The following is a 144179-nucleotide window of genomic DNA, read 5'->3' as shown; positions in this document are numbered from 1 at the left end:
AGACACTGTGTACCTGCTCCGGGGGAAGGCAAATTATGGGACTCTCAGATGTTAGTCACCTGGGCATCATTGGAATTGTAGTTGATGAAAGCCAGTGGCTATTTCAGCTGGGCCACCTATGCCTTGGACCTCCTGTCACTGTTCCCACCTGGTGCGCCCCCAGTCCCTTGAGACCCACTCATTAGATATTGACATCTTCTTGGAATTCCTCCCCTGTTCATATTATGTCTCCAAACCCTATATTTTCTTTCTTCTCTTTCTCCCTTTATCCGTATTCTCGTATTGTCCCTCCTTATTCTCACCCCAGTTTTAAAGTCATTTGTATTCCTATCCTGCCTAATCGCTCCCGTAATCGTTTCTCTATCCCTCGTTCCCCTCTACCCTCCTCTGTTATTACATTTCTCCTGTTACTGCTTTTTCTCTCCCCCCCCCCGTTTCTTTCTATTCCATATTCTATTCATTTACTTTCCTTGCTCGCACCCCCTCCTTTACTAATTTACAGCTTTTATTTTATACTCTACCACATGCCATGTTCTTGATACCATTTTCTGTTAGGAGTCAATGCTTCCCTTCTATATGTTTTTTACCCATTTCCCTCTTATTTAACCCAATATTCTTCTACTCTGCCTTTTGGAGAACACTAAACAAATTCTGCTCCTTTGGCTCCAGAAAGCTTGTCTTCCAGGTCTGTGGCTCGCTGAACTGAGTGCAGATAGGAGGCAGAATGAGTTTGGCCAAACCAGGGTTTGGCAAGTGCATTTCTCCAGCTGTTCTTGGACCACGACTCTTGGCTGTTGCAACGTCCATTACATTGGGCCCGCGGCTGGTTGAGAGAATTTAGAGTGGCAGTCCGGTACTCCCGGTTGGCCAAGCCTGTGCCCTGAAGCCCTGTTCGTATTAGCAGGGATCCGTATAGCTTTATATTGCACATGTGCATTTAATAACTGTACAGCATCTGTGATAGCGCACCGTACTGATATCCACATTGGCGGGGACAGATCCTGTAGCCCGAAGCGCTGTATTTATGAGCAATAGCCAGGCGAAGAGAGACGCGCGGCCTCACAGAGCCGGATTTCAGCAAATCTGTGTTTGTTGATGTGCGTTTCTCCTCCAGATTTATAGATCAGTCTTGTTCACCTCCGCTGCCCCCTTTTAGTTCTTGCTTTGTAACGTACCCGTGGATGCCCATGAGTAAAAACAGTACTGATCCGCACTTTCCGTAACAGCTGGAGTTTGTTGGAACGCCACAAGTTATTGTCTCCCTAAGAGCGTTTGAATGCAAGACATTTAAAGACAGATTGCTTTTTAAGTGTCTTTCGGTACATGTGTACAGCTACAGTCGTTGCGTGCTAAAGGGGCATAGAATAGAAGCCCATGGACGAAGAGCTTGCAATGTAGAACGTGACCAATGAGATATTATAGACCCAAATGTTTACGCAAAGAGCGGATCCAATTAATGTCCATGGATGCAAATAATTGTTTGTACAGTTGATTAAATCCTATGGTTGCAAATGATTTAATTGAGAGACAATGGCAGCACTACGGTCCTCTAGGTGAGTAGATGAAGCCCCTCGACTGCAAACTAATGCACGTTGGGTCCAGCTTAAGGTTGGGTTCAAAGATTTAGATATTTAGGGCGACCCGTGATCTACAGGTTAAAAAGTTTTTTCACGTAGATGGCTTCGTATACCGTGTCCCGGGAATGCGGGTAATGCCTGTATGAGCTGGACGTCCACAGAGCTGTTTGTCTGAATATCTGAGGATGGGTGAGAATGAAAGCCCTCTCTAGCCTAGCAGAATGTATGGACAGATTGTGCTGAGCAGGAATGCTGGTGGAGAAGAGACTGTTCTGTCTGAATGTGACAAATTCCGTCTCTGTGTTAAACTGCTGCAGCGATCTAGAATGTGCGCTGAGACATTACAGCATAATTAACCCTTTTTTGCTGCCAGATGGGCAGTTAACGCACTGACCTGCATATCTTAGCTGAAGACGCTTTACAGCAGCCACCTGCCGAAAGGTTCTTATCGTACCAAGGTCATGAATAATAACACAGTCTTATACAAGTATACACAAAGTATTTGAGCTTGTTCCCTGCTTTTCAGTTAACCTGTCCAGAGGCACCCAAACTAACAGGGTTGGAGGATGTACCTTCCAACACGTCGAAGAGGAACACTTTGGGCTTTATTTACCAAAGGAGGGGTTTGCAGGAGAGAGTAGTGGTGTTAACCCTCTCGTGCCACTATTCATTAAGAAAAAAGAACACTAACGGGTTCCTAAAGGCCTGTATAATTGGTGAAGAAGTTGTTGATTTAACATCATTGTGACGTTTAGGGCAATTCTGAACTCTTACAAAAGAGGGACAAAGGGATTTTGGTCCCAAAGAGTCACTGTCCCTCCTAAAAATGGACACAAAGCTTGAGCAGGTTGAGTGCCAACTTATTTAGTGTAATTCTCGGTGCAGAAAGTTAACTTCCAACTATGGCTTTTTACATAATGTACAAGGAAATTAAGTGAATAAGTCACTTAATATAAACTTGAAAAAAAAAGTTAATTTCTTTCAAAGACGTTTTGCACGGTAGTTCTGTATCTTTAAGCAGTAACGATTTCTATGACTAATTATGATTCATTATTACCAGGTATAGGTAAGATATAGCACCCCGACAATAGACTATCAGTCCCACAATGCTCATCGGCAGGCGGTGCATTTTGGTATTGGTAATACAAATCAGATGGCATGCAATCTAATGTCCGTCTGTGATGACTACAAGCTTGTCCTCTCCGTGGCCTGTAGAACCCTGTGATACACGCTTACCCACCAAACATTTTGAACCCCTTTGACAGGAGAAGCATCTGGGCAGATAGAACAGAGGGTACCTCCTGAAAAGGGACATTTGGGAGGTATGCCTCTCTCCCCACATATACATATTAATATTTTTTGCCCCTGAAACCCAAGTTCTCTTGTTGTTAGGTACGACATGGATCGTTCGGATTTATATATTATAAGTATTATAGGTATATGGCCTCATTTGGCAATCGTGTGGAAATAGGATTAATACAGCTTTAGCGGTAATCTCTGAAATGTGGATTAATATGTGTATTTGTATTTATGTGTGATTTAGTAGTGCTTTCCCATGGCGGGGAGCTCAATATGTTTAATCCAGCGCCAGAGAATTTTATTTTTTGGACTCTAATTGGTCAGCAGCTGTGATCTCTGCCCCGGACCAGTGTATGTTTCTACAAAGTATAGCATTTGCTGTAATCTTCAGTTTTAGCGCCAGATGTTTATGTAGATTTTTGACCTTAGGCACTTTCCCGTGCGAAAATTGTGTTAATAAACGTTACATCAGAAACGTAAAAATTATTCAAAGGAAAAAAGCTGATTAGGACTAATCTGTGATTTTATCGCTGGCCTGCAGACTTGGAATGAGTCCGTTTCAACGTCAATTAATATGTCAGTCTCATAAAAAAAAAAAAAAATGTTTTTGGATTTTCCTGTTAGAGGAGCGTCATTTTCCTTTTCTCTTCAGCACAAAAAAATAATCTCAGGTCGATGCTCTGAAATTGGTTTGTAATGGAATTTTTGTAAGGCAAGAAAAAAAAGATATATAAAAAATCTAAAAAAAATAGTATTTTCAAAACAAGCGGAACATCCGTAACAAGCATACGTTTAAAAAAAAATAATTATTATTCTAGGGTGAGATTGTTTGCTTGTCTTTGATTAACTGACAATCTTTTCATTGAGATTAACCCTTTATACGTGAGTCAGGGCAGACTTCAAAATTTAAGAATAAGGTGAGAATTTATAAAAATTCCAAGCTCTCACATAATATTCTCTCCTCGTATATTTACACCTTCTCTTTTTGATTTTGCTCCCTCCTTTTTATACTCCTTGGGGTTTTTTTTCCCCTTCTTCATTAAATGCACTTGCTGCTCTTGAAACATATGTTGCGTTTGTTAAGTCTTTGGCAGAAAAACCTTGCGTAGAACAGTAGGGTTCTAAAAAACCGCGTACCTTCTAGGGCTGAGATAAAGACGCCTATTTATATAATGAAACATTCTCAGAAAGCGCGTAACCTTGCACACGGCAGGACTGTGTACCGGGTCAAAAAACTATTTACTGGCTTGTATTTCCAAATTGCGTTTTCTTTTCTTTTATTTCCACTCCGGTCGTAAGCTCGAGAATGAAATTGTAGCCGTTTTTTGTTTGTTATAGATGCATTTTTCTCGGGGGCCCATTAAAGACGGCTGCTATGTGGTCAATAGGTGTGTCAGGGTATTGTTGTCAGGTTGGACAAGTAATTCGGGAACTTAATTTAAAATATGAGCAGCTCTATAGAAATGCGTTTAGCACATTTAGGGCAAATACAATTATCCGGAGAAAATGATTTTGTTTGCAAAAAATACTGTATTTTTAGGCAGTCAAGGAAAAAAAAAAAAAGCAAATTCTGTGAGGTAGGTTTGTTTGCGCAATGAAAAGAACATTAATCACGGAAATGGAAAGGGGAATATATCACGTTTTATGACGGTAACAGCAAAATAAATACTTTTGTTGCTATAATCCGTTCCAAGCAGTTAATAGACAATACTATGAAAACACAGAGAAGAATGAAAAGTTACTTTTTTAAACCCATTCTAGTGCGTTTGTCTGTTTCTGGGTTTTTGATCAATACAGAAGGGCGTTAAAAGTGCCAAAATGGGTTTTGTAACATAGAATTTGATGGGAAAGACCCATTTTGACCATCTACACCCATTTTGAAAGACTCGGACCTTAATCAGTCCTTGGTCTTAGGCCTTAGATATTTTATATATTTATCGTAGATTATGTCTGTGCTTTCCATATATATATATATATATATATATATATATACATATATATATATATATATATATATATATATATATATATAATATACATATTTTCTGCATAATAAGCTGTTTTTGGAAAAGGATAATTTATCGGTTTGCCAAACACTGGACCTGCTTTGAACATATTACTAGCAGTAAATAAATAAATCAAGTAGATAAAAAAATCCAATATTTCAACAACTTCCATGAGGTAGAGCCTGACCTGGGGGAAATTGCCCCCTAGGCTGGTCCAAGGTCTTTAAACAGGGCATTTCTGATTTGGGACAGCCTGTTATGGGGGGCAGGAGCTCGGTCGGGTCATGTAATGTGGTAATAGTGTGGCATTTTACACCAAAAGGTGCCAGCCCTCCACTGCATAACTAAACCCAAATATACCGCTATGTCTCAAGTACATTTTGTACCGAAGGCCAAAATCCTTTTCTTGACGTATTTAATTTTAAATTGTTCATGGTGACCGTCGGGAGGGGTTTTCTGGCCTCAGCAACCCTGATTCATAACAGGTCTGAGGGTTGACTAAACTTTTTGACAGGTATTCCATTTGCCGCAGGCACGGCCACCCTCAAACCTAAAAATACCACAGGTAGCACCAGATATAATGTCAGCAAACCTCAAATAAAATGATGTTGGCACCTTGACAGCTCCGAATATTACCATTAAGTAATTCGATGTTTTAATTACAAAATGGATTGTTCCTTTTCACTGCTAGTTTATCATAAAGAGCAAGGTATCTGGCAGCAGAATTAAAGTCAAATTGTTTCTGTCGAATTGTATATCCAAGATCATTAAGGACAAATGTCTTATACCTGATGTGTCTCTTGTGAACAACCGGCAAGGCTTTTCCAAGCGCTGAACACGTTAACATCTAGAACTTCCCAGTTTGTTAGCCAAAGAGACAAACTTTCTTTTTTTATATAGTTCCCATACAATTTATTCGTTGCCATGAATTTGGTGTTTCTTCAGTTTCCAATGCTAAGGTCATAAATACTAACGACTCGCAGAACACTGAATTTTGTTTTTCTTATCCTACAGAAAATTTTGGCTGGATAGTCACTTCTAGGAACATTTACTTTTACCCTAAACCTTCTCTGCCTTCTTATTTATGCTGACTACCTGCCTCAGCCGTCGGTGTCTACAATGTATTAACAGCTGTACTGTGCCCTTAAGACACAACGCTAGCGTATGACATCATATCCCGGCCCCCTGGACCTTTCGCCCTAGGCCTGGGTCTAGTTGACCTACGCCAGTATACGTCACTGACATAGGTATGAATAGGTATATGCAACTAGTTTGGAGGGTAGTTACATGGTAACACTCTAGTTATTTTATATATAATTATGTATGTTTTACGTACATATAAGTATTTTTATATAGTTTTTTGTATATATATATATATATAATTGTTATTTTTGTAATGTTTAACCCTCTGATATCTGAAAGAGCCAATAATCTCATTACCATGGTGCTAGAAATGATTTATATGTCACAATGATCGCAGGAATATGCTTTGATTATACGCAGCATGTTTCTATATCTTGGACAAATTCTGGGGTTTTTTTTTCCTGGTGATATCACTGTGTTTCCTGGGAATTGATGGAATTAATATGCAAGAGGGGAAATTGCATTCTGGGAGAGCTACCAGCAGTCAAAATCCCGCTATAAGCGCATCGATCTTAAAAATGAGATTTTTTTTGTTATGGGTTACATTTTGTGATTGGGTCGGTCAAAGAGATTTTAATAGGAAGGGATCGGTGACAGGCCTTGTTTAAATAGCGCCATGTCTCTGCGGATGTAAAAATTGTTTGGAGAAGATTTCTGAGCATCTCCGTTAAACAGAAAGTAGAAATGTCAAGTAAGCGTTTCAGACGTGCACCATGCAGACATCCAGGTCAGATAGTTTTCGGAGATTTCCTGTTTATCTAAAGACGGCGTAACAGTTTCTAGGTGTCTTGTAATCCCGGCTTGTCCTGCTACACAGGAAATATCGAAAGCACAGTACAAACAGAACGTCGTGTTCGTGAGAGTAAAGGGAATATTTGTCTTGGGTAATTGCAGTGTTCTATGGATATGTTAGGTTAGCAGAGCTTTGTAAGCGAGATCTTGATTTTCTGTAAGGCACGCGTAGGCAGAGATAGGCAAGCACTGCGTCTTCTGAGGATTACAACTCCCATAATCCTTTAAGTAAACTAAGAGCCTGTGAGTGTGTTTCAGAAGAGAAATGGAGTCCATGCCACACCTGGCAATGTCTATCACTGGCTATGGAAATGTGCTTTTTGCTTTCCTATTGGAACAACGCAGCTTGATATGAAATGTCGTGCTGGACTTTGGCCAAAGTATGCTTCCATAGCCATTATAAACTCATTGGGTTATTCTGGTCTTCCTGTGGCGTTCTTATCTGGGACGGATCTGAGCTGCGTTTGTGGCGTTCGCCGTTGAGACAGCGTTTTTATTCCGAGAGGTGAGGCACAAACAGAATTCCTCAGGTCCGTGTTTAGCTGTGGCTGTGGCGCTGCTAGGGGTTTGGCTTCCATCTTTAGTTCTAGTAATGTTCTTTAGGCGTTGGACTCTGTGTTCTAAATCTTTTGTAGTTCCATGATTATGATTACCCACAATGCCCGAAAACAGCATTCTGTGCTGGCATGTCTCCCAATTTGCTATGGTAATGCAATCATTTACTCTATCTCATTTTTCAGCTGCAAAGAGGGCCAGCTGGCCTAAACCTCAGATGTATCCCGTCTTTCCCCCCAGGTCCGAATAGACGATGAATCTTTGGGAAGGCCAGAATGTGTTCTGTTCTCTCATGCAGGAAGCTCTGCTTGTTTTCCTTATCCTCCCCTTCTTCCTGATGTTATCTGGATGCAGCTGGGGGCTTTTCTCCCCCCTTAATTATCCGGCGCATACTTGGAACCTTTGAACCCTTTGCCCGCTAAACGCCTCTCAATGGGTGTGTTGACATGTTCCTCTGCTTTTTAACATCCATCATCTTATTGCGCAGTCAGCATGTATCCTCAACCCTGGCTGAAAACTGGTCACATTAACCCTTTAACAGAGGCCTGCGATGCACCTCCAGCACTGATGAGTAACTAATTTGAATTGAGATAGTAGGGCTATCTTTGTGCCAAGGAGGTCACTTATTAACTCTTCAGCATAAAACAATTTACACCTCAGGCATTGGATCCAAGGTGTCCTTTTTCCCCGCTGAGTTCAGATGTATGGAGTAATAGATCACATGTCAATATTTATGCCCATCTAGAGTGCAGAACCGCAGGTCATGGTGCTGACCGCGAAGGGGCAAATTCATTCGAAATAATGAAAATTGGAACTTTTAAATGCCTTTACTGTTAATCCTAAAAGTGAAAACCTTATTACCAAATATCTGTGGGACAATTCTATCTCTAGTGTATATAGTCACCCTACACATATATCTATTCTAAAGGAAATAAATGAAACCGTTTTCATTTAAATACTCCAGACCTCAAGTTGGGCGGATGCCAAGGGATCTCAGGAAAATTTACCATATTGTTCAGTGATACTCTGTTTCCTCGAAAGAAATACAGCTATAGGTCTGCATATACCAATCAGATGACCATCCAGCTGCTCAATGCTATGCAATCAGATAAAACCTTAGAATCGCTTAACAGAATGGCAGAGATAAGAGAAGTAAACACTGTAAACACTACTCTGAAACAACTAAACAACATTGTCAAAGTGTGTAAAACAGATTAATGATCTCCATCTTTTGGCCAATTACATGTAGAAATGTGTGTGTGTGTGTGTGTGTGTATACCATTGATATATACAGGAGGGAAGGGAGAAACCTATATGTATGACTCCTGATTTATTGTAATGTTACATCACTCCAAAGTAAAAAGAAAAATCTAAGAAAATGACTGAGTCCGTCAGCTTATATAGTCCAAAATCCATCACTTATTTTAGAGATAGGGCCCTAATTTTCTTGTCTTAGAGCCTCTGAAACCTTAGAGCTGCCTCTATACCACTAATGAACACGTTGGCAGGTCTCAGACTAGTTATCTTCGCAGATAACCTGTTTCACAGCCATCTTTGTTATCAGGCGTACGGCTGATATAACAAGAAATATTTTCGCAAATGAGCATAGCTGGATAGTGTTTATGTCAATTAGGCAAAATAAGATAACAGCTTTGTACATTACTGTATTATTATATTATCTTGTACATCACAGCCACCGGCTACGCAAATCGTGTACTGACGGAGGGTTGTGATTTTCTGAAACTCTATCCTCTACAGTGTTTAAATCTGTGTAGGAGTCCTGCGCGGAATATTGCACTTCCTTACACAGGCATTGAGCTCTCTGGTGTCGGCCAAGTTATGGCTACGAGAGACAACATCTGTTCAACCTCAAGTCCTTCTGGATGAACCGGAAGACAAGGCCGTGTCCCTGGAAATATGATCAAGTCCAAAGTTTGGGGTTCAAATAAAGGCTAGGAAGCAAGTCCTGGAAACTTTGGAAAGGAGAATCGATCAACAGCTTCTGTCTATGTTTTCACTTTTTGGGGTATATTGCCCAATTGGCAGACAAAATACTTATGTGACTTTGTGTGAGATTAGTGTATGTGGCAGAGATAACCAAGTAGAATTTCAAGTGCTCCAGCGGCCCAAAAAAGAAACCTCGCTTTAGTCCGATGGCCAACAGGGGAAACTTTTTAGCTTTTTGTTCCGTTTGGTAATACAGTTCTTCAACATTCCTGTCTTGGACCTCAATATTGTCGTGGCATCCAAGACTTCCTGCTAATTGCATTTTTTTTTAAGATTTTCACTATAAACAGATAAAATGAAAATATGTAAAATACACAAAAACTAGGTCTGAATTAGCGTTAAGCTCAAGAGATGAGCTAGGTCAATGGATGGATGACATTCAAGATTAATTGAAAACTTCTATAGTGGCCTCATACATTTCATTGCAGCATCCGGTTTTTGTGCTGTTTTCTGTGATAACAGAGGCAGGTTTTTGTCCCCGTCACCCCTGATGTTGATGACTGGACGGAGTTGCTGTCTCCCTGTTACAGATACCCGGTGCTTGTCTGTCCTGACCGTACCTCTGCGTCGTGTACCTAATCTTGTACAAACCCCCCAGGGCTATTACATTGTTGATGTGCCTCACTAAGCACTGGCAATATTTCTTATGATTTAATAAGCTTGCAGACGATAAGGTGAAAACGCCTGAATTTCATTGCATAACTCCGTAAAACCAGAAAGTCAAAAGGAGGGACAAATTATTTTTTTTTCTGTAAAATTAGGTCAATATTAGTTCGTAAATGAAAGTGTCGCTTCTAGATTATGTGGGACTTCTCATGTAAAATGCCAAAGATCCAAGACAAACATGATGGTGATTCTGTAAATCTGACCCGGTGTCCTCTTACAAATACTTTATCTACCTGGGAAAATACACTATAGCCAGTGTTAAGGAAATATATCAAAAATTTAATTTCAAGCACTTACAAAATAAACACGTTGGGGGATATTTTTATGACTATTTACATGGTCAGCACAATTTTTAAGTGTATGAAAATGGCAGCAGTTTGGTTTTAGGTTCACATTCTTTTTTGCTATTAACCGGTAGGATATTTTCTGGATATAGAGACCTTATGGTGGCATCTATAGAGTGTAGAATGTGTTTGCAAATACCAAAAGAGCTGTATGTATGTTTGTGACACTGTCACATTCATTTAACCCCTTGGCTGCTAAGCTGGTTTTCGGCATTTTGGTGCATCTCACGTTTAAACGAGTTTAGAAGTAAATTTCTTGGGAATAAACTATACAAACTATATATTGTTTTTTTCAGCACACCCAGCAGATTCCAAATATACCATTTTTATATGTGTATGTCTCATTAGTTTTGCAAAATAAAGCCAAAAATGGGAAAAAAGTGTAATTTTTCACTTCCGACTCAATAAAAACTAGTTTGTAATTTTATTTTTCTAAACTCTAATATCAAAAGCTGTGCTGCTAAATATTTTTAGTAGGTAACCGGTCTAAAATAAACAGAAATTGAGAACAGTAGACTGTGTTTTTCTAATATTTTATTGCTAAAAGTTAAATTTATTAGACTATCACAAAAGACATCTTTAAATTTAATGCATGGCTGCCGTCAATTAAACAGTTTTAGCTGCCTGGGATGTTAAAATATGCCAACAAAACTATATATTTTTAGAAACTACACCCCAAGCTGCAGCAAATGAGGTCTTATTTGTATTTGTATCACAAATCTGACGTGCACAACAAATAAGTGAATATCACACTTATAAAAATAATAAAATAAAATAATTAAAAGCGACAAGTTCATTTATGTCTTGCGCACTCCAGTCCTGTGCTACTAATACATGCAGCGCCTCATTTGATGAGCCAAGGGGTGTAGTTTCTGAAAATGTATACTTTATGTACCATAATTTAACTTCCCAGCTGTCTAGAGCTGTCTAATTGCAGGCATCACCCCTAAATGTTTTAAGACAATTTTTTAACAAGATTATCAAATCTGCATATCTGAAGTTAAAGTGGTCTAGCATCTGGGAAGTTAAATTAGGGTACATAAAGTACACATTTCAAGAAACCACCCCTTGGCGCTTCAAATGAGGGGTTACATGTATTTCTAGGACAAAAGTTGAGTGCACAAACAATGACAGAATATGTCGATTCGGCTAGAAAATATTTTTTTTCTAACCATAGCGACATGTTCATTTGTGTCTTGCGCACTCCAGGTTTCTACTAGAAACACATGCAGCCCCTCATTTGATGCGCCAAGGGGTGTAGTTTTTGCTAATGTATACTTTTTGTGCCATAATTTAACTTCCTACGTGAGCAGTAATGCCACGTCAAGGCTTCAACCCTAATTACTGACCATTCACACGCCTTTCATATCTCCATTCACTCGCAGAAGCACACACCATACTTTCCAAACATTCACTCGCAGAAGCACACACCATACTTTCCAAACATTCACTCGCAGAAGCACCCACCATTCTTTCCCCTTACAATCCCAAAGAAATTATGGTAAAGGGAGAAAAAAAATCACTTTTACAGCAAAAATAAGTTTTGCAGTAAAAATGCAAGGCGCTCCAGCGATGAGATGGTTACTCACGTACCGCACAGGCTAAATGGCTGATTTTAATAATATTTGCAATTAATTTACAGTTCATCAAGATTTCAAAAGTTGCCTCCCTCTACCATTGGCTAAAATTAACCCCATGATCAAAGGGATCATGGGGTTAAAATTTAGTATCAGCCATTTTTAAAAAGGGAATGTGACTTTTCATAGCTATATGATCACTGTGGTAACATTGGCTACCACAGTGATCATTTAGCTAGAATACTTAAACTTTTTTTTTTTAAAGTTAAACTAGTTTATGTTTAGGTAATTTAATTTGGGGGTCTCTAGGCAATTTTGATCTTTATTTATCTGCCTTTAGAGACCCCAAATCATTTTTTTTTTTGACTTTTTTTTATATTTTTATTTTTTAACATTTTTTATTCTTTCTTTCACAAGCCTTATACCGTTGGAAAGGTAAGGCCGTTGGGGGTCTGTAGCTGCTTAGATGCCTGAGATACAGGCATCTAAGCAGCATGCCCCCATACCTCTTTAACTGACAATTGTCAGTTTTAAATAAAGTTGCGCGTCATTACATGCGATGTCACCGGCCGGATCGGGTGGTCCCGGTGATGCCCTTCAATGTGAGGGGCAGATCGCCAGGGTAGGTGGTGATGGAGGTCCACAGACCCCCATCAAGGTAGGGTAGTGCTAGCGATGGCATGGTGCCGTTGTTAGCACCTGACTGGGACTGCTAGCGACGGCACCATGCCGTTGTTAGCAGTCAAGGGGTTAATTACCTACAACACAAATTTTTTATTTTTTTTGCAGTAAGTATAATTTTTTTTTATGGAATTTAATAAAGTAAGGAATACCAAGAATACTGAAATTCTAAGCAAAATATAGCAACTCTAGCATAGTCAGTGACTGTTCTGTTATGTCTCTCATCATCTTAAAGGGGATATCTCTCGGGGGGGGGCATTTTTCTCCTTGAGCATAAAATACAGTGATGTAGGTCAGCGTTGGCAAAAACCTGGTTTTATTTCCTTTTGTTCCAATAAAGTTCTTTTATTAGAAGACCTGGAGGCTGCCATTGTTCTTGGTCATTTGATGTTTTGAGTGACTCTGGTGCTCCAATACCACGCTGAGCTGATTCTTTATGGCAATGCTAATAAAGTCTGCTCCTCCATAGACCTTCATTAGTCAGAGTGTCCCACTTGGTAATTAAGGCTGAACCAATTCCATTGTTTACCCCAGGCAGTATGATAATGAGTTGGGGAGTTTGTCTAGTAGATTGGGCTCAAATAATAGAGCCACAAATGGCTAACATTATTCTATGCAAAAACTAGAACTGCTTTAAAAAGGCAAAAAGCCCAATCCTTTTGAAAAGTTATTTTTCATCTGGTACTAGTGATAAAAATATTTGGTGGGTGTTCTCCTTTTACTCGGAGGTTAGCAATAACTTAATGGAAGTAGAATTGTGAGAACGGAAAGTTAAGATGGCACACATAAGATGGGTTACTAATACGAATAGAGAGGTTATTTTAAACTGTTATTACCACCATTCATAGATAATTGAACTGTAACCATTAGGATTCGACAAAAAGTGACAGTTCCGCTTTACCATCGCATGATAAAACGATAATGAGCCGTAAACCCGCTACAGGAAAGAGCATCAAGGATTTAAAACCTCCCACGTCAGCAGGAAGCCGGGCCAAGATGTCAAAGCAAAGAGACTGTCCCTGACAATAGGCAGGTTTACCTTCCATGCCTCGAGTCAGAAGAGTTTAATCTTTTCATTGATGTACGGAAATGATATTTAGATGCCTCCTGGCAAAATTCTGTGAACAAGGCAACATTTCAGGTTTCTCGACAATTTTTTTGAATGGATTCAGGCGCAACCATTGTACAACTTGTTCCATGTATACTAATATTATCAATGTTGTTTGGTTTTTAGAAAATGATTTCTCTTCTGGCGAGCATTTTCGCGATTATTTGAAGTGGATTAATTGTGTTCACTCCATTTGTGTCACGCGCGGCGCGTACCTTAGGAGATCACGGCGGCTCGCCCGTCACTGCTACCGACGCCGTGCGGACACGTCGGTGTCGCGGCTCTGCCTCCGCCGCGATCCGACGTCGGGAGGGTAGTCCTGCCTCCACACCCTCGGCGTGCAGGCGCGCCACCTCCTCGTACCGCCGGGACCGCGGGTATGACACATCGGAGGTCTGCCGCGGCCGCGATGATGTCACGCGACGGAGGCCATGCACGTCACGCTGCGGCCTGTTTGTGAGTACCTTCTCCTATTTAAGCCCCATTTGTTTCCATTTTCTTTACCCGTTCAAAGTGTATTGCTTTTTGGGTGTGCTGTTCCTTGTCATTTATCTATTGCCTTGTGTACCGACGTTTGCCTGTTTTTTGACCACGACTCTGCTCTGCCTGCCTACGACCCCGGACCTGTTTATACCGTTTATGCTTCTGATCTGCCTGCCTTGACCTCGGATACGTTTTGACCTCGCTGCCTGCCGTTGCCCTTTGATCACGGACTGTTTACTGGACCGCTCTACATCTATATATCTGCATAGTTGGATCCTCCTTCGCTACCTGACCCCGTGACAGTTTGTTGAAGGCCTCTGTTTTTCTGAGGACACATTATGTCAGGGATGGGTTAGCCATCACTGCATTACAGTATGAGTTCCTCAAACTCTGCTGGTAAAGCCATATTGCTTTCTATGAAGCACACTGTGAGGGCGCTGATTGAAAAGCTCATTGCTCTTTTGAATCCATCATAACGAGAGGAAGACAGTAATCCTTCTTAATGAACAGAGATTCCCTCTGAAGATAGGTACAAAAGATCAGAAGAAGATTATGTTGCATTTGGATGGATTATGCAGAACTAACGTCTACATGTCTCTTCACCTACTGGGATAATCCTTTTGTTACTTTCCACCGTAAACAAACAGGTGGGTTTCGTTGGAGATTGACAGTCGTTCACAGTTCAGGTATTTGGAGCTCATCTTTCACTGCGTTCTGGTCAGACTGGACCATCCTTTGTGATAAATGTAATTTCTATATGGAACAAGATAAGATTTCTGTTTTTTTTTTTAAATAAAAATAAATGGGGGAAATGTAAAATATGTACTGTAAAGGAGAGCAAGCACTGCATAGCCTAGAACAAGAAGTGTGTTTCAGCTATCTCATAAGTATTGGACAAGCTAACTTCATAGTGTAGGAGCACCTTCCGTGGTGCATGGAGGAGTAGACTCTAGTAGTATATTATGTCTTGTATTGATCATGCTATGTGGGCCTTATGGGTAATAACAATTTGATTGGTGGGTGGTTTATTGATAGACTGTGGGGAGTAAGGGTAGCCTCTAGTAGCGCATTATGGACATGTGGGGTGTATGGGTAGCCTCTAGTAGCAGCTTATGGAGTTTTAAGGTGGTTTACTGGTAGCCTCGAGTAGCAGGCTATGAGGGTATAATAATACACTATAGGGTGTCTAATAAGCTTTAGTATATGGACATTATTTTTACTGATGTTAGCAATAGTTGATAATGTCACTTTGACCTCTTTTGTTTCTGCAGTTTACATAATTAATGATCCAAACCTTATTAGAGAGAGCAGTGAGCCTGATTATTGATACAAATTGCAGCATCAATGGCCATGCCAGACAACCTCCCAATGAACCTTTAACTGGGGACTCTGAGAAGTATTAACCCTTTGAGTTGATCTAGTACATAGCCTCTGCACCGTAGAGACAGCTTTAATATATGCATGTTAGGTGCTTTTGTGCGAAAGAACACTAGTAGGTGAAATATTATTTGTTGGATCAGCATACAATGTATTGGCTTGTTAATATTAAAGCATGCCTGGTGATTAAAGTGGCAAAACCTGACAGACGATTGAAAAATTCCAGGTGTGATTCTGGCTGTGTGCGTGCAACTAAACAGCAGCCAAAAGTCACTAAGAGGTTTTTCTTCACCCGTACTATGGGGCGTTACATGTATGAAGTGTGTGTGTCTGTTTATATATAAAATATAATATATATATAATGTGTGTTTTTTTTTTTTATATACCACTACTAATACTACACACATCTCTCTTCCTGGCTATGTACATTACACCCTGCTCAAACGAGCTTACAATCTACTGATTATATGTAAAATTAACATATAGACATATGTACATGTTTATTGATTGTAGGCTACTATTTTTCCTGGGCTTCACACTTGGCAGGGGTTTTCGTGCTACAGTAGCAGAGTCGGATAAGAAGAGCCTGTTCCCTGTTATAATGGACTACGACCTTTGCTTACCGCAGGTTTCCACTTCACTGAATCACTCTTAAACTTTTTAGCCGTGAGGCTCGGGCTGCTTCATTATCGTACCCAGTTGGGTCCTGTTGATACAAAGATAATTGCTTTTGCTCAGGAAAACATGAAAAAACGCTGCAGTAACCTAGGATCTGTTGTGAATTTCAGTCTTCCATCGCCTCTGCTCTGCTTAGGAGAAATTCAATTATATTTTTTAAGGCAGTAATTGAGTGATATGCAGTCTTTAAGTGTAAAAAAAAAACAGCTTGATTCTCTCCTACGAGCTTAACTCTGTTGCAGCTGGAAGTTGGGTTTCAGCTCTGATGTTTTCAGACGTATCTAGTTAGACTTTATGCCTTTCCCAAAGGATCGAATTGTATTGTTTAAGATATACTGGCACCCTCTCTATGGAGAAATCAATGATGATATTTCCTAACCTATGTTTTTTAATGCGATACTTTTGGGGGTTATATACGATGTCTTGTAAGCAGACCTGGACTGATCATTTGGCAAACCACCGGTCGTCGGCGCCCCATACTGTCTCAGCTGCACACGACGTGGCAGGGCGGCCTCGTGATCGCATGTCTGGCCCTGCTTGTAAGTTGGAGAGCACAAGGAGTTTTCTGAAGATTTTTCTTTTAGACTATGGAATTTATTGAATTTGTTTATTGTAGAGTTTACTTTTATTTGTTAGAACATATTTCACTGCCTATTGAGTTTCTCCAGATTTCATGTGACTATTACACAATCATGATAACCCATGTGCAGCTGCTTGGTGTATCCCTGCTGGTTCTGTGTCTGAACAATGAGTAGTTTAAATTAGCACATAGCTCCATGACCCAAATTCATTCTGTATAGTACTGTATATAGTATCGTGTATATATATTGAGCAGAATGCTTTGACGCTATAAAAATAAATCTTAAGATGGAAACGCAGTCTGTTGGGTCTTATAGTAAATACAATTCTCCATTGGATTCTGTTGGTAGAGTGGCCATGATGTATTTTATTGGCCCTTGAGACTATAAATTCAGTCATACTAATCATGTGCAGGGGATAAAAAGTTTAGATTTTAGCTATTCACAAGCATAAGCTACCATCGGTTTTAATGTATATTTAAATTTTATTGCCAAGATTTCTTTGCCCCCCCCATCTCTGGGGGGTCAGAGCAGGGCAAGTAAACTGTTTGCAATCAATCAATCAACTATGTCTGCCCTTTGAACTGGGTCACATAAGAAATAGCTCTCAGATACTGCACTTCTTCTACTTACTATAGTCACAATTGCGACTGATAAGCTTTATAGTGTTGATGGACGAGAGTCTATCAGTAATAGATTTTTAACTTAAAAAAAAATGTATATTTTTCTACTCATGGGTGTGATATTGTCTGAACTATGCCATACAAAGGTCACAAGTTATCAGAGTATACCCAAACCCAATGCTGAAGAGTTTAATTTTGTCTACAGCCAAAGGGAGTAGAGTGTGGACCTCTGATGGGTTCATACACCTACACTTTTCTGCCTTTGGTGCCACAAACCTTGGGCATATAAAGTCTACTTTGTTACACAGGCCTAACAGCGTTGGAAAACGCAGGCTGACCCCGAGTGCACATTGTGGAGAGTATCAAAAGGATTTAATTGACGTGAGCAGCACGGACTTAGATTGTGCATGACCTGGAGCTATACAATAATTAAATGGACCTGGAAACCCCCATTTGACGGTGCATTTAAAGCAGAGCTTCCTGAGCTATCAGCCATGTGCTCAGACCCGGTTATTCCCATAGGAAGATCCGTACGTGAGCCTGCTGAGCATCATCTGGACTTCTTACGCATGCAGAGAACTCAACTCAAGTTTTACTAGAAGAAAGGGGGCTGCAATAATATTTATAAGCTGGATTTATAGAGAGTGACGCCACTGAAGCAGAACGTTCTCCTGTTCTATTAAGAATAATTATGGGGGGGGGGAAAGGAGAAACATTTAACTCACTCTCTGCCAGATGTGTTCTGCTTTAACTATATAATGTGAATATATATATGTGTGTGTGTATATATATAATTATTTTTTATAGCAATGTGTTGTTTTTTTCCTTATTACACAACAAATTATTTTGTAGAGCAGGGATCAGCCATGCCAGACTGTTTTATGTGGACCTCTGAATGTATCACTGTATATATTCCAGTTGTATACGAAATACCATTTCCATTAGCTGTTTGGAATGTTAAGTTGATGCATTATCTATCCCTGATATGCCTTTAGCTGTACAATACCGTGCCGGTAACTTTATATTGGGCGGAAACGTGGCTTTGCCCAAAGACTCTTGGTCGAACAGGGATAGTTCCCAGGTATATATGACATCATACATCGACATTCTGCGAGTCGGCTAGATGTGTAATGTCGGTTGATTGTCATAGCCCTGGATCTTAAGATGCCCCCCCACTGTCTCTACCTACAATCCCTGAAAAACATACAAATATAGAGGATACATTGCGCGGGGTATGGAATAGGCACATATGGTCCCCTCAGTGTACCCTTGAACCCAGCCAATGTTTGAAAGTGTGGGCACACAGAGTTGTGTTCTTACCGACTGCAGCAGCTGGGAATGCGAACAAACCGCTTTTCTATGTAAAATGCTGCTCATTTTCTTAAACTCAGGGATCACCAAAACAAATAAACTTTGCTTCTCTGATCCCTGAAAAAACAATTAGTCATTACGGCTGCTTCAACAGAGATCTAGACAGCGGCCTGTGCTATTTGTTGAAATAACCCTGTTTTTACAAACACAAAATGACTGTTAAACATGTTATTTCTGGTCTCGGTACCGTTGGAAATGTAGCTGCTGTGTGGCTTAAAAAAGCTATTTTCCAGCATTTTCTGCCTTTCAGCAATGTAACTTTCTTAAGCATTATTAGGGCGGACATGGCTCTATGAGCACATTCTATATTTCTTTGGATCAAAAGCTGTATCCCGAATGCGTAGATGTGTTAATTAATGTCTGGGCCAATGTTCAGTTCTGTTTGACCTGTTTTGGATGTGCGCATTTTGGTAAATAACTTGTGTAATTGTGTTATTGTAGGCAGTAATTGAGGCTAACAGACAAACGTGATGATAATGACATTGTGGAAATAAAGAGGAGGATTCTAGTCCCTCTCTATTATCTGCTTTATAATGTATCCCGCCTTTACTCGAAGCGTGTTTCAAAACACGGGAGGTTCTAGCTGCCAGCAGATTGGGGAGAAATGCATGTTTCCAATCATGTTAGTAAGCAGTCGGCATCATGAATAATATTTCTGCAAGGAGTCCGTAGGTTATTTGTAGATGTTGTTACCCTGATTTCATTATTTCCATGCTTAGAATCATAACGAGAACATGTCTCTGGCATCGACTGGGTTCACCTAAAAGACAAAGCCTGTCGGAATCTCAGAGAACGGTTAGAACATTTAACCAGTTTGCGGCCAATTTACAGCATAAAAGGCAAAATAAGATTGGCTCGGTAAAGCCGTGTTAATCTGGAACAGGTGGCTCTATTAATTTACACAGAGATCCAAGTCACACATGAATTTCCTCCCTTCCCTAATCCTTTCTTTAATTTTTCTGGATGTCTCAGAGTTTATCTCCTTTTAGCTACAATGTAAATTGAGTAAATTGCTCTCGGTGTAATTACTTTGAACTTGCCCCAGCTTGTTATTGGGTGTTCTTTTACTCTTTTGTTTGTTTTGAGGAGTTGTAGTAAACAGGTCCTGACAGAGGTACGGGTTTCTAAAATGGACTGGGAGTTGGGAGTATCATACGAGATCTACACGGATGTTTAATGATCCTACGCAAACACCTTACCTCTATGAACACACATCACACATGCCCTACACATTGTAAATTTACCTCTCTACACCAAGGCCATCTTAAGACATAAAGGGGCTTTGGCAAGCTGCCTCAGTGGCCTCCACCCTGCAAGCCCAATTGTATATAAGTAGAGCCAGTGATATGCGCGGCTGCTGGCACAGACCTCTCCACTAACGGTTTCTTCGTGATCTCTGCTGCTGACTCCACAGCAAGGGATGCTCAGGATCTAAAGAGGGGGAAGCGTTAGGAGAGGTCTGTATCATGGTGGCACAAACTTCTATTAGACTGTGGTGACTATTGCAGTGGACCCCTCTAGTAAATCTGGGCCCAGGTTGAGAAGACCACCCTTCTCAACCTGATGTAATCTCTCATATTCATGACAGATGAAGTTTATACCAGGTTTGAGATTGCAGCCCTTATAGCCACCCCAAAACAAAGTTGTGTGAAACAAGCATATATGAGTGTACAAGCATATATATGTGTGTGTGTGTGTAAATATCCTGTGTGTGTGTATTTGTAGTACAGCATGCCTATGCAATAAGTTATATATACAATTCTAACTTTTAGCTGTCCTCACTTGACCCGCGCTTTAGTCTGCCTGAGGTTGTTGGAGAAGTTGTTATTGAATTCCACTTTAGATTGTAGATAGAAGCAAGAGGGTGAAGGTCATGAGTAAGGATGATGGCAGCTTCCCCTGCCTAGGGCTTGAAGACCAGCTACATGACTTGTGAAAGAAGTAACACAACATCAAGTCATTGTGACAGTGTTATTGAGTAGCAATGCCAGAGAGCATTTATCTAAATCACACCTTCCCTGTTATGTTCATTAGCCTTCTTTTAGCCCTGGAGGGACAGAAATTGTTTGTAGAGTTAAGTAGAACATTTCAAATACTTTTTCAGTGGGGTTGGCTGTCAGATCCCTGCCCAGTAGGACGTATGTTATCGGTTATTCCGTAGCTTAGTACACAAATGCTCTACTAGCCTAATGGGCAACACAATTCCCACAGAAACACCCCAAAATCTTGAACACCTTCCCAGATAAGTGGAAGCTGTTATAGCCCGTGGAGGTGGGGGGGCAACTTAATAATGAACGCCCATGATTTTGGAATGGCATGTCCAAAAAGCTCATATTATATACTTGTACTTCTCAGGTGTCCACATTCTTGTGGTCATTTAGTGTATGTAGCACTATGGACTATTCTGGAATAAATGTAATACATTTAATTCCACCTGTTTTCTAGAAAATGATAAATAGGAGGGTGACCAGATTTCACCTTTAAATAGGCATATATTTATTTCAAGGCTGTATTAACATTGTTGCTGCCATTCCTGGTGCTTTTTTTCTGTTATGTATCCCTTTGTTAAATGGTGAATAAGCTGAGGATGCATGGGCTGTGTTTTTCACATGAAGAGCTGCGCTATATATTTTATCTTAGAAGGTGATGGAGGACCTACACTGCAGCCTCTTGGGTCAGACGCTAGACGCTAAGCATTCCCAGCAGAGCGGTTACAGGAAACTTAAAGAGTTAACTTTCTGGAGAACAGTTTTGACCCTCGTTCTATCCCCTTTGTTCCTTCTCTTGTTGCTCACAGGCTTCCTGTGTGTTCAGAGCCTTTGTCTGATCTGTCAGAGGCTGCTCAGCCCTTTATACCAGGCCATTCTCTGATGTACAGGTGATGACAGAGGTGAGGTCAGCTTGAGGTTCTTATTTATCTAAACTGCCTTCAGAATAGAATGGAATTTGTGTCCTTTTGGTCTGCAGAACAAAAGCAAGAATGAGGAGTCTTCAGACAAATTACATATTGTCTCCTGTGGCACAGATTATAGGACAATTTATTATTTATACTTAATTGGATACATTTCATACTATAATTTAGAGATTATATATATAAAAGAATATCAAGATGCCAATTGAAGTTATAAAGATGTTTTTATAAGTACTAAGGAACATGGAGTCCTACAATTCTGGAACTGTCCCTAATGATTTTTATAATTATTTATTACCAAGATGCTTGTCGACATATGTATTTGTATAATATTTGTATAATGAGCTTAGAAAGCCAGCGCCCCGCTTTTCTGTGTATACCATGTTCACACGCAGAATGGCGCCCCACAAGGCAGCCATTTTAGATTCCAAAATACTTCTTAGTATGCGGGGGCTGCGCCATTTTGTAATACACCGTAACTATTTATGAAAAAACATCCAGTTTCAGAAAAATTTATGAGCGTGACAAGGCATCAGTCAAAATGCCGTGATTGATATTGCCCCTGGTTGCCCCAGACTAATACGTTACGTATCGCTGTCATTTTATATATCCTTTGTTTGGCCAGTAGCCCAGATAAATGATTGGTAAATTCCCAAGCTGAGAATATATTTAAAGGTTACAATCAGATCATTAGGTGACGTGATTAGAAAACTAGCTAATTAATATGAATCCCTTCTGACGCTCTATCTCCCTCTTTGGGACTCAAATTTCTCAGACCCGCTTAGACTTTTTAGAAGGTCCGAGGGCACCACAGTGTATGTTCTACAGCACTGTAAGTCACAATATGATACCCTCCTTAGTTTTTCGCTGATTTTTGGCCATTTCCCCCCATCATGTCCTGCAGTTGCAGACAGCAGGGATAATGGGCGGGTTGGAGATGTCTTCTGGTCTCTCATGACCTGCCCAAGAAGCTGTAAAATTGGTGGACGTCTGTTCTGGTGTGTCCTCAGGTAAGGTAGGTGGATAGTACCACTCTTCCCCAGCTCCGGCCACAGTTTTCAACAAGGGTGCCCCGTCTTGGCCACCGAAGACGTATGCTATATTGTGTAGTGCAGGTGTGCCTGTTTTGCCCTAATGCAAAATGCCTTTTATGGGTTGAAATGTTTCACGTTAATCTGAATTTGTATGGAATCTCTTTCGAGAATTTAGAATCTGGTCTGCTCTTTTCCTTTATACATTGTTACCCTTTGTCTGTAAAAGTAATGTCAATCACGACGGCTGGATTCAGCACAAGCCAGACATCGGCATAGAATGCATGCATTAAAACCTATACAAGAAGACGCATCTGCAGGCTGGGGACCAGGAGACGGAAATTTTATAGAGTTAATTACACCAAATGTAATTTATAGATATAATTTCCCTTTTAAAAGATTGCTTTTTATTGCAGATTGGTGATTTGAAACTCATCAAACCTTTTTTTATGAGGATTCCAACATTAAAGAAAAAAAAAAAATCTATTCAGCAAAAAACGTACGCTCTCTCTTCTACGGAATGCCTAGTCATTCAGAGAACAAATTACTGTTATTCGGAGAGACTCGGCCGTGTGTCCTGTGATGGGATAGTGCTTTGTTTTAATTAATATTTTCCGACTTGTATTGTGCTGGAAGAACAGCTCTGGCTAAAAGAGATTGCAGACAGGAGTTAACATTTAGCATGCTTGATAATTGCGCACGTCTTTTGATGTTTTAATGTCAAGATCATGTCAGGCCCTTTTAATATCATACTCGTGTGTCTTGGAGAACAGTAAGTTACACCTTGTACTAAAACGTACAGAAAAAGGTGATAATGTGTTAAAGATCCCAAATGTCACTGATGTAACAAAGCTATAATCACAACCAAAAGAACATTCAATTAAACACTACCAGTTCTACTGTCACCATTACCGGAGCATGGTAGGAGTGATGAGAGTGATAGTCCATAAAAGATACCATTGAAAAACAATTAATTGCCGCCTTTGGCGGTTCAAAGGGTTAGGATTATCAAATGATTTTTCAGCGTCTGAATGTTGGACTTCTGTCCCCGAGGGCCACTGTTGAACCAGGCTATCAAGATGCCATTTATCACGCTGTGCTGTGATACAGAGTGTTAATTGTTGAAGAGCCCCCTCCTGCACAGCCGGCGGTAATGAAGGATTTAGCTGCTTGTAGTTTTTTGAAGTATGTGAGGACACCTGGGGTCAGATATCTTCATAGGTCCATCAAAAGGCAGACAGGACCATCAACATGGATTATACTGCTTTCAGGCACAATGGCCAGTTTAATGTATGACCAGATACATGCCGCTGACTGGTGAAGAATGCGGCGCAACAGATAGCCAAATCAAGTGAGGGAACCGGTGCAAGAAAAACAAACAAAGGGAGAAGAAGGCAGGTTTGTCCCGGATAAATGATGAGCTGCTGATTGCCTTTCTTGTGTATAATATATGTCTATGACAAACTTCCTTTTGAATTCAGACAGAATCGGATATAGAGGAGGGGGTGAGGATATGAGGGCCACCGGGAAGAGACAGAAGAAGATAGAGTGAAATGGAGATAAATGAAGGTGAGGGGGGAATGGGAGCAATTTGACAGCGAGGTGGTGAAGTGAGAGACACCCAGCATGCGCTTGAATCACTTAGCATGCAGAGCAGGAAATTAATGTATCAGATGCTGGCTACCTGGGAGCTGATTACATTCCTCCCAGGGATTATATACAACTTGACCAAGATCATTAATAACTAAATAATTTTAACATCACTCCACAGCTCCATTTTTTAATTCCTCTCCTTACCTAGCGGCCTCATCATTTCAGTTGATTTGTGAAATCATGGCACGCTGGATCAGCATCTCCTGGATCCTTTGCTCTAGCTCATACTAGATTAATTGCTTTCTCTCTTATGTTTCTTGCCGTGTTGATGCATGCCTGGAGAAAGAACTGAGAAAATGATGTTTTTCAGTTGTCTGTGGACTACGACTCCCATCAGGTTCGACACCTGGTCATCTGAGGATAATAAGAATTAAAATGCAAAAAAATAAACACAAGCTATCAATTCTGTTACCTGTCTAAAGCTTATTAATCCTTTTTGCTCCCGATTCTAGAATTTTTTCTTTAAAGAGCTGGTGATCCTCATGGCCGACAAAGGGTTAAAGAATGAACCTACCTAGACTTATATTTAATATAAATAGGGGGGTGGGGTTTTTTTGCGGTATGTTTTTCTGGATGAAGAGACAATTTATCCATGTGTAGCAGGCAGTCTAAACAATATCCATGAGCCCAATGGGATTATACAAACACCACTAGATTGCCCGATGTACATCTTCGCCCCGGGCTTATCTGTTTTCATTTTGCAAGCAAATATGATCCAGGATATCTGTGAAAAACACACCGAAAAACAGCACTGGGAAACTTACATGGGGCTCGTCAAGTTTGTACCCAGAATCCTTTGCTGCTTGCCTGTCTTGACATGACCCAGTGTAGAACACAAATCCAAGGTGGGGTTCTTCCACGTCCCGTAGCTCCAAAGGAATGATTTGAGGTTCAGAGCTCTACTCGGTATTGAAGAGGGATAAGAGTGTGTGAAAGTCTACGCCTAGTCATCTTAAAAAGGTTAATGGATAGGGATAGGAGTCTGCTCTAAACAAATCGTTTGGTGCCCACATAAGTCTCCATCTCGCTATCTGCTAATGAGAACACAGCTGCCAAGTGTCACCGCTAATGACTGACACAAGCAGCATGGATGGAGTTTGTTTACAGCCTGAAAAGTTTTTAATGGTCTGACCTATAACTCGCAGAGGCAAACAAAAATCCCCATTTCTGACAGCCTCGCAAAGCGATCCTCCACATTATAGGACAGTCGTTAGCGAGGAATATCTAATGTTTCAAATAGGTGCTGAACACACATTTTCTGAAATCTATCCATAGAATATAATCACCTGGGCTTTAAATTTGTTTCACAGAGCTGGCCTTTTTTTTTCTCTCTCGAACCTGCATTGGAAATACTGCTACTTATTGGAAACGGCCTCATTTTACACATTAAATAGACTTGGGTCCATGGAGTCCAGGTTAAAGGTGGGCCACCCACTGTGAATGTAGGTTTGTGCTGTAGTAGTCACAATCATCGTTAAGCATATGATCATTAAAAATTTTCATGCCTTTTTTTATTATAAACTCTTCCTCCACATTTCTTTCTATTTCTTTATTTCTTGATTGGTCTATTTAACATGAACCCTCTCACCCCTGGTGTATATCTAAAAGCCCTGCTTTGCTATTCATTCGATCGTGCTGCCATCTAAAGTTTCTCGGTTTCTCTTATTATATATATGCTGCCGGAGTGAAATGTAATTTGGGTCAAGTATGAAGCAGGGTCGTAGAGCACCCATAACCGAAATCATTGCTTCATTCTTTCCTGACAACACAGGACAGAATGTTGGCAACTTTGAAACTAACATAATGAGCCACCAGCATTCACAAGAAGTGGGCATTAATTGCTTAATGAGAATTGGTCCTCCACTACAGCTTTAGAGATGCCTGTTGACTCCCCCTATTCTAGATATTAGGCCACCAGTCGCCTCTCCAGATTGCTTATTTGGTTGGATGAACTTAATTCCTGTTTGTGTAGAGATCCTCTTATTTTTAAATGGTATTATTACTTTACGCTCTTTTTTTTTTCACATGTCATGACGTTTCTTTTTTCTCTGTGGACCTCCTCCTCCTCCTCTTGATACTACATTTTTCTTTGGCATGTGTCTGTTATTTCAACTTTCCTTCCTGATGGGATTATAATAAATGGATTGGTTTTGTTCGCATGAGCTGATCCTAATACCACTTGTTCACGTTAGGTCATGCCGTAGCAGTGTGAGAAGAGGAAAGAAGGGTGAGATAAGGAATTAGGTTGGGAAGGGTAGAAAGGAAATCAAAAAAGAGAGGAGGTCTGGAAGCTTGACTAATTATCCAGAATTATGTTGTTGCCTACATACCATACAGATCATGTGTGCTGAATCACGACAAGCTTGACAAAACCATGAATTCTTTAAGAATTGTTTAGATCTTAAGTCATTTGAACTATTCATTATGCAGGGCCAGCCCCTCTTGCAACAGAAACATGCTGGGGTGGCACCTCCTAATATAGAAGTTGGCGTTTCATGCAGTATCCCACTATAGTGAAACCCCTTGGTCCTCACATTTTACACCCGGTTGTAAAACATGTCGTAAAGATTGCAGAACATAGAAAAAGTGGCCAGGTACATTCTGGGCAACATTAGCCATTTACAGGGTTTTTATACACATAGATGTATAATTTTTTTTACCAATGACAGATCAAATTTAAGGGATGCGTGGCTGCATTCTTTTGGGCCTCTGATTATGTTGGGTTCTGTGTAACGATTATAATATTAAATTAAATATTAAGCCACTAGAGTGACTTCCAAAAGACAGCTGTTGGTCTTCATGATCTTGGCAGCTATGCTGAACTTAAAATGAGTTACAATCTGGAATCAAGACAGGAATGTTTATTATTAATGATATGAAACAAACAGCTTAAAACTCGGGGGAGTGTAAATGATGGTCCAAAGTAAATACGGTCTTCCAAGTGTGATACTGAAGTCTGGAAATCTATGGGGCAACAATCCTGAACATGATCAGCAGCTGCTGGACAAGTTCCCAAAGGTATTCAGGGATGGGACTGCGATCCTACACATCCAACTTTACTTCTAAACTATTACACCATTCTTTCTCTCTGGCCAGTCCATGAATCGGTTGCCTATGGCTAAAGATATTTATGGAACAAGGTGTTAGTTTACAGGTGGCTGGCTATGCCAAACATGGATTTACAAAGGAGACGAAGTAAGACTAGGGCCTGATTTATACTTCAGACACCACTAGCCACAAAGACAGTTGGTGCCCACATGTAGTAAAAAAATAATAATAATAAAAGAACATGCACTGCATTGTTCTTCTGGTGGGGACATGTACATATCTGGGCTTCCCTCTCCTGGTAGGCAGCAGGGGTCTCAATGAAGAGACAGCACTACCAGTGCTTAGAAGTATAGCTGCACCTTAAATTAACAAAATGCAGTAGTGGGTATTACCCAAAACAGTAATTCAAAGGCCAGGTAATTAGATCTTGGTCAATGGAGCAAAACCTCGAATTCCCAGGTAGAAAATAGACAGGAATTCTATTGATTCTTGTTGAAAAATGATCACGCATAGGGTGGTAGTAGATAGGGCTAGTGTTCAGCTTTTTTTGCCTCTGGTGACCACCCTAAAAATATAGTACCAATAATACCTTAACTAGCCTGTCTAGAGTGAAACTCGGCCACGAGCAGGTTAGGAGCGCATAATATTGATGGATGTCTTTCGTTGCCACGCAGTGCACACAATTGTACATCTATTCAGGAGGCAGGAGGATTAAAAGATTTCTGCTTCACTTGGTCAGATTCTGGGGCAGATTGAAACAACCTCCAGTTACTGTTGGACTTTAAGCCCTAGTGGCTGTTGGCTAATCAAAGATGATAGGAATTCAACCTCGGTGTACGGATTGGCATCTCCAATTGCCGCTTCCTCAAGTTTGCAGAACCCTGAGAATCCCAAATTCTTATTCATTTGCCAGGAGGTGAAGTATTGAGCCAGACCCATTAAGGAGGTTCATCCATAATTGGAGTCAGCTTGTGAGCAATCTGACACAGAATTTCCCTGTAACCTTTGCTTGATATTTGCCAGCAGACGTTTTACATGAGCTTATGCTCTGTCTATAGCTATGTATGTAACTAAATAAGGGCTGAGATGCATTGTGTCTGTGATTTAATGTAATAACCAATTTTCTGCTGTTAGTATACATATTAATGTGACCTTCAGGGCTGTAGAACCATGTGATACTCATACCCAGCAAACATTCTGACCTCCTAAAAAAGCATAGAGGGGTTTTGGACCCAGAAGAAAATGTCTCTCCTAAAACATCTAGTTCTAAAGATAAATACAAGTTCTTGCCGATAAGTGCCAAGTGGCAAACTTCAGACTAGGTTATTTACCAGAGGCAATCAATGGCATGAAGTTCCAGCAGAAGTCAGTACAGAAAAACACACAGAGCAGTGGAACACAGATTATACTTTGAAGCTTTCAAATGATACATGAAGGAAATTATGAGATACGATTACTTTGCAAACTGATCCGTTTCTAGAATACGCATACCTTTTTTGGAGTCTTTTGATCATTAAACCATGAGTATTGATGAGACAAACTTAATACGCTATACTTAAAAAGACCCACATTCAATGTTTAGTAAACTGCTATAACGTTTCAAGGAATGGCAACTGATCTGAGCAGGCTGCGCCAGTAGCCTGGACATTGTCATGATGAGCTGTTAAATGTAGCTGAACTTGGTATAAAACTCCGCAAACCTCTGGGCAGGATTATCTGTGCAATTTGGGAATTTTGAGTTTACTTAGTTGGATTAGTAATTTGATGCATCTCATCAGTTTATCTGCGCATTATGTAGGACCATCTCTTCCCTTCTCAGAGGAGGAACCCCACAGGAGAATGACCTCTTTATAATGCATAGTTCACCTTAACGTGGCTCAACCCATGTACATTGTTTGCTAGAGGGCTATTCAGTCTCTCCAACCTTTCTATACGCATGTTAATGTGTCTTATACAGAGTAATGCTATCTGTCAGAGAAAGGCATGCACAGCTCGTCGCGTCTTTTGATAGAAGAACATTGCATCTTTTGGTAGAAGAACATTGCATCTTTTGGTAGAAGTGCTAAGCGGAAGTAAAGAGTTGGGCAGTTAAGGCAAATCGCATAATTCCGCCTGGTACAAAAGTGTTGTTTGATATAAACGCGCCCTTTTGGGTTCTGCTCGCATTCGATGGTGGGAGGATAGTCATTCTATATTTATAGTTCAATTGATCTGTGGGAGGAAAACAAAAATGCAATCCCCGAGTGAAGTATTTTATAATGGAGGATAGTCTTTTCCAAGTTTGCTAACAGCATTTCCCCTGAATTTATAACCTCCTTTGTTTACAGGTTTGCAGGAATTCACTGTTCATTTTCTATTTTTCTGTTCGCTGCACCCGGTTTTAGTATTACAGTAACAATGCTGTCTTTTGAAGTATTTCATCCTGTGCATTGAGCCGTGGTTGCCAACACTAGTGTTTGGTACATTGTTCTTATAGAGTTAATACAAGAGTGTGTTCCAGGGTAAGCAAGTCACTAATCGTGTGCAAAAACATATATACCGGTATTTTTACTGTTTTCTTTAAACCTTTGAGTGTCGCTTTCAGTAGTGACCGATAGATATAGATATGGCCAAAAAATTCCAAAGCCAATTATTGTGCCCTATGTTCAATAGACCCTTATATCCCCCTGTTTGTATGCACTCAAAGATGTGGACCCTGTATGTCATGGCTCATAAGTATCCAACGAACGTAGGGGCAGGTTACTAAAACAAATTTGCAGCAAATGCTTACATTAAGGGTAAAAATAATTTGTGAAGACTAGATCTAGCCCTTGCTCCTCCTACCCGCGTTTTCATGTTGTCACCTCAACGAGTTTAGCAATTCAAGCTTCATCAATTGACGTCTAACTTTTAATTAAGTCACTCATCCTGTTGTCAAACTGAGGTTCAAAGAAAACTGTTCTGATTTTTACATGACTGTAACATCTATGTAAATATCACATTGTTGAAGGCCTCCCAAGTGTCCCGTAATCATGACCTGTGTGGTCTGGTGACACACATTCCTGTTGAGCAGCCTAGTGTGACATTGGCATGGACGGGTCTCTTAGCTCTGAATCCACAGACAGGGGTTAGTGCACCCGCTGGTGGCGCACTCATGCAGAGATCCAGAGACATGTATAGAAGACCCAGCAGTGCCATCCAAGAAAATTAACAAACTGTGCGTCTCCTTCAGAAGAACAACGGGGACTGGCAAGGAAAACACAGATTCCATCTTTAAAAAGAAAAAAATTTGGCCAAGACCTTGTCTTTAATGTTATTATGATTGATGAAGATGTTGCACCATTGTACATTAAGTTCACAAATACATTGACAGTGAGCATTACATGTACAAAAATGTGTTGAAGACCCTTCAACAAGAGCTTTCATTGTACCTTAAATACCGACAAAGGTGGCAGATGTTTTAAATAATAATAGACCTGGAGATTTCCCACAGACCAAGGGCGGAATAAACCAAGCAATCCATCGATCAGTCAACGTGACCTGGCTGGGAAGTGACAGGTGGCAAAATTAACACAATATTCTTTCACAAAGAAAGCAGCAAGTTTGTGGAATACACTTCTAGTAAATATTATAATTAAATATTAAATGGAAAATTTAAGATTATGGGTGGAGCGTTGAATGTAAATACAGAATATACAGAAGGTGGCACTAGTAAGGATCATCGCTTTATCGGTCAGTGGATTGCTGCTTAGGACTTGCTTGTAGGACTATATGATATATATTATATATATACAATATATAGTCCTTCATCTGCTAGGATTTGAGTCCCATACTTAGACACGTTTTAAAAAATCTCAAAAACTATCATAGCGTAAACAGGACTAAGTAGTCCAAACAACAATTAATTCAGCTAGCTGGTAAATGGCTAATGTTGACCAAATCTGGCAACAACTGGATACGTTTCTCTTTGATAGCAGCTGGAGAAATAGATCCAATGTGTTTTGCCTTTAAAGCAGACTGAATCTTTGAACACTTCTGATAGAAACCGATTGGCCCACCCAGTCTAACCTCATTTAATAAACCGTAAAAAAAAATCCCACAACCTAATTGAATCTTGGCTGAGTTTCCAATGCAAGAGAGAGTTTTCAGTTCCTCCTATGTATTCGGCGACTTAGTCCGTAGCATAGACAAGTAGACGTTGGCAGGGATGCGTCTGTAGAATGACTCCCATGATGTTCAGCCAGCGGTGCCCTTTTACAGTGTACAACAATGTCCTTGTCTATTACAACAACATGAAAGTTTGTTCCATCTTCTATAGAGGAGGAGGTAATTAAAGCGAAGCGGCAGGACACGCGTTCCTAAATCAAAGGACTGCAGAGGGGACTGCGGTGCTTTTAAGCTGACAGTCGGCATCCAAGGGTTGGGCTTTTAACAGCTCGCGGGTCCAAAGGACGGGTGATTTTAGCTCATTTTATTCTTTATCCATGGCTTTGGCAAGAAGGGCCCCTTTGTGTAAGAAGTGCATTTCCTGGTAATTACCTATCAGTTATCAGTAATCTATTAGCAGATTACTGTTTATACAAGGAATACAGACTCTGGGGCCAGGCGCGGCAATACGCTGCCTCCCAGCGTTTCACGCTGGTGTAATTGCGAGCTGTGCTTTCTGTCCTAGTCCTAATTAGGGAAGGGAACAGATGGTTCCAACAAAGGCTCTTGGAATTAAAGGAAGACATTCATGAGGGAAAGGCTGCCAAAAACCCAGGCATCTGTGTCAGCTCATCTCGCTGTTCCTAGTCTCTTGTGCATTCTGGACAGAACAGCGCGGATTTTTTTTTCACTTATGCTAATGCAATCTATATTACATTGAATTAGGGCCTGTACGTTCCCATCACGTAACGGCGAGGTGCAGAAGAAACGCAGCGGGCCCCCGAACACGCTTTGTGCTTATTTGTGCTCGCGTGTATAGGGAATGTAAAAATCATATACATTACCAAAGAACCACGGCTTAATCAGATTGTTCACGTTGCGCCAAGAACAAGGATTTCCTAAATGTAAGGACTATTCCGGCAAAATTACGTACTTATCGCGTGTGTGCAAAAGCTGCACCTCTTACTAAGAAACTTTAGGCTTTATTCAACGAAGGGAGAGTCGTCTGGAGGATTCCCATTTCATCTTCCTCATTCACTATTCATTATTAAGGGCCAAGACTGGCATGTTTCGCCAGCAAAAGGCTGGGCTGGCCCTGAAGAGTGTATAAGTTAAAGTGGTGAAATCTCAATGTATTAACTATACATTATACAGGGCCAACCAAGTTTTTCTTGCTGGAGAAGCTCACTGGGGTTGGACCTTCATGATGAATGGTGAGGTCAAGGAGCTTAAACACAATTATCCCGCAAACTCTCCCGATAGCTCTACCTTCGGTGATCATCCAAGAACGGCATGTATATGAAGGTGAATTGGTCATTTTATCCAGGAATCGTATGCCTTTCATATGTCGCTGGCCATCCCCTTACCAAGTGTCCTTCTTTAGGAGTAAAAGTCCCTCTTTGGGACCTAATGACACTTGTCCTCCTTTCCTCCCTAGGAGTTGTGCTCTAAATCCTTACAAGGCACAATAATGTGTATATGAAAAAGGGGCTAATAAATTCTGAAAATAAATTAGTCTTTTAAAACAGCTACTAATTGGTCTCCGTGTCACATATAAAGTCTTAGAAAAGCCCCTGAACACACATAAACTTCAAATACTGTTACGCAGGTCATGAAGTGGGATATTTCCATAAACCTGAGCATTTTCTGCATTTGATAAGTTGTATTCCCTTTCGTTCATGTGTTTTGACTATGACAGAATGGTGTTCATATTAAGCCTTTAATTGCTACAAGGATGACCAGCCAATGTAGCCAACATTTTCACTTCTAAGAAAATAAATACTTTTTGTAACTGATATTCTATTTCCAGGAATTGGGGAAGGCCATTTAACCTAGAAAAATGTGTGTGTGCAAAAAAAAATATATAAAAAAATAAAATAAATAAATAAATTAATAAATATATATATATATATATGTGTGAGCTCTGTGGCCTAGGGATCAGTTTCGGTGTTTTATCAGCAACTAATTAGTAATAAATGCTTTTAATCAACATTATTAATTAAAAGTGTGAGCGGAGAGAGGATATGAGAAACGCAGTGGGACCTTACTCCAATCAGAATGCCATACTTTCTTAGCCAGTCTGATTAATGAGTCTCTTCTACATTTTGTCGTCAGCCCCTCATTAACAAGGCGGGCGATGTAATATTACACGGGCCCTTGACCATTTCTCCTGAGTGATTGATGCAATAATGACTGGCCATGGCTCTTCCACTCGCAGTAAATCTGAGGCATGCATTGCAGAATTCAGACACCGATGGCGTTAATCCTACCAATTGGAGTCTCTGACTTCACTGTATTAAAGCAGGAATAGACGACCCCGATATGGAGAAGTGTTTTCGATGTTTGCCGTTATCACCTACCCTTATTTGTTTTGCAATTAGTCTGTTAGCTTGGGGATTAGTTGCACAGATAACCTATTGGGAATGCAGAAATATTAGATAGAACAAATTAAAAATGTATAACCTTAATGGGCGAGTAAGATCTCCGGTTTTACTTTTAATTACTCTGGGAAAAAATGTTTTTATCTAGAGGTTCTAACCTAGCAAAGTTACTTGTAGAATGGCTGCCATAAAACACTTTATATAATTACATAATTTTGGTAAAAAGCATGAAATTCTTGCCCAGTTTGCCAAATTGTGTCAGAATTGGGAGAATGTATAAAATAAGGCAATGGCGTCATTTAAATGTATGTGTAGATTTGTGTCGAATTTGCAATACCCCCATACTGGACGAACCTGGAGTCTCCGGATGAAGTGCTGCTTCTCCATGTCTCTGGGTCAGTTACTCTCGTTAACCATGCCCCAATCCCCGCCCACTTCTTTCAAACCCCTCCCACACTTACGGATTTCTAGTGCTAGCCCAACCCACACACACAAAGCCACTCCCCCAGGCTCCGTAGTTACAGGTATGAATACCGGTAAGTGAGACCTGGCAGTGTTTCTGCATAAATTAACCCGTGACAAGCAACTTTCAGAAGATTCCAAACTACGCCGCACCATCGTTACCAGTACGAAGATTTGACGCTTGGAAAAGAGATCTTAAAAACTGGGGTCCAAGTGTTTTTTTTGTTTTTTTTTATCATACTGTGGGATAGACAGACGGTATTCTACCTGCAGCAAAGTCTGCATTAAGTTATAACTTAACATGATGGCTGAGTGTCTTGGGAGTCATAGTAAACACTGCTTGCGTCTCGTATCCCTAAAAAGAACATGATGACAAAACCACAATCGCTTTGCTTTCTTGTCAGTTGTCATTGAACAAAAACTCCCATCACTCTTACCTACCTGTGTTTGGGCAGACATGTTCCTAATAACCGTTTTATGAGAGTGCTCTAGAACTAAAAATCCCTCTTAATGGATGTCTCTTGGATGCAGGGCTTTCGCATGTCTCTTCCCAAGGGCCCAATTAAATATTCCTGCGCTGTTCCATTCCACATCACCCCTCTCTCCTTCCATAGACTAGAGTGACTGCGAGAAAATAAGCGAATCTGTGTCTTTAATTAAGTAGATAATATGTGAGACGGGGATACGGGGAGATCGGAGTTCTCTCAGCTGGGGGGCTCATGACAATCTGTACATTATTAACTCGGTCAAAAAATAAGAAAAAACAAATAGAGAAAGTGAATGAAATCTAGAAAAACAAACCTTCAGGGTACGATCCAACGGCTCTTTTATAAATGGGGGCTTTTGGACTTGATGGGCTTAAAGATCTCCTGTCTTATATAGTATCTGGTCCCCAAAATTTTTTCTGAATGGCATGTGGCCCTTTAAATGTACTCTTTTCATCATTATTATTTTACTCCCATTGTGCCAACATATTTTGTACAGTGAATTGGAGAAGGACCATTCGCCCCATTTAGTCTGCCTGTAAAAACCTGTATCTTATATTCAGGATAGTCAAATGCCATACCTCCCAACAGTCCTGGGTTTAGTGGGACAGTCTTGAATTTCTACCTCTGTCCCTGGTTTCTGCCTCAGCGTCCCGCTTCAGCATGGGATCCTGATCCAGTTGGAAAGATCCCCTGATTTCCCCTTACTAGCCCAGGCAGCTGTAAAATCAATGCAGGTCTGAGGTCACAGGGATCCCTTGCAACACAAGGTGGCTATTCAGTTATGGTGGAATGTAGCCACCATTCTGGGATGGCTCCTGCTTAATGCCACGACCAGCCCTGCCTTTAGCCATGGCCAACACGTGTTCCGATTTGGTCCCTGGAAGTATTGATGCACTGTGATGTGCTGATCACATACATGTTTACTTTTACTCTATTAACGGCTACCACTTCTGCTGGAAGGCTGTTTTTACCAGTAGGGTGGGTAGTAGGCTTAGGAGAAAGGTTTTTGCCAAAAATTAGGAAGTGTTATTAGGGCTAATCCAGACAGGCATTGTGAGCTGGCTGGAGTTCCCCGCCATACATAATTTATCTTATATGCTTTCATGGAACGGCACCATAACCGGATGCATTGGATGTAAAAACATATTACAAAGCAGTTCTCTTTAGAGTTTTGTAGCTGTGGCAGTGCACTAACTGCTCTACAACTCCCATGAAGCTCAACCGGACAATAGGCGTTACAATGCTGCAGATGGCTCTTGTCCCTTGAGAAGCTGAAATGTGCACTATGGACTTCATTAATAAAGAAGATGTTAAGTTACTGAGCGTACATGTGTGTAAGTGTACTCAGCTGGTGAAATCGCTCATAAAAAGGTAATAATTAAAGGTACATTAAATATTTAATGGGATTTTTAAATGCAGCAAATGCAATTATACACTAAATAACGTGAAATAAAAAGGTTTTGGATTGTTGCAGCACCTGGTGCTCCAAGTGTTACAATAGCCAAGATTCCGTATTTAGATTCCATGTAAAGAAGAGACCTCTGGGATCCCCAAAGCGTCTAAACTTTTTATCTTTTTCTGTGGTGGTCCAATAAAAAGCCTCAGCCTTTTTTTATTTCTCCTTATTGTGTCTTCTGAAAAGCAAAACATATCATTTATTCCCATCATGTACATTTAGTTTAGGTTCTCTCTATATATACATATATATGTGTTATTCTTCTGTAGAAGATACGTTCTTTCTCACAAGTTGACTGAGCATAGGTTTCACAAAGTTCTGGTTCCGTAGATGTTTCATGGGGACCAGTTTGAGAAAATTGGGTTTTTTTCACTAAAGCGACAGCAAGAGAGTTTTCAGGCTGAATTCATTAAGCTTGATGAGGGGCCGCATTTCTAATACAAGAATAACTTAGTTGACCCCGCAAAAGCGTAACAGTCAAATCTATTAGGGGACCTTCCGAGAAACTTCCTGGATTTAACTACGCGTGATACAGAGCCTCGATTCAACAGCCTGTCTAAAATCTAGACCTTTGATGAAGTTGAAGGTTCTAGTTCTTCTGGAGGACGTGCCTTGGAACTGTTGAGTATGTTCCTTGGTAATAAATGTGGCGGTTGCGTTTCTATTCCTTTTAATGATTGATATCCTACAGAAATTGGATCTGAATATTGGTTTTGGCTTTACTACACCACGCTCAAATGTTATTTGGTTTTATTATGTAGTATTGACTGCTGGTGGTGGTGTTCCAGGTTACTTATGGAGCCTTATATGCCTTCTTTTTTGGACCCTTGACAGTATATGTCTAGATAAAAAGCCTCCGCCATGGAGTTGACTGTGAATTAACTACAGCCATGATCTCCTAATTCAGTGACGTATACATTAGTGTAGACGTATACATTAGTGTAGGCGTCTAGTAGCTTTTTATTCCACGGCATCGAGGTGGTTGAGTTGTCACGAGCATGCTGTGTTCTGCCTGTCTAGGCATGTGCAGGGTGTTTATTTCAGCTTTCCACAGGTGCGTTCCATTTCTTTAGATGCGCCTCGAGGATTCTAGACATGTTTTTTATGGACTGGAATGTATGCGTTTCAATCGTGGAAAGAGCCTGCACACCCCATTGAATCACTTTGTGCAAATTGTTTACCGGGGGTTTCGACGTAGTTCTTCTCAGCGGCCACAATCTAATTCCCCGCAGTCGCTGTTTTGGGGTTATATTAACTTATATTATGTTTATGTTTATACTAAGTTATGTTTGGACGGATCATTGAATAGACCCCTATAACTCGCCTACCAATTTAAGCTTCATTGAATAAAAACAAAATTTTAACCATTTCTGGACCAGAGGGATGAATGCAGCGTATAGTTCTCTGGCACTGAACGGTTAAAGAAAATGGTGATTGTTGGAGAGTCCATATAAAATAATAGAGAGTATATCACACCATGCAGTCGAATGCCTGGGCCTGATTTTCTATTGCATATTTGGAAGGGCGATTGGTACGTACTGCATAGAGACATAGAATTTGATAGCATATAAGAAGATAAGATTCAGACCTTAATCAGCCGACGGTCTTGTCTTAGATTCAGGATAGCTTTATGCCTACCCCATGCGTGTTTAAATTCCCTCACTGTATTACCCTCTACCACTTCTGATGGGAGACTGTTCCATTTATCTACCACTCTCTTGATAAAGTAAACCCAAAGAAGTTACTTTAGTGAGTCCTCCAGCTTCTGCATCATTATAAGAGTCAATGTTAGTTATGGGATGCTCTAGGTATGTGTGTGTGTGTGTATGTATATGTATGTAATATATATGTGTGCAACCAAAGAAAAATGGGCACTCACGGGTCTTTGTAGTAAAGTGCATTAAACACTAGTTTATTTCAATCAGCACGGCCAACGTTTCGGACCACCTCCGGTCCTTTCTCAAGACGGAGAAAGGTCCGGAGGTGGTCCGAAACGTTGGCCGTGCTGATTAAAATAAATGAGTGTTTAATGCACTTTACTACAAAGACCCGTCAGTGCCCATTTTTCTTTGGTTATGTATATCTGGCTATTTTTGGAACACCCGGGCAAATAAAAGCCTGTGTATATTAACAATATTTCTAAGTGTGCAGCCGCTCCCTTTGGTTTGTGTGTGTGTGTGTGTGTGTGTGTGTATATATATATATATATATGTATATATATATATATATATATATATTCAGAATCTTTTATTGAAAGTTTTTCACTTATGTTTCCCTGAAAGCACACCGTACTGCATGTCATTTCCCATCTGCAGCTGTGACCGTGGGGACTAGCCTGTTTTCAGCAAAGATCATTAGGAACGCAATGATTAACAAAACGTGCTTAATTACCAGAAAGTAAACGAAAATGTCAGCAGCATGGAAAATCTGATGAATATTCTCTTATCTGTATGTGTATATCATCAGCTACCTGATTATATTAGTGTTATTTCTTGGTTTTAAAAAAAATAGGTATTTTGATTGTTAAAGTGCTTTGTTTACTGGCATAAATAATTTACTTGGCAAACATTTGTCTGTTTTCTCTTTTAAACAGAATTTCCACATTCCTAATATAATGTCATTGTGTGTGTTTTTCCCCCCACACATGCTTCACACCCACTTGGCTCTCAATAAATGTGGTGTTTCTTTTGGAGAATGACTCTAAACAGCATTTATACAACATGATTTTATTGACACTGAATGCATTTGCCAATTTTTAGACAGTTAATGGCTTGAGCTGAAGAATTAAGCTCTGATATACCTGCAGTTCCAGATGTGACCACGGGGGGAGCTAGTGGTAAAAGTTTTCCAGCTGATCCCAAATACTTCTTTTTCTCAGCTTCCTCCTTTTATTTATTTATCTATATATATATATATATATATATATATATATATTATAATATATATTGATCTGGGTTTGACTACTTTCTGATTATAATTGTACTTTAATGACACAGAGGGTCATGGCCAAAAAAAAAGGCCCAGTGCAAAGTGGACCCATCACCATAGCACAGCAGTGGAATGCAGCAGAGGAATGTTTCGTCTCTATTTTCACCACTTTCTGGGCAAGAATGTTGATTACCCCTAGTAATGGTTCTAAGCATTCTGTTCCCCTGGGTTTCCTTCACAGAAATTAAAAGATTGTTTTGCCAGCCAAGCTTCTTTATTAGCCGTCGTGATACCCGTCCCAGGCTGCTATCTTCTATCTGCAAACACACCATTCTATACTCGAATTAGCATGTATGGCAGATAATATCTTAAGCTAATATTTGTAGTTGGATTTAGCTGTGTTGTTCTGTTTGTAGACGCATAGGAGTGGATCGCGAAGCATCGTTTTATGTATGCATCTCACTACCTTACAAAATCCTATTTAAAAAATAACAATAAAAAATCCAAATATATTATAATTTTGTTTTTGGTATTATTGTACTTTTGTTTTGCAAAGATCAACTAACCACAGTCGACCTATGTAGAATCATCACAATAGCCCTGACTTTGTCCTTAATTTAAAAGTGAATGTTCTGATTAATATTGCAGTGTCCTGATATAATTCCATACTAACTTGCAGTAGAATTTGGTCATCACTGCTTTGTATAAAGAATGTATCTATTTTTAAATTGGTAAATATATCATTCAATATAAAAAATGATTTTCATAACCTAGAAAAAACATTGAGCCAATTTTTTTTTAAAAAAAGCTTAGTGAGTATTGAAAATATTAACCCTATAATAATTTTAATATGAAGTAGCCTACAAATTATAAATAAGTTACCTGTGTGTAGACAGAGGTATCATAATGTAAAATCGAATTTATGGTTATTTAATTTATTCTGGATTTCAGACAAAATGCCCAGTATGTTTAACATTGAATGCTTTAATCTGTCTTTTTTATATTATATATATATATATATATATATATATATGTGTGTGTATGTATGTGTATATATATATTTGTAAACCTGCCATCAACTCCACAGATTTTTTTTTTTACATTAATTTAGTCAAACAACAAATCTAGAAAGAATCAAAGCCAGGGTTTACTCTTCCTGCTACATATTTCTCTATTCTAGCAAGCCACGTTTGTTTCAGGAGCTTACAATCCGGTGTGCGTTTACGTTTTTGTTGTGATGAATAAGAGGGATACTAAAAACGAGAGATGTGGAAATAATATAAGAATACGGCAAATTAGAAAAAAAAGTCGGCTTCAGACAGAGACAGAAATGGAAGAGATAAACAGGCAGTGGTGTGTAAAACCCTTCATTTGTCATGCAGTAGCAGAGCTGTGTGACAGGTAAATGTTGCTAACACTAATCCCTAGTGTATTATAGTTCTGCTCAGGAGCACAGATAAAGAAAACTACAGCACTGGGGAGAGAAAAGGGAAAGAAAATGCTTGAAAGCCCCCATCTTGCTTGTCAGCACGCAGGAGAGGGGGTGGAGGGAAGAAACAATATTAAGAGGGGGGGGGTTCTTGTGTATTTCTGCGAAAGACGTTTCTAGACAAAGACAGTATGAGGTATACCAGGCGCTAGCCAACAAGCGCCGTTATTTAATTCCTTTCATGTTAAAATGATTGGATACGCATTGCTATGGCACTTAACGAGTTCTTCTGGACCAAACAGCTTTAGTATTGTGTCAATGAGCCGTAGGGACCACCGGTGGAAGCCCTGGCCTCTCTCTTGTCGACTAAGGTCATATTATTATGTTGTAGTAAAGTTGACATTTGTAAGATTGCTCTGTAAATTTACCTACTCTGGAGTCGGCTAAAGGAAGAGTTGGCAGAAGAGTTTGAAGGTCCAACCCCAGTGAGCTTTTGCTGAAGAAAGAGCTTGGCTTCCCCTGTACAGTGTATAGTTAAATTAGTGTGATTTCTTCAGGATTGCCTTGCCGATCACATTATTCATTGTTCAGGGCCAGCTCAGTCCTTCTTGCTAGAGAAACTTGCCAGTCTTGGTCCTTCAAAATGAAGAGTTAAGAGAGGATGTTGAAACCACGGCTCTGTTGCCCGCTGTGAACAGACCCCATCGAAACCCCCAATGAAACTAAGAAAAGGCAAAACATTGCCTTGGCTTTTTTTTGGTGCTACACTTTTAGTTTAACAAAATGTGCATGCGCTATGTAATATAGCTGCAGAATATTCTTGGAATGGACATGTGACATCTGGGGAAAACAAGCCCCTTCTTGGTTCTGGCTCTGTAGCCTCTCTTGGTATTTCCTAGTTGGTCAAAATCTGGCCCAATATGTAAAATCTCACATCTTTCTGAATTCTTTCCTCCAAATTCTAAGTATTTAATGCTTGGTTTTCTCCGGTTTACATCCTTGAAGTACTTCTGGCAGAACTGCACTGTTCTGGGTCCAGATTAGGCCTTGCCAATATTGTGCTACACATGTTTGCCAGCCCAGCAATACGACGCAGGTCTGCGGTGCTAGGAGACGTTTAAGCTAAGACTTGTTAAGGCAGAACAAAGTGTTTTAATGGATAAAAAGTGTGCTCGTGAAGGCAGGGTTATGTTCCCTCTCCAGCCTTTGTTGATTTTCCTGATACAGCTCATGCCAAGCGATGGGACGAAAAGAGAGAGAGCGGAGTTACTGGTGTGCGGAGTGATAATGAAACGGGAGGCATTGAACCATAATTCTCTGTTCCTCGCCAGCCATAATCGAAATCCATAACTCAGTCTGTTCCTGCATTATCAGTGCATCAAAGCTGACATCCTAGGTCCATTCCTGTGACCTCATCCAACAATGACTGCTAGGCATCCATGATTGAATAATAAAACATTATAGACCTTATTTAGCACTGACCCTACCTTTTTACAGGGACTTTCTTAACATTCTTTCTATTAGTTAAAAAAAAACAAAAAAACAGTGAATATATAACATACCATGATTACTAGCTGTTTTCCATATTTTTCTAAGAAACATGGTAGAGTAAATGATTTTGTTCTATCTCAGCTGAGAAATAATTCAGAGTATTAGCAGCTGTCTATATGAGCTTCTGGATATAATGCAGGTACATGTTTTTAAGATATTCCTCCTTAAGCATACGTGGGGTTGGACAATTAACCTCACTTGCCATCTGGCCTAAAATGGCCGAGTTGTAATAAATCTAAGACTTGGCATACCATAGCTTAAAAAACCTTAGTAATTGCGGTCTGGTTAGTTTCCTTCAGGTTGATGTCTTGAGTTGAGTTTGCATAGAAATTAATAGGGATGTTGGAACCAAGCCCTTCCTCTCATAGGGACCCCAATGTGCCCCCCCCCAAGTCTAAAACTCTGCAGCTAATAAATATATAGCTCTTCAAATGTTATCTGCAAACTACCAATTCTCTATTTGCTATTGCCCACTTTTTTATTGGAAAGGTCCTAAAAGTCTCCTGTTCTGGCTCTTTTTTTCATTTTTAACATGGTGAATAAAATATGTTTCAGAAAATAAAATGAAACATGGTTTTTGACAATCATTTAATGTCTGCAGTAACGGCTTTTGTGCAGCTCGGGGGCCTACACAAGTGAAAATGATAGAAATTGCCACCAAGAACATTTCTGCCATGGACAATGTTAATAAAAATCCAAACAAATGACAATAAAATGTAGGCTGGGTAATGATCCGTAATACTCTTCCAGGTTACATTGAGTGGAACTAAACGTATTGAATTTAAAGACACCGTCACTTTGTCTCCACTAAACTCTTGGTGTTTGTTCCTTACAGAGACACTGATGGATACTCGGACGGCGACAGCAGAGCTGGGCTGGACAGCCAATCCTTCCTCTGGGGTGAGTATATATTTTCTTAAATAGTGGTATGCAGATCAAGGCATTGTTCCATTGGGCTGTGCATTCATGTGTTCTGGGGTGCCATAGAGTTAGGGGGTATTCTGGCTACCAGTATGATAGAAAAAAGTTATATTTATATTAAAGAATCATTTGACGCCCACCGAGTAAACCCTCTTTCGCTTACCTGCTACCAAATGCCACATGCTGTTTGGTTCCTGACCTTTCATTGTATATGCCCTTTGTGTGCAGGTGTTCCTTAATTTACAGTTGTGTATGATCCTCTCTTTGTTAGATAGTGGAATCCCCATGTACACCTCCTCCTCTTTTTTCCTGTGATTTTTCCTTCCGCAAGTCTCCCCCGAGACTCCTTCTTCCATGTTCAGAGCATGTGTCTAAGCCCTGGAATATATTTCATTTAACTACCATAGAGCCAGAAGGTTGTGCTACAAAAGTGGTTTGCAGTATGTTCTATTCCCTCGTAGGATTAAGCGTATGTGCTGACTGCTAGAATTTTTCCTCTTAAAGGTTCCTTTATAGTCTTTATATACGCCATGGTTGAAACTTTAGCAGCTAGAAGATGAGAGCACTTTCGAGAAGAAAAGATATTTAAGAAGAGGAGCAATCAGTACGATAAGCCGCATAATATATTAGAAGGGCAAGATTTAGATGTCTGAAGACCTAGGGGTTACCTACCTAAAATGCCTAGCGCCACCAACACTAAAAGCATTGGAACAAAATGCTTGGTATGAATGGTTGGAATGGCAAGCAGGCAGCTCATGGACAATAAATGATACAATTAAGCCACCACCTGGACCTTCTCTAGACCTGTGAACTGTTCTCCAAGTCTGGTTAATATTGTATCTTGAGCTTCCGGTTTATCTGGAATTAAGAAAAAAAAAAATCATGTTTTTTTGAATGGGAGTATCCACATTTTAGAAAACGGTACAGACTAGAATTGGACAACCCAAAGCACTGTACTTATTTTTGGTTTTCAGCTTTTACCGGTGTTCAGTGTGATCAGTGCTGTAATAGCGGCACCAAGTAGCTGTAATATGAATTCAACGAGTTAAGTCTTTGGAAACCTTTGTCCACTTTTTCACATCATCACGGGCTCGGGACTAGTGACACATATTTGATATATTACACTCTCCCAGGGCCTTGACCCGAGCAGACTTTCCAAGTTATTACCACCGAGTACGTGGGCTCTGGTAACTGTGCTGCAAGCTGCCATTTCACAGATCTGCAGCTCGCCAGGTCAGCTTCCCAATGGAATCTTTCTTACGCTCCATGAATCTTTAGTGGGGTTTTTATGATGGACATTAATGCAGAAGCAAATATTCACTTTAATGGCCCTATTGTGTGCAAAGGATCGCGGGACAGAAAAGTTAATCTGTAAAATGGATGGACCTTGAAAAAAGAATACGAGAGATGTTCTTTAACCCCACTGAAGCTGAAAGGCTATCACAGGTCCCACAAATGGAAGCTGGCAGCACCTTTGTAAATGTAGAGGACCCGTTTAAAAAAAAAAAAAAAGAGTATGTATGTTAGTATACTCGTGAAAAAGATCTCTTGATTCGGTCTAGGGAACTAACACAATCAGATCCTGTATTGTGCTCCAAAGAGCTTACAATCTGACAGGTTAACTCCTTTCAAATATCAGACATGGGAAAGGTAGGCACCTAATAATGACCTTCTAATGTATTTACCAGCTGCTAAACACATCCACTAGGATAGGGAACCAGGTGCATGATATACATAAGGATATAGGACTATTTCAGAGACCCCTGGAACTTACCTCTGTCTCTGCAAAACAAGCTGCTTTTCAATGCCCGCTTGTGTTCTTGGTAGCTGCCGCTAAACCATGATAAAACCACGGTTGTGAAAGACAACATACTATATATGTTTCCAGGAGATGGGCCCTTTACTAGGTCCTTTGCCTCACTTGTTATCTGTCACCAGAAATGGCTTCTGAACCCTTTGTTAAGCCTTAAGGTAAAGTTTACTCGAAGAGTAACTTTCTTTTTTGCTTTAAGTGTCAGAAAACATATCTATAAAAGTCACTATAAAAATCCCAACAGAGACTTCTTTTATCTTGAGAAAAAGTATAGCTGCCAAATTCCCTGACTTGGGTAATTACTAAAGAGATGATATGCCACACCAATTATGCCGAGTCCATGCATCTTCATTAACGATGCGTTAAAATGCCACCAGGTCACCTTACCACAACGTTCTTCACTAAGCAGCTAAGTTGGGGTATTTTCCACAAGAGTGAAGATTCCAATTTCAGTATATATAAAACAGTCATGGGGGGGGGAATGACAAGACGGTCCTTAAATAATATCTTGTGCTGAAAAGGTAACACAACTCCCAATCAGCTTCATGGTCTGTTGATTAATGTAACACTTCTTTGCTATGTAATAGGTTAGATGTCATTCTTCTAATGAGGAATGCTTTGAATAGCTCATGCTGCAAAACTCTTGGTCTTCAGTCTTAAAAGGGACCTTAAAGATGGCAGTACAACATATCGCCATACTTTGTTTCATTCCCTGACGTCTTTTGTTCTCTTTTCATGCATTTTGGATCTCTATACGTTCTCTTTCTTCCTACCCCCCTGCGTCTCTCCTCATTTTACTCTGGCATTCCCTCCTCCATCCTATCCGGCACACCTCCCTCCTCCCTCTCTCTCTTTACAGTTGAGATCTGTAATTAGGAAACATTAGCAGCCTGAAAGCAGCTTTCATACCTGAAACATCGGCAGTAAATGCACTCAGCAGTTCTCTTCCATGGCTATTAATGTCACTTTTATGAAGTAATGAAGAACAAAACACCCTCAGGCACTTTAAACCGTTGGTTTTTTTTAATACAACGTGATCCTTTTCAGTAGTGAACAATCTCCTTGTTTGCAGCCACAATGCAAGCTTTCTAACCAACTATGTGAAAGACCCCCTTAGAAGGAAGCATGTGGCTTCCTCCTCACCTTGCTAGTGGAGTTCAGGCTTGTCCTCTTGTCTTCCAAATATAGCCCATGGTTACAAGTAAAAGGTACATTTATAGAATCCCTTTAAGAAGCAATAATGTTTTAGGCATCAGCGGTTACATTTTAGGAGCCGGGCCGTTTTATACTCTAGTTAGAAGCCATGTGTGGACGTTGGCGTTTGACGTAAGCATTTATAAAAATGGTGTCTTGTAGCAACCATTACCTGGTATATTCACTAAGGCCAGAGCTAGACTTGGCTAGAGCTAGGTGATTATTTCTCTGTAAGCCTGTGGACGGGGGGCAGAACATCCCCTGACTTCTCCATGTCGCTGCGAGTTCACTTGCCAGTGAGTTGCCGAGAGCTTCCTATCATACATACAACTTGCTGAAAGTTGAGAGAGTCTTTAACGACCCATCAAACTTTTTAGTCAATGCCCTTGGATAAAAAAAAACCCACTAAATATTGTGTGAAAATTGTCTGTGAGGCCTCATTTCAGGTAAATGACCCCATTAATGTCATTTATCTCCATCCTTACTTCACTTCAACGTTTCTTGGAGACCAGTTGACCACCCGTGTCCTACTCCATTCCTTAAGATAACACTTCAGTTTTTAGCCAGGGGGTATAAATGCAGACAGACTACTTTGTACACGTCTGTTAAGTATTTATGGATATAACACAAAATTACTTAATGTAATTTGCTTATGCTTCTGTGTTTAAGCACAAATCTAACCATTGTTTTTTTTTTACAATTGGTAGGAAGATTATTTGGTTGTTGTGAGCAAGTGAAGATTATCAAGTTGTTGTGAGTGCGATGAAAGGCTTGCCATTCAGATATTAATATAGACTTGACCTGTGTAAATACGCAATACCCTTGAGTGTTGTTTTCTGTGTATATACTCGTTTTTTAAAGAAGTCCAGAGTGTCCCAAATGAATAGTCAAATGATCCAAGCATGCCAGCTTGTGCCTTTCTCACTGGTGTATTGACAGCTGCAATTGCTCCTTGAGTACAGGTGACTTCATTCATCTTTCATATGGACGTTGGAGTCACTACAATATAATAGACATAGAATTGGATGTCGGTTAAGAACCACTCGGCCCATCTAGTCTGCTCAGTTTTCATGATTCAGACTCAGACCTTAATCAGTCCTTGGTCTCATCTTGGAGATAACCATATGTATTAACCTCTACTACTTCTACTGGGAAGCTGTTCCACTCAACTACCACCTTCTCTGTAAAGCTCCTTCCATTGCATCTAAGCCTCTGATTTGAGATTATCCTCCTACTTTGTTTAATCCCTTTATGTACCGTATTTAAATGTTTCTATAACATGCCCTGTCTCTTCTCTCTTCCAGGCCATACATATTAATATCCCCTATTCTTTCTTGATATTTTTATCCTGCGAATCGGTTACCCCTTTGAGGGGTGTAAATGTCTGTCATTTCACACTTGGTTTTTGGAATGAAGTTTCCTACTTGAATTGTTGACAATCACCTGTTGAATGATATACACGTTTAATCAACGCAAGCCTTTTGTACGTCTCTCAGTCTGTGCTCGGTGCAGAGTGGCTGGTGTTGGCAGGATTCCCCCGAACATGCGCTGCTTCTGTGTGTGTGACTAGATTGTCTTTTGTGTCTGTGGAGACTTTGTCTTTTTCTCCCAGGGCTTGTGACATTAACTCAAGGACCCCTGCTGAGATTAAACAAGCGCTCCCTTGCTAGAAAGGACATCAGAGAGTGAAAGTGAGCTTCATAATCAAGAGAACAAGGCAGGGATCATTCTTTTACTGTTTAGTGGGGTAATTGGGATTAGAGTGGCATTTAGAAACATACCTAGGCTCCCACTAATGCCTTCCTCCCCCACAGTCTGCAAACATGACCTCACTGATTGAAGTGAGGTCGTGTTTAACCCATCAGTTGCCAGGAGGTATTTGAGGTATTGCTGATTAAAATTCTGTCGCGGCACTGCTTTTTTTTTTTTTTTAACACGAATATTCGTAGTTAAGATCCCATGCTCTGATTTCTGACGCTTCTTTCTCTTTTGGAATCCTTGATACACAATCCTTGCTGTCATCTCTTTTTTAATCATTACTCCACACTCTGCCTTTATCCCTTCAGCTTTCCTCACCTTGTCATTCTCTCCAATCAGTCTTGCCCTTTCAACCTACCTGGTATTCTGCATCATCATTATGTCTCCTGAACTTGCCCTGGATATTTTTTGACATTTTCCTTCTCTACATGGCCATCTTTAACACAGTCAAATACTAAAGAGGCTGGTACGATGGGGCCCACAACAGCTATCCTGTGGGCCTCTGTTGGTGTTCACTTGCACAGAACTAGCATGCTGTGTGAACCGAGTAGGCAGCTGGTGGCAGGACCCATGGGCATAAGGCCCTTCTTCTCTATTGCATCTATCTGCTCTCGCACCCTGTCTCATGTAGTTTAGTCTCTTCAACTTTTATATTAAATAGGAGGATAGGATCACAATTTGGGGAATATATTATATATATACTAGTGGTGATGGATTTCCAAAATAAATATACCGATTTACTGACCTAAAGGTAAGATACTGTCTAGGTAGCAAAACCTGCCTTTCTACAGCTGACAACCTTGGAGGACCATTTCTGCAGCTTACAACCACATGAACCTTTTGGACATCCTATTACATTGCAAACTTAATAATTCGTACAAAAAAGCGCAATTGATTTGAGGTGAAAACTGTCGCTTAATCACATATATGTGGAATGCAGTGCTGACAGCTGTACATCCCAAGCAAACGTAAACTTGGTTACTACTGGAGCAGGAATGGGAGCCTCCCCTGCACAATGGGGCAAGGAAAGCCTCATAATGGGCTAGCCATTGGTGAGGCCTACAGAGCTAAGCCCTCAAGCACGGAAGGAAGATTTTTTTAGCTATAACATGGCCGCTGTGCATCAAAAGTAACAGTGGTATTCTTTCCTTCTGCTTCTTCAGATATTTAAAAAAAAAAATATATATATTTATAAAATTCTCCAAAATCCCATCTTGATGGGATCCATAAGACTCCTACTGTTTTCCATTCTCTCCACTTTGCTTCCTGTGTTACAGCCCTGCCAATGCAGGCCACAACCAACACACTCCAACAATAATATGTTTATTACACCCCTTCCTTGACCAGAGGTTCCTGATTTCTTCCAGGTGAGATCCAAGGATGCCCTCGGACATCTCATCCTCTAATGCCCCCATCCAAACCCCAAAAACATGCCTAGATTTTAGGGTCTAAACTTGGTATATATGTTGCTGGTGAACACTAAACAATCTTTTAATTTATGGACAATTGATTTTTTCATTAATGCCTCTTCTTGATTACTTGAATTTGCAACTAGTCAATCAACAAAAACATTCCACTGGTTTCTATGGTGATTACCTTACATTTAGCCCTTTGCTCCAAAACTACCCTTTACATATATGGCCTACTGTTTTTTAATGAGCCCAGGCAATGGCAGTCTTGAAAAGGTGTTACGGTTTCTTCCTTTTTTGTCTCATTAGGGTAATGTGATATTCATTATTGATAGGTGTCTGAGATGCTGCAGTTAATCTGATAGTTATTGTTGTCTTGGTGAACGCTTTTCCTTCCACCACTGCCTCTCCACATGCACCTTATCCACTCTCATCTCCTGTTTATTTCATTATCAGAACAATAACATTCCATTTTTAAGATTGGGTTTTAATTAGTAACCGCAGTGGCTTCCTCCCCGGAGCTTGCGGAGCGCAAATTTCTAAAGTGCTATGAAGTGCTATCCAGTCAAATTAATCTTTGTGATTAATATCACTTACCTTTGTGATGCTAGGGAAGCAGAAATGCAGATAATGAGAGAGGAACGGATAAGATGCCGCTAAGTGGGGGATCTGCTTTATGCGGAAAAATATTGTCCTCAGAAGACGAGTTATGCTTGTATGGTGCGCGATGCTGTACGAGAGAATTCTCTGCGGGGATGTAATACAGAACATGGAGCACGTTTAGACTATTACAGACAGAAGCTAGAATTTCACTGCAGACTAGACCAGTCTGTCCTCTTATTTCATACCAGAACCCTCTCCATATGATTTCCGGCTCTTTATTTTTAGCATACGCTACCAGATGTGTGATAGAGACTGCCGTTTTTGGCCACTACTTAGAAACCTAGAATTTGACGGCAGACAAGAACCATTCGGCCCATCTAGTCTGCTCGTTCTTCCAAGCATCCCAGCTTGTGCATTTGTCGCTGGTATATTGAAAGCTGCAAAAGCTCCTTGAGTACAGGTGACTTCATTCATCTTTCATATGGACATTGGAGTCAATATAATAAACATAGAATTTGACATCAGTTAAGAACCAATCGGCCCATCTAGTCTGCTCAGCATTCCCGATGTAAAGACGCAGAAATAAAGCAGTCGTTGGTCTCGTCTTAGATTCAGGAGCCGTATGCCTATCCCATGCATGTTTAAATTCCCTGACTATTAGCCTCTGCCACTTTTGATGGAAGGCTGTTTAATTTATCTGGTAAAAAAGTTGTTCTTGTGCCTTGTATATACAGTACAGTTACAAAGAACTTGGTCTGCTGCGTCTCAAAATTAAATTGCTCATTGTATGATTATAAAAAAAAAAAACCCCTACTTTTATGTTGTCTCTGGGTGTCATTGTTAGAAATGAAATATAAACATAAAAAGAAATTATATATATATATATATATATATATATATATATATATATATATATATATACACACACACAGTATCTTCGCCTGGTTGATAATGACTTACACATTGAAAAGCTGTGGTTTTCGGGGGATTGTGCAGCAGTCCCTGTATACACAGAGGTTATAGACGCGCACTGCTCTGTGCCTCTGCTACCCCCAGAGGTTATAAACATTCGTAAGCGACAGAAGAATTTTGGGTAGGCTTTCATTTGCCTGCTGAATTTTTGATGTTAATGTATACGATAAAAAATAATTCAGTTTAACCAGTGGCTTTAACTGACTGTAAACTGCAATTACTGATAAAAAAAAATATATAAAAATATATGTCAAGTCATTTGCATGTAATACTAAAATAAGAGAGGGATAATATAAAAGGGAATCATTTATAGGAGCTTTTTATATCTGTTTGTTTTGTCTCTCTGAATGGGGTAATTAATCACTCGGAAACGCGGTTACCAATGTATATCTAAAATGTGTTTTCTGGATTTTTGCAAAGGTGTTTTGTTTCAAGATCCACACACTATTATAGGGACGGTTCCGGGTTGGCCCCTAAACAATCAATGCATGTAAAATACTTTGCAGCTTCCCACCCTCTCGGTGGTCCGATGTCTTGCCTGATGCAGCCATTGAAATCAATGGGGGCACTTTATGCTCATGTGCACAAGGGTCTTGTTAGCCCCCTACCCAGAATGTTCGTAGAGCTGGAGCTGGCTGGTGGAAAGTATATGACGTGCGTTGAGATTCGTTAAGTCAAACACATCTCCTGCATTTGCAAGGGTGGCATCACATAAATTTAATGGGCCCTCAACACTATCACATGCATTCAAGTGCATATGATCACTGGGGTGTCCCTTTAATTTACTTTAAATTATCAGCTTTCTGGTTGTTGGCAGATATGCAGGTCTTCTGCATGTCCCTCCAGGACCCAAATCCCTTTTCTTGGTGATGTCCCTCTGATAATGTCTGGTGGTTGTGAGCATATCACGGTGTTCTACAGCCCTAGGAGTCACAATAATGTGTATGGAAAAGCCAGAAAATGTGTTTTGAAGCTAAATTGTGTAAATAAATACAAACAATTCCAATTATCCTTCTTAAAATACCTTGGTCATTTACATTATAGCTACCCGTGGATCACAGAGTCACATTAACTAAGTTGGTTGAGCCCCTCTCCCCTGACCACATCCCCAAAACAAGAGTCCATCTTTGGCCATCTGAGTTGCTTGCAGATCTGCTAACAACCAAGACCCATGTGCATCAAGAATTCTTGGCTTTCAAAGAAAATCTTGTTGGGTCTTAAAATGTCTGCATTGACCTGTAAATCCTGCAAATATATAATATATGAATATAATTTGTTTATTTCAGGTGTAAGTCAAGGTAGACATATATGGTATATCCCTATTGAGGAGGAACTGTAACTATTATTACAGTACAGTTTTGTGTGGGATGATAAATCAGTATCATGGTGTCTATAAAATGAGTTAATGCCTATTATTAACAGCCAGAGTTTAGTTCCTTGAGATAAGGCATCATAAAGGATATGTAGTGTCGGCGCCACATAAAGTCAAACAGGGATGCATAAGATGGCCCTTTAAAGTTCCACTTATTGCACTTTATAGTGTGTTTAGCAAATAAACCTTATCAGATCTGTCATTGTGTTTTTGTCTTCCTGGTATTTATTCGCATCAAATGAACTTGTCAGTTTCTATGGCTGCTTTTGTGTCACATGGAAATTAAGAGCCCCTGTAAAAAATAAATAAATATATATATATTATTTCTGGGAGGGCTTTGGCCATTGAAGAGTATTGTAAATAATATTTGCAGTGGAACAGTATATTTGATAACGTGTTTAATCCATTGCCTTTATGATTATGGGTTTATAGCCTTAAAAGTGTAGTTTCACCACCAGTTCTTGTTTGTTTGTTTTCCCTGCAGTGGGAGGAAGTGAGCGGCTATGATGAAAACCTCAACACAATCCGTACATATCAGGTGTGCAACGTCTTTGAGCCAAATCAGAACAACTGGCTTCTTACTACGTTCATCCCGAGACGAGGGGCCCATCGCGTTTACGTAGAGATGAGATTCACCGTTCGGGACTGTAGTAGCCTTCCCAATGTTCCAGGCTCTTGCAAAGAAACATTCAACTTGTACTACTATGAGACAGACTCCAATATTGCTAATAAGAATTCAGCCTTTTGGAACGATGCCCCCTACCTTAAGGTGGACACTATAGCTGCTGATGAGAGTTTCTCACAAGTGGACTTTGGTGGGAGACTGATGAAGGTCAACACTGAAGTGCGTAGCTTTGGCCCATTGACTCGTAGCGGCTTCTATTTAGCCTTCCAGGATTATGGAGCATGCATGTCGCTCCTCTCCGTCCGTGTTTTCTTCAAAAAATGCCCTAGTGTCGTTCAGAATTTTGCAGTCTTCCCTGAAACCATGACTGGTGCAGAGAGCACGTCCCTTGTAATATCACGGGGTATCTGCATCCCTAACGCAGAGGAGGTAGATGTGCCTATTAAACTCTATTGCAATGGAGATGGGGAGTGGATGGTTCCTATTGGTAGATGCACATGCAAAGCTGGATACGAACCCGAAAATCACATCATCTGTAAAGGTAAGAATTTCTAATCTATTATTTTGTATATGAAATACACTTTTTTTTCTGAAAATTAAAATTTTAGAAGGAAAAGAAAATAAAGAACAAGAAAAATATAATATATATATATATATACATACAAAACAATGATGTCACATGCTTTAATGCGATGGCGCTCCATCGTCATTAAAATGTGTCCATGAGTTAACAATTTATTTCTGGTAAACGTGTGGCAGAGTCCACGTCTCGTTGGATTGGATTGTTAATGTATGTAGATCTGTTGCGGCTTACCCTGGTCTCCCGTGCGTTTCTCAAACCACACAAAGCCATTGTACTTGGCCCGGACTTGCAGCGTTCCGAGAGTGCCAAGGGGATTTGCCTGGCAGCAAACAGCACAGGTTTATTGAAATAAATGTGACGGGGAAAAATTATGAGCTACCGTTTCATGAAAAAAACCATATAAGTTTGAGTGTTTGTGATATGCGGCTGCCGCGCGTTGCCACATTATTATATGTATGGTAAAGGGCTTTCTGTGGCGATATGTATTATCGTCGTGTGTTTCTAAAGGGACATTACAGCCATCCCTTTAAATTTTTGTGGCTTCCCCTTGTAATTATATAGGTGGAGGGTTCTGCAGAACCCCCGCATACACATTTGCCATTCTCTCCATTCCCAGCCCTTTGCCCTTTTTCTGTAGTTCACCTGAATGCATCACTATATATACTTACGCTGAGTAGAGAGCGTTGCAGGGGGTCTAATGAACTCCCATGCGCATGCACAGAAAGAGCTCCTATCGATTGCAGTAGGAACTCTTTCATGCCGCTGATCAGTGGCGCGAAACATCGGGCCAAGTTGGTTGTGTTCTGCTGTAGCTTCTTCTTGCGGTAAGTATTTTGTTTTTTGTATGTTTGATAAGTTCATTTGCGTTCACCCGTCGGGGGCCTTACGTTGTGCATTACACGGGTATTGTTCACAAAGGCCATTACCATCCCATCCTGGTGTCCCTCTTTGGGACCCAGATCCCTATCTCTCCGTGTCCACCCCAGCAGCCCTGCAGTCATGTATACACAAATAGCATTAAATGTGTTTAGAAATCAAAATGTGTAAAAAAAATGTGTGTTTTGAGTTATGACGTCATATAAACAGTTGGGTGTGGTGGTTCCCACAGGAGACAACATGATATATCTCTCTGCATCCTCTTTTAAAGGGTCCCTGTGGATAGTGGGAATTGTAATCCTCCTAGAGCCAGGCATGTATCTGTAGGCCATCTTTGCATGTTTAGTACATGTCCTGTATACGTTTAGTGTATAGTTTCATTATCACAGTACAGACTTAAAGGTTGGGACTGATAAGCACTTTGAGATTTTTGTTAAAATATCAGAAAAAAAGTCTGCTTCTTCATTGATAAACCCTTCCGCCAGAGTGTGAATTCAGGATAAAGCAATGTGATACTTTCTTTTCGTGTTAAATGCACCCTGGCCTTTTGGGAAGAAAAAAACAAACCATCCAATTACGCATTCCGAGGATTAAAGAGGGGCATGAAAATGGTGAGAAAGCATTTACACAAGGTCAATACAGCAGCTTTGTAGCTCTAATGGAAGACCTACCAGGCCTATCATTCCTAAGTGGTGCTACCACAAAACTCTTAATCGGAAGGCAGGTTTTTTAACTCTGCGCTGCTTCTCTTTTCCATATAAAGGTTTTTACCTATATTAATATATCTCTGATTGTAACTGTGCATCTATACATATGATGCTTTTTTCCAAGGAAAAAAAATTCCGGAACGTCAAGTAAAATTACTATGTTAGGTCAACTGTTAGGGAAAAGATCACAAAGTTATAATTCAGAAATGCACTACTAACCAATGTTATACATTAATAGAATAATGCTCTACATACTCATATACATGTCATTGTTTGGTTATTAGTCCATACTAGAAACTATGTGTACCCCCCCCCCCCAATGTGTGGGGTCCGACTCAAACACCTTCATGTGATACTGAGCTCATCTTCTGCATCGTTGGGTTGTCTTCTGCTGTGGTTTTTATGCTGTTGGAATTAACACCTTGACTCCTCTCCAAAGTAGGCTACAGTGGTCTGTATTATATTTCTTATCTTATCCTACCTGGCCATGCTTTGCTTGCACCCCAACATTTCTTTTCAATCAGATGTCAATATCCTGAATGGAACTTGGCTCGCTCTCTTCATGCATCGTCCATGACCGGAAATCTCGGAAATGAAATGCTTGCGTGGACATAACACCAGCTATGTGCAGCAGCGTTTCACACAGATATTGTCTGCCGTTTAATTAAGACAGCAGAGGGCATCTGGACAATATATGAAGCTGTGTATAAAAACCCTATTCAATAATGTGGTTCATAGCATCACGACCTAAAATGTGCATATTGAAAACAATGATTAAGCACAGCAATAGTGATACACAGAAAATCAGAAAATGGTTCAATTCACTGATAAAGGCTGAAAGTGAGAGGAGGAATCTCGCTCCCCTCCGCCCCTCCATCCATATGAGATGAATTTCAGTCTGTGCCAGGAGGAATTGAACTCAGCAGGTCCACAGGCACTCAATGCTGAAAACAACATGACATGATCAATTTAATAAGAGTAAACATTGCAGATGGTTCTGCCACACTGCCTCGGTGATGTCCGATCTGGAGCCCAGTGGAGCAAGATGCATAGTGAACTCTCATAATGATGGTGCCAGAAGAGAGGTTATTAAAAATGTATTCCTTCTGCGGTGATGATGCCGAGGTAGCAATGGGTCCGTCTCTGCTGAGGCAAATAGATCTGATGATGTCAGGATGAGGTCACTTGTCTAAAGAAGGGACATTAGCCACCAAAGGATACTGGTGATGTCGTAGTCCCATGACGGGAATTAAACAGTGATGTTATAAACATTTTCTTATTATTCTGTATCAATGTTACTTTGAATCACTAATCCAGGATGGCTTATATATGATTCAGTTGCTGCCATTCTACCTCTGTTTTAACCCCTTCCATCTTGAGCTGCAGTTGGGAACACTGATTTCTTACCCATCTTCACCACCATAGCGTAGTGTAATAAGCAGACTAATGACCCCGTCAGATACATGCATACAATATTCACCTCCATCTCTGCAGGTCTCCAGTGAAAATCATTTCCATTGATATCCCTATATTTTAAAACACAGCGCTCATTACCACTTCATCTCATATATAATTTTGGACGCACTCATGGTTTTTTCCAAGTATTCTCCCAATAGGAGTAATCAGTGCACTGACTGTAACATTCCTTCCTTCTCCGAAATGTAATATTTGTAGTCTGTTTAATAACCATACACAATGAAATGTTCCTCTGATGTATGCCACAATGCTGCTCCTATAATGTACATAGCAGAAAGCTGGGGAGATGTTGCTTGGCTTCAAGCTGTTAAGAACCTTTTTGACTATTAATGGGTTGCTCATTCCTATAAACAGGCGAGCATAAACTCATCCCTCTGGATGTGACAAAAAGATCATTCATCGCAAAGAGAAGTTAATTTTAAAAATGTAAATTTAATTGATGGCTTTTTCCACATTGACCAAATTCCAAACGCCCCCCCCCCACCGGGATCTTTGGAGAGATATGCCAAAGACCTGGCCGATATAACCCTGGAGTTACTCCTCCATATCGCCTGGTTAATTAGCATTTGTAAATTGAGCCTCAGGTTCAGACAGAGGCCACAAAACCGTCCTGCGGCCTTCAGCTTGACAAGGTAGTTGGTGGTGGGTACCTCCTTTGAGTCATCTAACTATGCACTGGTATCCAGTATCCTCTTGAGTTATTGCGAAACCTCCCATATGTTGTTGGCTTGTATGCAAATCATTGTACATGATACGGAGTAGGAGTAAAAATGGAATACATTGCTTATTGAAAACACTGTATCAATCATTCCATGACTAATCAGAGTTCCCTTTACGCCGGCCAATTAAACCGAAACATGAAAGAGTTGCCGCTTCCTTTTGAAGTAAGATATTTCTCGCCTCTCTGGATGTAGCAGCTGCTGACAAGCGTCGTCCTTGATATTTTTTTTTTTCTATTTTTATTTTTTCCCTTCTTTAAGTTTGATAGAATCAGAGCAGCGAACACGTAGTCATACGGCAGTATTATACTAAGGCTGACATCGGTATCTTCTTACCAAGCATGGTACAGTTTGACAGCAGGTAATAACCACATGTCTTACTCAAAAACTGTGTAGAAGTCCTTCAGCATGCAGGTTCTACTTAGTGTGTCAATCTCTACGGGAAGTCACAACAAAAATATTCAATGCCGTCTCTTGGAAAACCCTCCTTCCTAGGGCTGAACAGTCTCGTAGCATTTATTTTAAAGGGACAATCAGTTGTCTCTTTCCAGGTTAATTTCTTCACTGTTTTGATGCCCCTTAATTCTTTTCTTCTGTTTGTTACCTGCGTCACATCTCATTGGAGTAACTTTTTAGAAGTACAGAGATATTGGTTCAAAAAGACTGTAATATGTTATCTTGGGCAATGCTAAATATGTTTTTTTTTTAATATACCTTTAAATATTTTTCCTGTTCTATACATCTTCGCTTTTTAGAGTGGTATGGATTATTGCTGACCAATATTCTTGTTCTGCACGTAATTATGATCGTTTATTTCTGCATTAACCTCTGTACAGCAGAAAGACCTGGCTTTGCATCTCCCCAAGTGACCATTGCATGAGATGCTTTAATGGCCTTCTATTTGGTGCATTGTGACAGTCCCTCGGCAGTGAAGGAATTGGATTATATATATATATATATATATATATTATATATAGTAGATTCTGGTTTTAAAGTCTTTATGATTCATTAAAAGTCTGTGATGTATGACTTGGATCCCTGCTTATTTATACTTCATCAGGAGTGCTATCACTTTGGTTTTTATCATTGCTTACAACGATAGGTTTAAGAAATCGATTAAATGACACATGCTTAATATAGTTTGCATATGAATAGGTGAACAGATGCATCTAGTATCTCCTAATACAGGGAGAGAGGTGTCAGAGGGATTTTTGTAAGCATGCATACGTAAAATAATGGCTCAATAATAAGGGGTGTGTGAGATTAAAGGGGGTAACATCTGATCCAGGTTATAAATTGACCAGACTGGATGCAACAGTCAAGTTGGACAGTCTTTTTTGAGTTACGTGGTGTCATAGGGATGAATCTATGGATTATCTAGGTGTGCTAGAAGCATTTCCGAAATCTTTGCTAGCCAGACAGCAGTTCTATTTATCCGTGTAATGTTAGAAATGTAGCGGGTACCATACTTCCCATTTAACCACACGTACACACGCTGACAAAACGTCGGGTGAAACCCATTCCTGTTCCAAATCAAAAAACATAATAGGTGCTGGCTAGACTTAGTAACATGACATTTCTTTTTTTCCTCCATCTGAAGTCTGTTATATAAACATGTTATTTCAGTCAATCGCGCACACAATGAAATCAATGAGCGCCGTGGAACATGGAAAGGTGAGAGAGTAAGGAAATAGCTGTTGGTAATAGGGGCGAGCGAGATTAGCGGAAAAGGACCGCAGGGGGCTCGTTCCCTGGAGGCGGATGTGCTGTGTGAACATGTGTTAATGTACAGGCAGGAGAAAGCACTGCAGCCATCAACAAGTCCCACGAGCCTCTCCCCCCCTCCGCCAGCCATACTCCGCAATCACGGCAATTCCTCTTCTATCACATCAACGCACAACCTCAGCAATTCCTGTGCCTCTGGACCTTGTAGCCTGCTTAGCATCATGGGAGTTGCAGTTCATAGCAGCTGGAGTACTCGGAGAGTCGCTTTTTTCACCTTTTATTGCCCAATCCGGTTGCTATTCTGTGAGCTCTGCTCCCTTGTATGAGCACTTGACAAAGCTTGATTTATAACTGGTATTTATTTCTTACACTTCTGCAAACGCTACAACAGAAACAGTGATTAATGTATCACGGAAAAGTCTAAGCGGCCTGCTTAGGAATGCTTTATTCTCTTTTTTGTGTTTTTGTTGCAAATGTATTTGGTGCTTTTCAGTTGACATTATGGTTTCGAAATTAGGAGAGCTTCAGTAAGGGCAACAGAGGAGTTACAAATAATACATTAGATGTAGCAGAAGAATAGAAGTTATAATAGATACAGTAAGTATTGGTGGCACTTCTCCATTTAACCATTTCTTTGTTGATGGCACTGCTGGCACACCAGTGAATGCTCTAGTTTACTGGTTTTGAAGTTACCAGACACATTGTACATGTCCCAGGGCCCAGAAATACATAATGCACACATTGTAAAAAGATAGGGGCATTAAACACGGAGCCAGTTGGGATGCTGGTAGAAATACTAGTGTTTTGGGTTTTTTCTCCAATATTGCGGACAGTGTCTTGCCGGTAACCCCTTTATTAACACATGGCCGTGCATACAATCCAGCAATAACGCAACAAATCTGGACCTTCACGCGGTGCCCAGAGTTCCGTTGGAGTAAATGAATGGGAATAACTTGCTACGGCTGAAGAGGTGAGAATAATGTGTAGGTTTAATGAAACCTCATAATTATCTTATAAAGTAATGTATCGTACAGCAGACTCGGATTTTCCATCACCTTTACATTTTAAATAGGTTTACCACTCTTTTATGAAGGAATCTAAAATACAATATTAGGAAGGATCACGGATTAGTAAGATCAATGATGTCCTTTACTGAAGTCTTGAAGCAAATGCAGCCCCATAGTTTTTGTTCCACAATGTTGTCCCCCGGCCAATGTTCTCAGAAAAAAAAAAAAGTTGGGTAACACAGACATGGTGTATATAAGATCAATTGAGTGACGCTCAGAAAATATGCTAACATGAGGGTCTAGTTGTCAAAACCTTGAGACTTTGGGTCAAACCTTTCAGGTTTACAGGTGTGATTGGAAGCATGTATGGGTCTGTCTGGATTTGGACCAGTATGACACCTGATCACTCAGCATCTCTGGGAAGAGGGACGATGTACTATGTAGCTATATCCAGTCCCTACTTGGTCCCATCCCACCCACCTGCTTCAGTTATGACTTCTGGATTCTGCAAGTCCAAGATTTGAAGGGGAAAGGACTCTTGGATCGTTCTCAAGCATGGTAAACAATACTATGAGATGGGGCTGTCTTCTAATAGGTTTTAGTCCATCAACAAGAAAGTTGTACCCTTCTATATAATGCATATACTTACTGTTATGTAGATGTTTCAGCAACATTATAGCTTGGACAATGAGGGGTTAAATCTGCGGAATTGGCTATCCATAGATTAAATGCTGCTGAAAAAACAAAACCTAAGTGCAGATCTTCTTGTCAGAGTCAAAGGTGTTGTTGACTTTATTCATTTTCATCCATTCAGCTCTGCGGTCTGCCTTCATTCACTGGGAAATTGAATTATTTATTGATCCCCCCCCCCCTCTACCTCTACAGTAGATCAAAGTAATTGCTCTTTGTTGGTTATCCCTCCCTCCTCCAATGGATCCGCAGTCTTCCTTTCATCTTTCTTTTTATTCTCTGCTTTTTAATTTCTTATTTTCTCTCCTTGCTCGCAATCTTCCAAAATACCCCCATTCCTTGGTTACAAATCTCCCACCTGCCTATGTGGGATTATCTCTGCTCATCCGGCCTTCTTCCTGCCTGCTGCTATTAAACCTCTGACCTTGTCTGATCCTTCACCATTTATATCAAGGATGGCCAGGCTTGGGAACTTTTTCAATAAGCTGACACCAAGACCCTTCAGATTAGTAACCCTTTAATAACCCAATTTTCCATTCCATAACTCACTAACCCTGGCAACCTAGTGCTTCGATAACTGGCCCTTTACGGATTTTAAGCAGATCTGTCACTTTTCTCAAATTGCAAATGTAGCTGGTGATTTTTTTTTTACACATTTAAATTTTATATTTAATTGTATCGCTGATTGTTCTACTTGATAGTTGCTGATCAGCTCAAGTATCCTTCAAGTAGTGCTGGAGTTAGGAGTAAGAAAGAAAACTTCTGGACAATAAGTTGATTATGGTAGTAAGTCACCTTTTGCTACAGTTCACGGCTTCTTTGAGGTAAATTACTACCATAATTACAAACTAAATATCTCCAAAAATCACCTGTGTACAAGCAGTAACTTAATATATTCCAATAAGAAAACTAATCAACCAGACTGGAAAAGAATCACCCTAGGAATTCTCAGGCATAGGTTGAATGAGCAAATTTTTAAACCGTAGATGCAAAGCTTGACTCGATACCATAGTGATAGACTTCTCATTGGAGAAGCCATGTAGGGCGCCATTATAGGCAAAATGGCAACCACATTCACACCAGATGACATAAATTTGACCAAGATCTGATGGCCCCTCACGCCCCTGTATACCTTATGCACAGTATTTGATTTCCATCTAAAAAGAGTCCTTGAAAACTCTTTGTTTTCTATGTTGGCCTAATAAAAGGCATCGCCTTTAGCTCAATCTTCTTTTGGGCCAGTATAGCTGTATGGATGTATCCATTTTCATATATCCTTTCTACAAAGTCTTCTTATTTATGTTTATTATTGGATCGTGGCAGGACTAGTGATCATTCTACTTTAATGTTGATCCAGCTCTAGTGATTCAGGGACGATCCTTGGTTACCAAGCATGAAAAACTAATGTCCGCAGCCCTTGGGGGGGATATAAAGGAATTTAGCATAATTTGTTGCAAGCATTTATGGATGATGTGTCTAATAATTTATTAAAAATAACTCTTTAGATGTACAAATTGGACGCAGCAGCAGACAGGCTACATCAAAAATTTAGCTACAATGTGTTTTTCTATTCAAGTGACTGCAGTTCCATGTCGGGGAGTAAGTCTCACGTCTCTGATTATAGTCCTATTTCTGATGAAAGAAATACAGACCTACTCGCCGTGTGCTGATTGTGTCTATCTACCATGCCAAACAAATAAACCTCAGCAGATCTGTCATTATATTGTCTGCTCTCTATGTTTTAAACATATAAAAACAACACAGCCACGTTTAGGAATTAGTTTTTGCTTTGCTTCTATGGCAACAACCAATAAGTGCCTACATCTGTGTCACATGATGGTTAAGCTTTCCCTGAAAAATTCCAAATGAGGTAAAATTTGACACAATTGAAAAATTCTTTCTTGGACGGGTTTGGGGAGTCATCAGCACTAGCAATGATTTCTCTAATTGTGAATTAAGTTATTGCGTAGGTGGAAAAGAACCTTTAAGTAGCAGGAAATCATCATCTCCATCTGAATACAATAGAAAAGAAAGCTTACTACTGCTGACGTGAACTAGCCTCAGAATATTCACTGCGACTTTAAACGTTCCCTCTACAATATTCTTTTTACAATAGAGAAATTTAATAGACATTTTTGCCCACGCTTGGACCCGCTCCAACAATTTAGCATGAATCATCGCAATTAAAAGTATTAAACCTCAGAGAGGTTAATATCTAATTTGAATTAAGCCGCTAATATTATTATGTCCACTAACTGCAATATGGGTTTATTATATTCATTAAATAAAGATAGCTTTCTTTTCCTCCTTTGCCATATCAGCTAAATAGCTTCGAGAATTGATGATGTAGGAAAGATAATGGGCTAACGTTATTAAACATGGGGTGAAAAATCTATTTGCTGTAACATGGAATGTTAACGGTTCAGTGGAGCCTCGTGATCGGAGAAGGATATATTATTTGTGCAACTTGGTGAATGTTCTATATTTAACCTATTTTGGAATAAATATGGGGAGGCGTGAAAAAACATTAGGCAATTAGGTATGGGGGTGCGAAATACCCCAAAAATACAAAGAAAACCTGTACCGTGTTTTAAAAAAAATAAAAAAAATTAATGTGATTTATTTTTATATATTTTTAGATTTCACACATGCATTTTTTTGTGCACATTAAAAATAATTTCAAATTATTTCTAAAAAGATTTGTTTTTATTATGCTGTAAAAATTACACCAGTTTATAGAAAATTTAATGGGAAGACATAAGAAATAATCCCACAAATAGTCATTTTTATATGCAATCTGCAAAAAAAAAAATACATTCATGATTTATTACTTTTTTTTTTTTAGTACCTACCTGCAATGACTCTTGTAATTGAGAATGCGGTAGATAAACGGAACTAGGGCTGCAACAACTAATCGATAAAATCGATAATGAAAATCGTTGCCAACGAATTTCATTATCGATTAGTTGAATCGATTTTTATCGATTTATAAAATTTCAAATGCTCTGAAAAATACCCCTCGTTTTATAATCCGTTTAAGTGACTCACAGCAGCAGCTCCTACTTACAGTTCCTCCCTGCAGTCACTGCCGATTGGCCCGCCCACTTCCTTTTTCCAGTCCCTCCCTGCAGTCACTGCTGATTGGCTGCAAGAAGGGACAGTGAGAAAGCGGTGGGGCCAATCGGCAGTGACTGCAGGGGGGGGTAAAGGGGCGGGGCCAAAGTGCTGATTGGTCCCGCCCCTTTCCTATACTGTCAACATGGCTCAAGAACTCACTGGTGAGTATAAAATTTATATTTGGGCTGCTGAAAGTTAGGGGCAGTTATATTTAATGGGGTGTTTAGGGTTAATTTAGGGGCAGGCATAGTTAGTGGGGTGTTTAGGGTTAATTTAGGGGCAGTTATAGTTAGTGGGGTGTTTAGGGTTAATTTAGGGGCAGGTATAGTTAGTGGGGTGTTTAGGGTTAATTTAGGGGCAGTTATAGTTAGTGGGGTGTTTAGGGTTAATTTAGGGGCAGTTATAGTTAGTGAGGGGGTTTAGGGTTAATTCACGGGCAGTTATAGTTAGTGGGGTGTTTAGGGTTAATTGTGGTTGATGGGGTGTTTAGGGTTAATTTAGGGGCAGTTGTGGTTGATGGGGTGTTTAGGGTTAATTTAAGGGCTATTATAGTTAATGGGGTGTTTAGGGTTAATTTAGGGGCAGTTGTGGTTGATGGGGTGTTTAAGGTTAATTTAAGGGCTGTTATAGTTAATGGGGTGTTTAGGGTTAATTTAGGGGCAGTTGTGGTTGATGGGGTGTTTAGGGTTAATTTAGGGGCAGTTGTTATTAAATAAAGTTTACTTTATTTAAACTGAGAGGAATCTAAATCCTGGGGGCAGTGAAGATTAACCCAGTATTTATTTATAAAAGTTTTGTCTGTCAACCAGTCTGCAAATCCTATGAGTGCACTATGGCATAGGGGGGTATACGGCATACCTTGGGAGGACGGAGTGACATATCTGGGGGTATAAGGCATATAGGGTATATAAGGCATATGTGGGGAGGGCAGTGTGGCATGTCTAGGAGGGCAGTGTGACATTTCTGGGAGGCAGTGTGGCAAGCCTGGGCTCAAATGTGCATAACTGGGGGGGGGGGCAGTTTGGGAAATAAAAACAAGAAATGCATTGTTATCAGTTTTTTTATTCTGCTGTTTGTTTCTTACATCCTACATTACTTTATTAAATTATTTTAAATAAATGAAAATTTTAATTTTTTTTATCGAAAAAATTATCGGTCAACTAATCGATTATGAAAATAGTTGCAGCCCTAAATGGAACCACCTCCCCGTCATAAAGCTATCCTGAATCTAACACAGGGGCGTCCAACCTGTGTCCCTCCAGCTGCTGCAGGACTGCATCTCCCATCCTCCTCAGCCAGCCCTTTAGCTGAAAGAGCATTATAGGAGATATAGTCCTGCAGCAGTTGGAGGGCCGCAGTAATTGCAATATCACAGATTGTCTATTGTTTCTTATAAACTATACATTTTTCGCTTATAAACCACTCAAGTTTCACAAGACTTTTCTCTTTGTCTATATCCGGTTATTTTGAAAGTGATATTTTGTTCATTTTTGTCGAGTGGAACGTTTAGGCTGCTAATCACGGCGCCGAATTTCCTTAGACTTCCCAATATCAATGGCCTCAGTATTGTGACTAGGACAATGTTAACCGTAAGAAAGCAGTTTCATTGCTTGTTTATTCGGGTACTTAAGTACCAACCAGGTTGGACTTCATTGTTGGAGTCGGCTCATTTGCGTTGTTGTTAGTAAGCGGTTCCATTGACTATTGCTTTTATTCTTCAACTATTCTTAGATTATTAGAAAGCCTTTTGGGTACTGTTCATGCAATAGCTATAGACAGTCCCTGTAAAAAGGGTATTTACTGGGACCACCGACACAGTAGGGGCGTAAGATCAATTGTTTGGACTTGGAAGGCAAATTCTGGACTGTTGGCAGTTATGCAATAACTATTCTACACGGTTCCTCCTCAAATCTTCTCTATCTCATGCATTTTGTCTCCCTTTGAAACCACACATGCTACAAGCTCCTAGTAAGTACTTATTTCCCAGTATTTTGGTATCCCCCTCCCAGGACGCCTTATGCATGAAGTCCGACCTCATTACATGGACTATACTTGGGCACGTAGAATTCTCCACCGGTTTTGAGCATGCATCTCAGCTGATGCCAACAATGTATTCTTCACGCAAAGTTTCTGACATTCCTGATAACATAGACCCCTGTTAAATCAGTGATAGTTTGGACATGACGGGACTGTCCCGTCAAACTCATGGCAGGCCGCTATTCACCATCCACTCCGGCTATTCAGGGGCAGAACATAATACCCAGTTATTCGCAAGAAATTGCTCTGCAGAGAGTTAATCATATCATGCGGAGATTTCACACTCTCCCCTAGAAATTTTGAGCTCTGTGTAGAATTCTCCTGCAGTAATATGTAATATAGTAAATAGATGCAGTCACCATAGCAACCAATGGAGTTTTCTTGCTCATCGCTCCACTGTTACCAGAATTCTTTATACATAACTCTTATTGTGAACATAAATTATCACCGATTGGGACACGTCAACATACACATTCTCTACCAGGAAACCTGACAATTAACCCCTTCTTTGCTTAAGGAGTAAATATCCGAAATAAGCGAGAGAATGGCAAGTACTGACCCCTTTTTAAGAGAGGGCGACGTAGAGCGCTTACGTAATCCCTTTATTCCCTGGGTAAGCGGCCTTGTGGATGTTGTTACCGGAGCGCTTGTGCTGTTGTAGGTGTTTAATGTATATACAAAGGTCTAGGTTACCCCGTTTGTGACGCTGTGAGCGTGGGTGTACTTCATCCTGCAGTGCTGAATCGCAATGGCAAATAGGAATTATTGAATTATATTACATTCTGCGCGTCGAGCCCGTTACTCTTGTGTAAATAACAGTTTCTTAAAGCAACTGCTGATTTTTGTCATGTTTGCGAAGTTAGACTAAGATTACCCAATAATGCAGCAAAAGGGAACACATTTATTGTCAAATATTATGTTTTCCTGTCGGTTACTCCAGATTTTGGAGACTTTCTCCAAATTTATAGAATAAAGGCTTCATTGTGTTTATTACAAATTTCCGTATTTAGTTTTTTTCCTAGGATTTGTTGTCGATTTACAGTAACGTCTTTCTCTCTGTAAGATGCTAGAATCCCATTGCTACATATGTTCAGATTATATGGCTAAAAGCATATAATAAAACCATAATCGAAACTAATATCGAAAACATTTATCGCTTGCATTTTTTGTTATTCTGGTTTAGATTTTCCATCTCGGATATCACATCTGCCTCTAAACAAGGCATCGCTGGGAGATTTCATGCAAAATTCAGATGCAGTCACCATAGCAACCAAAGGGATGCTTACGCTGATTGATCATTGATTTCCCACGATCCCTCAGCAGTGATAGCAGAGCAAGTATTCGTTTCGAAGCGGTTACCGTTTTATGTCCTAGAGATCGATCGCTGATGTGAGGTAGCAGCAAGCAAGCAAAATTACCAGCCCTCAAAGCAAACAGGCACACAGAGTGATATAGAAGGTTTAATTCTTTGATTTGGACCCATCACCTGTCAAAGGTGAACGTTACCCTATAGAACAAGCCTGACGACGCCCCGTATTAAATTACCGTTCACGGCTACAGTGCTGGGCTTTACCCGTACGTTTTTATGTTAACCGGTAACCTTTTGATTGTCGTGGTTAGAAAGAAACAGAATATTCTGTTTGCACTGTGATACCCTCTTACCCGCCATTCAGAGCTCCTGGAAAATAGGGATGTCAGAGAAGGAAAGAGAGGAGCGCTTGGAGGTATGCTATTGGTGTGAGAATTTTCCGGAATGGATCGAAGAATAGACATAGGGAAGAAATAAGTGTGTGTGTATGTGTGTATGTAAATACCATTTGTAGCTAAGTTTTACTTCTGAAGTTTTCCTGTAAGCTTTTATTTCTTATTACGGTTGGACAGGCAGTCCGGCTTCAGCAGATGGGCCGGTGGTAACCGTACGAGTAGTCTGTTGACATACGTGGCACCTGTCTGCACCGACGCGATGCAGGTGCAAATATTGAGCTGTCTGCTTCCGGGTTTACCGCAGATGATTTCATTCCAAGCGGCTTGCGTGTTAAACCTAGAGCATTTCTGGGAAAATAAATCGCTAAACCTTGGATTAACGTATCCCCATTTTGTTTACAATGAGTTATATATCCACGTTTGTACGCCAGTCTGGACATTTAATCTCATAGAGGGTTATTTATACAGGTAGCGCAAGTGCATGATATACACTATATGTAAAGAAAGCCATAATATATAGAATACACCGTATAAATACAAAAAAGGACCTTTGTCCCACTGTGGTAAGAAGAATCTCAGCACGGGCACACAAACCCCGTTTCCATTCTATGGACTATAATAAACACAAAGGCTCCCTTGGAGCTTCTCTGTCTTTTAGGTCTAGCTAACCGGGTGGACAACTAAGCCACTTCCCACCATCATACTGAATGTCACTGCAGCTCTGCCCTGTCTTCGGTCTTCCGTCCTTCTTTCTCCACGACTGGAATTTAACATACGAGACGCTCTCTGCCCTGGGAGCTCTGGAGAGTCTCACTCCCAAAGTGGGCTCTCGGAGTTGACCTCACTTTTCTGTTTTAGGAGCAGTTGATTGAGACGCCTGGCTGCATGACCGCTCTCCTCCTCCAAAATAATAATTTCTGTCTCGCACTCGTACTCAGCTGCTCCGTACTTAGCAATGGCACAAAGCAGCTTTTTGTTAATTAGGCTATACAGGTGTGCTTGGTTTTATTTTCTCTCGATTTTATTGCTGGAGGTTTGCAGATATTTAGCAGACTTTATTGCTGGAGATAGTCCAGATTTTTCGCAGGATAAACTTTCCCCCATTGCTCCTTTAATGTAATGTCGGACATTTCTGTTGAGCTGGTGTGCACGCCTTTCGGCATATCATTTTAGCTGGGTTCTGTCACATCAGGGAATTTTTATTATTTTCATTTTCACAGATCTCATTTCCACTTAATATAATATGTTTTTAAAGGCACTAGAATTGTGCTGCAGTGCTGTGCAATGATTTATTGATAAACCCTTTCTTTCTGCTCAGTACGTTTATCTGAAATCTGATCCATAAAACACGGAAAAATTCAGTGCTTCTCTCTCCTTTTGCTTTCTCGCTTCTCTTCTTTTTTCGAATCATGATAAAGCGGGGTTCACTATACATTGCATATTACACCAGACATATCTACCCACGCATTGCAGAGGGCTGGTAAATTGCCTCCGAACTAGGTTCACCCCCCGGAGAAAGTATGTCCCTTTCGTGCCTACATGGTGACAAGACGAAGGGGTCTTAGGACTGACCTAGTAGAAACATTAGAGGCTTTTCTAAAATTCAGCCACCCTCATCCTTTCCATTAATCGTTCCCAGCGTTTGCAGCGGGGTCACCCAGGTGAATGGACATTGATGTACCACGCCAGCACACTTCCCTTCTGCTTCTCCCACTGCTTGAGCCGTTCTCATTAATCACTTGGAGTGTTAATGAATTATTGACCCCACGGGTTATTGAGTCACGCTGTTACCACATTGAAATGTTAAGTAGGTGACAAGCAGATGGAAAAGCAAGAGAAGGTGATCGTGGCCTGGCCTTCGGAGTAATATGCTTCTGTATACAGAAGGTCACAGCAATAATGATCACTGTGTATTAAAGACGGTGACGTCATCTTATTTACATTGACCATCCTATGACGTCATATTTATGTAGTGCCTAAAATCGTGGTTTCATTTCTACATGTGCATTTAGAGAGCTAAGTTAAGTAAGGTAGAATATTCAAATATATGATTTTTAAGGAATCTGATACACGAGGATGCTTTTTAATGTGTACCCAATAAGACTGCTCGAACAAGCTGAAAAAGACATTGCAGACTGTCAGCAGGTGTCATTTAACTCCTGGCACTGAGCCATCAAAAATATCTCACAGAACACATCTACAAATCTGCTTAATGGACGTTTATGTTGCCGAAAAACAATAATTCATACAGAATCGTTCCGCGCGAGCAGCATTAAACTCATGTTGGAAAGGGCATAACATATTATTAACATTTCAGTAACAAGCATGTTTACAACAAAACACAGATTAAAAAATGCTTTTCCCGCTACTCGAGACAGTAATCGAGATCTCTAATGTGTTGAGCAAACACAATTAAGCAGCCTTTTTATTTTATTATCTCTTTTCTTCTAAGCATGTACAAACAATATGGGACATTGTTTCCTGCTGTATTGGCAACAAAGGGTTTCAACCTATCAGTGACACCCCCTTGGGTCACTAAAGTGTGGCGACTTGAAATACACTGCCGCTGAGAATATATATTAATTAAACAGTGATGCAATTTAAAGAAATGGCCAGGACATTTCTTTTTCTATAATTCAGTTTTTCTTTTCTGACTCATTACTGTCCCTTTAAATGGATCATTCATGCACACATATGATTAGCCAATCCCTTTGGCTGTAGTATGTTTCCTGCTTTCATTCCCAGCTTCCAGGGAGGAGTTAAATGAGAGAGAATCCTCAGCTTTTAACCTCCATAACTAAAGAACCATTGCATCCACGTGTATGCCGTAAAATGCTTTCAAATCCACGCAAAATGGACTCCAATATGCATCAATCAAATTAAAAAGAAGATTTCAGACACTTGACTATTCCCTTAAAGGGGCTGTCATGAGAAAAACTGCAAGATGAGTATATCTTTCACCTGTAGGGTAGGACTCTCACTAGCATGACATGTAGTATTAACAGCAACACAAACTATCATAGTAGAGGTGATACACGTGTGAGATGATCATAGCGGCCAAACAGTGAAGACTCTTCTAACAACTGGTATCACGGATTTCTGTTTTTCTGCACAGGATTTATTCACTAAAAGTGAGTAAAATCACCTCTCACTGCATTTACTATAGGTTACAAATGATCTACCTGAAGGCTGAGTGGTCCTTAATGATGCACAGTATGAGAGCGAGATGAGATTCATTGTTTCACTGCAGGTCACCGTTTAGTGAATAAACCCATCTACTCCCTGCTTTCCTCACTAGGCAGTGCATTCGGTTAACCGGTTACAGATGTTGCTTCTTCTTGGGAGCAGGTGATGCTGACCAAGCCTCTACTTCTCTGCGTTATAATTTGTGATGGAGAAAAACACTTCTTTATCATTATTTTCCCGAAATGTAAGCCTTTTTTGTTTAAAAAGAAAGGGTAATCCATATTTTCGTCAGACAATCGGCTGAGTAGACAGGACCATGCGATATTGATAGAATATCTGATACGCTCAGCAATGGGATTGCATTAGCAACATGATTGATTGGATTCTTTAACACTTTATATTAGCTGTCCATGTATAATTTAGTTGGAGGGTCTTATGCGTGAAGGCTCGCTGCATGGCTGCTTCATCCTATTTACATACCCAAAGCTGTATATACGATCGTTTTATAAAGCACGCAGTCGTTAGCAGCCCAATTAGGTGTGGTACAGTCACAGCGTAAAGCCTAAGGCAAGGCAGAAAGGGCAAACTGATTTAGAAGAAACAAAAGCCATCATTTCAAGAGCTTACAATCTCTTTAATTACAGGTAATGGACGGGGCTAAAATGGAGCAGCCATAAATGCCAGGCAAGTGGAAGGAATAGCGCTTTTCAGCGTGGTTACAGCCGATAACACTCAGTTAATAATCCATCAGATTCCATTGAAATATTAATGCCGTATCAATTTATGATGTTAAGCTGGACTGGTGAAGCGTGCTGCTCGAGGGAAAGCAGTGGTTGGAATACAGAGGAAAGAACGGTGTTACTTAGGTATTAATAAGAGCGCCGCAGGCTCGGTGAGGGTCGGCACCCATGCGCTGTCCCATTAAGCTTTTTAATTGGCATCATAGTGACAGGAAGGAGAGCCAGCAGCGTGAAGGAGTAAAGTCAAGTGGAGAGCATCTGGTCAGCAGGGAGGGAAGACGGGATACCATATGCAGGCTGCCAGCTGATAAGATGGTATTTGTGTCCCTCTCGCTCTCCCATCTGATCTCCCATTTCTGTCATGTCCTATCCATCTAATGGCATTAACACGTTACAAGGGGTGGGATGCTGCATGATGTATGCATTCTTCGGAGATTGTTCTCCCAGCTATACCGCAGCACACAGGGGGTCTATGGTATCCTTTTATTTATGTGGAGTATGAAGGACAGTAAGGATTTTGAATTGATTTTGGATTCATAGCTTGTGATAGAGTGGGGAAGACTGAATAGATGTGAATTGAAGGTAGAGACTATTAAAAATATATGCATATATATATATATATATATATAATCCAAACCATGTCTTTAGACATTGTTCGTTTATTGCAAATGGTATCAAATCGGTTTTATGGAAGGAATTGGGATGATTGGGATTGACAGCCCTACAGAAATGTTATAGATTGATGAAACCTGGAATAAATGCTTTAATTAAGCGCGGATGATGCCACCAGCTTGATAAGGGTTATCACTCCTGAACCCTAACGTGTCTCAAGAAGTCTATAGCATAAAATGTATATCATTCTGCACTGTGTATCCATCTGTCATTATATCATCAGGTGACCTACGTAAACTGTTGCTATATCAGTAAACAATAAAACAGGTATTATCTTTACTGTTATAGCTGCAGAAGCCCTCGTTTTTAATAAGATGAATAGTATAATATCGCAGGGGTTTTTGTCTCTGCGTTCTATATTTAATGCGCTGCCACTGTGAACAAATGATCTGCATTACGAGGAGGTGATGAGCGATAATTATCCAGAGCAATATATTTGATAAAAACCATATACGTTTGAATACAAGGGTTTGAGACAAATATCGCATGAGTGAATAGCTGCGTTTTGCAGGCGGCAGTAAATAGCACACTATAGAAAACAATGAATGATTGATGATAAATGTGGCTTCGTCCCCGAAGAGGGACTATGCGATGAAATATACTTTATATTCGATACAGAGATCTGTGCTCCAGCTGAGAGAACTCCCTTTAAAACGCGGCTTATTTATGGCCAAAGATACTGAGGACTGCATTTCAGATCTGCTTTAGGGAGATGAATACGGTAAGGAAACATAAAGCATATAGGACGGAGGAAGCGAGTTGTGGCTCTCCAGCTGCCCATGATGAACAACTCCTATATCCATCTGCCACCTCTGGTGGTGGATGTTGGGCGTTGAAGCTTAAAGACATCTACAGAGCAGCGGAGAATTAAAAAAACAACCTGCAATTTGTGAGAGGTTGGTGATCTACAACTCCTGGAGGGATCAGGGTTCAACGGTAGGAAAGTATAAGGGTTCATATTACACTATCGGGACAGTGTCCCTCCTATACATCCGCGTAATAGGTTGCAGGCTCAACTTTCAGAGATTTGTGTCCTCCCTAAAGAGCCTGCAATCTTCCTCTCTGTCGATTCTTTGTGGATTAATATTCCACTTGTTTATTTCTCCTGAGAACAAAGGACCATTGTCACCGTAGGGTGTCCGTCCTGACCTTGGATGAATACAGTCTGGATGGGCACAGAAGACCCCAGCATTAACACTCAAAGTGCCAGGATATGTAGCCGTGGAACATGGCATTTCAGATATATGGCTAGATAAGTAGACCAAGTGTCTTCTGCCTATAAATCCAACATGCGGTTTTACCTTTGGTCTTCCTTCTTTCCCACAGCCCAATCCACAGACTCAAAGCTCCATATGAGATGTGCTTATTCAGTAAATGTGTTCTTGCGTCAATTGATTTACAAGCAGGTGAGCTGCAAGGAGTGCGGACTGAGATTTATGACTGTGGGGACTCCGGGCTCTTGGGGAGGAGAGGAGGCAGGGATCAGGGCCAGCTCTCCGCTTATATCTGATATTTTCTGCTCTGTTCCTGGATATTCCAGGATTTAATTAGAGCAGCAAATCACAGCCTTTCTGTGCTGCCATCCCTCCGCTTCCAACTATCTGCCTTTGTCTCAAACATTGTTTTCCCCTTTTCTCTCTCTCTCTCTCTCTCTGTTCCTTCTTCGCTTTGATGTTAGGACTGCCTGTGTCCGCCGCCTTTGCAGAAAATAAGAATACCAGCCAGGTTATTACTTCCAATATATTCCAAAATATTTTCCAGCCCGTCGGTGACAAAACCAACCTGGTGGCCGCTGTATCTAACATGCTTTCTGCCTCTCAACTCTTTCTTCATCGTTTTTTTTTTGTTTGTTTTTTTTGTTTTTAACTATGTGGTGCCATAAAATGTAAAGGGATTTAAATGCCAATTACCTGGGTTGTAAAACCTGATTGCATCGGTTTGTAGAAGCCCCTCACTCTCAGCTGGCCTTTGTCGAAGTAATACTGTATCGCTAATAATAAAAGGTAGATCTATTACTACAATTTGCACATCTCAGGTCCTTGGGGCTCCGTTGATTTTCCGGGGCAAAGCGTGAGATCTGTATTAAGCGTGACGCAGGTCAATATAGATGGTACATTACAGTGATTTATTTCAAATGGTTACTCCTTATTTAAATCCAGAGCTTACTTTAAAGACCCATCAATTGCCACTAAATACGCAGAATCGCCCTCTAGTGGTTCCTTGTCCTTTTTCGCTGTATCGGGACTGTGATCCCCTGCAGTGGTAAGTGTGTTACATGCCACAGTTTTTCAGATAATCACTTGGCGTATTTACCTTTAGCGCTGCCTTAGGATAGGACTGACCCCAACGCGGCCACCATCCTCGCTATAGAGTGCCGGCATATGACATCTTAATCCGGCTCTCTGAGACTTAAAGGTGAGCTGTGCCTTTCAATGTAGTCTATGGAGGTTGTACTTGCCGGCACAGTCCTCCCTAGTGTAAATGGGCCAGCTGGGGAAATCGGAGATGTCCTCTGTAACCGGCCCATCGAGCAGCCAGACGCACCCAAGAGGTCAATCTACTCCACGCTTTGCAGCAGACGGACTGCTGTCGTAGATCTAATCTAGAAAAGAATGTTTCTGCTTGGAGCGTTTGCAGTAACATACAGTTGTGTAGGCAGATTTATCACCATTGTTAGATCCTTTCTTTGCTCCACATGTTAAGTGTTCATGGGGTCTGTTAAGTTGGAATGGGTGCTGTATAGCACACACTTTGATATGATAGTATTTACTATTACACAGGGCCTGACATATTACATATAACATATAACTATTGCAATCCAGTTAGAGAGCGGGTGACTGAAGCTGATTTTCACAGTAAGTGACGTCAGGACAAAGCTTGAAAGAATCGCGGTATCTAAAATATGATCCAAAGCCTCAACCTTTTCAGATGTCAGCCAGGGGGACAGAATACAAGACAAAGTGTCGTCGTCTCTGCCCGCAGCAAACAGACCAGACACACGGTGCTTCGGGGCAGAAGCAATAACCCCCTGTGTGCAAAACGTAGATATATCTGCCCAAAATCACCAACTCCTGCATATTTACTGCATATCGAGTAGGAATATGTACATACAGACAGACCGCGTGGAAAGGTGCATCGTATCATTATTGTTTAGTGTTTTATATAGCGCCATCGTATTCAGAGGCGCTGTACAATGGGTAAACAGGACATAACAAGTTGACTTGCAGAAACAAGAGGTAAGGAGGGCCCGGCTCAAACGAACTTACAATCTAGAGGGATCTTATAAAACTTTTGTTCAGCCAGATTAATTTCTTTCATTTGTTTCTCAGCGGGACCCTGCTTGTAAGATCCTTCCGTGTTCAGGTGGTACAACCGAGATATAATTACGTCTGGTGTTAGGTGGCCTGTTTTTATAAATCACCTTAATCTAAACAGGGTTTTTTTCGGCTTTTTGATGTCCGACAAGAGAAGGATAATAATGTTTCTGATGTACATGTTCTTTCTTACGGGAAACTAACAAATACTGTGTTTTATTATACAACGGTGGCTCAGTTTTTCTCATTCCAAATCATGGTGAATACTTACTAAGTGAGCCCAAGCAAGTATCTGTAATGTAGTTGTGTGGTTTTACTTTACTGAAAGAGTGATAGATGAATGGAACAGTCTCCCAGCCGAAGTGGGAGGACTGATTAAGGTTTGAAATGGGTCGTGTCTGCCATCAAATTCTATCTTTCTATGGAAACTGGACTTTCCTTTTATATATATTTTTTTATATATTTATCATTTCAGCGGAGAGCTTGGAGCCACAAAACCGGTAAGAAGGTTTATACCCCCCAATGGACTGTCTTAATTATTCACATATAGAAAACTCTGAATCCAAAAAGGCTTGGCTTGATTCTCCTGCACCCTTTATCGAGGCGAAGCAGTCGAGCTTCGCATGAAACGCGGCTCTTTCCGTTTTCTGAGCACACGGTTTATATTTACCTTTAAGATCTGTACCTGGGGGAGTTTGCAGCGAGCCGCAGAGCCAGACAGTGTGAGAAGCTCATGTCTGCGCGGAGAATTACAAAGACATGAGGGAAATATGAAGGCAAGGAGCGATGCATACTGGGAGTAATCAGCAAGCAGAGTGCCCTGAAACACAGAGACAACAATGTCACCGAGACAGAGCCGAGGGACAGGTAAAGCCCAACTGCAGAGCGTCGGCTACAGAGAACGCTTTGCTACCCTGATGGCAAGTTCCATTTAGTATATGTAGCCCAGCAGACCTGTGCAGCACCTGTAAAACATGGCAATGATAGTATCAGCCCTAAGAGATCCATGCCATAAGTTTATTGGGCTATGAAGACTCTGTTATGGTAGGAACCCTTCGAGGAGCTGTATGAAGGCCATACCCATTAGAGGAGAAGAATGAGTCCACCGCTCTTTTGGATTGTCTCCAATTATTATACCCCAAGACACTCCCTTTTAGTTAGAGGTTTGAGTAGCAGATGGGAATATTTCTAGCCGAAGGACATTTAGTTCCGTCACACGTTCTGTGTCTTGGCCGTTAAAAGACTTTACACGTCACCTGGGGAGAGAAAGATAATGTTTATGCGCTTGAGTGATTTTACCTGTGATTATAAGTCAGGATCTCTCTGTCAATTCAGATGCATCAAATTCTTTCCCCTCCAGCGCCACAGTTGGGTGCTGCTTGGGTTTGCTGGAAAGTGAGTCTCCTTCATCAACGCTTTGAATCCTTTCCCAGTTGGGTGTTTTCCAAACCCACTAATTGGCCGTTTTCCCAGTCAACAAGCAAGTGGTTTTTCCTATTTTGTAGGCAAGTGCCTTCTCTGTGCATTAGCTGGGAGCGTTCCAGTTTCAACGGCATTAACATAATTCTATAATAATGCCATACAATAAAGAATTTTCATACAGTGCAAGGAGAGACAAGCTCAGGCTGCTTTGTATCAGTATGTAAATAACTTCATTTTATGCCGACATTTGTTTATTTAACATGGGGAAATCATAATGTCCCATGGCTTCCAGTCTAGGGTGACCAGATTTCTTCTTTATCAAGGGCTCTTATGAGTACGAGTACATTCATTGCTGCATTTCTGTGCATCCCCTGTTAAAGAGGACATCTGGTTACCCCCATCCAGTTTTACAACACCAGCTCTGCAACATGGGCCGTGCCGATTCATGGCGATGGATCTTTGCCAGTGTTGATTAAATGCCAGTGAATCATCAGTGAGTAGGTTACCTGGAACAACTCGATATTAATCAACAGAAAATCTATATCTTGTGTTTGGTTAAAGAGGGCCAATTTTAAGTTGGAGTGTAGAGCTTTACAGAGACTTTTTGACCCATTGGTAACTTTTTAAATGACCAAATTAGGCATTTAGTAGAATAAACAAATAGTTTATTTAATTCCCAGTGTTTTGTATTTACATTATTTTAACTTCTAGGAGGTATGCCTTTATGTCTAGGTTATTCAGCTTTAAGGAACTATTTTGTAAATTCATTGTCTTTGGATTATAAATTATTTATTGGGTAGTGAAGGTATCTAAAGCATCTCAGGATTCTTCTTCCTAGCTAATGCCCAGTGTGTGGTATTACCGTACTTTTACTGCAATGTTTTTAGACTTGGGAAGGAGACTTGTTTTAATTCAAGATTGGGGCTTTTCCATGCAGTCACAAATCTGGAAATCTGGAATTTATTACGAGTTCTTGTAAAAATAGATTTTCTTATTAGCCAGTAATTTTGCGCAAAGTTGTTTTTAACTGTCAGGTCCACTTAAGAGACTATTATGTCACCCATTGACATTCTCTTGTTACATAGCTTGTAAGAGGAAAGGATTAAACATTTCTAAATATGTCGATTGGACACATTCTAAGTCTACACCTCAAAACATAATGGAATGGGGCACAAGAAACTATTTTAAAGACATCATCTATGATCCTATGAGAAGGTCTCAGTAGTCGAGAACATTTAGTCTAGTGAGGTCCTGATGGAATAGAGATGTGTAGCAGTAAGAGCAAACAGGTCCTGACACGAGTTCCATCATTCATGGTGGACGCTAGTGAGATGGGGGTTATTTGTTAGAGAGGAGCTCTGGTCTTATCACTACGGCAACTGATGCAATGGTTCGATCATTAGGAACAGTCCGTTGGTTGCTATGGTGATAAGGACACACTATCCCAACTTTGCACCAGCATCGTTCTTTACAGAAACCCCCTATCGTTTCAAGTCCATAAAGACAGGAGAAATTACAGGAAGATGACAGGAAAAACTAGATAGACAGGCAGGTGGATACGATAGATTGATAGATATATTGACACAGGATCTTCTTATTATTATTATTAATATTCTACTAGTTTTAAACCAGCTTTAATTATATAACATTATTAGAATGTCTTAAACCTGTGTTAAATCAGGATCAGTTCTGTGAATAGTAATGAATAATGTCCTAAATCCTTGACGAAAGTTCTTGCTACACAATACTTACTTGCACAAACATTTTTTTTGATGAATGTGTTCCTTTAAGGAGTTTATTCTGGGTAATCTGCTCTTCAGAACAGGTTTTATGAGATTCTGCTGGCAGTCGTTAACCCTCCAATTACCAGAGAATAAACCAATGCAGCTCTACTCCGAAGTGTTCAAGCTGCCTTTTCGTAATGTCGTCTTTTCAACTCTCGGTTGTGAGAGCCCATCATGTGAAGTGTATTTTCAGCTGTGTGTTTAGATCAATAATGAAGGGTAAGAAGAGGTTATCTTTGCAGGAGAAGGGTCTCTGCTGATTGTCAAGAAATCAACACTTGAATTGCTTTTAGATGCAAGACGATGTCACTACAGAGGCCGTGTTTCCATCATATCATTGATTACTTGTAGTACACAACTATCTGTTGACTACGAGGAATGCCTGTATAAAAATGTCACGGAAGCCCTTTACTGGCCCTGTATTGTGATATTAAACTGTCATGACTGTGATAGAGAATTATGGACAGGGAAGAGCTTGCAAGTTGTGGCCTGGAGCACTACCCAGCCAAATGACCCAGTGGTACAGCAGTATCCAGTCCTACCCAACATTCTCTAACAGGGTCTTGATAGGAAGCCCGGAACGGATCAAGTCTGGGTGTGAATCTTGCACTCTCTAGACACCCAGTGGCTATATGTGGAATTGCAAGTGAAGTAAGATTGGGAATGGCCCAAAACATTCTAATGGGAGCAGCCCAGTTTCAACAGATACACCAACATATTGCCAAATGCGTTTATCCATACAGCTTAGTTCATATGTGATACAATACGCTGTTGTAATACAGCATGCACGGTATCTGTTTTAATTACAATTAATTGTTTGCTGAAAATACAAATAGAGATGTGATTTCTTTAAGGTGGGAAACATAAATCGCATACAAAACTGTAACCATGTGGTCCATGTATGACAGTGGGGTCCAACATGATGCCCGCTAGACATATATATATATATATATATATATATATATATATATATAATAATATATGATATATATATATTTTTGTGTTAAATTGTAGTGGGCGCTCCTTAGCACAACGCTATTTGCTGGGGTTCAGTTGCCTCCGACCAGCCCCGACCCTCTTCTGCTCTGATGGTCAGATCGTGAAGTGATCGGATCATTATGGCAGCCACTTGATGTCCCCCTCCCATAAGTAACAGCTGTCACAGAGAGAGGAGTCATCCAGGATAAAGAAAAACAATACACACAAATTATGTATAAAAAAACATTTTTTATACATAATTTTTGCAACCTGATCAATGATTATTGACACTTTAGGTCACTGATTATTGATTTGTCTCACCGATCAATGTCGGTGGCCTTAATCTTCCATTTGCAAGTGATTACATTCTTTGAATTTTACATTTTTATTCTACACTGATATTGTAATAATCATATATTAATAATACTGCATATCGTTGTGAATTTTGGACAGGTTGGGCCATATCTTCTCTCCCCACGCACGCATGCATTTCTGATGAAGTGGCCCACTGCAGAAGAAACGTCGTTGGAGCTGTCTGTAGGGCGTTTTATAAAGCAATGATATTTTGTTTGTCCATGGCAACATTTTTCATATGTTGCTCTTGTTGAAGGAAAGTTTAAGGCATAAACCACCAATAACAGATGTAGAATGCACTTTTCATGCAGTCACTTTCTGCATTTCCTATGACATCATCACATAATCATAATTCTCTAGTCTTTACCCTTGATTAACTAATGTCGTCTTTTATCTGTTCTGTCAGCGCCATTATAGCGATGGCGGATTGATATCCTTATAATTGTGTGTGCGTGTGTGTTCATGTGGGGAGAGTCGCATTCAATAGTCCACAATTACTTCCTCTGATCCATAATCATTGCAATGGCTCTATCTGGTGTTAAGCTCCATCTTACACAGAGTGGCTAATTAAACAGTTCTATTTGTTTTTAATTCATGCTGTAATTATTTAATAGCAAAGTCATATAAAATATATTAAGACATTTTGTCAACTCGCCTTTTACCAGGATATTGGATAATAATAAACTAACAAATGGAAAACACGTTGGGGGTCTTTACCAGCCTCCAGCACAGCCCCCCTATTGATTTAACAGCTTCCTGGGGGGGTCGATCTTCCCAACCAGCCCCTGATCCCACTTCCCCCAAAATCGGGACACTTGGGAGGTATGTGCGTGACCTGGAAAAAATGGTGTGGTCACCCTACCTGGTACATGTCATATAATATAGGTCTATTATTTTCTGCTGTTACAAAATACTAGAGTTTCACAACACTTAATAATCACAGGGGATCTTCGCTTCCTTTTGGATGAGGTCACTTTTTTTTGTAAGAAATAAGGAAATTGCAGCTGTCCCCTGAAAACAGGAAAACCCATTGTCATTAAACGATCCATCTGATGTTTCAGCTAGCACACAACTACCATCATCCCCAGCCACCCATAGGTACGTGTAGTTCGCAGCAGCTCCTATGCTTATTCTGTTTTCTTATTCATTTATTATTTAAATGGCACTCTTTTGTTGACATGTCGTGGTATAGGTCTTAAATCATATGCACAGCCTCAATCGACTACAATTATTCATGCCAAAAGTCAGATGATGCCTGGCAAAGGAGGCAGCTAACAACTTGGAACTGCAGCCTGTTGTTAGGGTGACGTTACATCGTGACTGGATCCTTTATGTGATCTTTCTATTATGGGGTTTATTTGTTGTTCTGTTTGGTGATTGTGTGTTGGACAGGACTATATAGTGTGATTTATATTATATATGGCCGTTATATTACAGGGTCCTTTGTAAGATCCTGATGCCTGCTTCCACCCCATGCATGGCCACCTGTCCCCTTCTCCGCTCCTTCAAAAGAGTATCAACGCTAACCCTGCAAACAAAAATATCTATTCATCAAACATCAACATAAAGGGTAACTTTATGCTGGTATTAATATTGTTGATATTAATGCGTTTCTTGATATTTTTAAGCTAATTAATATTTAGTAGGTAACGTTCCGTAGAGATTCCCTTTCAGCACCTGTTCCTGGTTTCGTTATCACATCTAACATTTTAAAAGATACAATAAGCCTGTGTCGCTGTATGAGCGGCGGAGGAAATCTTTTCGGATCTTTTTATAAATTGATGGTTGGTTAGAGCGTTAGCAATTTACACGGTGACCCCGTTGTTATCGCTATGGGACAAAATATTGGTATGGCCTTTTTACATGAATGGGTCAGAAATATTTCTTCATAGATAAATTACCTTAAGGTGTGATTGTGACGGTCTTCAAGCTCAGTGCTATCAGTATAACAGCATGAGCTAATTAGCCATATGACCATTAATTAGCCAAAGCCTCTATGGTCATTATGAGCAACTGAGTTCCGAAATAGATTTCATATCAAATCGTCTCTCCCCACTATGCTGTACTCTACACCTTTGCCAGCTGCGAGGTTTAATATCACCGCCGGTGTGATTAATGGCAGAGTATGCAGCCATCAGCGTATGGTCCAGGACTGCTCCATGTAGCCCCGCATCCATCCATGTGGATCTGCAGTTTTTTGGAGTTAACGCTGGTTTTCACATGCTTTTTAATGTTAGAGTTTTCTGCCCAGAGACTATTGAATGTTTTTTTTTAATAGGAAATTGGCTTTTCTCTAATACATTGCCGCTCTGGACCTTGGATACGTGTAACACAAAAAGGTAGATTGTCGTGCTTTAATTATAAAGGCTGGAGGACAGGAGATCCACTGACTGATTTGAGACGCATCCAATACATTTCTGACTGTTTATGCAGAGAGCTGAGATACGACGCCATATCTTGGTGTTCTTTCTTCAAAGGATACCAGCAGCGGTCTTTCCCGGCTAGGTATTAATCACAGTGAATGGGCAGGTTACAGCGAGATCTCATCTTCCATACCTGATTGCCCGATAGGGACCCCCTCTTCAAATCCTCCTGTCCATGATTAATCACTGTGCTCTCTCTTCATACGCTGTATATTTAACACATACATGTTACACAAGATCATAGCAGATACAAAACGTGTCTATAAATATGTATGATACAGCACCAAGACAAGGTGTGTTAATGGACGTGGTGTACCCGCTATCACTAGTGACCGCGAGGGGGACATTACCAGTACTAATGCAAGTAATGGCCTTCAGCCGAAGACTCCATCTGACCGGCTGGATGTCCTGCTAGTGAGGTCTCTATGACCACATCCAGCAGTCTCTTCTCTTGGGGGACCTTCCAACTTTTCGCGCAGGAACTTTCCTTTGGGCCAGTTTGGGAGATTCTTAGTCTTTATATTAATCTCTCTTAATCTATTCTTATAATTAAAGTTATGATCTAATCAGAATTTTCATTTTTTTGTTGTGGACGGAACACTGTGTGTTCCTGTGATTGTTACTCCTTGTTGGGATCAGACAATGATTACAGACAGAATTGTAAATAAAGATATGTGTGCCCAATAAAGCCTGTCATAAGCCCATGATCAGATGTTCCAATGTGTCTTCGTCACAGCTGCAATGATCGTGAAGGGGATGCATGTTACTTGGGTTGTAGCTGTTGCAGCGTATGACCTCATCTTGTCCTTGGAGATGTATCGCAGCTGATTGCAGATCTGTAAGGTACCGGCTTCATGGGGTTAAGTGTCGAGTGCTTATGTGTTTCTGATTAGGATAAAGGAGAGTGGCTTCTCTCCCCATCTCCTCTGCACCAGGATATGAGTCTCCTTGAGGTAGTCGGGAGAAAGGAAATTAATAGAAGCTGGAGGAATAACCACATTTTCCCTGCAATTTCCTTGTTCAGATATGGTCTCTCTAATCTTTATTGAAGCCTTTTAACCTGTCACTCACCACTCCTTTCTAGACGTTCGCCATAGATTAGAAGAAGAAATTGATTGCACTTCTCAGGAACTGCCGTCACTCTTTCGTTTTTGGGGGGGTTTTGAGTCTAATTGCTGCTTTTTTTTAAGATGTAGGGTATAATATGCTAACCCCAGTGACCCCCTTATGACAGGGTCATAAGGAATAATAAAATCTCAAGTCCTTCAACTTAATAAAGGGTCTCTCCTATAATTTTTTCTGAAATTCATGTCTCTTCCGAGACAGACTGACTACTTACATCAATGTGACTGTTCAGCTAAACAGCAATTTAGACAGGCAAAGGCTAATATAGTGTATTGGTTTTGACTTAATAAAGGGAGGTTGGTTCTATTGCTTCAGCCCGTATGAGTCATTTTTATTGCAATTGCACTAAACAAACCTGAACGTATTAGGATCTGGGAATTCAAGATTTACGCCAGGGGGTCCCGGTATGACAGCTGACTGCTGGAACTCTAAAGTAAATCAGTATGGGGGTAACCAGTGGAGTATTTTCCGCATTACCATGGGGGAGATAGTCCTACATTATTCTCCAGTCCCCTATGTAATGCGCCAGCTGGGGAGGTCCAGAGTTCCCTTTGTAACCGGCCCCTTTGAATTTCATAGCCAACACAAAATCCATCTACCCCTATGTCACGTGCGTTTCAAAGGCACAAGATGTCCCAGTGCTCAGAATAGGGGACAGGTGTTATGAAGTGGGGGGCTAATCTGTGTGAGCCCTCAGGTAGTGACCCCCTTAAATATGCCACTGGGGGAACCAAGTATTAGCAATTGCATTTAGGATAACCAGTTTGTGTTTTATAATGTACAATATAGCATCTAATAAAGTGTATAATACTACAATATACTGTATATTCTGTTTTGCATCTCAGTACATAGATCTTGTGTTAACGTGTACCTGCATTTATTATATACAATTCCTATGGTGTTTTAGTCTCTGGTAAGTTTTCAGTTTTTTTATGTTCGCTTTGATACCTTCCGCCAGAATATAATTAGTAGACTTGTGCATTCGTCTTCTGGCGAACATGGAAACGAACACGAAGAGTGCGTTTTCGTGTTCGTTCCGAAGACACGCCGAAGAGAAGACGGCGGCGGTAAAACGTAGGCGAAGACGAAGACACACACCACGAAGATCTTCGTGATTGTCTTCGTCTTCGTCTACCATTCCCCCCCCTTCATCTTACCTTGTCTTGGCTTCGCGGCATCGCGGCAGTTCCCGGAAGTGGAAATCCGCAGGTTCGCCGTCACGGGTTACAGGGCAGTGCGAATGAGCCTATTGGTCGCCTACAGGGACCTCCTCTGGCATCAACCAATTGGTTGATGCCAGAGAAAGACCCTGCAGGTGACCAATAGGCTCACTCGCACGGTCTTTGTAGCCCCTGACAGCGAACCTATGGATTTCCGCTCCCGTTAACCCCTTCGATGCTGCGTTAACACAGCATCGAAGGGGTTAACGGGAGCATAAATCCATAGGTTAAAGGGCCGTGCAAGCGACCAATAGGCTCACTTGCACGGCCCCTTAACCCTTTAAAAAAAAGTTAACCCCTAACTAATTGAACAGGGAGGGAGACCAGTGGCATCGGCAGTGCCGATGCCACTGGTCTCCCTCCCTGTTCAATTAGTTAAATGTCCGTACGAGCGACTTTATTGGTCGCTCGTACGGACATTTAACCCGGCACAGACTAACTAATTGAACAGGGAGGGAGACCAGTGGCATCGGTCTCCCTCCCTGTTCAATTAGTTAAAGACCAGTGGCATCGGCAGGGCAAGTTGCAGCATTGGGGTTTTAAAACCCCAATGCTGCAACTTACCCTGCCGATGCCACTGGTCTCCCTCCCTGTACAGAGTTAAATGAACAGGGAGGGAGACCAGTGGGATGTGCCGGGTAAGTTGTAGCATTGGGGTTTTAAAAGTCTGCACGAGCGACCAACAGAGTCGCTCGTGCAGACTTTTAAAACCCCAATGCTGTAACTTACCCGGCACATCCCACTGGTCTCCCTGTTCTATCAGTTAAATGTCCGTACGAGCGACTCTATTGGTCGCTCGTACGGACATTTAACTCATAGAACAGGGAGACCAGTGGGATGTGCCGGGTAAGTTACAGCACCAGGAGCCTAAAAGTCTGTACGAGCGACCAACAGAGTCGCTCGTACAGACTTTTAAAATCCCAATGCTGCAACTTACCCGGCACATCCCACTGGTCTCCCTGTTCTATCAGTTAATAAATTATAGAACAGGGAGACCAGCGGGATCTGCCGGACAATTACGGCACCAGGAGTATAACAGTCTGTACGAGCGACCCTATTGGTCGCCAGCAGGGGGCTCGTCTGCCATCAACCAATGGCAGACGAGCCCCCTGCTGACGACCAATAGAGTTGCTCATACGGACATTTAAACTCCTGGCGCCAGAGCGGCTTTAACCCCGTTTTAACCCCTTAACCGGGGAAAACGAAGAAAACCCGAGCACGAAGAATGTCCGCGAATATTCGCCCGAAGAGAAGACAGGACCAGGCGAATATTCGCGGAATACGAAGTTTTTTTTTTTGCCGAAGACGAGCACAAAGACGAACACGAAGAGCCCCCTGGTGCCCAAGTCTAATAATTAGGGCAGGAAGGTAAACAAGACACTTTTGTTTCTAGCAGTGAAAGGGTTACTTCAATTGCTTTACATTAAGGATCTTATTTACCAAGCAGAGCAAAGTCACACTGTTCTAATGGCGTACGTGTTGACACAGCCAGTGGATTGGAAATCAATATAAATACAAAGCAAACATATAGAGGTCCGAGGCACCTGCGTTTCATACGGATACAGTCATTGAATGGAGTCTGTGTACAGACTGGTTAAAGAGCTGTCACATCATCCTGACGTTCCCTGACCTTCAGGATATTGGCTTCTCAGTCCTTGAGTTTCTGGCGATGTCGGCTGGGGAAGGCCTCCAGACTTAGCTTAAAATGACAGCTATAATCACCCGTCTGTGTAGCCCAGATAAAGCATGTGCTCCATTGGAACCATCATTCACATGGCAGCGTCCTGCACCATATCATGCATCTTTATGTTACTGCCTGCAGACCATTTGTGAACAATGGTTTGGCAGAAGATCCTCGAAATTGGTCATTGCGGTCATACATGTACCTGGTTGAAGGACACAGACTGCAGTAGCCATGACGTGCCTCAGAAAGTTACCTGTAACACCAGCTGCTATTGATGCTGCCGAGGTCATTATATCCTCGCATGATTAAGACTAAATGATGTTAACGCTTACAAAATAATATGCTGGTTACAATGCAGACTCAAGCCTACGGGAAGGAACCTCACCTTCTGGCTGCATGTCCTGTTTAAGTGCAGTGTCATTATTTAACCGGTTATGGAAAGAGTTTGTAAGAATTAAAAGTGTTTATTTCTTTCTGTCTTTTTCCAGCGTGCCCAGCAGCCATGTTTAAAGCCAACCAAGGCATGGGAACCTGCTTACCGTGTCCTGCCAATAGTCGGTCGACTGCCGAGGCTTCTCCGATCTGTGTTTGTCGCAACGGCTACTATCGCGCTGACTTTGACCCACCTGAGGCTATGTGTACAAGTAAGTGTGAGGCATGCCCTAGACACCATAAAAGTGAACCAATGGAAGAATTTACCTTACTTACTGAATCAAGACATATATTACTTAAATGGTGATGATCCTATATTAAGAATACTTTCTAGGAATGACATACACACATGTGATGGTTTTATGTCAATATAGCTCGATACATTAGAAATTGGACATTCTTCTGGGAATTTTCCTTAGTACTTTATAGAAAGCAAATTGGAGTTGGCTTCCTGATCAATATGTGGTTGCCAGCTCTTCTGATTTGGTTAGGACAATCCTTATAGTGACATTTCTGTGGCTCTTGGATGTTCAAGAAGCTGCACTTTCAACATTATTCCCATACAATGCCTATCTTTCATTTAAATGAGAATGGGTATATGATTGTATAACAGGCTAAATAAGTTATTTTAACTTAGAAGTAAAAATAACAGAATCTTAAATAATGGAATTCTAAAAGTAATGGAACTGTAAAAAGCTGAAGTTCTAATGAGATGTTATTATGATGATGCTGGTAGAAATAGACTATATAGTCTGTTCTATAATAAAGCTAAAAGAAACACGGTAAAGCCTAGTTAATAATCCACTAGAATTTTAAGCATAAATTCCCACAAACAAAGATGTTGAGAGAAATCTCACACTTTTAATAGAGAGTTTGAGAAGTAGATGTACGTCTTGCTCCAACACAGAAGATGCAGGGGGTAGTCATCCAGGAGAAGGTTCATTCAGACGCTCTTATCCAGACTGCATTGGACTAGAGGTTTCTGGGGAAGTCACATCTCTGTTGTGATAATATGTATTTGAATAAGGTGTCTGGGAATATTTGGCATGCAAGGCAAACACTGGAGGAATCTGAAAAGTTATTTATTGTAGGCCACCGAACTGGAATTGCGTATTTCTTTGCAGATATGAGGCAATATTGGAGAGGTGTTCCTGAATGAAATTCATCAATTATCGCTCAGACCTTTCTCCTTCCTCTGGTTTGCCTCCATGGTCAGCATAGTGCATGTATTAGACATTTGTCATCTCATGTCACAGTATGGCCACCTTTTTGTGCCTTTATCCCCAAAGGTTATAGCACTGGTTTTATGTGATATTAATTCTGTTATTTACTGTCGAGTTGAGCAAATGTAACCCAAGTGTGATAGTGCTTGATAGGCCGTAATTCATTAAATACTCACACATACTTATTTCTTGCTACATCGTGGTCTTGTAATCTCTAGGGGAACCAGATATGGTCCACCTGGCATTGATAGATTTACACCGGTCGTTCATTGCTCTAGACAGCAATATGTTTCAACAACACTAATCTACACACATTGCAAAACTTATTTTATCAGACACTAAGGTCCACAACCAAAATAAAACTCATTATCTAAAAACTGAGCTGTTGACTTATACAGACTCTGGTGGCTTCCATGTGGCGTTAGAACTGGATCTGCAGACTTTGGTTTCAAACACGTTAATGTTACCAAATCATACATTTTACACTTCAATACAAAAATGTTATTAAATTAAAAGATGAAGATCTCAGGATCTTCAGTTTTCTTTATTCAGTTATCGCTCGACTAGCTGTTAATTCACTGATTGTTGTTGGTCGCCTAAGGCAGCCAAGCGAGTCAATTTTGGGGCAGGAAATTGGAATCTTTAATACTAGTCTATGCTAAGCCTTAAAGAAGCACTTTAGCCATCATCCCATGTGAAATGCATGCACTCCGGTGCATTTACTGCATGCAGCTCCATTGCCACCATCCATTCAATGCTGATCAGTACAAAACGTGGCAGCATTTCAGCCCATACTTGTTTTTACTCCAGGGGCATAGTGGGCTTTAAGGAAATATGTTCAAATTGTTGCAGAAGAAGTGCGCATCTTTGTGGTGACAACACCGGAAATTTAAAGGCCCGTTGGCTCGGTATTTTTTTCCATCCGATTTCTCGCCTCTGTAACTTCTGCATAATTCTTACTGAAGGCGATGCAAACCTAATATGTGCGATTTTGTTGTATAGCTGTATTTTATAGCAAGCTGTGTCTAAAAATGACCTTTGCAGCAATCCTCGGTGGTCTGCAAAATACCACATAATGCACAATATATTGGGTGCCTTAGAAGACATTTTTAAGAGCTGCCCAACGTTAGGTCTGCGTTTTGCTTGCCCGTTAGGAATCTTAGATGAAGCAGACATTGTATGCCGTTTTCCTCTCAGAGTCTCAAGCACGCTTTCCCTTATTATTTTTCTTTTTGTTGCATCCAAGCCTAAAATAAAAAAAATCATTATATGTGTCAGGCTGTTTTATTTCCATGGGCAGTGTTATTTTAAATTAATTGTTACTCACATTTAACTCAACAGGTTTACAGTGTAATTACAAAATAGCTATTTGCGTGTAAAAATATCAGGGAGAATATATAGTTCCAAGATACAGCAGTGCATTTAATTGCAATAGTATCAAATATCAATATATTGCCTGGGTAGCATATATTCACCTAATGCCTATATCCATGTTAACCTCCCAGAACCAGGCCCTGAAAGGGTTAAGGGGGGAAATTCCTCCTTTTTTAAATAAAATAATTACAAAAAGTTAATGTGTGAAGTAACTTGTATAGATAATGGTCCTGTCAGTGTGCATCGTGTGGCACAGGAGTCCGGAGGTCTGCTCATGGCTGAAACACATATCAAACTCTCTGAAGTGGAGAGAAAGAGATATAAGATGTTAACTTAACATGCGCGGCCTCTCAAACGGCAGGGATGCAGCTCTCCAGCACATGGTAACTGTGGAAACGGATTCAAGAGTGGCTTACAAAGTGGATGTCATGATGTGATTAAGTGACATGGTACTCTGGTGGCATAGCTGAGGCTATTAACTCCAAACATTCATTTCTGGTATTCTCCAAGTAGGTTTTCTTTGGCACATGTGCACCTTTTCTTTGTTTGGTATCCCGCAGCGCTGTTGGACTTTCCAGTGGTCATTATGGGGTACTTAGTTAGGGCTACTTCCATTTCTTTTGGTTCCCCGTGGCTTTTAAATTTAGCTGGAATAAATAAATGCACAGGATATGACTTGATGGTGAGATTGCCCATCTCATAAGATACAAGTCTGATTTGGTTCACTCCAAAGTACATGCTTTACATGAAATCATCTCACAGCTGATTAGACCAAGTCTAAGGATGTTGAGTAACTTCCATTGAGAAGAAGACCTCCCAAGTGTCCCAAACGCAGAATTTTTGGTGTGTATGCCCACCTAAAAAAAATAAACTTGGAGAATGCAGAAAATTCTATTGTATTAAATCGGGTAAATACAATGCTACAGAAATAGTCCTAATTGAGTTATTGTTACTAAGCTACATACAAAAATAATCGTAGAGCCCCTACCCTCTGACCATTACACACAAAACCCGGCCATATGAAATATTGGGGGGGGATACAGAAAACAAGGCTGGTTCCGCACTTGTTACTCTGCACTGTATATTTATAAGAAGCCCTGGGGCTTTATCCAACTTTTCCATGGCAAAGTAGGGAGGATTTTCCATGTATTTTCTGGAAACTCTGAGCCGTTAATGCTGTTCCTCCAAGTATGTGACATGAGGGCTGTGGGCTTTGTTGGCACTTTATAAAATATGGACGACAATAATAATTAGTTTTGGAATGTAAACAAATTGTCTAAAAACCAGGATACATCTGCTCATAAAATGTTTGATTGTAGATACAAATTCTGATGACTTGCAATACCCTGTTTGGTCCATGTTCTATTTAGTCTGGCCTCCTGCCTGTGTGATATTATTTAATTGTTTTTTTTGTATAAAACACGTTTATAGTTGGCCTTCCATGTGTCAGCCACAGAAATTACATCTCTACTTTAGGATTTTTTAAACAGATTCATCACGTGCATATTTTTTTCTATTTTTTGGTGTTGCTGTCTGTGTATCCATTTCTTCCCCTAACCTGTGTAATAAAGTCTACAATGTTGTTCTCAGGTGTTCCCTCAGGTCCACGCAATGTGATTTCCATAGTCAATGAGACATCGATCACTTTGGAGTGGCATCCACCACGTGAAACCGGTGGCAGAGACGATGTCACCTACAATATCATTTGCAAGAAGTGCAGGTCCGACCGTCGCAGCTGCTCCAGGTGCGATGACAATGTGGAGTTTGTCCCACGACAGATGGGGTTGACCGACACGCGTGTCTTCATTAGCAACCTATGGGCTCACACCCCTTATACCTTCGAAATCCAGGCGGTCAATGGGGTTACCAACAAAAGCCCCTTCCCTCCCCAACATGTCTCAGTCAACATCACCACCAACCAAGCAGGTAAGTTAATCCTTTGCAAGTACAAAACTTGTATGGTCAACTAACAAGCTATCCATTCAAGGCATATTTCTTCTCGCCATTTTACTTCTTGCTAACTTCAACTTTGTTTTAAAACTGTAAATGGGAACTATTGCAAAATTATACTTAACCTGTCCAAATTTATTTAATAGGGTAAAATATATATGTATGTATGAGTGATAAAAACCAACTTTGGTTCTCCTCCTTCATCCCTTCTTGAATCCCCTTCTTCCTCAGTCATGTGTTCCATTCCAGCATTCGTCCATAGCTTGACTTTCTTCAGACTTTTTTTCCGTCACATAACTAGTTTCAATATCTATTAGTACCCAATCACTTATCGCAACAGCTCAGTGTTAGACCACAGCCATTTATCTGTCTATATCACGCAACCACTCCCAACCAACGGCATTCTAGGTATTTTTTCAGCATTTGTCCCAAGCATTCGTTTATTTATTGACTTCCTCCTAATTAACTTTTGACGGAGTTTATCCATTTTATTTGTTCATGATCAAGGTAGTTTTTTGTGTGACCTGAATGTATTAAAAATTTGAGCAGCCCCAATGGCTAACATTCTTTGTGCGTGATTATTTTTACACTTTTATTTCTATTTGACCTTTTTTTCATAGTCATTTTCTTAAATCTGCCACATCTTCAGAGAGCGGCTCATGATAAGATTGTTTTTCTTTTTCTTGAAAGTCCACTTTAAAGTCTTCTGCTCTGTTATCGTAATGAAGCAGAACCAGTGTTTAAATTCCCAGTGAACGCTTTACTTCAGGCACTGGGCCTCTATTTAAAAAAAAATAATAAACAAAAACTAACTTGTGCTAATAATGACTAGGGGATAATCTTGATAAATCTAGGAAGTAGCTTTCCACTAAAAACATAAAGCAGTGGTACCGAGCATTAATGTCGGCAAGTGTAGCTTCCCGGATTCTGTCTGCATTATCCATGCTAATCACGCAACAGTTCCAGAGCTATGAAGCCTGCAATTAACAAAACAGCAATCAAGTTAAGTGCTTAATTTCAGGAAATTAACATCCTTCTCCAAAAAAGGATGCGAATAGAAAAAAGAAAAAAAAAAGGCGGATTAGAGGAACGCTGGGTAAACAGAAGAAGCGGCGGCTTTCTGCCTTCTGTGCGCACTTGAGAGAGGGGCCTGGTATCAGCGAAGTAAACAGAGGTGACCTCAAAGATGAAGCATTATTATGCAGAACTAAAGCGAATAAAACGGGACCGGGATACAGAAGCTTGCGCCAATTGCATCATTTGGTGCGATTTTATAATTAACCAGTTTTGTCTCTTGCTTAGTAAAAGGAAACAACATCAAATAGAATGGAGGGACATTCTCGGTATCTTGAAATATCATCCACCCAGTCATCCTCCTCTTACACATTAAGTTCACTTTACCCCCTTTTTCTCTACAGCTCCCTCTACTGTCCCCATAATGCACCAGGTTCGAGCCACCATGAAGAGCATCACTTTATCTTGGCCTCAGCCGGATCAACCCAATGGAATTATCCTGGATTACGAACTACGATATTATGAGAAGGTAAGACTAGGCCAGTAGATAGTTGGAAGGTCACCATTTCATCTCCTTGATATCTACAGTTATTGTTAAAGATGACGACCGATTTCTTTTTTAATTACTAGGATCACAGCGAATTTAACTCTTCCATTTCAAAAAGCCAAACGAATACAGCCAGCATAGAAGGACTCCGGCCCGGGATAGTTTACGTGGTACAGGTCCGGGCTCGCACTGTGGCAGGCTACGGGAAATACAGCGGAAAGATGTGCTTCCAGACGTTAACTGATGGTGAGTAGAGAACCGCCATACACGGAACCTCAAAATATTTGGCTGGTGCGGTGTGTTACAATGTTTAAGGTGTAAACTGTTGAATTTGGGTCTGTTACAGCAACTATAGTGTCCTTATAAACAGCCTAAGAGTGTATTAAGGAGGAAAATTGTATATATACAAAAAATCTATACATGTAGAAAGGTGAGCATGTCAAACTTCGCCAGGCTCTCTGATGTCCGCCGTGTCTTTAATTTTCCATCTCAATCTTCCTCCGTCCGGTGCTTGTTCATTGTGCCGTGATGACCCATAACCTCAATCTCTTATTTATCTGCACTTCCAACGGGTTAACCTAATGTATTCTGTCAGTTTCCCTTAAATGAAATCCTTCCACAAAACTAAATGCTGTTTCTATTTTTTAAAACTGGGAACATCATTTCCCTTTTTACAACTTTTCTCGTCTCTGTTAATGGGTTTTTTGTGTGTGTGTGTGTGTTTCCTTTTAATTTAATTGAAACACTTACAGGTTAAGTAGACTGAGATATGTTTTCAATGACTGGTCGGAAAACCATTTTCGATTTCATGGATTTTTAAATCACCGCCTTAATTCGACAACACTTTTTTGTTTGTTTTGAAAACGATTGATTTTAAAAAGATAGCGATTCCTGACCATGTTTTGCTACGCGAAGCATGCCTTCGGGGGCTCTGGTCCCGTTGTAGGTGGTTTGTGAGATCTACAAAGTATGCAAATTGTTCCTATTCTGATTAGTATTAGTTTATGGATTTTTGTTGGAATATACAAAGTTCTGCTTATTATTACATACTTAATGAGTAGATACGTCAGCACACCACCCCCAAACCAGAGTACCCCAATAATTTGCATACTTCAAAGCGTTACAATTATGCACAATATGCCTAATATATTTTTATTAGCAGAATTATTATTTTGTTCTGTGTATCTTTGGTCTTCAAGTTAATTCAGATGTTGCAGGGTCGCAATAACATTAAATTGACCAACCTACTCCTTTGTCGCAGGTGGTACTTTGGCCTGTTCGATCCTAATTTTCCCTCACTGTGCGATAATTGAATTCCAACACATCTGTCACTACTTGACAGACGAGAGGGTTCTCCTCCACGAGCGGAAATATTCTGCCCACGCTGGCAGAGGGCGGCTTGCCAGATGATTGCGTACGTAACACTGCTGGCCGTACCCAGTCTGGGCACTGGGAAGGGAGCTTGGCGATGCCAAGGCTCACTGTGTGTCTATGTTATTCCAAAAACACTTCATGTCTTCTCTGCCAGTCCTCGCTTGTGTATCTGGAAACAAATCGCTTGCGAACATATGAAAGAAACAGCTCTCTTATACCACTGGTTCAAACACAAAGGATTTTGGAAAAATAGAAGGTTAAAGGAGGTTTAAAAAGCTGCCAATCCAGCTCTTTCCTGTCTGCTGATAGCATTTGAACTTTGGCTTTTTGTAATTTTCATATTAAACTAATGTCTATCACAGGCAGTTTGGGATCCTCTTCAGTTAGGAAATGACTATTAGGCCAGTTATCTGAAACAGTAACTACCCATCCCTTTTCCTTGATAACTAAACATTTTTCTTTTAGTTTTTTTGTTGTGTTAATCTTTTTGATGAATAACCTGTTGGTAGCACTCCTTTAGATATACATTCCTACCAGGAAGGGCTAGAGCCCAAAAGATACAATGACTCACCAGATGGAAAGTTAAATGCATGGCGGGTGGGGGCTTGAGGGACAGGAAAGGCCACGTTGTAGATTCAGGAAGGCCAGTAGACATTGAGAAGATAGCTGTCGCTGTAATGGGTGATATCGATTGCCAGTTGTCTACTGGTATTCATGGCATACAAATGAAAAATTATTCTAAACCCCGGGAGCCAGGCGTTCCAATTATTTTGGTGGTGTTCAATTTGAACGCCAGCTGCTGTACCTCTGAGTTGCCTAAAGGCTCCTCAAAATGATTCTCTCTTTTTAAACTTTTTTGAGATTGAGCCTTATTCTATGTTTGTCCCAATATGTCTGTCTGTAGACATTAATTAGTGAACAACTCAGTAGGAAACATGAGATTACATGAGGTCACTGACACCATAAGGAAATGGGTTGAATCGGTCATAAATGGGTGCAGCTTCAAAGTGCTAAAGCAAGGTTACTCGACGTATCATTGTTTAACTTGGTTTAGATTATTTTGGTCTCAGTAATCTTGTGTAAAAGGGGGGGGGGTAGTAAGGCTTTCGTTTGAAACCACAATGGAAGTCTCATGTCACAGTCAGCCACCATCTATGTGTATTAAATAAACATGCAATTTGTAAGCAGGGATCTGTGTTTAGTGTCGCTGCCTGCCGACAAGGTTAAAAATACTGACCAATGCGTGATGGCAGCTAATCTATTGCCAGATCAGCCTGTCGGCATGCTGGAGTCATTGTCTGATCCCTGCTTACTGGTGAACATTGTGAGATTATATATGCCCTTAATATAATCAAAATATAGTTACATAGCCACACTTGTGTACTACAACTCCCCTGATCCTCAGCAAGACTTTACATATGTGTTATCCATCCTGCAACCTAAAAAAGAAGGTGCATCGGATAAAGGGGGAACATAGGGATTTAAGGCTTAGATTTCTTTTCTTTGGTGTATATGACATGTGTACTTTTACCTATATAAGCTGTGTTGCCAGTCTGATAGTTTTCCTATTAATTTTTTTTTTTTCTCGCATTTACTACGATAATTGTATCTTTTTTCTTTGTTTTTATAAGGTTGTCCCTAAATACAACTATATCAAAACTATGAAAATAGCTCTGGACTCCCGGTGGGGGTATTTATTGCCATATTGAGCAATATTCTTTCCTAATGTGATGTTGGGGAGATCTGAGATCTCCCTTGCCCCCATTTACACTACAGAGGTGCGTGTGTGTTTAGCGCAGTCTTTCTAGTATCTTGTACCCAGCCGCGCTCGGCACAGATGCCTGATGGGAAGGTAGGTCCTGATGGGTAGCTGTTGTATTTCTCATATCGTGTCCTTCAGCTGCATGTTGCAAACTGATCATTTTTCTTTAAATGTTCCCAAAATCAACACCAAGAGAGGAAAAACAAAACCCAATCTTTTGTAGATCACAGCTGATTTCAATCCAACAGAGCATGATTGAAGAGTTGTTATTCTTTCAATGCAGCGCCAACATTTCAGAGGATTTGCTTTTCTTTCCTTACACAATGCGGAGTTCATTTACCCTTTACGTGCTGTGGCTTAAGCTTTGTAGCAATCTGCCAATACAGGCGTCAATGTTTAAAGATGTGTTTATGCGTGATGGGAAATGAGGTCTCTCTCGAAGCCTATGACAACTGTGACCCATATATATGTTTCTTCTGCATCATGCCTTTATATAGGTTACACGTAAACAGTGGAATTATGGCACTATTTGGAATGTGCTATACTATATGTAGGTATATTATATAATGTGTCTTCAGATGTTGTCAGCTGGGTTGCACACCTTGGGTGTCAAGTGGGTGACAGTGATATTTATTGTCCATCATCCTGGCATCCAGGCTCATCCTGGCATCCAAAGGGTGCATCGGATGAGCCTGGTAACCCATCAGCTCAAACAGGTTAGCCTATTTTTCTTTAAATCTTCTTGAAATTCAGCAAATAAATGGAACTACTGGTTGGTAAAAGCATGGAAACACATTACCTGCACATAGGTCAAAGAAGAATCAACACTGATGATCGTCAACTCTGCTCTGAACAAATATTACAACAGATGTATCATGTCGTCTCAATAAACACATGAGTTTTTCCGTCCCGCAGGTATATTGCATTCTGAGCGAGGAAAGATGATGGTTTCATAAGCGTGCTATAGTGCATTTGGTTGCCTTCTGCAAACAACAGAATAGTGTTAGTGAACGGAGCTTATTTGTTGGTTTAATAGAAATGCCTATGGCTATTTGTCAACACTGGTCTCTGGAAATAAAATTCAATAACGTTAAAATTTATATGAAATCTTATCATGACTTGAATGCCGGCGTCTTCGAAAATATTGTAGCATACAATGGCTTTTGGTTTGTCTGTTAGATGCACCGACGTCCGGCTGAAAAGGGGTTAATGGTGCAACTAGGCCAAGAACTGGGCAGGCTGTGTGTGTTGGGATTGGCTTCTTTAATCTATTAATGTTGGAAAGTCTTTTAACTTTATGTGTGCCGAGGTTTGTGCCACAATAATCACCCATCTTGCTTGATAGCTTTAAAGGATGATGCCAGTGGATGTTTGATGAGTCTTAAAATGATGTCATACAGATGCTGTCAGGTCATATAGTTTCACCTTTCTGTGTAAATCGCTAATTCTGCCGTCTCTGTTGTTTAGAGGAGTACAAGTCGGAGCTGAGAGAGCAGCTGCCCCTGATCGCAGGATCTGCAGCTGCAGGAGTGGTCTTCATAGTCTCTCTGGTAGCCATCTCCATTGTCTGCAGTAGGTGAGTAGGAAAGAACGCGCGTCTTTATGTCGGGGTCTATATTCTACAGTATGTGAAACGAACACGGGGTTTGCTTGCATTAACATGCTTTTAACTTGGGATGTTTTGTTTACTGAGAAAACATGAAAGCATTTATTTTGTTTGTTTTGGGGGGGGGTTTGTACAAAGAACAATTCTGGTAACAAAGGTGGCTATGGTAACTGCACCTCTGATACCTGAATTTGTACGTACTCCCTATAAATAATGTAGCTTTATAGCACGCCACATTCTCCATGGGAGAACTTCTCTCATTTCTCCAAGCACCCTCATCGTATAACGCCTCCTATTGCTCCATATAGCCATTCCTTATGACTAATAATGTGTCTGCCTCGCAGTATGTCACCATGTCCTGACTAAATGGAGCTCTGTGAAGCACATTAACTTGGGAAATGAAACCTGGAACAGATGCCGCCAGTGGCTATGTGTACAAACCTTTTAATGGGCTGGTGTTTTTCTTTTATTCCAGGAAGAGGACCTACAGCAAAGAGGCAGCGTACAGCGACAAACTGCAGCATTACAGCACTGGCAGAGGTAATCTGCCGGGCCTGGGCGGCCATGTGTCTGTTATTGGGGTATATACTGTGCCGGTTGATAGGAAACATGTTTTGGATGCTTATAGCCAGATGGAAGGCAAATAGATTGAAGAATAGATGTCAAAGCTTCAAGCTCGTTTCCTTTATATTTCTCTGCAACATTTGGACAGGTCTGGATTTCCTATATGGCACTCCTCGTCAACAGTATTTAGGAGAGTAGACATGACTAATAATTGACCCTACTTAGATCATGTCCTTCAGCGATCCTGCCTACAAGCAGAGGGGGTATGGTGTCTCTCAGCCAACACTATAGTGCAGAGACTGCCGGGTACCCACGGAGAGCTCCCCTTCTGTCCTGTGACATTGTCGGTGGGCCAATACTAGTTCTTGTTTTCTGTAGTAGCCATTTAACTAGTGAGGCAATTACCCAATCAGTTGTAATATTATGGGAACTCTGGCCCTGCTTCAGGAAGCTGTATTAATTTGTCCCTGTGTTTTAGAGGACAATATGTTTATATCCTGGACCTGGGTAATGTACTTTTTTTATTTCTCGAAGTGCTCCCTCTCGCTTTCTTCCTTTCATCGCTCCTTATCAGTCTCCTCTCCTATTGCACATTACTCAGCTGCTGCAGCTGCCTGCTCTCACCTTTCCCGTGGCCTCCAATCACAAGCCCTTGTCACATGTGATGAATCTTGATTTCTTGGTAGACTTCTTCCTTCATTTATCTGCTAATAGGTTTCTTATGACATAGTAAATAATAGCTAGGTTGCAGGTTCTATGCTGCTCTGTGCTTCCTGTCCCCAATCTGTCACGATCGTGTCCCATATTCTCTCGGCAGACTGGTTGGGGGTCTCTAAAGAGACACGTAAAAGAAAGGAAGAAGAAACAATAAGAGGTCATCTTCTGGGCTACACAAGTGGACATTGTCTGTGGCCCCATACAAACAACACAAGGGGAGCTTTCCAAAACAATTTATTCCAATGCAAGAAAGAAAGAAAGCTTTAGCACCAATAAATATCTTGGCTCAGATACATCAAACACTATAGGCTCATCATGAGTCTCTCTGCTCATATATATAAAAAAATAAGGCTACTTAGGAGTTAAATTAATATTTTGTAAAGAAAAAATAAACATTTAAGTAAATGCATTAAAGTTCTATATAATTATACATATACATGTGTATATAGATACCAGCCATGTCTATAGGCTGCTGATTGTTATGCAGCTGGAGACCTGAACAACAGCCCGTCTGTTCTTGATGGTTTTCTTAATGTCAATGAGCTTCTTGGCAACAAGCAAGGTGAAAATTAATTAAGTAGCTAACATCAAACCTGCACAGTAATGTGTTTTTGCCAAGTTTGTCTTCAAAAAGTTTACAAAGCCCAATGACTTCCTGGAAGCAGAGAAACTTTGAATTTAAGTATTATCGATAGCACAGAGGGAACAAGCTTAGGACACGGAGAACAAACCTTCTTTAACTCAGAACATCCAGATACACTATGAGGATAATGGAAGGATGATTTCATTAGAAGAGGCACGTGAAACCTGGCAGGCATAGGGCAATGAGAGATCAAGAAAGAGCGACATAGATTCTTGTAATGAGAGACGACCAGAAAGGTGGCGGGGATGAGATGGTGTCGAGAGGACTGGTAAAGTGAGGAGAGAGAGGGAGATTATAATAAAGATAATGCTTCTCAAGGTATGATACACTGGAGAATGTGGTGACCAGATCCAGGTCTGTGACATGGCAATACCACGTCTGACATGTTTTACATGTCACATGTAAGTTTAACAATAAGGTTTTTTAATGTTTGTTATTTCCCACCGTTCTCTTTGGTTCTGAAGTACACTGACTCCGGTGGTGTGTTAAAAATCTCACAGCTAATATTGCATTACGTTGGCCGAGGCGTTCCTTGTCTGATTGATGTTATATTGAGTTGACGCACCTGGACGATCTCCCTTTTTCAGGTTCTCCAGGGATGAAGATATACATAGATCCTTTTACATACGAAGATCCCAATGAAGCCGTGAGGGAGTTTGCCAAGGAGATTGATGTCTCGTTTGTGAAGATCGAGGAGGTCATCGGGGCTGGTGGGTCTCATCAACATCTCTAAATATTTACCTAAATATACGGCTACCAATATCTCCTTTAAAACATTTTAACTGTGTTCATTTTATACAATCTCCTAATTTCATAAACTGTTTCCTCTGTATCGTCATTTATATAACATTTCTCTAATAGTTCCTTCATGCTCCTAACTCAATTTCTTCCCACTGCATCAGTATGATCTTATGTTCTCATAATTACCTCTTTATTGTTCTCATTCCTGTGTCTTCTGACCCTGGTTCCGTCTACCTCGTTATTGTGGTTATTGCTGCTCGTTATTGTGGTTGGGATTTGTGACCATTGCTGTCACGCAAACAACCACATGTTCAGGTTCTGTTATCTCTTCAATGTTTTTCGTTGTACATGTATTGTATATATTGTATCCTCAGTGGCCTGGAATGACCACATCAGCGTTTCTGTGTGCGCTAAGACCGATCGTCGGTAATTATATGTGTACTTGATTCAGTGACTGGTCAGAACCTTAGTTGCTGAGAATGGATGCCCTTACATGCATGCGCCAACTGTTGGAAATACGTGTATTGTGATTGAACTCCCTGCCTAAACCGGGACAGTGCATATTATTGCCACACCACATCCACAGTCCCATAAACATGGCTTCTCATCTTTCTTTTCAATATTTGACACATGAAAGTAACTACGTGATAATGTATATAGACATGTTTCGGATTTGCCTGCTGGGAGTTGAATTGTTAACATGCGGGTATTGTTTTAGCACACAAGAAGAAGAAGGTGGCCCTGCCACGGCTAACAAAGGAAGGGTGTATAACCAGGATAGTTACTAACATTGTCATTTGTAATACACAAGAAGAGACTCTCCAGAATTTCTTGGACAAGAATCCACATTATCCTAAGGGGGGCTTTTGTGTTACAGAATAACCCAGGGACCATCTTATCGGAGTAAAAGGGATGTAATCAGTGACTGCATTCAAATCCGGGTGGTACAAACACAGGGAAGTGAAAAAAACCTACAAAAAATCAGATAAGAAGGATTATTAATATGAAGACCTTTAGTTACCGCAGAACCAAGGCTAGGCACAGAGACACTCCGGGCAGAGATTTTACCAAGTGCCCCAAAGGCACCAGTTATTCTTTACATGTCGAGCAGGGAATCTTTAGTATAAACATTAAAATCCTAAAAAATGTATTGTCTTTCTGAAATTCCTGATTTCACTAATTGATGGCCTACAGGAGAATTCGGAGAAGTGTACAAGGGGCGCCTGAAACTCCCAGGAAAGAGAGAAATCTATGTTGCCATCAAAACACTGAAGGCCGGGTACTCTGAAAAGCAGAGACGGGACTTCCTGAGCGAAGCAAGCATCATGGGTCAGTTTGACCACCCAAACATCATTCGGCTGGAAGGTGTGGTGACCAAAAGCCGGCCAGTTATGATTATTACAGAGTTCATGGAAAATGGAGCCCTGGATTCCTTCCTACGGGTAAGCTGCAAGACTCATGGGTGTTACATAGCATTTGACCTTTCTTACATTCATAATTCTTACTTAAGAGAAAGGGAATTGTAGCCTTAGATACTTATAGAATCGCACTTTAATACATTAATAAGCTACTAAAAACAAAGTAGTTACACTACAGTCATGTCTATATGATTGGCACAATCACAGCTCAATGTTCCATTAATAATGGGGTTTATTCCTCTATTGCTGCTTCTCTTAAATTGAAATTATCGCCCAGACTAGCATCCTTTAGTACACATCAATACCGATTACTCAGTTATTCAGTCAACATAGTCTTCCAATACAGAGAAGTGATTTTGTTAAAATGCTTCTCATTCTAGGGGCTCCTTCTATACGTCTGATCTAATGTTGTGTTTTCTGCAGCAGGGATATATATATATATATGCTACTTATAATAATGCCCACGTTCTCTGCTTGTTTGGGGTTTCTGAAATGTCTTCGGGTCAGCACCCTGGACAGCTACCTGATTAAACCACCAGATGCTGTATGTGTGGGAATATATTAACGCTGTATTGTATATGTGAGTAGATGGATCCGCGTGGCAGCCATGATAGAGCTGCATTATATGTCTATTCTGTCAACATGTTACTCTTGACAAATGTGCCGTGTACCATCATGATGTATTGAGCATCACAGCTTTATAATAACCTGGGAAACGTCTTCATTTACGAGAACAGCTCTAACGGACAGGGTACATGGAGTGCGACACAAGGGCACATGCAAGGTGTCTGAGATATTCGGGAAATGCACCTTGTCAGGCATACCCCGCTCTCCATACGCGGGCTGGTGTCTCTGACACTGCCAGAACGGCATTTACTCTATTCTACGAGGCATTCTGTCTCATACACAAGAAGCCCCAGTGGATTGGATCCAATAACCTACTTTGCAGAGGAGCCGTGGCACCAATTAATATCCCTATTTTTGTCTGAAGGCTGAAATTAGATTTTTAGGTCATCTGCAGGTTGCGTTTGGCTGGCACTTTGTCTTCAGAATCACGCTGCACCGTCTCCAGACAGCCGACGCTTTATACTGATATAGGTCAAGATTCACACCGTGTATGTGAATAGATGATCAGAGCTATGTACCAAGATTGATATAAAGAAACTATGAGTGGAAATAAAAATAGTTTTCATAAAACCATTGTTCTGTGAAAGTGGTCCATGATAGCTTCAATAGAACACACTTTTCCATAAGCCTCTTGGCGGGTTTTTAGGCTAAATGATCTTTCTGTGCCAAGTTGTCCACTTTTTTCATATGTTGGTTCTTTGGTGCCTACTATTATTAAGTGGATCAATGGGCAAACCCGATTAAATGTTTAAAGTGTATGAGACAGTGAAACCTCAATTCATGAGACTGCATGGTTTAATAGTTCATGAGGTCCTTTATTTTGGATTGCCCTTCGCTTCAAGAGACGATGTGTTAGAAGCTCTCTTATAAGGCAACTGTTTTCCTTTGTCTTCAGCAAAACGACGGGCAGTTCACAGTGATTCAGCTGGTTGGGATGCTCAGAGGTATTGCAGCTGGTATGAAGTACCTCTCAGAAATGAACTATGTTCATCGTGACCTGGCAGCCCGAAATATCCTGGTAAACAGCAACTTGGTCTGCAAAGTGTCGGACTTTGGTCTGTCTCGCTATCTACAAGACGACACTTCAGACCCCACATATACCAGCTCCCTGGTAAGAATATACATGTTTATATGACGTATATATTTTCAGAGGCTCGTAAGTGTGCTCGTAGGTCTCATTGATTATATATCCTGCTCTGTTTCTTTAGAGGTTAATCCATTGGATCCTGTATTTACAGTTAACAGTAATATCAGGCTTTTTTTGTTAAAGGAACCTGCTCGAACACTCAGGTTTACATACATTTTGTTTTGTACATGTATGTAAAATGCACATTGTCTCTTAAAAAAAAAAATATTAAGATTTTATAATAATTAGAACCCATTTGTGCTGCCCTTTGGCTCATATCTGGTGAGTGTTGCACAATCTCTCTGTTTTCTGCCCGTTCTCTCCCTTTTTGTCATTTTAAGTCCTACTGAAATCTTAATCCATAATGCATGCCTTATTTCCAGGAAGTATTGTCTGAACAAAGGACTTTTCAGTTTAAGTTAATCAGGCGCAGGAAAGGGATTCATCTCTCTGTTGATATGAAGAGGTCCTCCTGAATGAGATGTCTTTATCACAATAGATTAAATGCATTTCTTCAAGTCAAGGTTTCCACTGCCCTTGGAATAAGCAGTAATATTAATAAACTTACTTTGAGTCGCAGGGCTGCCACCTTGAGATTCTAGACACAGTCCGTCATTGCATGAGAAATGAAAAGAGAATTGTTTTTTTTTTTTCCTGTAATGTAATGAACAATCATATTGAGCCTTCAGGGCTGCCTACTGGCAGTATTTATTGCGGTTCTATATGTGCGCATTTAGGGGAGATGTATAAATCAAAATATTACTTACAGTAGCATGAGACTCTTTTACCCCCGAGAGTTTCAGTAAGTATAAGGAATACATGGCAAGTCACAAGGTGGCTTGAGTAAAGCTTGGATGGTTGTCCAGTAGCGTTATGTCGCTTTGTTGGACCCGATTAGATAATCGGGGAATGTTCTGTATACTGTGTGACTCTCCTGTGTGTGTGGTTTCTTCCAGGGTGGGAAGATACCCGTCAGATGGACAGCCCCAGAAGCCATCGCTTACCGCAAATTTACATCAGCCAGTGATGTGTGGAGTTACGGCATCGTCATGTGGGAAGTCATGTCATTTGGAGAACGGCCATATTGGGACATGTCCAACCAAGATGTAAGAATCAAGTTCCCGCAAAAAAAACAAACCGAGGAGAGGGTAGAGTGGATAATTAGGGTGCATTGAGTGATATGGGATAAATCCAGAGGAGAAGAGCAGGGGAAATGGATAGAACACATAAAGGGGGGGTGGATGATGAGGTGGAGAAAAATGGCGGATAAGATGACGCAGTGTTTTATACTCCAAGAGCAACACAAAAAAGAAAAAACAATTGCAGGGCAACAAATGTACCTACAAATATATTAGAAACAAGATAAAAAAATCATCCATTGAAATAACCAGAAGTAATATTAATTTTAATTGCGTATATTTGATTTCTCAGACACTGAACATATATAGCTTTCCTTTCCGTGTTGGACTCTCCTGGTAGTGTGCATAATCGCGGGAACATTTTATCAATGTACATAAACACAGGACTCTTCCGTCAGACTAGTGCATTGGCAGCCTGCCCTAACTCACTAGCCGTCTTGGCTGCGTTCACAGAACCCCGTCTCAGACACACATGCCCTCAGCCGCAGACGTCTCTGCTTCCAGGTGTTAGGGAAAACAGGAGTGCGGTTTCTGCGGAGTGCGGTGTTCAAATACAGCAAAATCAAAGGCAGAAATAAAGGAAGCGAGAGGGAGGGAGGGAGGGCCGGCTGCAGGTGAGCTCTGAAGCTACTGCTCTGTCGGATGGATCAGGCTGAAAAAGAAGAAAAGAATCCACATAAAGCAAGAAAATTGGAAAGTGCAGCCAGTGCGCTGGGAAGTAATTGGACTTGAAGAAGCTTTGAACATGTGTCAGGCTGGTGGAGATGCTCCGCTTTTAAAGTAATGCAGTGAGCGGCAGATATAATGAAGGGGAGAGCAGAACAATGCTAGGAACAATGTGTGGCTTTGATTAACCTGCCGCATCCCGGGATCTGTGACTGCCCTCCCTCTCCGAGTCTCTGTAATCACACAGTAGGGGAGAGCGGCGTCACAGTCTTTGGCAGTAATTAACACGCGTGTACGGTGTTACTGAGGAGTTAGGAGCACTGAGCGACCTTGCCGTACTCTGTAGGGCCTGGTCATGCTGGGAGGAGATTACTTTCATACAGCACTATTCTAGATCTTAATAATCATACTCGCAGTATGGCTGCATTGATTACCAAGGAAATAGCAGGTTAGATAAACAGATACACGTGTAGATTAGTGTGCGCGAGGAAAGTGTAACCAAACATTACAAAACACCCTGGAATAACGGAGCCCGAGAAGCTCTCATGTGGACACGTAAAAGAAAGTGCAGCACGTGGAGACATGACGCGCTCCGTGTCATCCAATTTAAATAGGAAGTGAGAGGTTCCCCTACAAGACACTGACCTTCATCCAAAACTTCAAATCTTAGGGGTTATACCTACTTAGCACGATCAGTGTTGCTGTTGGCTCGTACTTTTATCCCAAATGGGAAGGGCAGATGGAATGTTGTGATACGTGCACCGTGTCGGTACAATTTGCTTATTCATTTGTACTACAGTCGGTTTTGCTATTAGTTGTACGTTTAGGATCTGCTTCCCGAAGGATGAATTCAGTTGATTTAAAAATCTTGAGATCTGGGAAATGATGTCATATCCCGGTGCTCACACTCGCCATGCTTATGCTGAGGGAGCTCCTAAAGAGAGGATTTTTAATTTACTGCTGACTAAGGGACTGATCAGTGGATTGAGGTAGTAGTCGGCCTCCAACGCCACCCCCCCCCCAATAAATGCCATCTAGTCTAGTGGGTCTATCCAGACCCGTGGTGGGGCTGGCCCTGCAGCTTGACAGTTGGACTTTACTCAACAGAACTCCCTTGCCGGTACTGCAATACTAGTGCTAAACAGAAAAGAAACATGACCTATCTTTAAGTTCTAGCATACAGCGGTAGCTCATTTTTGCCTTGTGTGCATTGAAGGGTTAATACTGCCTGCTGTTTACACAGTGACAGATTATTACTTGTCATTCTATTCATCTGCTATTATTATTATTATTTTTATTATTATGCTCTATTTGAAAAGCACCGATATACCCCACCGAGCTAAGCAGTGTAAATGGGTATGGTAAACAAAAGAAACTTAAGACAACCCAAATGTAAAAACAGACTGATGCAAAAATAGTGGCGTCCCTGCTTATGGTCTGTTGGGAGTCTATAATGTGTACGTGAACTGTGGGACCAGCCATGGGGTCATGTGGGGGTCCAGTGCTACTTGTGATACACAGGTCCTGCCCCGATGGCCAACGAGATCTTTATGGAGTTTAGCTCGTTGCTCAGGATTTTTTCAGTATGTTTAATACCCTCTCACTCTTTTTGATCGTATAACATGTTGTGTGGGACCTGTCAGAGCGTGGGTGCTCATCATTGCCTTTTTTTGTGCCGTGTTATCCGTGTTTGATGCGTGTAAGAGCACAGACATTGGGGCTCACGGTTTGCTGGTTGTTTGCCGTCTTGTAGCCAATCATCGCTTCCTAGTGATAGTTGGAATCTCCGTTTCCAAAGCTTTGGGCATCAGTAATGCTTATTAGTGAATGCATGTTACTGGCCGCGTGTGACAGGAGATTAGTGTTGCTTGTTGTTATCTGTATCGGAGCATTAGCGCTGCTCGTTAATTGGTGTATTTTATAGCACTGGTACTTTTTGTTAATGCGTATTAGATCATTATTTGCAGCATGGTAAATGTTAATGTATTATCTCTGCTTGAAGGGAATCGGGGCTGCTTATTGCTTAATGTATGTTTGGAAATCAGCAATTATTGTGGCATGCTTGGAGCCTTCTATTTAAATACCAACAAACGGCTGCTGATTTCAGGATCTCCTCGGATGAACAAAAGTTGGGATCCAGAGGCAGGAACATTTTTACCCAGGGCTCATCCCTGTTCTTCGGTAGAGACATTCCCTATATATTCATATACCGTACATTGAGTTCTCTTTTTTACTCCATCCTCCATATATTTCCTAAATACACGTTCCCTCTTCAGTATACTCTTCAGTATACTATCTACCCGCTTCCCTTTTGCTTATACCTTTCAACATGAAATATCACCCCTGTAATAACCCATCACAAAGATTTTATTATGTGTCTTGCTATTGAGGCAACCTAATGGTCCTTATAAAAATGGTAACTGTTTATAAGACAAAGTTAATCCGAATGATGTCACCGATAATCAAGCTGGGCCTTTAGCGGAGTTATACCGCACCTGAGACACCAACTGGCATATTGAGATATTATTATCGGAGAAGACTATAAAGCCGTCATCTCCAGAATTTGCACTACAGCTCGGCGATCCTGAAACTTGATTAGAAACACCATTGTCTCTCCTTATTTTTAATGGGTATCCTTAATATGGAGTATACGTTGCTGATGGCGGTAGTACATACGATAGGTTTAGTGTTAATGTTAGGGTGCCTGTTAGGGTGTTGGTGCACGTTGGGCACTACTAACTGTATTGCGCGTGATGGAGTATTAGTGGCAATTAGTTTTGGATAGTGAATATTGGCGCACTTGTACTTTAGTTTTGTTTCTTGCTGTTTAGCTCCTGTTAGATCACTAATGATTATCTTGATCCGTGGTGCACATTACTGCTAATGGCTAATCAGCGTGCGCTAGAACATTTACTGTTTCTTCTCGATATGTGTAAATTAGAGCGTTAATACCGTTTTGTCGTAGTTTAGTGTCACGGCACAGCATTAGCACCGATTGCTTAGTGTAAAATACGGCATAAATGCTGATTGGAATATGCTGGTGTGTTCTACTTTACTGGCGGCTGTTTTGTACGTGTTAGAACATTAACATTAATTGTTGTTCGGTGTAAAATTAGGGTTTTAGTGCAGTGTAAAGTATGCATGTTGAACGTTGTTTAGCATTCTAAAGTATTAGTGATTATCTTTGTTTCGACATTAAAAGTAATTTTACTTATTGTAATACTAATTGGATTTTAGAATAAGTGCCGGTTTCTGTTTAGAGTATGTTGGGGTATTAGTTCCGATGTAATAGAGTGTTACTTTTGCTTGTTTAGCTGAGGTCAAGGCATTATTACTTATTTGGGAATATTGATTACCCCCCGAAATGTTTTGTCACCCCCCCCAACTACCTTATTTTTTCCACTCAGCAAATAGCTGTTTCCAGTATAGAATTTTAGAGATGTTTCCTAAAAAATGGAGTATCTCACAATCCACTGAGGTCAGACCAATTCCACCTTGTATAATGAGGTACATGGGCATTGGCATGAGGACAGGGCTCACATTTTCCCCGTCTCTCATCAGTTGTTTTTGGGTGATGGGTGAATACTTACTAAATGGGAAAGAAAATGAACTGTATAGGTCCAAGAAGTAGAGAAGTAAAATTTCCAGAAATCTTGAAGCCATGGGAGGAAAAAAAAAGTTTTCGGAAAAAGATAACCTGCAGAGTGGATTAGTTTTATAAATTAAAAACCATTTTGTTACACAGGGAACAGGAAATGCAGTAGTCTTTCATGAAGCCCTTCTTGTTATATAGTTTAAATACGTATTACGCTTTTTTTTTTTTTCTTCATTTTTTCCAGAAAAATAAAATAAAAAAGGATAAAAATGTGTATTTTTCCCCCAATTTTTCCGTTTTTGTTTTTTTTTGCCCTCCCTTTTTCCGCAAAAAAGGATTTATTTAGTTAAATGTGATGCCTTTTATTGAACCATCATAAAAAAAAAAGTCTTGGTGGGGCAGTGCCCAAAAATCTTGACTATCCTGTGAAAAACAGGACGGTTGAGAGATATGTGATCTAAATATTGACCTCGCTTTTTTCTGTTATTGATCATAAAGCTCGTTTTGGTCTCTAGTCATAAATGTACTAAACTTGTTGTAAATTTAATTAAAAGAGGGGGTAGTAACATGTGTCAGGTTTCTTCACATCAGCAGGGAGATGATATCCTGGTCTACACTGATTTGGTAACAGATTCCATCCTTGATAATGAAAAGATCTAAGATAGACTTTGTCCTTAAGAGGTTAAGACTACGGCCTTTATTGTTGAGGCCTAGATCGTTGAGCAATTCTGATAATGAGTTTGTAACCACCGATAAGTGGTTGTTATTGCATTACTGCTCCTTTATTCATCTCAGGGGCGAAGAGCCGGTTGGAACAGGTACTTTTATTGTATGCAGATTTTCCAAATTCTGCATATTGTTCCTGTTGACTTTACAATTGGCCAACCAAGGGCAGGTGACCAGGAAAAACAGCTTGGGGTCAGGACTCGCTCTGAGGGTAACGGCTCTTCAATAGCCGTTCTTCTGGCTGTGGGTTTTACATTATATTAATCACAAAGGCAACCCTTTTGTATAAATAGGAACGTCGTAGGGGATCAAATTACCGTACTTTGCAGTGGTTCGGTTTTAAGGGAAAAAAGTTTTTTGTTTTTTTTATTTTTAGCCAGGGAAGTAATTATTTTATTTTTAGAAGAAAACCAATTCAGTACAGGAGAGCTCTTCAATACATTGTGATGAATTGCGCTAAAGACTCCTCTAGGAAAGAATTAGATTTATATACCTGTGAATCTGAAGAGGTTCACATTTCATGACTATGCCGATGACAAAAGAAAATGTATGGTACTTAAAAACAATGAGATAGATGTATCTGTATATATGCAGACTATGTGAAAAACAAATCATTAACAATCCCGGTTACTTATGACTAGTTACTGGCAAAATACATAAAACTACTAAGCAACACGAAATATGGTCCAGAGAGCCAAAATAAATATAAAAAAGCTCCTTAAAGTGCTAAAACAGTCAGTCAGATATAGCATGCAGACATATTAATATAAAAAACAAACGTTTCGTGATGTCCGCCTTGAAAATGCATAGAGGGATTGTGCAGAATCCCCAATATACAATTGCCCCTTTCGCCGCCACCCAGCTACTTGGCTTAAAAGAGACTACATCTCCTGCCATGTGGTACATTCACCAGAGCTCCCCTCCAGCGCTGACTTTGCAAGGGTTTTGGGGGTCTAAAGAGACTCCCAGTGTGTATGCACAGGAAGTAGGAGTTATTTTCTGTCAGTGATTGGCTGCTTCAGGCAGTTTTTACCTTCCAGTCTTCGATTAGAAGTATACCTCAAAAAATATTTATAAACATTAGAAAAAAGGGCATACAGTTTCTCCATTCCCTATTGATGCACTCGATTCACTTTTCTCTTACTTTAGTCCCTGTTCTTTGACTCTCCTCTGCTCCCTATTGACAGCTCTTTTGGTAACCATGACCTTACCAATTTTTTTTATTGTTTTGCTTACCATGTACCTCTCACCCTATAGGTCATCAATGCTATAGAGCAGGATTATCGCTTACCACCCCCCATGGACTGTCCAGCTGCCTTGCACCAGCTCATGTTGGACTGTTGGCAGAAGGATCGAAACAGTCGGCCACGATTTGGGGATATTGTCAATACTTTGGACAAGATGATCCGAAACCCTGCCAGCCTCAAGACAATGGCCACCATCCCTACTGTGTAAGTTTTTAAAGCATTTACATGTCTTTCCTAACACAAGGCAATGACTTGAGGCTAACTCTCTCATTGGATGAGTGGTAATTTATCTAATTTTCCAGTTAAGAGATTGGCGGCTGAAAAAATCCTATTGTACAGTGCTGAAAAAATGCCACAAAATCAACTTTACATTAATGAACGCAGCATCGCCTCTTTCTCTGGAAATGCCAACTGTAGTTTAAATATATATTATAGCGTTTAGAGACTGGACCATCTGGGAGGCTCCTAGGTGCAAGTTTTAACTTCTTGAAATAATTTGTGTTAGGTTAACTTCTAGTTTAAAAGATGGTGATGGGGGGATGTGGAACATGATCCTTACGGTGGCACCAAGCTTACCAGCCATACTAGTCATGCCATTTGGCTAATCTCTCCAGTGTCCTGTAGAAATGATGAGATGACTGGACTTGATTCCAAATCAAAAAAGTGCCGAAATAAAAAATGTGATAAACACAAGAAAATGTAAAATGATAGATCTATGTAGGCTGTTGGAGCTAAATGGGAACTGCAGACAACAATCTGTTTAAGAATCTCAGGGTCAGCTCCTTTAGAAAATTCTTGAATGTGCTGGAAGTACATTGTAGGAGTTGCTTCCTCCGTTATTTACCATCTGATCTGTGTTGGTGCCGTAGGCCTTCCCAGCCGCTGCTTGACCGGTCGATCCCAGATTTCACAGCCTTTACCTCAGTAGATGACTGGCTGAGCGCTATTAAAATGGGACAATACAGAGACAACTTCCTGAGCTCTGGCTTCACCTCGCTGCAGCTGGTTGCCCAGATGACCTCAGAGTATGTATGATGCTTCGTGGACAACTCTTAATAATGAATGGTTGGTTTAGGTAGCAGGTACACTCTTTTAGGCAGGGAACGCTTTCATTAAGTGACATAGTGACATGCTATTTCATTAAATAGCAAGTGCATATTATATGTATTGTATGCTTTATATAGTGATAAATAATTCATACCTTCAGATACATTGGTTATTTATAATAGAATACAAATTCTTCACATCAAGAAGACCTATGAGGTCCTGTAAATTTGTGATGTGACATCTTTTTCTATGTTGCCCCAATAAAAGATAATATATTTGACTAAAGACATGGCTGTATCCATTTTCTGTCTAGTAACATATAACATACTGTAAAAGGTCCATGTGTGTACTGTGTATTGGCAGTAAATTGCATAGTATGGTTGATCCTTGATCTCCACAGTTAATTAGCTACTACTCCCCCAAAAATGGTCACCTTTTGGAACCAAAGTTTGCCAGAGCCCACAACTCATTTTCTATCCAACTTCTATGTGTTTGCATTTGGCTACTGTTTAAATTGAACTTGGGTATATTGCACTGCCAACAATCTAGTGTAATAAGTTTGAACGAAAAAGCCTGTATTTATGATTATTTCTGTATAATCTGCTCTATTTAAAATACGAAAAGATCTATAGTAAATACCATAACTGATGAACAGAATGGGTTCCATTTTGGTTAAATATGTGGAATGTTTTCAATATAAATCATAACATGGATAACTACTAATCGTTCATTCGTTGCTCTCTCTTCTAGGGACCTGCTGAGGATAGGAATAACATTAGCTGGACATCAGAAAAAAATTCTTAACTGTGTTCAATCCATGAGGGTCCAAATGAGCCAATCTCCCACCTCTATAGCATGAGATGCTGGGGACAGTAAGGGAGTCCTTGAGGGTGGGAAAGGGATATGAGCTTGATGAGGGGAATGGATTGGGCCTTGTGCAAAAACTGACCTTGGAATTCAGGAGACAACATTGTTATCAACCGTAGGCCTCCCATCCACAGTGTAAGGTTCATACAACGTTTGTCTCATATACAACAAGCTGAATGGATCTACAAGAGCAAAGAAGAGCATTCATCTGGTGATAACCTGTATTCAAGTGTATTTTTACATACAAGTCAGTATTCTGGAGAAATTAATGGCACATGCTTTAAGAAGGTTGTGGCTTTTTGGAACCAGACAATTGGTCAATGGAAACCAAGGTGCTTAATTTTATCACAATACAAACAACAATGGGATTGTGGACATCATATGGAGTCCGTGTCATCCGTGAGCGGATGCCCAATATACCCTCATTTCTTACACTGCTGCTGCATCAGGGAGGCTGTCTGCATACTTCCATCTACTGTTTTGGGGTTTTTTTGTTTGTTTTTTTTGATTGTCTTCATATTGAAGATGAGGTTGTATGGAAGAACAAACATTCCTTTTTCTTTTTTTTTTTCTTCTTTTGCTTGCATTTTGGCAAAAAAGAGAAACAAACCTAAATACAGTCAGGTATATAAACCTGGCAACATGTCTGCCTTTATGTCCTATGTGTTTAAAAAAACAGATCTGCGGATCCAGTGTTTGTATATAGGAAGAAAGATTGACTGAAAGATTGTATGGATAAAAGAGGACATTGAGTTCTCTTCCTCATAAAACTTAATCTGGATCCTGACAGACTTGTCTTGGAATTTGGGACAGAACCTATATGGACGGGGGCAATGAGGGCATCATGGATTCTGAAAGGTTACATGAGAATCACTGGGCTTGTGTGGTTAACAGAAAGACCATCTGGATGGAAATGTTTAACGTTGACAGAGGAGTTTTCTGGATTTAATGGTAAGCAGTGAGCTATGTACGTACCTGGGAACTTGCCAATATGAAAACCTGGAGTTCTCCTCAGTCTCTGTGTGGGAGCCAGGATGGTGGGCAATCCTCTGCTAAGCTGGGGTGGACATTGGCTAGCTTCATGTTGGGAACTGAAATAAGCAGGGAGTGCAAAAAGCTGGGACAAATAGGGAGTAGTCCCAAGTAGGTCATATTGCATGTAGTTTTAGCAACTTTAATAAAACTTTTTAGTTGTTACATGATGTGTGTGTGTTTACTGTTATTCCATAAATGTATTCATGCATTAGTGACATATTTTGAATTGAAAAGAGTTCAATAATTGAGATGCACAGCTTGATAAAAGACCTAGGAATGAATGCATACCTAGTTAAGGTAACCAGTAATTCATACACTAGTCTAGAGGGCCTCTCTTACTGCTCCATATGGGAGCCCCGAAAAAAATTTGCTGAACTCAGTGTTACTACCTCCCATAATAACGGCTCATATGTTATATTAACATTTGTTTTAAATAACCTTTTTACACTTACATCTGCTCTTAATGTTCTTAAAATGTACACATTTCCCATCACGCACTTAACTTTCTTTCCCTAACAGAACTTTGATGGATGCTCTTTAAAATACTGTATTAAGTATTTTCAAAAATATTAAGCAGTCAAAAATTACGCAAAACATCATCTAGACTTCATCAACAGAACATAAATGTGTAAACTCTTTTGGATGCACCATATTGCAGTTTTAAAGAGATCTGCATCATGTATGACTTGCTTCTGGTGAAGAAGAAGAAAAGTCTCATCACCTCCTCAACAAGAGGCAGACTCCCCTCTAACTGGCTATAAAAAACAAACAAACAAAAACATGGTTTTTGGACACTGTAGTTGAGTCTCACAGTGCCCAAAAACAATGTTGTTGTTTTGGTGTTTTTTTTAAGCGGAATAGTCTTTTAACACATATATCTAAACAAGCACAGTATGATGCCTTAAATAATGTTAGTATGGCTTATAGGCAGAATTTGTAATGGTCTATTGATTAATGCCATGTTTATGTCTGATGATAAAGCAACTTTAATTGCTGTCGGGATTACACAGGGCATTTGAATAATAGTCGGCAGCCAGTGCCCATCATTTCTCCGGTTTTTAAATGCATATTACTGCTTTAAAAATACTGCTGTTACAGTATTAACAAAATGGATATATTAAATCAGTGGTGAAAGCTGACAGTAGCCAGCTACCAATGTTTCGCTAATCAGCCCTGGTTTGCCTCTCCTTGACTGCGTTTTTTGTTGCCTCTTTATTATTCGGCACAGCTTTTTATGCCGATAATTCTGTCTCTTTCATTGTCGTTATCAAGTACAAGATGCTTTTCAATTGTCACTTCCATCATGGCATTTCTATGGCAACAGTAAAATCCCAGTTTAGTATTCTGTTTTATTTTTTTCGTAGCCGCGTGCTGGATTTGCTGAGAGATTTCTGACAGCTCGTACCTCAAATTCCGAGTCTCGTAAAACAAACAGCTGAGAATGCAAGGCCGGCAAAAAGGGTTCGCTTGAAATAACCAGACTCTGGTACTAAAATGCAATTTTGTGGTCTCTCATGAAATGTACCTGCACTTTTGTGAATTTAGAGAATATTCCGGCTTTTAGACATCCTTGAAAGAGGAAACTGATTGCTAAATCTGCCTGTAAATTCCTGATAATATAAACTAAACACTATTTTCTAGACACATACCTTTTTCAGATTTGTTTGCTTCCTATCCATGTTTATTGTTCATGCAGTTCAGTGACTTCGTATTTCACCGTTCTGCCATCGACTCGGGAGGTGGACATCGTGCCGTTCGCCCAAACTTAGAGTGTTTATAACTTGATGGTTAACTTTCGATGTAACCACCGAGGCCTACAGCGCTAGATCCAGATTACAGATGATTCGGTTAAGGATATTCATTAGAACCAACATGAGGGCAATTTTTTTTTACACAACGGGGTCTTTTCGCTAAAGGGAGCGTTGACGGGAGAATTTTCAGGAAAGCTGTGTTTCGACTCCTTGACTTAACTATGTATTCATGAACCTCTTGACTGGCCCTGTATAATGCATAGTTAAATAAGTGAGAGTTCTTCAAAGTCTCCTGATCCTTTGACCCAGCTCAGAGATTCTAGCTGGAGACATCTGCCAGTGTTGGCCCTTCATAATGAATGGTGGAGTGAGGGAGTTGAAAGCGTAAGTGTCCTGCAAACTGTCTCCGGTTTTGTTTTTTTAAGGGTCCAGGTGGTCTCACGTTCATTTGTTGACTGCTAGGTTATTTACACCAATCCGGTCAACTACAAATCATTGAGGTGCTTAGTGTTAGATGCTTGGAAAATAATAATGCATCATATTGACCCTACAGGTTGGGTAGATGCTCTATATAAAAAAAAAAACCCCGGGGAGGGGGTTGCTGTGTCCTTTATTCAGGCATCAGCGTTAAACTAAAAGCTACACAATGACTAGCACAGGTTAAACAGCACAACAGTCGCAAAAGCTCAAACTTGACATCCAACCAATGAATTCTATTCTATAGTCTTTTGTTTGAAAATGTCATCATTATATTCATGTGAGGGAGCATTATAAATACGCTGAGCCTGATGGTTCCGATAACAGTCCATAGGATGACTGCACTGGAAGCTTAGATATTCTCAATTAAATTACCTGTATTCAAGCAGGTCCGTAAGCAGTGACATACCAATGAGAGAAGCTCCAACTATGTGATCTGATCTGAAAAATGACCAATTTCTTTAACGATAGTCCCCCCCCCCAATCAACGATAGAAGTAGTTGGGTCATCTTGTTTCCCTACACAGCCTGCAGTCGTGAGTCATCCGTTTCATAAACTGCTTTTTGATGATTCACGGCTCACTTTCCTATAAGAGCAGCCTATTCCGTGCACCTCCTCGGAGCTCGGACTATGATGGATCGAGCAGAGAAATACCCATAACACTTTATGAAATAGACAACTCCAGGTTTATAGATCTGCAGACTTTACAAAAAATTACATAAAACTACCGGACTGCTGCCAGACGGCAGCCTTTTAAATCAACCCTTACTCATAAATAAAATAATTCACAATATATATCAAGGGCTTTATATGTGAGCTGTTCTAGATTCCATTTTTTTCTTTTCTATGGCCGAAACACTTTATTTTTATTTATTTATTTTTTTACCACGTCTGAGATGTTTCATGTTGATTGGGAGATTTCGCATTTCAGCTCGGTGTTGGCTGCCCCCCTCCCCATTTATTTTTTTATAAACCTTCTGCCAACCTAACAACTAATTTCTCGGTAAGAAAGAAAAAAAAAAAAAAAGAATAAAAATCTGGTCCTTTGATATATGTTAAAGGTCTGATTTTTTTTTGTTCCCTTAAATACAGGCAGGATGGTTTATGAAGCTAATTCTGGGCAAGCGCAAAGGAGTTTTTAATTTTTAAACGCTGCTGATGGAAAGCTTGTAAAAAGGCAGTGAACTCAGCAGGCGTCCGGCTTTTAAATAACAGGCAGCCAGGATCATTATTTGTACGAAGCCTCAGTACGAAATTACACAGCTCGCTTTAGATTCACAGTTTCAGTAACCTGCAGGTTGGTTTTACTTTTAGAGGAAACACGTATGTCCAGTAACCCTTGTAACAGGCGGTCATTGACAGACCATTGTTTATTCTCTATACGGCAACAAATGATCTTCAATATCTGGTCTTTACGTAAGTAGAGACGGCAATTGTAGAGGCAGCATATGGGATTTATCTTAGTTTTAAGTGGATCATTTGAGCGCGGCAGCCTGCGGTTTCATTTAGTTGTTATAGGGGTTTACTAGGACTAACTGAACCCTTTTTCTGTACATTGTTATCACACTAAGTGTTATGAGAATACAAGTTGTATTTGTGCTGTGTGGCCGACTTCAAGAGTCATACGTGGTAGTGGGTATGGTCGCAGGTACACAGGCAAAGTAATGGTCGCAGGATGGCTATAGGTAATTTTCTTATACAGATTAGCGTTGTAATTGTGTTGGCTTTACTTTTATCTGGATGAGCTTGTTGGCTTACTATGTGTATAGGACATATGTGCTTATATCTCTATAACTGATTGTTTAATGTCTCTGTTTCAAAAGTTGAGGCTGATCAATTGCCACTTGTGATTGAGCATGTTAAAGATTTTCAGAATGTAGCCAGGCAGATTGGAATATAGTTTATATGAAAGAAAAAACTGCTTTGTCCTTCCCAGCTTTCTGAAAATTAGCTTCTTCCCAATACAATCTGACTATGGAATTTTGTAGAAAATAAGGAACTGACTTTATTATCCATTTTTAGATGATGATTAGGTGTTTGCATGTGCCCATAAGTGTACTGGATCTGGATGTGGTAGGGCTGTCCCATTTAAGACCTATGTTCCAGGGCCAGATGATTAGTAAAGTGGATAAAGAAGACCCTCTAATGGGTTGTACAGTGGATGAAAGCGAGAGGCAGTAGAGCAAATGGATAAGAAGGCAAGCAGTACAGTAGGCACGTAGGAAGAAGAATGGATGAAGGGGCAGTGTATGGTCCATGCAGCAGATGGATAAAGACAAGATATGACTGGGCAGTATAGCGGATGGGGGAGATATGGTTGGGCAGTAGAGTGGATGAAGGGGAGATATGACTGGGCAGTGGAGTGGATGAAGATGAGATATGACTGGGCAGTAGAGTGGATGAAGGGGAGATATGACTGGGCAGTGGAGTGGATGAAGGGGACATATGACTAGGCAGTGGAGTGGATGAAGGGGAGATATGGTTGGGCAGTAGAGTGGATGAAGGGGAGATATGACTGGGGAGTGGATGAAGGGGAGATATGACTGGGCAGTGGAGTGGATGAAGGGGAGATATGGTTGGGCAGTAGAGTGGATGAAGAGGAGATATGACTGGGCAGTAGAGTGGATGAAGGGGAGATATGACTGGGCAGTGGAGTGGATGAAGGGGACATATGACTAGGCAGTGGAGTGGATGAAGGGGAGATATGGTTGGGCAGTAGAGTGGATGAACGGGAGATATGGTTGGGCAGTGGAGTGGAGTGGATGAAGGGGAGATATGGTTGGGCAGTGGAGTGGATGAAGGGAAGATATGGTTGGGCAGTGGAGTGGATGAAGGGGAGATATGGTTGGGCAGTGGAGTGGATGAAGGGGAGATATGGTTGGGCAGTGGAGTGGATGAAGGAGAGATATGACTGGGCAGTGGAGTGGATGAAGGGGAGATATGGTTGGGCAGTGGAGTGGATGAAGGGGAGATATGGTTGGGCAGTGGAGTGTATAACTGCGAGCAGTAGAGCGGATGAAGTGGGTTGTAGGTGGGCAGTAGAATGGTTGGCAGAAAAACACATATCCGAGTTTCGCAGACAGAGCCCTGGGACATGTAAAAAGTATCTTCTTATCTTATTAGTACTTTATTTGTTTGCGAAAAAGCTGAAGATTTCTTTTCCTTTTACCTAATCAATGCAAACGTAAGATAAGCAAGATCTCATTTATGAGGCTGGATGCTGATCTGCTTCAATGAGTATGATCATCTGGTTTTAATGTTTTATGAAGTTTCACTAAAGGAGTCCAGACACCCTCTGTTTTCCCTACCTGGTCTGCATACAAATGTCTTATTATTGCTTCCTTCTTCCTATCAGCACCAAATACTTTATACTCTGGTAACCAATTACAGTCTCCCCTTGCTAAAAAGTTCTTACATAGTTTACCAGTCCTGCGTCTAAAATACAGAATTAGCAAACTACTTATCTGCTTAATTATGACTCCTTTTTCAGAGCCTGAGGTATAAATATACTGTGGAGAAGGGTAGAAAAATCCACTGAAAAGCAGTAAATTGACTATTCTGGATCAAATTAGGATAATATTTTGTTTTCCTATGTTTGAAAATTGCTCTTGAATACAGTAGTACTGAGTGCAAGCTCTGGCTGTAGTCAAGTTCCAAAAGGTACTTGGAGAACTGAATGGTTTTAGTCCATTGGCTGCTTTAAGGAGGACCATCTTGCAAAGAAGCTCTCTAAGACTAATACAAATGTATATATATATATGTGCAGAGGAAGATAAGGAAGTCCATGTTAGCCTCCTGTCGGTAGTATTCCATCATCTTGTAGAAAAAGAGCCCAGTGTTTGATCTCCAAGAGTGACATTTGTACATGAAGCTACTCACGGCATGCCAGGCATGTCATACTGTGAGCTCCCATTCTGCTGATACAGAACTTTTAATCACGCATCTGCTAGCCTTGCTCTCATGTCAACAACTTGAATGCCCGACCTGCTGAGAAATAACCATATTCACCTGCTTGATCTCTTTTTTTGTATTTGTGTATCATACAGGTGGAATCAGCATTAAGAATCAGTAAGCCTATGATTGTGTATGTGAGGCAGTGAGAGTGAGTTCATTTATGATGAGATTAACCTGTAAAAGATCATTGATAATGACTAATTTGCGTGTGTGGAATTATTCTTAGTATGTATTAGGGGTCCATTCTGTGATTAAAATTTACAGGGATCAGACTGTGTGAGTAAAAATATGTGGGGGTCGGACTGTGTGTGTTTTGTGTTGGGTCCTCATTTTCAGTATATCATCTGGCGATCGTTACGCTATTGATATATAGTTTTTGAATTTTTTTTTATACATTCTATGATTAGATGTACTATGAGGTATCTTTTATGCGTTAACTAAAAAGCTTTCTGACATAGAACTTTTTGGGCATCAAAAAAAACCCAAAACCTCCTTTCATTTAGCCCCAAATCTCATACTGCAAGGTTTTGACTTGGCTGCGAGATTCAGATCAAGCTTCTTGCAGACAGTAGCCGGTACACTGATTAAATTCCACAAGTTATGTATACATATTATTATCTACGTGGAAGTGTTTTTGAAAAGTAATTGCCTTGGAAATATGGAACGCAGCATAAATCTTTCTCTCACTCCTGGAAAGATAATCTTGCGGAGATAAATCCTTAGCTCCAGAAATGATGAGCTTTTGAAGAGAGCTCCACTTAATTCATAATAAAAGGGAAACTAATTTAGGAGGAGATTAATCTTTTATTGCTTGGCAAATTAGATATATAAGGAATGTGCATGTCTTTTTTTAAGGTGAATAGTTATTAAAAGTTACTAAAAATAACTTTTTGGAACCGGCTTTGCGTTAAAGCTTTTGGTATATTGAAGGTCAGAATATCGTTTAATAGAGCAACTTGACTGTACCATAATAGGTTGAGTTTCTACACGATCATCCACAGCTCCGTGAGTCTTTATTTTTTTAAGTCATCCTATACTGACCCTGATTCTTGTGGTTTTGTTACTGAGCGTCTTTGTCCACCATTGATGGACCCAATAACACACTTTTTATATAAAATTTCCTTCTCTTCAGTCTACCACCCTTACCCTACACATCCATTGTCTACACAATTCTCTTACTACTTCATGATCTATTAAATACCTTGTCGCTCCACCTTCAGCATTCACCTAGCAGTATCACTCATTACATTTGGATTTCACCCAGCACCTTGTGTCTCCACTTTCTTTTCTCATTTTTATAGACTACTCACCATCTTAGGGGTCAACCTAGTACTTTCAGACATCTTACCCATTTAGTATCCCACCATCCAACATGCTGGCTTTCAACCAACATGCTGGCTTTCAACCAATGTTAAACCTACAGACGCATTCACTGCGGTCTCCTTCCATTCCAAAATAGGGTACGTACATAGAGAGTGGGGCCATCAAACAGAACTGGCATGAAGACCCAACTTCTTGCGCTGCACCACTGAAGCAAGATCCTCACTGTCATTTTCTTCCCTTTGTTTAGATCGTCATTGTCCTTTATAACACAAGGAGTGGCCAAGGCTTGACCTATGTTTGCTAAATACATCAACTCAACACTAAATCATTTCATGTTCCTCAGTCCTGATACTACATCTTAAGTACTTTTTACCCAGCAGCCCATTTTATCCCCTCCAGTATCTACCCAGTGTTTTCTTTAAATGAAATGTACATTTTTAACACATGACAACAATGTGTTATGTTTATAAATGTTGGTGAGTCACAGTTCTGTGAAAAACAATAATGTTTCTACACAATAGAGAACATGCACTTACTTTCCATCTCAAGCACATTGAGGTTTTACTGCAAAATATCGCATTTAAATACAAATGATTCATAAGTAGTTATGTATTATAATTTACACATTGTGCATTTCTTTCATTGTCTCTCTTCGTGTCGTATTTTCACTTTCCGTACTCCATCTCACTTTAGAATGGATTCTCTTATCCCCTTTTTCTTTTATTGTCTCTATTTAGATCCTAGATACCAGATTTCCATTATGGTGCACTTGGAAGAAACATAGTAAAGAATGAATAATTAAAAAATGGGGTATTTTAAGTTTGCTGAGGAGTATGGACAGGGCAGGGTTACCTCATCAATCGTTTTTATGTCTGTCGTAGCTTTGCCATACCCTTTTGGGTGTACTGTAAGAAGCGCTTCCTAAATTGTTACCTCTATATGAATAAAATATAGTTACTAAACCAAACCCATGGGTCTCTACCTCGGGAAAAAGCGACACTTTGTACATACCCATAGTCTTATGCATTAAATGAATAAAAGATTAACACAAGTCAGTTTCCTATTGCCTACCCACCCCTTAAAAAGGTTGTACAGAGTCATTGTCGCGCTCTCTGTTATTTCTTCTCGTCTTGATCATACCCCTCCTATTTTCCCTAACTCATTCTCTCTCCCTTTCCCTTTTTCCATTTTGCTGGATTGATCTTTCTACAATCTACAATCTTTTCATACATAAGTGCAGGTATTAGAAACCAAGCATTGCATCAGACTGGGTTCTTCTCTCATTATTATACAAAGTTATAATGTATACCTTTTAGGCTTGTTTTAACTGGCTCCCTTGCATCCTATTTCCATCTTCCTCCTTTTTTTCTCCAATATCCTATCATATATTCTCTCCGTCTGCCGAGTGCACTGTAGTACAGTATTTGTGAAGTACGCATGTAGTTCACACCTTTCCATCTGCTGGCTCAGGAATAATTCAGTACTGCTTTAGTTTAACTAAAATAAAAAATGGTTTCTGGCCGCGTAGTGTGTGCCATCTGTGTTATTCTGCCAAGTACAAGTGTAGTAGTTTTAAGGAAACATAGTAGAATAGCTGTCTATAATCACACTTTGATCACACCCTTAAATTGTTTTGTTATTCTTTTAAATTACAACTGACCAGGGAATTCTGATACACAGGCATAATTTTCTATGCACGTTATACTTTTTGAAATTGCAATCTATTTATTGCCTTGCCCTTTAAAGTGATATTACCCAACCTTTCTATAATGATCTGGGCAGAATGTGATCGCAAACGGAATTTTGTAACTTCATCCATATCATGTACATATTCAATAAAATAAATTCACTTGGGGATTTCCATAATGGTATTGGATATGAAAGACACATTTAAAGCAAATATTACTGGAGTTTTGGTTAAGAGGGTTCTTGGGGCATGTGTCCTCTATCTTACTGCTTCTAATGCTAGCTGCCATTGCTGTGTTCATAGCGGTGCTGCAATGATGTTGGGAGGAACAACCTTGGAGCCAAGTTTAAACCAATTACGCGGTAAAACTCATGTCTGCGAAAATAAGATAAAGCATTCATGAGCCTTAGTTGAGTCTGATATTTGAATGTAGTATTTGGCCATGCAGGATATGAGGTTAGTGCAGCTGGGCTGTTTTAATGCTCTTTGACATTTTATTATTTTTTATGTTTATTCCGGGGAATCTTGCTGTTTCCCCGATGCACTCAAACCTTTTGTACACTGATCGTTAGAACATCCTTACTGAGAATTTGGATTAATCATTTCTAATAACCAAAGTATAAATTAAGTTCCAAATTGTTCCCATTAGTTCAGAAGAGTGGGAATCTCCCGTATGTCGCACCTACCACTAAAACAAATTCCGATGTTTAGTATCTCTAACCAGGATGCCCCTCACGTAACTAAAGGAACCTTCTATATTCCTTCCTCTTCTTGCCTTAACTTGCCCCTTTGTAAAATCTTCCCACAGACCTCAGTAGAAAGCAGTTATTGAGGAATTATTGCAACAATCCACATGGAAGTGCAATCTACTTATTTACCTTCAACTCCTTCTTTCCTCGTGTGCCGACATGAATACACGGATGTATAAATATATACTAATTTTACAGCAATTATCATAATAACAACCTAGTTCTCAAGCTCTCACGCTGTATTAAATATATCTCAGCTGGAGGATAGACACCTGGGAATAATGGGAGCAAGAAAGTTTGAGATATAAGGGAAGGGAAATGCCTATTAGAAACATTTTATAATTTCATGGCGATTACGGATAATATGGATGTGGTCGCAATCCTTGGCTCTACACCTGCAAATTGCAAGAGATAATTATTCAGTATCCAATTACAATTTTAGTCAGTATACTAGTGGTGATAATATTCTTAAATATGTAAACATCTATGCTGCAGCATATTCTGGACAATTTGGGCAATCGGGTTCTCCAGCGCGTCACAGATCAATGAGCCGGTTATAAGGAAGATCTCTGATCTCCCAAAGCAGATGATTAACACTATGGAGGACCATGTGCGGGATATGACATTACATCACAACTCTCTGTTGTCACACAGTTGAGTCCAGGTGGAGGTTGGGGCTCAAAAGAGGCTTCTAAGAGTGCAGGGATCTAAATAAATACTGCCAGATTATAGTATATCCACCATGTTTTTCATTGTTAAATTTCTTGCAATAAAAGTATGATTAGAAGGGTTCAGGGGACAACTCCAGAAACAAAATATAAGTGGGGATGTAAAGGACTGCCCTCCATAAACAAGGATGTTCTGTAATCTAGAACATATTTGACTACTAAAATATTAAGATTTGCATCCCTAACTTTTTGCAGTGATCCCAGGATACCAGCCATCTGATCTATTTAATATATAAATGTATGATAACCCCGTAATGCTTCTTTTGTATGCATGTTTCAGAACTATTTCTCCCTATTGCAATAACTCATTTCTGTATCTTCTTTCCAGAGGTTGGCCCAGTGACCGATTTTCATGCCGTCAGCTGTCACCAAAAGAGTCGACGGGGATGGACTGTCTATGGGAAAAGATGAATAGCCCCCCATTTGCCCACTCTCTGCCCTCTTGCCCCACCTTGGCTTCCATGACAACCACATTGCTGTATATTTCTGTAAGGTCCTGCATTGTACAATTTACCCCCTCCTCAGATTTGTCACCTGTGTTCAAAATGTTGGAGTTTGTAACAGTAATTTCAAAGAAGAGAATAAAAATATTGTATTAAAAAAAACAAAAAAATCTAAATTGCACTCAATAAAATGAATTAAAATACATCATTGCATATTTATTTGTTTTCCTTAAATACCAAACATGTTGCTGTCACTGCTACCCCAGGAATTTTCATACACCTCCTTAATGATAAATTATATAATCCTTCAGGACCAGAGATATTTTAGGATCTTCTCTTAAAAGAGAGCTGTCACATTTAACATAAAAAATAATCAAATCCAGCACTGCAAGCCACTTGTCCCTTGGGTTATTATTTTTATTTAATTTCATGTCTTGAATTCTCTAGCCTCAGCAAAGGCCTAACCAAAGCATTTCATGTAAATGTACTATTTTTCCTCAAGTTTTCTGCTTTTTATATTGAGCTGTAGAACACTTATACCCAGCAAACATTCTGAGCTCCTAGAAGAGTAGACATCAGGGGAGGAAAGAGAGACATTAACATTTGGATCATAGAGGGTCACTTAGGTGACCTGGGAACTCTCCGGGTTTGACCCAGAAAACTCTGGGAGAAGCTCTGGTTCTCTAGGGTCAACATGCAGATCCTCCGGGTTGTGGGAGCAGGGTCTTGACAGACCCCACTCTCTCCCCATTTCACCTTTAAATGGGGGGTGTTTCCTGCGACATCAGTGGGCAGTCCTGGCTGCGTCCCGCAAGGGCAGACTCTGGGTAGCCGGAGCCCAGAAGTTCCCAGGTATGGATATGAGGAGGTCCGCCATATCGGATGCCCCATACATGGCTATGCATAGAAGATCTACTGGATATAGTTAAACTGTTATAATTTAGATTTTTTTTAATGTTGAGTGTATGAAATCAGATTTAGAAATAAAAATAATTAATGTCCCCCAACACTGCCATAATACGAAACTGTAGCAAGCATTTGAATTCATCCATCGTTTAAATAGAATGTCTTAACTTTACAAATCTAAAATGGTAACTGACTGAAAGCGATTCAGCCACATACAGCTTTAACGTAGACAGTTCAATACCAAATAGAGCGTCCTTGTGTCCTGTCTCCGTATGTTCTTTAACCTTGGCGTGGTATATTATCTGCTTTATTGGTATTTGTAAAGATGCGCACACCAGTTGCATGGAAGCTATTTTTACTGTTATGAATGCCCCCATGCCAGTCTTTAAGCCGCAGCAAATAGGATCATAAATATAACACGCTGCACAATTCAATTGCCAAGCCTGCGTATGAGAGACACAGACACACATCAATTAGCCCTAATGGATCACAGCTCAATAGTTAAGAAAACAAAGCGTGTACACAGAGCAAATTGCTTTATAGTTATACTAAATAATAATGTCTTCAATATAGTACTTTTCTCTTAGAGGTCTCAACGCACTTGACAGCAGAAAAAAGCAGTCAATGCAGTTGTTTTAATAGCAATCATTAAGCCAGGGCTTATTTGAAAATATTCCACACACATTATGTACTAAAAAGGAAAAAGGACACTAAAACAAAGCAAAGAGCGGAAGATCCACTAAATGTTCTACTGTGTTGTATGCTCTTGGCCAGAGGTGCCAAGTGGAGTACTATCTTTATTTATATACTTGCAAGGATTAGTTAAATGGCTTATTTCACCCAATTCAGTGATGTCATAGCGCTGCCATACCTCCCAAAAATATTTGCATTTGTTTTATGGGGTGGAGCTATAGGCACAGCTAGTTTAGGTAAATCGTTTAAGAAGAATGTGTTTTATGTACAGTTTTTTTTTTTAACTCAGTTCCTTGCTTTTTTTCTAGAAATGCTGTTGTCTTTTGAGGGCTGTAGAGCACTATGATGTATGAAAAAGAGGGAACAAAATATAGATGGGGATTCTGGTCCCAAACCACATAGAGGGTCTCATGGGTACCATTTTACATTGATCTGTTTAGATTATATAGCCTTAAAGACTAGTCTGGATTAAATCTCTTTGTGGGTCACAAATTCTATGTATATTTGTCGAGGCCTGTTAATAAAACATACCCTGAAACGATTTAACTAATTCTAAGACCTTTTAAATAATGGATTTGATCTAAGGCCACAGGATGAAGTCCACTATTATCTATTTTTTGTAAATAGTAATGATGTCTAAAATGCCTATTTTAATGGGACACGTGTCTTCTTAGTCACTGCCAGCCATTTTCTAGAGCCTCAAGTATATCATAATGAGGAGAAAATAGTCCAGTTACGGAGCTGCGTGCCCCACTGTATCACATTAAAGCAGCTACTTAGATTTATAGGCACGTCCACTACCTAATTACATTCTCCAAGCACATCTAAGGATGAAGCATATTGCCGCACATTGATCCAGCGGGGTGTGGTGGGAATAAGCAGTACAGAGGGAAGAGAGAGAAGATGTAAGAAAATAAGATTTAAAAGATGAAAGAATATGTAACTTAATACAAATGGATATATATATATGCAGATTTAAGTGTCTCTTCTGAAGAATAAAGGGTAGACTTCAGAAGGTGTTGCATCACTGATCTACTGTTAAGGCTTGTTACTGAAACGGTCAGTCAAGTTGTGTGAGACATAAAATTAGATCATTTATTTGCAGATGCTTAGGAGCGTTACTCAGTTTCATTGATTTTGTGGTAGTTCGCTAGGCTGCAATTAAATAATCAGCAACACATGTTTCCCTGGGTACAGAGTAGATTATAACCCTAGTCTACCAGCTGCTGTGTGAGGATGAAGAGTATGCAGCACAACTTTGTGTTGATAGGAAAGTGAAAGGTGACACGAAGGAAGAAGTGTCATGAAGCATTTAGTTGGAGAGATTATAGTTGCCCAGTGTAATTTACTGTACAACATTTCTAAAAAGGGAAAATTTAGGTGAACTCCAATTAACATGGCAAAACTCAACTCTGCCTTAAGTAACAGTGTCGCAGGCATTCTCTGAGATCTCCAAGATTATGTTCTTATGGACCTCAATGGTGACTTACCTTAGGAGGTGTAGAAAAAGTTCAGAATTCAAGTTTGCCCTGAATTTGGCTTCATAAATACCTACAGTTCATAATGTTTGAAATGTATCACCTCACAAACATTCTCCAGTGAAAAATCTAGATTTTTTTTTACCAGGTCCCAAGTTTGACCAAGTTCACCTACAAAATAATAATTCTGGAACAACACAAGAATCGTCATTTGAGGCATAGGCTAGGGGGAAACATGGATGGTCTGGAGAGTGAAACAAGGAAAACCATCTTGAAATCCACATTCTCTTTCACATGTGTAAAAAATACCTAAAGAATTATCCATGGTGCATACTACCTCCAAAGCAGAGTTTCCAACCAATGGGTTCTCAAATAAATGGTATAGTCAGTTTAGCTTAACTAGGTTGGCAGCCATGTAGCCACTTTTCAGATAGTGAACCTGAATTTAAAATTGCTGTAAGTTATAGCGAATAAACTGGTTTGCTACAGCTTAGAGTTTAGTGTGTAGACAGGCTTGCCAAATCACTCATATAAAGACTTTTTTCTTTATTGCATCATTATTTTAACAGTACTGCACTACTTTAAAAAATGTTAGTTATAATGAAACAGCATAATTTTCCCAACGTTTCAGTAGACTACTTTTTGCTAGGGCATTCCTTCTAAAGGTAGACCCCTATGGTCAGTAAAACGACCACTTTCAGATGACCAGTCATCCCTCCTTTCAACCAGACGCCAGTTTATTATAAATGCATTCTAGAAACAATCCTTGCTACTTACCATAACCATGCAGACACCATCTTGAAAAAGCAAAAGGAGCAACACTCTGCAACCGACATAAGTAATATATTTGCATTAAGAGATCATTAAATTGAATTTTGCCGTTTAGTACCAGACAAGTAAATTACAAAGCAAGGATTTCTCACCCCTCCAGCAGGGAGTCAACAAAGAAATCTATCCTATATCTACGCTGCAAAAATATGCCCTAAAAAGTGCTACGCTAGACAAACAATTTTCTACCTTTAGCATCTATCCAGCGTGAAAAAAATACCATAATTGCTATGCAGAGTTTCTAAGACAGAAAAAATATCTTTTTTAAGCTTTGGATGTGCTGGGTGTATTATTAAGAGGGCTTACATTGTAAATATCAGAGTCTCCACCCTATTTTACTGAAAAATGCACTAGCTGGTGTTAAATAATTGGTATTCGTTTCAATAAAAGCAGAACTAGCAGCTTTCTCCGAAAATAGATGGAAATGTTCCAGCGAATGCTTAATTTTGATAAACAGGGTAAATAAAACTCATAGGCGTGCAGCTCTCACATACGCTTCATGTATTTTAAAGGAACCTGGCAGGGTCGGGCCTAGAATGGAGCCCCCGCTCGTTTGTGAGAAATGCTAAATTGATGCTTCAAAAGTGTGAGTTGGGGGTTAATGAATTTTGGAAGTTTAATCCAATTTACATGAGATTTTCATTTCATTCAACAGAATGCCAAAAGAGGTGGGCATCCCCGGGTTTCTTTATGCTTAATAGGGCCCTAGAAACCCCTTTTTAAAAAAATATTTATTTACCATTTTCAACTAACTCCTTGGGCACACATTTTGTAAGTTTCAGGCAAGGACATATTGTTATTCAACTTGTTAGTCGTTGCCGGCACTTGAAAACAACTCGGAGGTTAGTGAATACGTGAATTGTTTTGCGAGTGTTAGCATGCAACGTCAGTCGAATCTGGGGAGCTAAATTAACCCTGCTGACCACTCACCTTCTTAGTAAATAAACCCAAATTAGATTTGTTTTATTATCTCGTTATCTCATAACTGTTTTAATTGCTGGTATATACTACACTCTAGGTTTAACATTGCATCTTTCCATTTCACAAATGTTGCAGTAAAATTCACTTCACCTTCATCTGACTCTTCTCAGTGGGTGGAATAACTTTGGAAGAGGTGAAACAAAGGTTTCTACAAGGCATGAATATCCATGAGAAACTTCTCTGCAAAAATCTTACGAATAATGGTATGAAGCCGAGCTTTATTGGTCAAAATGTGAAGGCTTTTAACTCATCATCCAGTATCAGCCCCTTAAAGTAAAATTATCTAAACGGTATTACTCTGATTTCATAGGATGTCTTTTGATGAAACGCTAGAATTTAGTAAGCAGTTTAAAGCATTTGGCTCAGCACTGGAAATTTGGCCCATAAGGGTGAGCGGCTGTTGTCTGGGAAAGACCATCATCCATCTAGGAGAACATTCATTTAACTCATGGACACTTGAGTGGGAAATCATATGCCACTGTTTATTTTCTTTGCACACCTATGCAAAGCACAACATATTTAGCGATCATTGTCTGAATTAAAAAGGTACCAATCACCTTGATCTGGGTTTTTGTTAAACATAATGTGCTCATTTATTCTATTTTGTCTGTAACGTTCTGCTACCAGGTGTGTATGTTTCCCTGACATAAAGGAGTGCTGAATTCTGAAGATTCCAAATTAATTGCCCATCAGCATTGGCCGTAGAGAAAAAAACAGTCCTTCAATCTGTCATAAAAGAGGGTTTTTACCCCATATAGCAACTATTTCTTCCCACTAATGTTTCATGTTGACAACTGTGTTGCACTCTTGATGTGAACAAAGAAATTATATATTTAACACAAATCTCTTTAAATTATAAGCTTTATAGGACAAACTGATAAATCTAAAGTGTTTATTTTCCATATGATTCCTCAGTTCCATGGGAAATCTGGTGACACTCACACATGTTCTAGTCTGAGTATAAGGATACCTTTTAAGGATACAGCAGGAAAATTTGGAGTACCCAGATTATATATATATATATATTATTACCTTGATCAAGGAGCTTATTTCACACTACTCATTCACACTTTAAATTTTTCTGCTGGTCCTATGGGTTCCATCATTACAGATTGTGACACTGAACCGTATTAACATGTCACTATTTCAGCTAGTGGCCTTGCCAATGAATCAAAGTGTCTACAGTGGCAGCCCTAGACTAAATAGCACCCTCACCAAAACGTGGGGGCATGACTAACATGATAAAAGCAAATATATACATGTAAAATACCGTAGTCTTTTAACGAATTTCATTATCGATTAGTTGAATCGATTTTTATAGATTATAAGATGAGGGTTTTTTTCCGAGCAAACGCTCTGTAAAATACCTCTCATTACATAATCCGTTTCAGTGACTCAAGTCACAGCAGCAGTTCCTACTTACCAGTCCCTCCCTGTAATCACTGTGACAACTGGCCCCGCCCCTTCCTTCTCCAGAATCACATGGCTGTGACAGTCATCTAACTGTAAGTATAAAATTAATATTTGGGCTGCTGAAAGTTAGGGGAGGTGGGGTTTAATTTAGGGGCAGTTATGCTTAATGGGGTGTTTAGGGTTAATTTAGGGGCAGTTATGCTTAATGGGGTGTTTAGGGTTAATTTAGGGGCAGTTATGGTTAATAGGGTGTTTAGGGTTAATTTAGGGGCAGCTATGGTTAATGGTATGTTTAGGGTTAATTTAGGGGCTGTTGTGGTTGATGGAGTCTTTAAGGTTAATTTAGGGGTAGTTATGGTTAATGGAGTGTTTAGGGTTAATTTAATGATGAGGACTGAGGGTTAATTTAATGAATTTAATAAAGTTAACTTAAGGTGCAATTAGAGATAAAGGGGGGCAAACTGAGGGGAATCTAAATCCTGGGGGCAGTGAAGATTAACCCAGTACTTATTTATAAAAGTATGGTGTCAGTGTGATGCAAACGGGTATGTGACTCTATAAGGGGACTATGAGGGGACTATGAGATATCTAAGGCATATCTGGGGAGGACGGAGTGACATATCTGGGGGTATAAGGCATATACGGTATATAAGGCATATGTGGGGAGGATGGAGTGGTGTATCAGGGTGTATAAGGCATATCTGGGGCCACAGTGGCATATCTGGGGGTAGAGTGGAGTGGTATATCTGGGGGTAGAGTGGAGTGGCATATGTGGAGAGGGCAGCGTGGCATGTCTGGGAGGCAGTGTGGCATGTCTGGGGAGGATGGAGTGGTGTATCAGGGGGTATAAGGCGTATCAAGTGGAGTGGCATATGTGGGAGGCAGCGCGGAGTGGCATATGTGGGAGGCAGCACGGAGTGGCATATGTGGGAGGCAGCGTGGCGTGGCATATGTGGGAGGAAGCGTGACATATGTGGGAGGCAGCGTGGATTGGCATATGTTGGAGGCAGCGTGGAGTGGCATATGTGGGAGGCAGCGTGGCATATGTTGGAGGCAGCGTGGCACGTCTGGGAGGCAGCGTGGCATGTCTGGGAGGCAGCGTGGCAAGCCTGGGCTCAAATGTACTTAAATTGGGGGGCTGGTTGGGAAATAAAGACAAGAAATGCATTTTATCAAAGTTTTTTTTATTCTGCTGTTTGTATTTAACATTATTTGTTTATTAAATTATTTTAAATAAATGAAAAATATACGTACATTTTTTTTATCCGATTAATCGAAAAAATAATCGGCCAACTAATCGATTATGAAAATAATCGTTAGTTGCAGCCCTAAAAAAGAGAGTTTTGAAACTGGACAGTTCCTAGCGCTGATGCCTTCGTCATTTGCTGCCTGGGAAAACTGGAGCCTAAGCCTGGCCCTGTTGGTCTACGCAAAACTCGTCTACGCTAGGCCACTTATTAGCCTTAGGGCCCAGGTTCTTGCTAACTGTTTCATTTCTATCACCTACAAACAAGCCTAGATTAAGGATCTTGAGGCCCTGGAGGGCATATGCAAAAGGAAGCCCTCCTTTTATTGCTCCCAATTTATTGCTCCCAATTATTACCATAAATAAAACACAATAAATGTAAGATACAAAAAAAGTTTATTGTAGATTCCCATATTCCTTAATGTTGTCACTATTTTATTTTATATTAAGTGTTGAATCGCGTAATGTCCCACCTAATCTAGTTCATATGCAAATCTTCATATGCGCAGCCAATAAAGTGACATTGTGGTGACAAAGGACAGGACTGTTGGCAAGTGGCACAGAACTCCTGGTAAAAACCATCCCCTTCATATCAGGGCAAAAAATATAATCAGGGCACAGTATTAAGAGGAGGAGGTGTCTATTAGAGGATGGGGACTCAGGGCCACCTACCCCTGTGAGCCCCTTGAGCAATCGTTCCATGTGCCCCTTGGTTAATTTGGCACTGCCTGCAACAGCCACGCGGGTTCGTGCATTGATCGCAAAGAGTGAAGTTTAAACTGCCCGGGATCTGTATTTTGCTTGCAGTTGATTTAGATGCTCTTCCCATGTGACTTATCATTATTATTAGTTAGTCACGGAATTGTTTTGTCATTTTCAATGCACAATAAGAAAAATAATAATTTAAAACATTGCAAACCTTTTGTGCCAAACAAAACATAAGATTTCTGGAGATGGATGTCCATGCTTCTCTCTAAGACGCTCTTTAATTTTATCTAAACCCGGATTCAACTTTGAGATTAAAAAAAATCACAAGAACAAGATGTCCCTAAAAACAATGTCATTGTCAGACACAGGTAACAACTAATACTGTTGCCTGGAAACAAGCTAAAATAACAATCAAAAGGCAATTTATGCAATGTATAAAATAAACACTCCTTTGATAAACCTATTAATCATAATTACCCTTCTGAGATAAACAGTAACAGTCTGTCCTTCACATGACAGCACTCCCAGCTCCGGAGCTGGGAGAATAAAGAGGACAGTTCAGTAAAACTGATAGGATAATAAAGATGAAAGAGCCTTGTTCAAGAACCAGTCTGGCCAGGGACAAAAATGTCAAAGCCCAACAATAAAATTTTAGATGTCGGGCTTAAGCGTCTCTCCCTTTCTATACTACTATGAGCATACGGTACTGCATTAAATCTATGTGGTGGAATTCCAATCAAACCTTTTCAAGCCACTTATCTGTGGCAGTAGAATAGTTTCCACATACACTATATGGCAAAAAGTATGCAAACACCTGACCATCACACCTTTATGAGGTTTTTCTACACGCTACGGTCTTCAGCACTTGGCTGCCCCGCTCTTTGAGTGTGCTTGGTCTACCGCTGTGTGGCTGAGCTACTGGTACCCCTAGACACTTTCATTTGACAATAATAGCACTTAGAATGGATCAGGCAGATCTAGCAAGGCAGACACTTTTACCTTAGTGTTCTGTGGAGCCTTAATACCTGCTCCCACAGTTTTTCTTTATTCAGATGAACAGAAGCTGGGTTTGGTAGTAGTTGGAGGCACTTACAAACAGTATACAATACCGTACCTTTAAGGGCTACTAATGGGTTCCTTTCTTCTTAAATATTGTTTTCTGCTTACACACAGCTAGAAGCCCATTCTTCTCAGAACCCCCTATCACAGGGGCTCAACCAGAGAGCAGTTTTGTGACTCTTCTTTCTCCCACCAGATTCCTCCACTCTGCCACAGCGTATCAAAATTAGGCAGTCTGTCTTTAATATTGATTGGACCCTGGGCAAGCATTTACTTGGGGCCCCAGCGTTCTCTAACAGCATGGATGGATGGACCATGCTTGCTGGTGGTGGGTGACTGGTCACTACACTTCTGGAAGTAAGCATCTAAAACATGTGGCTTGGGACGGATTAGGATAAGACTGTGCATCAGTGCAGTCTTCTCTCCTTCTGACCCTAGTGTGACTCTGCGAGAGACACACTTACAACACACACAAGGAGGAGCACAATACAACGCCGATCACATTGTAAATGAATGATGCGGGTTGGATAAGTGGGCTGAAACGGACATGGGAGTCATCTTCTTTGTTGTTGTTGTGGGTTTAAGGCATTGTGCTGCTTGGGTCCAAGGATAAGAAGGCTGCCCACTACATATATTTAAAAAAAAATATGCCAGCCTCAAAGTCATGCAAATAAATTAGATCAAACAGTATTTTTTAATCTCATCTGTCTAAATTCTCTTTGTTTCTTTTCTTCTTTCTCTTATCTCTCACTTCTCTCCCTATCTCTCCTCTTTCTCATTATCCCCCCCTTTCTCCTCATCTCCTTTCTGTCTACTCATCTCGCATAATCTCTCTCTATTCTGTTAATCTCTTCTCTCACTTTTCTCTTTATCGCTCGCCTTTTTCTATCTCTTTTCTCTTTATTTCGATCTCTCTCTCTTCTTTCTCTTTAATGCTCCCCTTTGTCTTATCGCTCCTCCTTCTCTTTATCTCTCCCCTTTGTACCAGTATGTCTTATATGTGTTTAGGTTCTTGTTTATTTTAGATATTGGCAATATTTATTGTTCATTTTGTATTCACCTTTTTGTAACAGCGCTACTGAAGCTGCTGGAGCTCTATAACTAAAATGTAATATCAGATTTTACTTATCTACTCTGAATTTCTGAGAAGCAGTGCTTTTGCACATTATGTCTTCCATCATCAGAATTTTGTATCTAAAATATTTATGCCATGCTGAAGATAATTCAGTGAAGGGTCAGTATATTAGAGTTCTACTAAAAGAAGTGTGGTCCTACTAAAAGATCGTTCCTTGAATGACCTCGGATATTAATTTACACACTATGGAAGAAGGAAAGAGAGAGGGGAGACATGACTGAATCCTCAAATATTACTCAACAGGGAAACATTTATAATGAAAGCTACAAGAACACAAAGGCATGATTTGAACTTGGAGACAGGTAGGTTGAGGGTAAAGTATTATTTTACAGAAGGAAGCCTTGGTTACCATGCATCTGGGTAAGGCCCTGCCTCAGACCAGTTTCCTGCCACTGGCACAACCTTATTCAGTTCCACCTTATTATCCTGCCTTTTGATTTTACCCTTTCTAGTCTGTTCTCCGTGTGGTCAGCATTGGCGGGAAATGTAATTTTTATTTGGTAATCATCGGCAGACTAGATGAGTGGAATTGTTCTTGTCTGCCATTGAATTCTATATTTATATGTTTCTAAGCACTGACATACTTGGTTTAAGACTAGAATTCAAATCACGTCCCCTCCCTCCTCGACATGAAATGCTTGAAGACTCTTTTCCCCCTCCTGCCCTCACCTTTTTGTGTATTTACTTCTCGTTATAGTTTTGTCTCTTCACCAACCTTGGCTTATGAAACTTTAGAATTAATGGACAGCTCCATTGAATACAACCCCAGAAGCAGCCACAAGATGATTATAGTGTCTGATTGGTGGTAAATTGCACTGTTAACTTAAATAAAGCAGTAGAATATCACTTCCATCTTTCTTTTTTCCTTTGGTTGATATATATCCCACAAAATGGCACTCGCAGATAGCATATACCTAAAACTCATTTTAGCAGCACCAGCAAGGACTAACAATGGAAATAGAAAGCAAACATACTGATCTATACCATATATTTATATTAATTGTTAACCATATGGTTATTAGAACCATTCAATTATCCCATCCTGGGATCTGTTGGACTATCTGCTGATCCTTGAAGTTTTTTCAGAGCAATGTTTCAATCCCTTGGACTAAAATATTAGAGCAGCACCATCAAATACCATTAATGAATGCAGTGCAAGAGAACCTTAGGAATTTTGAACATGGTGGGGGCAACAAAAAACAGATGTACAATAAATGAAACAGGATTTAAGATACCGTACTTAAAATTATTCTATTATTAGCTACTCTGTTTTTTGGCTTTCTGATGCACAAATGTCATAAGCTGTTTTGGTTTGGTAACATCCTAATAATAAATTCTATATTTGCCTGAAATGTACTTCCACAACAATGCACGTGTATTAAAAGCCTCAATATTCTGTCGTTTCTATAATTGTTTTTTTCTAAGGTGTAAGACAGAAGTAGGATCTACAATCCTGGGTGCCAAGGAGGATAAACTTTTTTTTTTAGGTCATGACTGAAATATTTTTTTACAGTCAAGTGAAAGAAAGCTGCCCTTACAGCAGGTAATAAGAGAACAAGCGGCTGGTATTGGGAATGAGCTGCCAGTCTGTCAGCAAGAGACGGTAGTAAAAGCTTAGACATGCTAGATGCAGCCCCGTGGGAATCCTATACCCTGCTGATGAGAGACAGAGTTCACAATCAACAGGAGAATACTTATTAGCTTTCTGGGCCGTAAGTAAGAAAAAACAATCAGAGTGAAGAAATCTAGTGAATTTACAGAATTTAAGACCTGCTTGCTCAACATGTAATAGTGTACTAACTACTCGGTTAAAGGAGCAGTGAGCCTTGGACCAGAGGGTCTCGGCAGTATACAGTAAGAGAGAAGAAGAGGAAGTGCTGTCTCTCATCCTCATCCTTTACATAGTATTAAGGTTGACACCTAGGGCTGATTCAAGTCTTTACAGCAGACTAAATGAGTGTAATGGTTCTGCAGTCAAATGATATGTATTAAAGCTCTTCCATTTATTAAATAATAAACAAGGAAGTCTTGCCAAACACTAACTTACATTCACCAGGCAAGCCTAAACACTTGTTTCTCCCATGTAATCATATAGTGCAGGGGATTCTGGGAAGGTACAATTTATTAAGAAACACAAAATACTCTATCGACACGTATAAAAGGACAGAGATATGTTGGTTGTGGATTTGTAGTCCACAGTTTACCAATGGGCTTCTCCTGTCGCATATGTATACAGCTTAAGATGCATCTTAGAGCACAGAATAGGGTTGGGAATGCATGACCTGTGTTTTCTACCTATATACAGCTGTTTAATCTATTTATTGACAGTTGTACTGGCATTTTTGTGAAGTGCCACCAGGCACAGATACGATAAGTGCCTCTTCCCACAATACCGTCAAAAAACTTGTTTTGCCTGCCCTGTGCCTGCCCCGTGCAGTGCTCTGCCTCCGCTGCTGCTGCAGCTTAATTTCCATCCTGAGGGATAAATATTATTCTAATTTTGGAAGAATTCAGTGTCCATGTTGTTCCCGAATCAAGAAATGCTCCGGAATTTTGTCCGAGCCGAACGACAGGGAAACAAAATTTGTTGCCCTAAAACCAATGCAGCAAAAACGAAATGAAAATGTTGTCCAAGTCAATTTTGTTTGCCATGCACAAGTCGAATAGATATATAATACAGCTTCATAGTGTATTTTATGATAGCACTGCATCTCAACGATTAATGTGTGGGGTGCTTTGTGTCAAAGACCTGCTAGTCACCACACCTTCACCAAGACCTCTATGTGTTCGTGATGCTCGTGGATAATAGACTTAATCTGCTAAACTATAGCAAGCAAAACTGTCATAAGAGCTAAGTGCACATGAAATAACACTGCCATTTATTTAAGATGAATAACAAGAAAAAATGATACTACTGCCTCCCTAACCTTTAATTACAGTATAATTGATTGCCTTATTAAGCTGGAACATTTCTGAGGACGGATCCTAACAGGGAACATATTCTTTGAGGGAGTTGTTCGCTGAAATAAGGGGACAAGTAGCCTTCCCAAGCAATTAAATGAAAACACAAGGCCTTCTAGTGCTAATGGGCTAGGGAATCTTGGGTCATGTTTGATAGATCACCAAGCTAACAAATCCCTCATTTGTCTACCCAAAGCTTCCCTTTGCAAAGACCAGCATTTCAATCTCCACACCTAATTACAAGCCTGACACAACACAGACTGTGTGCCGCTTGTCACTGTGTACTGTGAGGGCGTAATTGGAAATAAAAATGCATCTCTGTTAATAGTCTTTTAATTAGCTCTTCAGGTGAACCATAATTAGAGAGAGGGTCATAAATTTCTGCTTCTTTAATAATAATAAAAAAATCAGATTCAAAGAATGCAATTTTAATGTTATTAGATCCAAGATAAAAAAAAATGGAACTTTAATGTTCGGTCAGAACACTCATCAATGTGTATCAATTAAGAGCTATAGGAGAGTATCTCCTGCATTAACCTGCTATTATGGAATCCTTAGGGGTGGATGGAATTCAGATTTAACTACCGAATGCATTGATTCATCTTAAGTAAAGTACATGTACTGCTTAACCAGCTGATTGTACTCAGGATAGAGAGCTGACAATCAGAGACAAACATTGAGCAGTTCATTGAAAGGAGGGAACAGATGTGTGAGATCCCCCCCCACCTTTGACATCTTAAACTACTGTGCTGCCCTGTTAGATCTAACATTCTTGGTGATCTGAAGGTCCCTGTGATTAAAGATATAGCAAAACAGTGGCTTCTAAGCTTTTTGGAGAGATTCATTTCTTATGAGGACAAAGCAGAATACAATACTAAAGGCTGATGGAACCTGCATGCCCTTGGTTAGATTTATTGGATGAATGGAAGAAAGACTGCATCCTACAATACAATTTTTATACTCCTTTGCAATATCAGCAAGCTAATGTGTCTTGTTATTCATGCCCCCATTGGATCATTCCTTGGCCATGTTAGTATCTTTAAAAGATCCTCCAAGAGGTTTTGTGTGTGAAAACTTATCTTCATTGCACTTACATTTGACCTATGCCTAGTGTGAATAAATTTATATGGAACAAGGAATATGAACATTCCTACCTCTTTTCTTTATTTACCAATTGGAGGAAGCTCTGATGCTCTTTATTGGTGAAGACGTAGGGATTGGTGCCACTGAGCTCTATAATTTGCTCCCTTATTGTGTGCCATATGTAATCCACATTGACTGCAAGACAGCATATAGGCAGCCCTAAGATGTTGTTATATATGATGTTATATCCTGGTGCTGTCCAAGCGCAGGTGCTGCTGAGGACTCAATAGAGGAAGCATTAGGAGGGGTAGTTGCATAAACCTCCACCTCAAGACCATGGGGGCCAAAGGGACAGCCACTGTGGACCCCTAAATTAAGCCAGGGCCCAGTACGGCTCTTCCTTTTGCCAGGTGTTAAAAGATGTCCCTCTATTCATAGTTACAATCTATTTTTGTTATCATGCACAATCATGTATGATTAGCATGCAAATTGCCTTGGAACAACACTAATAACATCTTGTAGTTGGCTGTGATTCTTCTGGTTTGCATTGTCTTTCATAATTTTCTTTGTTAACACTTTTCCTCCTCTCTGTCTCTCTTGAAACATCTTGCATGTATTAAAGAAAGTACATACAGTTATTGCCATCATGAATATGGGCTTAGAATCCATAAAGAGAATTGTGTAACCGAATTGGCGTTTGTTGCTCATTCTGCCTAAAGTTGACCTGTCATCCATACATGAGAAACAAATCTCATATAGAAGGGGAAATGCCTTTTTATGATAACTGTTTTTACATTGTTCTGAAATTGCTTGGAAATACATATATCAAAGAAAGTTAAACCTAAAGTTGCAGACATGGTTGATTATAATTTGAACATGATCCCATGCTTGCCTGTGCACATCTGTAATGGGCTAACCAGTTGAATGATGAGATGAATCCATTGCATGTTAAAATGGAAACTCTCACCACTCCTTACAAAGTTTTATAAACTTTTATTTCTTTTTTTTTAACTTGGTAAAGATATGTTATTGGTAACACATTGTTACAGGGAAGAACCAATATGTACAATACATTCCAATACAAATGTCTGCATACTAAGTGTATATGACAAAATATAGTGTTTAAATCTATTACTGATTACATATTCTCTACCACGTTCTGCAAATTTATATCAGGCCTCATATTAGAATATTGACTATTATAGCCGAAGCACACTTTTTTACTATTATTTGCTTTCATACTACCTCAGGAACAAAATAAAGAAATGTTGCAACTCCCCCTTGTACGAGATCATTATTACTACTTTACTGACAAAGCTGTAACATAATAGAAAAATAAAACAAAGGTTTCAGAGAGATCAGCACTGACGGTACCACGGAATAACATGAAACCAGCAATGTAAAATTGGAGGGATTCTTTAATAATTAAGTATCAGACACCAGCCAAATATCCAATACTTTTTAATATATAGGAACAGTGTTGGAGAGGGTATGAAACATTTCTTCTGCACATATGTGCTCTTTCAACATGTCTAGTATTGCCAACAGTTTAGGACTAGATTCCATTGTCTGGCCAAGCCCACCTTAGTCTCCAGTAGAAAGTGAACAGTAAGATCAGTTTCCTCGGACAAGGATATGCTTTCCAGCAACTATAGATATGCTGTATCTGGGAGGCCATAAAACAGACCATAAATTCGGGACTTTTAAGCAAGACCATCATATGTGCTCCATATTACCTTTCCCTCACACCCTCTCAAGCAAGGAACAGACATCTCTGGAAACATTTTAGCAAGGTTTAGCATAGTTGGGTTAAGTACCAACGACAAACCCCCTTCTTCTGTGTTTCAACGACATTGGTACAATAGGTGACCCCATTCATATTCTCCTTCTGACTCCTGGGCCTGGGGGTATACAGACTGCAGCTCCCTCTCACCTGCTGTCATGTATGGCAGCCTGGTTGCATAGTAAAGTTAGACCAGGCCCGAATAACAAATACTTATAGGTTTCTTTGCAGAAGGCGCCAGTAAACATAGCTTTATAATATGACGAGGTACCATATCCCTGTACTAAACAAGGTCACGTTGGTAATATTTCTAAAACACTTTTTACAAGGTAGCAATTGCCCTTTTCCAATAAATTATATATAATGGTAATCCCTGTATTCTTTAATGCTTGAAGGACACTGCATCCATTAATGGATGAGTTCTAATGAGTCTAGTGGAGAAGCCAGTAAGATAGTAAAGAGCTGAAATTGTATAAGAAATTTTGGTCCCATTTAACAATTTATTGTATATTTTTCCTTTTTTTGCAATGGACAGTGAGCAGTAAATAATATCCACATTTCAGCTGACCACCCTCCTCTTACTGCTGGAGCATAGATATTTCCCATCCAACTTTTTATTTTGCTGCCAGGAACACCGCGCCGCTGCACCCGTGTTGGAGCAGCATTTGACCATGGATCCTTTGAGTTTTCCTGTTTTTATATCACGCAATTGTCATTTTAATCTGCAAAACACCTACCCTGCCTATATTTTAGCAATATACTGGATCTTTATAACCATATACTTTCCATTATGCTACACAAACCAAAGTCTTTTTCAAATAAATTATGTATGGTGCAAGTGGGCACCTAATAATCTTTGTGTCTACGGTGGCACAAGATTTTAAACCTGCCACGGTCACCGCATCCTACTATTACTAAAACAGATATAGGTGAGTTTAGATAATTATATTAGCATTTATATGATTCACTAATTTAACCCTTCAACAGTGGAGAGTGCATCATAACATAACTCACTGTTAACCACTATGGGTCTTCAGATGAACAGCTAGCGTTTCAACTATGCCCTGTGGTTAGAAAAAAGGGTTAAGACGGCATGGCAAAATATCAGGCATATGGTATCTGTAATGAGAAATGGACACTTTGAGTGGCTTCCTCTTAATATCACCATTAACCTTACACAGATGCTGCGCTTCATATAATTTAAAATACTCCTGGCGTTAATTCTGGAAATCGTTTTCTAGTGCCAGCATACTTGCAGTTAAGAGGAGAAGGATGTAGCGAGAAAATACTCCAGTAATTCCGCACATAGCCTGGGAAATACTTGCACTGCCCTAATGTGGAACTTCAAATAAAGAGGATAGATTATATATTTTCATCAGGAGATGAATTGGTCATATTACCAGGCAGCTTCATTGAATGAATGAATAAGATGAGAGTTCTTGCGGTTAAAGACATGCAGGGTGCACGTTGTGACCTCAGTTCAAGATCCGTTGCCAGATTAAGGGGCTGATGTTATTAGACAAGATAAATAAAGCAATATTTCCTCAAGGGGAGATGAGCATGAGAAGTGTTATTGGCTGCATGACAGGAGTGTGGTATTGAACACTAGGGTTTCACAAAAGAAAAAAGTATTATCAAACCTGTTAGGAGAAAAAAAAAAATTACAAAATCCAATCAGATACCTTGACCTGGCAATACGAATGAAATTTCCATAGCAACTTCAGATGCTACGCATTAGCATTTCCATTTGCAAAATAAAAGGTAAATTAAATACAAATAAATACGTTTTGCTCCATGTGAATCCTGAAGTAATATTTCCCTGTATATAACAAGGAAAATAAAATGGCTAAAGGTTCAAATGGAAAATGATTAGACTACAATGGCCCACACATGTATGGCTGACAATGAGCAAAGCCAATTTGCAGCTGATTTATCACCATGGATGCCTAGGGAGCTCTGCCTACTTGAACGATTCGGCTGCTACTTTTTATCTTCAAAAATGTTCCTTTTTTTGTGATACTAAGTGATGCCTGTATTGAAAAAAAGTACCACCATTACATGGTAGGCTTCATATCTCTGCTGGGAAAACAGAATAATTTTAAGAGTTATCAAGGGATACGGATTATCAAAAAAAATATTGCTCGAAGTCAATATGGTTTTCAGGGCCTCTATCAGAAATATTGGTGCCCTCTCCCAGGAACCAAAAACCTTTGGCTCAGCCCTGACACTCCAATAAGCCGACACACACTCAAGATAACAATACACGCTGACAACCACACACGGACATGCACACATGCCAGCACCATGCACTAACATACTCTAACACCATACAGTAACAGACACAGATGCTAATATCATACGCTCACACACATTACCTTATAGTAACACACACACATGCTAACACTGAAGAAGCATGGCCCATAGCAATATCTAGCATTATGCCTGAGTGGGGGTTTTGGTGGAGCTGTTTATGGGGACAGCGGGCCTCTGTTATGCCAGTGTCTCTAATGACGGTGCTCGCTTCATTTACTGGGGGCCAGGGTGCTGTGCACTCGTGGGGCAACTTCAAAGCGGCCCTGTGGCCAAGAAAGAGGATAGGATATTATGGAAATGTAACTAGAACTAAAACAGTGGCCTAGGTTGCCCATCTGGATGGAATAGCTTTGAATTTATGGGCCTATACTTTTTTAATTCTCAACTATATTAGTATTTCAGACCAGGGTATTAGATATAAATAACCTCATGCACAGGCACCATCTGACTTTGTTTCTGAGGAGCCCCATGAGAATGCTACGAGAATGCCCTTGCAGCTGTG

General features: G+C 40.2%; 1 protein-coding gene across 1 annotated transcript; it reads left to right on the top strand.

The window, feature by feature from the left end:
• Window positions 1–43168: 43168 nt before the first annotated feature.
• LOC149288164 (ephrin type-B receptor 1-B) lies at window positions 43169–112935 on the top strand. Its single transcript, XM_089492033.1, has 15 exons — window positions 43169–43228; window positions 52855–53536; window positions 87027–87182; window positions 91158–91493; window positions 92936–93060; window positions 93162–93324; window positions 97682–97790; window positions 98296–98360; window positions 100332–100454; window positions 101680–101927; window positions 103426–103641; window positions 104613–104762; window positions 111040–111233; window positions 111899–112054; window positions 112827–112935. Exons 1-15 carry the CDS (start codon window positions 43172–43174, stop codon window positions 112933–112935), a joined length of 2889 nt encoding a protein of 962 aa, XP_089348159.1. The 5' UTR covers window positions 43169–43171.
• The last annotated feature ends 31244 nt before the right edge of the window (window positions 112936–144179 follow it).

Source organism: Sceloporus occidentalis, unplaced genomic scaffold (assembly GCF_023333645.1).
Source record: "Sceloporus occidentalis isolate IW3139 unplaced genomic scaffold, rSceOcc1.0.p SCAF_53, whole genome shotgun sequence".
In the NCBI taxonomy this organism is placed as follows: domain Eukaryota; kingdom Metazoa; phylum Chordata; class Lepidosauria; order Squamata; family Phrynosomatidae; genus Sceloporus; species Sceloporus occidentalis.
Note: the sequence above shows the minus strand (reverse complement) of the source record. Positions and strands in the feature narration are given on the sequence as shown.

Coding starts and splice junctions, on each gene's coding strand:
- LOC149288164 (XM_089492033.1), top strand. CDS start 43,172: ATGGATACTCGGACGGCGACAGCAGAGCTGGGCTGGACAGCCAATCCT. Junction 100,455..101,679: donor CGAGGAGGTCATCGGGGCTG/GTGGGTCTCATC, acceptor GATGGCCTACAG/GAGAATTCGGAGAAGTGTAC. Junction 111,234..111,898: donor ATGGCCACCATCCCTACTGT/GTAAGTTTTTAA, acceptor TTGGTGCCGTAG/GCCTTCCCAGCCGCTGCTTG.